Here is a 124,397-nt window from a genome sequence, read left to right on the forward strand (position 1 = left end):
ATCATTTGCCTGATGGATGATCTCCTTGTCCTGATGGAGGTATTTATTAATAATAGTTTTCAGGATAAACAGATTGTCTGTTGTCCGACAGTCTTTCCTGAATCCAAATTGTTTATTAGAGAGGATATTATTTTTTTCTAGATATGAAACTAGTCTTGTGTTTAAAATACTATTAAATAATTTACCTAAACAACTTGAAATTGCTATTCCCCTGTAATTAGAAGGGTTCAATTTTGATCCAGATTTGTGCAAGGGTACAATAAGACTAGTATTCCAAGAATCGGGGAATTTGCCAGACATGAACACTATGTTAAAAAGTTTTTGTAGTGCGTCTGACAGGTAATAACCACCACATTTAAAAACCTCATTACTGATTTTGTCTTCTGCTGATGACTTATTATTTTTTAATTGGCTAATTGCTTTTTTAATTTCATTTTTTTGAATAGGACCATTCAAAGATTCTGTATTGACTGCGTCCACACTTTTCTCTAAAGTTTCTAGATGTGTTTTCATATTAGAGTGAACAGTGTTGTTTTTATTTAACAGTTTTTTAAAGTAAATTAACCAGTCCCCAGGTGAAATAGGTTCATTATCTGAATGTGTTATACTGTCATTGTTTAAATCATTCAGTATTTTCCAAAATTTAGATGTATCACTTTTTGATTTTTCAAGCTCATTCAGTTTTAACTGTTTTAGGGCATGTTTCTTTTTCCTGACTAAATTTTTGAATTGCTTTTTTGTTTTGAAGTATCTACCACGAATAATCGGGTCTAGTGGATGTTTCTGCAGTAATTTTGAAATATTTTTTAATTCTACGCGAAGCAACCAGCAATCATTATCAAACCATTTTTTCTTTTTTAGTATTGTTTTGTTTTTCTTTTTAAAACACTTTGGAGTGATTTTTTTAACATTTTGGTCTGTGAGAGATAATATGATTTTTTCAAAATCTGAAGAAGCTGTTTCTGAATCATTGTTATATTGTTTTAGGAGAAATTCCGTAATTTCATTTTTTTCACTGTAATGCAGAGAGGCCAAGAATTTATTTTTTGTATCCACATCCCAAATATATTTTGCTGGTAATGGATCCAATTTATTTTTGTTATTATTTTTTTTCAGGGCATTATAGATGATTTGGTTTATGGCTAAAGACAAAGAGATAGGGCAGTGATCCGAAATATTAGATAGCTCATGAACTTTGAAGTATTGTACAGAGTTATAAAAAAGTTTTGAAATAATCCCAAAGTCAATAGCGCTGCAACCATTTGGTGTGTAACATGTATATTTGCCAACAGAGTCTCCAATTGTGCGACCATTGAGTATGATTAAATTACACTCCATGCACATATCGATTAATTTTCTGCCAAATTTATATAGCGGAACTTGCGACCGACGCGTTCTGTATAAGCATGGAACTAGGTTTATAGTTCCATGGTATAAGTACGTGACTTTCCGCTTATTATTCGCATTCGTTAATCGTAACATTATCCGCAGACTTGTCTATAGTCTATAGTTGATCATGTGTGATTTGCACAGCACCAGCTCCTGTAGGTTTCTCCCACTCCCAGATGCTGGAATGTCCATTTCTATTGTTTCTGTACTGGGTAGGTTATAGTTTGTTTACCAGGATGTCTTACTGCTGCATATTATCCCCGCCTTGGGAGAGACGACTGTCGCATATGAACACACCGGATGACCGTAGGCTGCAGTGATTACATTTCACGACCCACATGTGCTATTAACAGTTTGAACAATATAGTCATTTTCTGATTTCATTATCTTTGTAGTTTTTTTTTAATAATACAATAATTAAATTTTATTCACAGTTCAGGGTGGTCACATTTCCGTATAAATGCATGGTCTACGACCTTTTTTTTTGTGTGTGTGTGTGTGTTTTAATTTTGTTTTTCGTTTTTTTAAGCAAGCAAGTAAAAAAATAGTCAAAATAAATACTACTAGATTCGGTGTCTATTCATTCGGTAGTTTGGTTGTTCTTTAAGAAGATTTACAACAGACTGCGAATGGACTCGGCTCCGAACATTATCGAGATATCGATCCGCTGGTACTATTTATGGTGACAACCATGTAGTTTGTCAGCGGTCCTGGCGCCACCACGGAACGCCGATAACACTACATTACCAAAGTTTTAATGTATTGGCATAATAAACTTCGTTCGTATTTTTTAAAATTTACGAATGCAAATGTTGTTTATGTGTCATATATTCGTGCACACCTTTTCTTCTAAAAAGTTCAAACATAACAGCGTACATTTTATTAAATGTCATTTTGTTGTGTTCGTTATACGCATGTGTGTCGTGCAACGTCGTTTAGTGACTGTTGAAAACGGGCATGTTTTATTTTTGTTAAATCAACGTTTGGTAACTAAATAGTTTGTCAATACCTGTGTGTGGAGTCATTTCAGATACACTTACACAAACCACCATCAGTCATTCCTAGGTCATCGAAATCCCGATGGGAACCAATATACAATATTCGGCCCGTATCGCATACTCGTCTTACCCTGTGGTATTGTTCTGCCTTTCTGGCAATCAATACGCGCAGTTTGAACTCAGAAACCCGAGATTATATCGGTGGAATTTGTTTACCCAACGCTTTGACAACCCTGGTGTTGTTTGCTATGCGTGCGACGCGATCGTGATTACACTTGTGGCGTGGATTGTATATAGCCCGCCCTCTTGAGGTCAGATCACCAAATTGATAACGGGGAACGTTTTTAGTGCATCGCGGCAAGTGATTTTTCGATTTAAATTTTGGGAGGAATGCATTAGACATTTTACTCTCTTTGAACAGCTGCATTTGCTAATATTTCAGTTACTTTACAATCAAAGCCGAATCAAATTTGCACATGTTATCTTAAGCTTGTTTTTGTTATGTCAATCACGTTGTCTTAACGATAAGCCGTAATGTTGATTTTAAGCCAGGATTAAAATAGCTGTCAATTTTGTCAAAGATGTATAGACACACACGATTGATATCACCCTGAACTGTACACTTACATACCATTTTTATTTTCACTCATTTAGGGCAGAGGCGTTCGTGGATATGTAGAGCAAAATGCGCCCTTTTTACACGGTTTTATATTCTCCATTAACAATTGAAATAATCTGTCTGTCAAAACAAAGAACACATTTACGTCTTAACTTATTTCTACCTGTTACGTAACTATTACGTTACGTGAATTTTAGACGATGCAGTTAATCGGTCCGTGGTATGGAGATCAAATTTGTTTTGTGTCTTTTTTTTCTCAGTGGAAGGGCCTGTCTCTTCTTGACACGTCTGGTTTGCACATTACAGCATCCGCATCAAAACGCACGACGTATATATACTAACATCGTTTTTTCCGAAACACATTTAACACCATATCTCAACAATCTGATTGAAATATACATCACTTCACTGTACGATTGTTTTCAGAATGTAGTTTCGTGTCTCGTCTCGTAGTAGAAATACACAGTAGTAGCTTCACCGATCGAGCATATGAGAAACGTACCGGGAAATACCATTGCATCTATGGGAGTGTCTCATGGTAGTATAAGTTTATCAATTGAACTTGATCTGATTAATGTTATTCCCATAATGTAGACTAAAATAATGGTGCCATAATGAATGAGTATGTTATTATAATGTATCTATGGGAGACACCGACACATATAAATGGGAATTATCACTTTGAGTGCTTAGTATAATTTTATCAGTTGAACTTATCTGATTAATGCTATTCCCATAATGCATCATTACCTTAATGTAGACTAAAATAATGGTGCTATAATGAATGAGTATGTTATTATAATGTATTTATGGGAGACACCGACACATATAAATGGGAATTATCACTTTGACTGCTTAGTATAAGTTTATCAGTTGAACTTTATCTGATTAATGCTATACCCATAATGCATCATTACCTTAATGTAGACTAAAATAATGGTGCCATAATGAATGAGTATGTTATTATAATGTATTTATGGGAGACACCGACACATATAAATGGGAATTATCACTTTGACTGCTTAGTATAAGTTTATCAGTTGAACTTGATCTGATTAATGCTATACCCATAATGCATCATTACCTTAATGTAGACTAAAATAATGGTGCCATAATGAATGAGTATGTTATTATAATGTATTTATGGGAGACACCGACACATATAAATGGGAATTATCACTTTGACTGCTTAGTATAAGTTTATCAGTTGAACTTGATCTGATTAATGCTATACCCATAATGCATCATTACCTTAATGTAGAATAAATAATGGTGCCATAATGAATGAGTATGTTATTATAATGTATTTATGGGAGACACCGACACATATAAATGGGAATTATCACTTTGACTGCTTAGTATAAGTTTATCAGTTGAACTTGATCTGATTAATGCTATTCCCATAATGCATCATTACCTTAATGTAGACTAAAATAATGGTGTCATAATGAATGAGTATGTTATTATAATGTATTTATGGGAGACACCGACACATATAAATGGGAATTATCACTTTGACTGCTTAGTATAAGTTTATCAATTGAACTTGATCTGATTTATGCTATTCCCATAATGCATCATTACCTTAATGTAGACTAAAATAATGGTGCCATAATGAATGAGTATGTTATTATAATGTATTTATGGGAGACACCGACACATATAAATGGGAATTATCACTTTGACTGCTTAGTATAAGTTTATCAGTTGAACTTGATCTGATTAATGCTATACCCATAATGCATCATTACCTTAATGTAGACTAAAATAATGGTGCCATAATGAATGAATGTTATTATAATGTATTTATGGGAGACACCGACACATATAAATGGAAATTATCACTTTGACTGCTTAGTATAAGTTTATCAATTGAACTTGATCTGATTTATGCTATTCCCATAATGCATCATTACCTTAATGTAGACTAAAATAATGGTGCCATAATGAATGAGTATGTTATTATAATGTATCTATGGGAGACACCGACACATATAAATGGGAATTATCAGAATTATCACTTTGATTGCTTAGTATAAATTTATCAGTTGAACTTGATCTGATTAATGCTATACCCATAATGCACCATTACCTTAATGTAGACTAAAATAATGGTGCCATAATGAATGAATGTTATTATAATGTATTTATTGTTTACATAAGAATTAAGATAATACATGAAAGAAACAACAAGGTCAAGCTTTACATAAATAGTGTTATCTAAATATTTTTCAGTTATCCTAAATACAAAATATAACACTGATTAGTATATTGTTTTGGTGTCATCATACTGTTTATGTATGCTATGTTATTACATTTAATAAATGAACACATGAAAATGAAGGGGTGCTTTGGGATGAAACATGGACGCAGAAGTTATATTCCATTTCCTGGTAATCAAACATTGGATCTGTAAATCTACCTACGAGAAAAAATGCGTTAAAATGTACCTTGTAGTATGTTTATAGTGACCATATGATCGGAATTTCAACCTACGTCTCGTATACGATAGGAGATATACAACTATTTCGCAGTTTTGAACACACACCACTGTTACAGTTATATCATGTATATACTGTCCGTACTCATCCGTAAAGTTGTGCATGAGTTAGAACGCCATGAACGGAACGTATTAAATATGCCTCGATGAAGGGGCCGGATGTTGGGTAGAGGATGCTGCAACAACTATGCGATGAGTTCATTTGATTACTGTACTGTACGAGTATTCAACATGTGATTACTGTACTGTACGAGTATTCAACATGTGATTACTGTACTGTACGAGTATTCAACATGTGATTTCTGTACTGTACTAGTATTCAACATGTGATTACTGTACTGTAAGAGTATTCAACATGTGATTTCTGTACTGAACTAGTATTCAACATGTGATTTCTGTACTGTACTAGTATTCAACATGTGATTTCTGTACTGTACTAGCATTCAACATGTGATTTCTGTACTGTACTAGTATTCAACATGTGATTACTGTACTGTAAGAGTATTCAACATGTGATTTCTGTACTGTACTAGTATTCAACAGGTGGGTGAATGTCTAGTAGTGTTACAGGATTACTAGTAATTGCTGTGTAGAAGTATGGCTATATTAGATATTCCCAGCGGTGACTGTACAATGTATTATTACAGCACACGACATGACGTAATGTAACAAATGTTCCTTACATTTGATTGGTACGTACGGCATAATTGCCCGGATGACTCTAATGATAATACAAGAAAGACAGGGCGATAACAATGTACACATAAAGGCTTGAAAACTAGACCTATGTCTGCAAGACGAACCCAGGATATTCAAGTGCCTGGAATGGATACCACATATGACACTACAATACCGCGTAATTAAACGTTCAATGTCAAAGCAGGTATTATTACTTGTTGCGGGACTAGGTTGTCCTGTCTTGCAGTGCACCAACATGCCTTGCATTTGGGTTTGCCAAGGAGATGGTATATTACCATGGTAACGGAAATGCATCGTATATCCTGTTAATACAAAGTATATATATAATATAACATTATATATTTTCCTCCTAGTTTAGCGCGTGACCTTAGTCTCACGTACATGCCACATCCAACTTGGTGAGAATATGGCTACATATAAAACGGCAGTTTTGATTTCAGACAAAAAATTGGAGTTACCATGACACATTATAACGCGAAAATAAAATAATTGTAGTTGTTTAAATTTGCTTAACTTAGCATAAGATCAAAAAACAACTTCGGAGAGTTGTTCAGTATTTCATAATAGTTGTATAAACAACTAGAAAGATTTGAATTGATAAAGGACAACTTTACGTAAAGGTCGGCGAACTTTTTTTACAGACAATGAAAGAAAATATTGCCGCATTGTTTGCTTTGTTAGTTTCTAACGTGCGATGGTTTCCGGCCAGTGGACATCACATTCCGGTACCTACCAGAAGATTGGTCAATCGCTTGGATGATGATTAATACTATTGAACACACACAGCAGGTTCACCACAAATCGGAAAGTTATCAAAAGTCGTCGCGCCGCGCATGTGCGCATTTGTGATGATAAACATTGCTTTATCTACCATCCAATGATCTCTTTTTATGGAAATCGTGCAAGAGTACGAAGGTTGAGACGAGCGTAACGTGTACTAATTTCAGCCGATGACTTTTACTATCGTTTCAAATCAAGAGAGAAATTACGTAGTTGTAGATTAGTAATGTACAAGTTTGTATTCGTTGGTTTGCGCAACACTCGAAGTCGCAATCTTTAGTCGTATGAGACCCATATCTCGCACATGCGTGGCGCGACGGATACCACACTTTAAATTTAATACACAGTGAATACTAATAGGCAGGGGTAATGGGAGGAGGCACGGAATTGAAATGCTAATAACTAAACTCTGTGAATAATTGATGGAAATTGAATATAACGATCGAAAAAGTGTAAAGTTTGGGTTCTTGAAACGATTTTGTTTATAGGGAATAATTTTAATTTGATTGACAGCAACTTGTCTATGAATCACTAAGGCATTCTTCGATCGTTGAACGTCGACTGTCGCCTCGTCGCTAGAATGATTCCGTATAAGTGAGACGACTGACCGATGGACAGTCTCGTCACCCGCACGCAGGTGCTTGCATTCCCCAGGCGAGGGGTTTGACAGGTATGTACTACCATGATTGGTCCATACCGTGTCACGTGTTATTTCATATCACGTCGGTCCAATTTGTGATAAAATACACCGTGTCACATGTGTACGACGAACAATTGCAATTATTTCGTTTTGCTGCAATCTGCCACTATGCATTGTTTCACCATGGCAAACACGAGTTTTCAATAAAACAGCAAAGATCCTTTGATGGGGCAAACAACTTCTTCCCTGTACAGCTTACACAGTGTACGTCAGTTTGAGCAATTTCAACATTAACGTCACACATTTGTTTGTCACGTGGCTCTCACCGGGTCGGTGGCGGACGAGGCTAGATGTGACATAGTTTTTTGGCGGCTTTTCGAAAAAAATGCCCGAATTTAATCGGGTAAACGACATTTTCCAGACAGTTCATACTATGATATAGCATTTCGTGTCTTGAAAAGGGGGTCGTCGTTGTTGTTAGCAGCAACAACTGTATTCAGTGAAATGCCCCCTGGACATAAATTTTACAAAAAGTTATTAATACTGTTCACCTTCACCCATTCACCATACATTTGTCGTGTAGTAACGTCGAACGATTCCAATGAATGCAACCTCTTGCTAAACGACCGTCTGATTGAAATTGATGGCGAGTGTCGAGACTTTCCACAACTCTAGGATTGTCCATCATGACTGATGGGGAGGATGAAATGGTTCGTTCCTGGTCCACCAGGGTACAAGAGACAGATGCTCTGAATGCCTGTCTGGGTGCGCTGGAGGGCTATTTACATTAGAAGCGAAGCGCAACGTGAAAACTAGCTATTAGATCAATCAAATTACAGTGATATTGCACCTCCCCCCTCATGGGACTGTAATCTGTCCGCCCCTTTCACATGTCACGCACACAACACACAAAAAAAAACTACTCGTCATTTGAAATCGGGTAGAAAAAAGTTGTACGTACACGAATTTAGAACGCGTCTTATTAGATCGATATTATCTGTTTTTTGTAATTCCACTATTAGTAGTCGAAACAACAACTTGAACAAAACATCGTTGCGATGAAAACAAATCCTACCCCGAGAGGGCGCTCTAAAACACAGCATTGAATTTTGCAGGCGGGAATCTTGGGGTTTGCATGTTCCCATCATCAGAACACAGTCGCGCGACACGGGTATATTGCGAAGAAGCAATGATATAAACCACATAGTATACGGTTAATATCGCGTGAAATAAACAAACTGCGATAGACGAAAAAGATTCCACGCTAGACATGACTGCGTATCTGTTGAGTTATTTTACATGCGAAATGAGAGGTTCGTATTTCCCCGTCACGTTGATGGATAGTTTATACCCACCCCTCTGTCCATTACATTTTGTGTCCTAGTCAGATGATCCACGAACTATTGAACTACATTTTCTCTATCGTTTCATCATTATTGATTGCTCACTCACACATTTGTCAGTCTGTGAATGGGTTTGAGAGGTAGCATGATTTTGAAATGTACTCAGTGTAGTTCAGAAGAATGGCTCCCGAAACTGTTTCTATTGTTTGGGAATGTTTTGGTCAGCAGAACTTCTGGGATTCTCATACATATTATCAGCTTTGTATTAAAGCCTGACCTATATTATATTGCTGCAAGGCTGTTTACATTGGGAAATGAACCACATCGTTGTGACCAGTATAATTGATATGGACACGATACTAGTGTGACCTAAACGATCAGTACGTTGTCTCTCCCATGGGACTCGATAAAACTTTCTTTCTCGTTGTCACGCAATGTGACAGTATAAGCGATTATTACATTGAAATGTCGGGTTTGGGGGGTAATTTAAAGAATAATTTAAATTTGTGTTTGGCGACAGATTGTCGCGGCTAACCGAGACGTCACTATAACCTGTGAAGATCTTGCAACGAGGCTGTCAGCATACGGCTCTGTGTGGTTTAATTTACCGCTAGAGGGAGCGCCGACCCCAAGACAACTAATGGATATTACAGTGCGTAATTACAAGAGCTTGTCGAAATACAATAATAATTGATATAAATAAAGACTTGACGCATAGAGCTGGTTCGAAGTCTTTGTCGGCTGATATAGGTACTCATTAGCATAAAAAGTAGTGACTAGTTTATCATGACAGGGAGCTAGCGTATATACACAGTCACTTGGGGGCTGAAAATCAATAAATACTAATTTTCAAAAAAAAAATCATCCGCTATACGTATATAAATAAACAAGTTGTGAAACACGGCACCTAGTAAATCGACACCCTGTCGTTTTCAAATGTCGATTTATATTTATATACGTATAGCGGATGATTTTTATTGAAAATTAGTATTTATTGATTTTCAGCCCCCAAGTGACTGTGCGTATATAGTCTTCTATCTACTTAATTTACAGGCCATGTTTCAGCCGCGAATATGTAGTTGTAAAGTCTTATGGTCAATGCTTTCAATTAATAATTGAACGCGTAGCACACTCATTTTTGAGCTTCTTAAAAAACACATCGAATTCGAACATATCTACAAATAACTCGCTGCTGTACGCAGAAACAACATGGGTACAATGAAATTAACTACAGTAAGTGTGTTCTATGAGAATCGTGTTACCGGTGACTACTAGTATTTTATAAAGAATGTATTTTTTGAAACTTTCGAGCAGTGCCTGGCTTATAATTTCTTATAATAAACGTTGATGTTGAAAGTCAGCTTTGAAAACTGTCATCGACTCGGGAAACTATGAATAAACATATATTGTAAATTAATAGTATGAGTATTCATTGAACTTCGTGTTCAACGATTGTTCACACTAGTATCAAAACATGGCAACAACTGTGATACTATTTCAATTTCCCAATATGTTGCACTTCTTACTATCAGAAATATATTGTACACTTTTCAGTTTCAAGTATTTTATTTACTCATTGTTATTTTCAACGATTACTAATGCTCTGTCACCTGTCACAATCCTTTCCAAATAACCTCGTATTAAACTAAGTCGTGCCGCCCTCAACGGTAATGTTGAAGCACGCTATCGCGTTACGTCGATGCTGTTCTGGTACTGGTGGGATTGCACGATAACGTATACACGAAGACAACGTGCTGCCAATCACGGCAAGTAATAATAATATGGCATAATTCAGGTCAAAAAGCCTTTGATATTTAATACACTGTACACGATATAGCAACTAAATAAATAACAATATATTTTACAACCTCTATTTATGTTAAATTGCACGACAAAGTGCGATCCTAACGACAACTGTTTTTTGAAGTCAGTGTTTAGTTAAATTTATGAAAAGATGGACAGATTTTTAGTTCTTTATGTAGATAGCGTTTTCGTAGATAGTCCCATGCTGGATATTGGGGTAAGGAATAGTACTCATCCCTGTATTCGTTTATCATCTCATCTCTAGACTCCCTGCCATGCAATTACTTGATGACTACCGCTTTATATTTCTAGAGAATGTCAAAACCTCTTCAAATTCACAAATACATGAAAAAATACAGAATTCTAAGTTAAGCGATGTTTTATAATTCTACAATAAATGATATATAGTGTGCTCAATTGAGAACATGTCAGCACATCATTCGCGTTTTTTTTAGTCCTTGGTTTTAAACTTATTTGCCTTGCCAAAACATTTTTCTAATTTCAGTTCTATTTCAGTTGCCCGGGAATATTTCCCCGCTAGTCTATTTATTATCAGATATACCTCTGATATTACATAACATTTTGTAAGTTTGTTGTAGTAATTGTCCATCATTCCAAGACGCTGAAGCTAATATTTAATACAACATTTCACGTGGTAATAGACATTCGACAGTCCCTCGGTCATATTTTGTTTACTTTTCCGCGTGCATGAAATGCCGTGTTACAATATCAGAAAATATAGTGATGTCGCGAGCATGCAAATAACATACAGCTTATCCATATCATTTGGTAAAATATGTATACCTTAAATGTTGCATCATATTTTCCAATTCATTTGTATAAAACTGAACAGGATTAGTCTTAGACTGAGCATACAGTCTTGTCGACAATCTTTCTAAATAATGAGAAATTCAATTTCATATCTTAGACGCCTTAACATCAATCTGAGAATAGATTAATGTTATGACCAAAGACATCTTTCCCGTCAGACCATCAAGTGACAGTCTAAAGTTGAGACGTTGTCTTGTCTATAGAGTCAAAAAACCTTGTAGACAATACAAGGTGCTGCATTTCGGGGCAGTGGTAGCAGGTCTGTGCTAGAAAACTAAATTCGCAAACACATCATGGCGGTAGAAGTTATACTCTCTTCATCGATCTCGCCCATGCTTGGCCTCCACAAACGCAGGACGAAACGAGATTAATCAACACGATAATTAAATGTATTTAATTTATATACACAAAGTCTTAGTAAACAAAACAGACAACAACTATTGCAACAAGTATTGAGAATATTTCAATATCTATGTTCAATATTGCAAGTTGATATATACATACATAAACGATGTTACAGTATTAGTCATTCGATCAAATAATTGTTGGTACGCACTATTAACTTTGAAGGATGGATGTTCTGCAAAAACAATTTAGTGTGTATATCAATATGCAGTAAAATACAATTGATAACTTAAATATACTCAAAGTTACCCGGACTGCTTCTTTGATTCTTACATTGTTACAAATTCAGTAAAATATCTATAGTACAATTATTATAATAGATCATATAATATGTCTAGCTAAACGTTGTATAAGTTATCTTATCTAACCCTAATCCCAAATGTTCCTTGTTATCTGAGCTATTTTATATTAAATTTTTAGTTGAATATCTGATTATATGTATACGCGAATGACAGTCAGGTCATCCGACAACATAGTCAAAACTGACACCCGACTGCCACCACAGTCAACTGAGTCTATAAAATCGAAGTTTTTTTGGGTTTAATAAACTATTGTATATTACCAAATTGTAAAAACCTGACAACTTTGAAAAGAACAATGATCATATTGTAACCATTTTAAGAATAATGATTTTGGAAACAATTGGTCACGGGTTTTAGCGTGAATATTAGGGAAATTATGAATATTACTTCAATAAATGCAGACAATACAATATTTTGAAGCACTGCGACGCCATGTTAATCACGTGACAACTTCCATTGTACAATAAATTTTAAAATCATCCGATTAGTAATCGTAAATTGTATTATTGCTCAAAATTGCTGACAAAGTTTTGTTAATACTGTAGGCCGTTAATATTACTTGTTTACAATTTGACTAGACTTTCATTCTGCTTTTCCCGTGTATTTTACAAGTAATCAAAACATATGTTTTCTTGAGTCGTTATTCCAATTGATTGCAGAACAAAAAAACAAAAACAAAATGAACACGAGAAGTGAGGTGACCCGGTTCATCGCGTTCGAATTAACATCTGTTATTCATAGTTTAATGTCATCGAAAGTTACTGTAATGTATTTTTGAATATATATACATATGTATATGTTTCATATAAAACATAACATCGATTACTTGGTCGTGTAACCAACATTCACCAAAGGTGACCTGTTAGAACCAACAACAACTCCCACTGAACTAACTCGCCAAACTTAGACCATTCAAACCAAACTTCCGATTGTCGCTCTAAGACTTTACCATCGGAGAATTCGTCATAGGAGTGTCGTTGAAATGTGGGAGAATAGATTTTTTGTAACTCTCGTAAATACTTTTTAATAAAAAAAGAAAATCATTATAATTACATCTGGATGTTATTGGTTCACTAGTTGCCATATACAAATGAAACTGTGTATCTGACAGAAACATATCGGCTGTACTTTAGGAACACGAAACACCGTTCCAAATGTGCGTTGTCAACAAAAAAAGGTTCACATTATGCGTGCGCTGTTCACTAGTTGATCAAAGCTGACTTAGCACGACTTAGCACATTTCTGACCCGATCGTCAAAGAAGGGGCACGCTGCAAGTTAAAATTTATTTGGCGTTATCCATATAGTTTAGCCGTTATACAAATCCAATGACCGTACTGCACCGTATCTATAAGTGCAATCAACTTGACCTCCAAAGCCTGCTTTTAAAGTTAAATGCATGGGCGTGGAATAAAACACGATTAAATCCTTTCTTTGTGAAGAAATGTTGACCAGGCATGTCCAAGTTTACTTTTCGGTGAAGTAGCTTGTTTGAACATGGTGAATTGTTTATGTATCCAGTGTAACGGCACTTGACGCCCCGATGTCCCAGGCCCGAGGCATGTAGACGTCTTGAATACTAGACGTTTGGAGCCACCCTGCGTAGTATTAGTGCTAACGAGTTTTATTCGCAAAGAACCCCTACCTGTTTCTCGTGCCAATCAGACGATTTACGAATATTCAAGTCATTACACAATCTTTAAATTTCTTTCTCGTCAAAGAAAGTGACATAATGGAATGACTTTTGGCGCCGTTGAGCGAGTGTCCGTTCATGTGTTTCTACGGTGTAAACACAAGATGCGTGACGTGTGGTTTATGTCAGCCATTAGCTCAAACACTGCGAAAACCACCAAAACGCCAAGACAGTCGCATGAGCAAAGTTGTGAGAGCGATGATAAAGAAACGAAAACTCACCAAAATAGCACGAGATAATTATGATAAATAGTATTACCAAACCAATCTAAATACTTACATGGGTAAGACAAGCCAAGATCCGAGCAGAAATGCGAGTACAAGCCACGGCAACATCGATACGAGAAAGAATGAACTGACAGCGAAGACGGTCACTATTTATAGTAATATTGGGCCTATACAGAACCACTGTCCTCCAGTCACTGTTGAACTGTCACGGTGATGGAACTATTGTCATGCCGCGCTTTGGAAATTCTCCGTTTAAATCATGCACTTTATGGTGTACATTTCAGCCTATAATTATTGTACGAGTGACGTAAAGAGATAAGTAGACAAACACAAACGCTGCTTTTACTGGTGAATTATATCAATGATGTTAAACAACTCTTCGCATTTTTTTCTTTAAAAATCGCACGAGAAAGCGACTAGAAATTGAATTACTCTTTTTACATTTGGGGATTCTTCTAACATTAACAGTTCGATAAGAAGAACTTGAATTTAGGATCTACGCCATGCAGTAATGATTGTACTTTTTAGTTTAGTTTAGTTTAGTTTAGTTTAGTTTAGTTTAGTTTAGTTTAGTTTAGTTTAGTTTAGTTTAGTTTAGTTTAGTTTAGTTTAGTTTAGTTTAGTCTATGGTTTAAGTTATTTTTGTTGTTGAAACGCAGCTGTGTATTGTGAAAAATATACATGTACATGTATAGAGGGAATTAGTTCTAATGTATGGTAGACTAATTCGATAATATTGATTAGAAACAGCCGAAGCCATCCGACTCGCATTGGGGTGTAGTGTAATCAAGTAACTGGTAACCACACTCCTAAAGTAGCAACTTAGTTCACTATGCCGTCTCTGCGTGGCATATAGGGTTGGTCTGAGCCCATCATTTGTCAGCGGTACCGAGAAAACGCAGACATCGCAGCAGCAGCAGATCATATCTCTTGTATAGAATAATTGTTCGGACATCGTTCACAGCGATTGGCCCATGTTAGGCGTCGTAGATATCGAGTGTTACTGGGTCTCAACAGGTAGCTATTAAGTCGACATGTGACTAATTTGTCACGGCGCTAAAAGCCCGGGCAAATCTACAATGGTGGTGTTGTGCAACGTTTTGGGTTCGTCGCATAAACGTGATTATGGCTTTAATTAATCGCATTTTCCGCATCGTGTTTTCGTCTAGACTTTGCATATTAAGTCGCACAAGTTTTACTGAAGAGTATAACTCTGTCTCAGGCTTAATTATAATGGCGCACGATCCGACATCGTGCGAGTGAAACTCGAGCTTTTGAGGCATCATTTTTGAGTCACATTTTAAACCACAATATAAGTCTGCCTCTTGTTATCTTGTCTGTGAGTTCCACGTGCTTGTTTCCATGGCAACTGTGGTTTGCGCTAAACAGGCTAAACCCCGAGGCCATGCTCTCGGCAATTTTGAAATCCGAAATAACAATGCGAATAGTGGAAAACTGCATTTCTTACCATTTGTTTTTGTAACAAAAATGAAACTTTAATCGGGGGTAACGTCATTATGGCTTCAAATCCAGTATGAGGGTTCAAGGGAGTTCTCATAAGCATACATATTCAATACACTTGTTATATATTACTAAGACAAATGTGTTGTTCGCGACTATCCTCATTTTTTACCAATATCATTTTGATCAACTATTGCAATCAAACATATACTGGAAAGCATGATAGTAAACTTATCGCGACTTACTGGCTTCCAAATTTGTTGACGCAGCGAGGGACAATAACAACAATACACACTGTTTACCTTGAATACCGAATGTAATAGAAATAAACAACAAACACTGAGCATCTAAACGGTATACACATCATCTTCACTTACCTCCGAAATTGTGTTCACGACTTCGTTCGATGTCTGTCGGTCCCAAAGTTTTCTATGTCACGAAGTTATATATATATATATACATATATTTATAGAATGTCCACGGTATATATATATATATATATATATGGGATTTCCACGGTATATAATTCAATTCATCACTATGCCCGCGGCGTTGTTCTTTTCAGAACGTCTCTGGATTTTCTTTTTCATTGCTATCTTCTCATGGCCCCGTTCCCTCCTACAAACATATAGTGAATGGAAGATAGTCGCACTCTTTGTCTAACGCTCCACTGTTAATTGACCCAAAGTGAACTCCTCACAGCGTGAAATCAGAGGCAGGAATCTCTCAAACATAATTCCTTCGATTGAGATGAAAGACTTTGCTCTTTCGACGACTTGTTTATATGGAGCGGGGATAATGGTGACATGTATTGGCGATATCAAGGAGTGGCGTCAAAGGAACACAACGGAGTTAATACAGCACCATGAATTGGGAGTACCGTAGAATGAAACCATTATAAAGTAGGGGGCTACTTCACATATGTTACATCCAAATCCTATTTTAAACAAAATAAAACCTTCTCTCCCGATCGGCCACACGCAGTATGACCCAAACATGATCCATACTGTTCAATATTTAATCGATCATTTTACGCTTGATAATATTTTTTTCGATGGTTATTTCGCATAAATCCGTCACTGCGAACTATATATATATATGATATCCCAGGCTTCGCACAAAGCTAGTTGTTTGTTAATTGTTTGTCTGTTATTGCAAAGCCGTGGGCCAATTTGTTTGTTATTATTAAAAACAAATCTGTCAAGTGACGTGAAAGCAGCGTTTAAAACGACATAACAAGCACCACGCACAATACTGTAAGATTTGTAGAGGAAGAATACGTTTAATGACGAAATTGTCCCATATGAAGGATAAAAATACGCCAGTACCATTCCTTCCACCATGCGCACATTTTTGCCTTCTGGGCATATTGTCATGGCTTCCTTTTAAAGTAACTCGCTGTACACATTTTTTTTGTAAACGCCCATCGCGTCGCCATACCCAACGGACAAGCCGCAAAGTGCCTCATGCCTCATATACGAAGAATAAGAATTAACACAGCATGAGCTTGTCATAATCTTCAATCCCTGCATGATGTCCTGTTTTCACATTCCAGTCATTTCTAGCCCGGTAGACAGGTCAATATTATATAATTGTTAGCCGACCCTCAGATCGTGGGACTATTTTTTGTAATGCTATTAGTGTTTAACGAAGATTCTTTAAAGAACAATTCCCCTCCATCCACCATCCACATAGTAGGTTTCGTTTTAGGGCTTTTTCTTGTTCGCAACAATTCATTTGGAAACCATGATTGGGTTTATATTCGCCATTACATGAGCATTGTACTAACATACCGGTAGTACATTACTTAACCGTGTTTTTGTTTGGCATTGCACAATTATGAACACAATGGATTTCAGCAGTACGCAGAATACAGTACGCAGTCGTTGGAGGAAATAACTACCCAAATACACACGCACAATGAACTAAGAATAAGATCCGTAGCCGTAACTCACTTTTTTTATTTTGGAAAAACTTTGAAATAATTAGTTCAACACTGGCCCCGTTAGCACATTTTCTGTATGCTTGTTTACGTTTGTATTAAACAGTAACATTTATTCTAAGTGCTGACTAACGGACAATAATGAAGTGTACCCAATGTATTCCCTACGTGATTAATTAAAAAGTGATATGTTGCCAGGGTGACAGTCATATCGTTGTTACAGTTAGTTACAATTTCAAATTCATGACTGTTGCTGTGTTGCCAATCATGTTCGTCGTTATTACCGATCAAGTTCAAGCATAAATCTATACTAGAATGCTAGTAGTTAAAGTTATTTTTTGTGGAAAAACTTAAGAAAATAAGAACTACATGTACTAGGATATCTTTCGCATCATTAAATAGTACGTACCAAAAATTCCAAGAGTATGCGAATGATCATCATAAAAATAAACACCCGTCAGTCGTGCAGTACCCACTGTTAATTTGTCTATTTGAATGGTTATTTTTTGTCGCCAAATTCAACGGAATTATACTTTATTTGCTGAATAGTGCGCCTGTAAACTTGAATTATTACCACAGCCAGAATACTCGTACATCGTACATGTCCTGCGATGTTCACAATTCCGCCGGTGATGGCGCCCAACAAAACTGTATTCTCCTGCGAAAACTGCAACATTTGTGTACTAATACAGTGGTGACTATGTGTGTGATTTGGCACACACTCTGTATCTATGTGTGACTGTAATGACGCAGATAGTTAGTTTACATTAAATCAGTTCATCAGACTATCCCAGTTTTACAGTATACTCACGGTACATGATCACCGAACTACTAGTACTTCCGCTCCTCCAAAATGGGTCACGCAACCTTGAAAATGATGACGGTAACCAAGAATTGTTCGAAAATCCTGATTATTCATATTGTTACCTTTAATAATGTCTTAGATTGGTATGGAAATAAGGTACACCGACAAATTCCGTTATTTTCTCTCTTTTCAGACGACTTTTTTTTTTTTTAAATATTGAATACAGTGTATTAAAAACAAAAGTTGATGACTTTTTTCCAAAATTTTTAAGATCATTTTTAAAAATAATATGCCCATTTAATCAATCAAATGACCGCGGGCGACAACCTTGTCGCATGGGCGTTTGCATAGGCACATGGGAAAGGTACGAGGGAAGAACAGTAAAAACAAAATGTACTACAAAAATGTTGCAAGCGGGCGCACTTCTCGAGGAAGTACACAACCACCAACCATACAATAAAAACTCCGCCATTGATTCAAACTTCTGTCATAAGCAGCATGTTGCAAAATGTCGTTTTCCTTTGGTAGCGCATCGTTTGGTGGCCAACCACCAGCAACATCGGCTCCGGCGTTTGGAGGGTTTGGAAGCAGTGCGTTGACTACAGGTACGAATACATTACTCCATCACTGTGCGACGCAGCTTGTGAAGTTGCCATCAATACTTCTACAGTTTTATCAGCTCCGATCGATCAGCTAAAACTCAGCAAATTTACCTGTCATCAATACTTCAACAAACCACAGTCCCTCAGGACTGTAATCAAACATCTTGTCTACATCAAGTGTGCATACCAGTCCTGAAGAGGGTCTTATACATTTAAACCACAGCTATAGATGTGTACATATGCAGTTCTGATGACCGTGTCTCTTTATTTTTTTTATATCTTGCTAATGGGAAATTCAAGGAAAGCCTAAAAAGCATAAAAAGAAAAGCTTTAAAGGCCTTATTTTCTTTAAAGGGAAAAACTGGTAAAAACCTAAGTATACCACTGTCACTCTCTCTGTTTGATAAACTAATCAGACCAATTCTCACATATGGTAGTGATGTGTGGAAAGATGAAATTACACTCAAATCACCAATTGAAGATGTACATATTAATTATCTTCGTTTTCTCTTGGGGACATCCATAAACATCACAACAATGGGTTTATACGATGAACTTGGACGTTGCCATTGGAGACTTTTATCGAAAAACAAATGATCAAATATTTTAATCGTGTAAAGAACTCGTCAAATCCATTATTAAAACTAGCTTTCTAAGAAAATAAAGAGAATAATAGTAAATGGTACACTAATATAGATTCCCTTCTGAATAACATCAACCAGTCTAACTTGGTCGACAGCAATGAAATTCTAACAGCAAGGCAATTAGGACGAATTAACAAAAATATACAAACATCATTCATATCAACTTGGAAAAGTGAATTACATAACGACAATCAATAAAAACAAAATGAAAAAGATGCACGAAAATTTGACTAAATTCCGCCTCAGTGACCATAACTTGAAAATTGAGACTGGCAAACACAAAGGAATACCCCTTGCTAATAGATTATGCAACCTTTGTGATCAAAACGAAGTAGAAGATGAGTATCACCTAATGATGTCATGCCAAAGATATACCCCCGAAAGAAATGTCCTATTTGAAATGGCAAAAACCAAAATCCAAAACTTTAAAAATTTGCCACCAAAGACACAATTCATAGCCTTGCTAAACAATAGTGGTCTAACACTCCCTGTAGCAAGGTACCTAAAGAAATGTTTTGAAATAAGACAGCAACCCCAGTGATAATTTTCTTTCACAGTTTAAGTTTTGCATTTTGTTTTCTATCTTTTGTAGTATTATAATTTAATTTTTTTATTCTCTGTAATGTATTATTAGCTTAGTTTGTTTTATTTTATCTATTTATTTTTTTGTTTTATTCCTTCTTAAACTTTTGTAACCATTGCCAATCCCTCCGGGGAATGTGTAAGTGTTAATAAACTTATTATTATTCTGTTCAGGAACTACTGGCTTCTCTGGATTTGGTGCAACTAAAACAACAGCACCCTCCTCTCTCTTCGGTGGACTTGGAACTGTTACTACAGCCACAACAGCGCCCTCAGGATCCTTTTCTTTCCAAGGTAACAAGTATACTAGTAATAGTATATACTAATCACGATCACGAACTACTCACTGTTTCCATGTTCCATTTCTTTTCAATCGCCAAAATCCAAAATTTGATGTTGGCATTAATCATGTTTGTCAAATAAAAATGAAACAGTTCCGAAACTGAAATGAATATATTTCCTACTAATGTTAATTAGTATGCAAGACCATATAATAAATCCACTCTGATATGACATCAGTTCATATGCTTTAATTACATGTACATTCAAACATATAAACACTAGTGAGATTCAAACTCATGACCACAGAAAATGTGTCTAGCTATCATAGGCAGACATGCTTCTCGTTACATACGTATTTACTACCCCTTCCCCCCAAAGGCACATTTAAATAGCTTGTAGTAATCAGTGAGAATAAATGTAGATACACAATTTGAATCTCTGACATCACAGAATATATTTCTACATATGTAAAGCCAAGATTTAATTGTCAGAAAAACCTACTCAGTTATGATTTCTCTCTGGGACAATTCTGTCTGTCACTGTATTCTTGGTTACAGGTTTTGGAGCTGGAACTGGAACCACTGGGTTGGGAACTGGTCTTGGTACAGGAGCATTAGGTACTGGATTAACAACTACTACCACAGGGGGTACTGGATTTGGAACTGGATTAGGCTTTGGGACTGGATTTGGGTCTTCTGCGACAGGATTAGGTACTGGTTTCGGAACCGGATTTGGTACCAGCTTAGGAACTGGACTTGGCACTGGACTAGGGACTGGATTAGGGACTGGACTTGGCACTGGGTTGTCATCTGGATTTGGTACTACTGGACTGGGTGCCACTGGTCTTGGTACTACTGGTCTGGGCACAACTGGACTTAGTACAGGCATTCAAGGTTAGTTCACTAGTTGTTAGTTACTACCTTGGTTGAACTGATGTGCACAAAACTATTAATTCAGCTAATGGCTTAAGTTACTGCTATTGAATCTTGTACTTACTGAGAGGATACATCATAGCTTCACGTTGTTTATATCATACAACTTAATTTGTTTTTTTGTACCATTAGCAATTTATGATGTCATGGTAACTAGTTTTTGTGACCACCACCAAATTGTCTGATTAAAAAAAACAATACAATATGGTAAATATAGTGATTTTGTAAACTATTCTTTTTTCTGTTGCTTGACAGGCCAGCAAGCCAACTCTGCCAATGTGCTTGTAAACACAGCCAGTGCGCTACACTTGCCTATGATATTTGGTGATGAAAGAGACATTGTTTTTGCCAAATGGAATCAGATCCAAGCATTTTGGGGAACTGGTAAAGGCTATTACACCCAGAATGCATCTGTTGACTTCTCACCTGATAACCCTTTTTGCAGGTTTAAGGTAAATATAGTTTCACAGATCAGTGGATGCTTGCAGAGTGTCAGGAGATTCTGTCATCAGTTTTGCATTCTATTCTTTGATGATCATGTGTAACACATTAACCTTTTGAACCAATAATTTTTCACACCCAAATTTTGCATGTTCTATAAATATTTCAGTACCTGCAGGTCCTTAATCTTTAAATTTTTGAGAAAATTGTTGTCAACGGTAACAAAAGTTTGGCATTCAAAGGTTTGAGGTTTTTATTATGCACCTTACAAGATAAAGTCAGTAATCTAAATGAGACATCACAACAAGAACTATGAAATGTTATAAGAGAATATTCACATCATAACAACAATAGCAATGTCTTAGAGACTCCATACACAGAATAGATTAAATACATCCAATGAATTAGCATAAACTCAAGTACATCAACCAGTAGAAAAGAGAACATAAATACAGAATTAATTGAAGATGCTATGAATAGAAATGAATGGCTGAACAACCAAATTACAATACAAGAAATAAATGCTGTATTAAGAAAACTGAAGACAAGGAAAGCTAGCACAGTGATGGAATACCTTCTGTGGTGTTCAAATATGGAATGCCACTCTTAATACAAGCACTTAAAAAACTATATAGTCTGAGGAACACAATCGAGAATTATGGAATAGGAACATAATTACCTTAAAATTGTTGCAAAAACTCTTGGATACATTATCTAAATATAATAAAAAAAAGTAAAATATTGACATTATTAAAAAACAGAAAGATCTGAAATGAGACCAACAATAGAGGAAAGTTTAAACTACACACATACAGACTTTTGAATAATACAATTAAATATGCACCCTATTTAAACATTACTGAAAAATATCAAGATATTAAAACATTCGCCAAACTAAGACTAAGCTGTCATAGCCTTGGGATTGAAGTTGCCAGACACGCACGTCCCAAAACACCAGCTAACAAAAGAATTTGCTAAATATGTAAAACAACAGAAGATGAAAAACATTTCATAATACACTGTCAAATATATACAAATGAAAGATGGGAACTTTATGAACAATTCAACAGAATATACAATAATTTCTCAACAAAGAACTTATAATATTATTATACATGCATGCATGACATACAGTGTTAAATAGTGGTGGTCATTTCGCCAAATATGCTCGAGATATTGGTTCCATATGGGAAAATGAATGTTTATAGCACAAGTCTCGCACATACAGAACGCAATGTCCACCACCCTTTAAATTTGCTTACCTGTTTCAGACAGTTGGGTACAGCTGTAAACCATCCACAAAGAATGAGTTGGGTCTAGTGGCATTGGATTTCAAGAAGAAAGAATCAGAAATACGAAGTTACCAGCAACAAATTGTTGACAACTTGTTTAAGTTACTGGGAAGCAAACCTACATTGTCTGTCTGCGTTGAAGGTGTGAGGGCGCTGCCAGATGATCGGTAAGTGCGAGGGCTCTGTCCAAAATACGTGGTACGTAGGATAGAATACAGTGTTGCGAGAAATCAGGAAGCTAGTAGATCGTTTTGAAGGGAACTGCAACACAGATGTATTGTCCAGCCAATATTAACTACAGTAATGCGGAATGTTTTTCAGAACTGAAGTCCTTATCTATCTTCTTGAGCGTCTACCGACCGGTACATCAAAGAGAGTGTCTGCTACTGATCTGTTTAGTTTTTTATCTCAGCCAACCATCAAGCAGCAACTTGTTAATCTAGGTGTTGATAATATGATGCCTAAAACTGAATTAACAGAAGCTCAATTACGACAGTACATGGACAACCCACCCGCAGGTAAGCTGGCTTGTTAAGCTATATTCAATATTACAAACAGGAAGTTGACTGGCCTCAAAAAGCGAAAACGTGTTGTCTGGTGATCTTGTTACTGTCAGCATCATATTGGTGTTGTTCACCATTATTATTGCCAGCTAACGAATTGACTGCTTTGCTGTGCATGTCATGTATTTTATTGGATCTGATTGGGTCAACCGAACATCAAACTGATACTGAGGGACATATAGACTTGCAGTATGATGCATTTTAGTTTCAATTTATTGCATCCGTTTGTAGAAATTGACGTATGGCTAATGGAAAAATAGGCTCAACGACTATTCTACAAAAGATTAGTGCTGTATATGCCACAACTTTTCGTTTAAATTTGTACTTTTAAATGAAATATCGCCAAACAACCACACAAAGTTGTCAATGGAATAATAAACACATGTATGCCTAACACCAAAGCATTGGAAATAGTGGTTAGTTGAAATTCCATTTTTAACCAAAAATGACAAAAATATTTGCCAAAATTAGAGAATTAAAGATATGGCCATGAAATGAACAAATCTAGTAGATGTCAACACAAGGTACATACACACCAAGTATCAAAGCATTCAGGCAACCGGTTTTGAAGAAGAAGTCGAAAATAGAATTTTTGACCAAAAATGACCATTTTAAAATAGTAACATCTGTTTGTTTTTTTCATTATTTTCGCCTTAAGTTTCTACCTTTCTACTGTCGATGGGTCCTGAAACTATTTCATCAATTATTTTGAGGGCGATGGTCCGAAATTGGTCGATGAAAACCGTGTGAAATGGGAAAACTAGGAGAAAACAGGAGAATCGACCTGCCCACAGACAAAAACAATTCGACTGACCGACACAGGGACGCACAGACTTATTCATAAACAAAGTTATTCCAACACCATACTATAGAAGATGCTCTCACTATAGACCGCCACAGTAGAGTTTTGGGGGGCTAATTTGCATAATTTTTGGCAGATCGACTTCTCATGAACAAATTACCATCTACACTCATCAAGGCATCCACACACCAAAAATCGAGTCAAATGGTTCGGCGGTTTTTGAGAAGAAGTCGTGCACAGACAGACAGACAGACAGACAGATAGACAGATAGACGGACGACAGACTCAGGACAGAAATCCATCCCATAGGCTTAGCCGGCCTATAGTCCATTGAGCCAAAAAGAGAATTAAGTCACTAGTCAAGTATATGAGTGTGTATAACTACATAGAGTTGTTACTTTGGTCCTTGCATTTTGCTCCAAATATGTTCACTCTATTTCTAATTTAGCCATTAGAAAAAATGTTCAAATATTATGTTATATCAAAACTATAGAGGCAGTAAATAATCTCTCTAAATAAATTTGTGTTACACTGCCCACATTTAACCAAATGGCGCTCATTCGTAAAAATGGTTTGATCAATCAGATGATTAAATACTCTCAAGACATGCATAGCTAAACAGTCTTGTAAATTTCCTGACAATATTGACATTTTGTGGTATGCAACAATATAGCGATGACATAAAAAGTATTGCTGCATTGTTAGCCACTTATTTGTCAGGTTTGAATATTTTCCTAACATAGCTTTTTTTCAACTTTTCAGATTCATTATTGACATCTAGATTCCTAATTTTTTGATAATTTGTTTTTGAGGGTGTTCTCAAAAATATTCTAATTCTAATGCCTTCACTTCATCCACTATATTTCATAGGTTATGATCCACGATTATGGAGACAAGCAAAACTTGACAATCCTGACCCATCAAAGTAAGTACACCTATAACACCCCCGCCTCCAAACGGTTTAGCTTATCTATTAATACATAATTGTTTTCTGCTGGAGAAGAGTATTTTCTTTGCTAGTTGTCCTATGATAGGTTTTCACATTTGTACACTCATGAAAGCCTCCACAGATGAATGGGTGAAAATTGTGTCAGCAGGCCATGTGTTAACCTCAGACTAGTGGTTAGGCCAAGTATGTACAGTAAAATTGTGTGAACTTATATAATTGATAGTGCATGATTGAAGTGGTGAACTTAACATTGCACATTTTATGTATGCAAGGGCAAGGTTTTAATAGGTGAACTATGTTTACATGTTTTTGTGTTCCTGGGTGGGTGGATCTTTTTTTTCTATTCAGCTTAATTCCAGTCTCCATGGTTAGATTCAGTTTTAAATTTATGCATATTGATGTATTTTCCTATTCAGTTTAATTCCAGTTCCCATGGTTGGATTCAGTTTTAAATTTATGCATATTGATGTATTTTCCTATTCAGTTTAATTACAGTTCCCATGGTTGGATTCAGTTTTAAATTTATGCATATTGATGTATTTTCCTATTCAGTTTAATTCCAGTTCCCATGGTTGGATTCAGTTTTAAATTTATGCATGTTGATGTATTTTCCTATTCAGTTTAATTCCAGTTCCCATGGTTGGATTCAGTGAATTGAATTCAAGATTTAAACATCAGGAGCAACAAAATAAACAACACCAAGGTAGACTGAATGTAAGTCAACATCAATAAACTTCAAAGAAGTTTTAATCCTGAAAATGTTGACAGTTTTACTTAATGCTATGAAAAAAATAAATACCATTAATTGCTGCACAGCTTTGCTTATACGATAAAACTACATCTACATATTATTTCCATTATCTGTAAGTTTTGTTTGATTTTACTTGCTCATATGTAGCCCAAAAATAGGGACTTATATTGTCATTACTGTACCACAATTTATGCCAGTCATATATCTATTTGAAATCATCTTTAATAATTGACAAGATTTTTCCAGCCAAATGTTTTTTTTCTAAAAGAAAGATATATTTTTCGATTAGATAATTGCAGAAGACATTTCTACTCTTCAAAGAAATCAATCCACAATACATGCTAAGTTAGCGGAGTATAAACGAAAACAAGCTGAACTTTCACATAGAGTTTTGCAGGTAAGAATTCCCATTTGTGTTTGCCTATATCTAGCATTTACACCACCATAACAGCACATTTTAAAACGCTACATTTGTCATGCAGCGGGTGTTCGTATTTCATGCAATGTATTTTACACACGTTGTGTATGGTCCCATATTGAACACAACACAGCATGACAATTGTAGCACTTTGACATTGATTTCATATCAGAATCACACGAGTGAAATCGTTCAAGGGATTCAACTTCTGAAAGTGCACCCGTTCGTCACAATATGTTAAATAATTCTTGATACGTGTACTTGAAAATGATTACAGGTTATGCTAGTACAAGAAGTTTACAGAAAAAGTGGTCTTGCTATACAAATTGATGAGGAACAACTTAGAGTACAATTAGAGTCAATACAGGCTGAAATAAATGCACCCACTCAGTTCAAGGTAAATAATTGTTCCTTATACAGTTACTTAATACTGCCACCACAGTTGCTTATTGGCAACACTGAATTAGCCATTTTTATACGCCTTGTGATATACCCAGTCCGAAGGCTTATGGATTGAGTTTCATCACAATATATTTCATATGTTCATGGACCGATTTCCCCCAAGCATGGTACATGATTGGTATATGGTAGTAGACATATGCCCCCAGATTTTGTTTCTGTTCAGATACAAAATGGCCGACTGGCAGCCATATTTGACTCATATCTCCATTTTATATGTGTAAAGCATTGTCTCTTAGTTGTACTCGCCAATTCTGTTCAAACATAGATTATGGGTGATAGTTGTTGGTATACTGGGGTACATTCATTATTTTTCAAATTTTTCCCCAAAAAGTTTGACAACTGGAGGCCATTTTGTTTTGTTTGTTTTGCATATAGCTTCAGCTTACAATTAAGTTCATTCAGATTTGGTGCAGAGGGCATATATTATTTCACAAAGATGCAAGTTAGTTTTTGTTGAGATTCTATTAATATGGCTGATCACCAGCCATTTTGTTTAATGGAAATTGGTAATTTTTCGTCCTTTTTCGCACATTTTGGCTTATATCTCAAATTCATGCAGTCCAAACTTGGTAGTTTTTTGTTACAGTCCACTTTGTTTTCAAAAATATTTGCATAATCATTTCATATTTGGAATCCACATTTCCTAATATGGTGGGATGTAACAACACATTTATAGCATGCTGTTACTGATACCCCAGATTATGTTTGTTACTGAGATACCATGGTATAATAATATGCTTAATTATGCCTTAATGAAATAACAAATCATCTTAGGGCTCATTGTTGTGAATTTGGTTACAAAAAATAAAATGAAAGATGTAAAACAAAATGAAAAATTAATTATGATGATTTTGTGTTTTTTGGATGAAAATTTCAAGTATTCAGTTACTTGGGTCTGTGTGAGTAATAATAGATAAATGCATGTTAATTAACTAATTAGCATATAAGTGTTTTTTCTGTATTAATAAGCACTTTATTTTATTATTATGCTTATCAGATGAGAGAATTATAATTCAGTGTACACCTTCGTTATTAATTAAATTATACATGATTGCCTACGGTATAATTGTAGCAACCTTACCCGGACTTTACCCAGATAGTTATGACATTACTTTGAATTAATACATGTACAATGTAGGTCATTTTAAGGAGAGCTGTCGTCTATCTCTGATTTGTGTGAATATGTTACGCTGCATATTCTTTCGACACTGACTAATCTGTGTATGTGTGTTTTATTCTCACTAATCACTCAGGGTCGTCTCAATGAAATGATGTCTCAGATTCGAATGCAAAGCCAAGCTCTAGGAGCCCGAACTGAAGAAAGATACTCAATGGATCTTGCTTTGCAAGATGAAATCAAACAGGTGAGCCTATCAGAATTAAGACTGAGTATGTCACAGAAGACAAAGAATATAGACCATTGCCAATACTTCTGTAAAACTATCAAACATGGTTATTGTAGTTGTCTTATAGCGAAATTAAGATTTGTACATTAAAGCATAGACAGTATAGTAGGAAGGACGCGCAACTGCGGCAAACATCAAAGTCAAACGCCAGATGCCCAACGCAAGCTGGACTGGAATATTCTAATGACATCATATTTATTTCGATGCGATGTCACTACTTTCGTATCAAACTACAAGGATCTTTTCCTAAACGAGTCGTTTTCTTTCCGCAATACGCATCTTTCGAACACATAATAGTTATCAGTTGTTCCCGTGACCGTGGTTCACTAGTAAATATTACTTTTAATATATATGTTCAAATGTTTTTGTACATGTTAACTAAATGTGGTGGTAGGTAAATGTTATATTCAGTTTGTACCCTGTTTTCGACAAAATATTTGAATATTTCTTTTTTCATGATGCATGAATCGTTTTTTGTTGTTTTCTGCCTTGCACTTTTTTTAAATTAACTTTCAATCAGTCTGTTTTCATGTGTCATCTTCATGTCTGTCGTCATCTTGACTACCTGTTCACACTCTTTCAAAGGGAATGCTTGTCCAAGTTTGTACCCCGTTTTCGACAAAATACACAAATATTATTGTTTTCATGATGCATGGATCTTCAAATTTTGTTATTTTTCACTGACTACGCTTGTTTTTTGTTGTTCTCTGTCTCGCATTTTTTCAAAAATAGACTTTCATTCCATTGTTAATTTTTTACATCTGTCGCCATTTTGACTAAACATCCAGTCTTTCAGCCTGGATACACGTCTACCTATGCTGTACCCCGTTTTCATTAATAATTTCAAAGACTTCTACAATAACTTAGGCAACTCTCGTCAACACCTAAAACATGCATTTTACGAGAAATCGAAATAAACATTTAGCTTATGTTAACGGTTAGTTTAAATCAGCTTAACTTTTTTCCAGCCCACCCTACTACAATAGAATCACTGGAGTTGCTTGTCTATGATTAAAGCAATAGAACTAAAAATGTATTTGTTATTCATTATTTTAAAATTTTTACACAAGCCGTGAATGTGTTCTTACATAGTATGAATGCATGTTGAATCATTATTTCATGTTAAATATTAATCATGACAGTCGTAACTATTATAATTCCATGTAATAGTTTCACTAAAACAAACATTTTGAAATAAAAAAAACAAAAAAAATTTTTACCATAGGAACCAATAGTGAGTTTCTCACTACTTTCATGGCAATCAAAAGATCTGATTCGTTTTGATAGTAATCATCCACTAGCAAAATTTACAGGATGATGGAAAACTTTGATAAGAATACCTATTGTAGATTTCAGTGTAGGAGCTCTATAGAGAACCTGTGCAGATGTCAGTGTAGTATTTGTGCAGATTTGCCAAAGTCTCATTCCTTCAACTTGTCTGTTCACAGCATTTAAGACAACAACAAGAAGGCATTCGGCATCTTATCAGCATTATAAAAGATGATGCAGATGACTTACAGTTGATAGAACAAGGACTAACAGAAGTCATTCACAGAAGACGATAACATTTTATGTACTGGTAATACAATGTAACATACTGGTAATACAGTAACATACTGTACCTGTGTAATACAACGTATATATATATATATATGGGTATAACACGTTTTGTAAAATCAACCAAATACGTGTTGACATATTCACATGTTGCACAGCTGACTTGAAGACATCAACTAGAGAGCACTATGTGTGGTAATTTGTGTGAAGCCAACAACAGTCTAAGCTGTAAATCCAACATGAGGACAGGGTTACTATTAAGTCACTTTGAGATCTAGACTGGTCAGTGACGTCTGTAATGCCCACTTCTTAGATCATTTACCTTGTGTTGTACAATAAATATTGATACAACTTTGCAAAATTTCACTATAAAAAGGCAATCTTTTTCGTATTTGATATTTTCATAAATACTAGTAATTCTGAAATTATTGGTTTTAACGTATTAATTGTCGATGTGTGTATCACTGCAAAAAATGTTATTACCAATAGTCTTCATTCAGATACTCGTAATTGTTCCCCTGCCCTATGAAATTATATTTTTGATTTGCAATGATAAATAACTAACTCAGCATATATGTTCCATGAGGAGTCATTTTTGAAGTGTTTTCATTTGTTACACCCCAATCAAATTTCATTTTATGCACATTGTTGACAGTATTCTGATTGCTTATTAATAATATTCCTTTTGACCGAGCGAGTCAAAGTGGTTGTAAGGTCTTGCATCAAAATGTCACTTATTTCTGAAGTTATTGTAACATGTTTTTTTTTACTCCAAGGAAAAACAAAAGTGTAATAGAAATTTACAATGTACCATTCTGTTTAGAAGCTATTTGTACAAACAGATCAAGTGATCACTGGAAGTGAAGTAGCAGCTCTCAAGAAAGTTTGCACGGCTAATGTGCCCTTCAAACAATCATTTATGTCCACCAATTTACACATTTTGTAATGAAATTAAGATTACAAAATTGATTTGAAATAAAATTAGATTTATTTGTTTTTTTGATAATGGTTTGCACAACAATCCTATAGTTATCTAACAATGACAAGGGTCTACTTGTCAGGAATATAACTGAGAAAAAATTTCACATGAATACATATGTAATATCAAAGCAATTGGACTTGCGCTTTTTAAAGTGAAAATATCACTTTTTGCCAAAAATATTCACCAAAATTCAAGATATCAGTACAAAACGAACAAATCTGAGAGGTCCACATGTAATATTGGACTTGCGGTTTTTAACAAGTAGAAAATATCACTTTTTACCAAAAATGACAAATATTCACCAAAATTAGAGAATTGAAGATATCATCATGAAATGTTCACCCAAAATGTTCACTTTAAAACCATTAGTAAAACATGTGGAATTTTTACCAATAATATGTAATTGTTTTTGACTTATTGTAAAATCAAACTTATATTTGTAAGAACACCTTGCTGACAATTGTTAGTAGTACCGGGGGTATAAACAAAATAAAAGAAACTTTTAAAAAAATTGGATATTTATTCATAAACAAGATGAAACATTCCACACTTATTTGAGCATGAATGCCAAAAATATAATTTTGCTTCAGTGGAAAAATCATATAATACAAAAAATGTTGCTTGCAATAATATGAAAATATTTTTTTTTAAAAATACGTTCGATATTTCTAGAGTGCTGTCTCCCTCTCCTCCGCTTCTACCATTAGTTTATCACTGCATGTGATTTCACTAGTTGACATCTCCATCACACTCCGATCATGTATCCGCTGTAGAAAGAGTTCATGCAAGGTATAGTGATTGCATTTGTACTACAATGTACGATAGTAATACGACTTTTTGGATCATCACTATTGTTTTCATTCAGCAATTACTAAGATTAGATAGCAAATCTGTAGTTCCATGCACACATGCCCCACCAGTAAGAAGGCAAAAATATGCAGTACACATTGCATAGTGAGATAGTCCTTAATGATAGTTATTACTTACCCGTCTATGTCTGATCCAGATAGTACCAGCGAGAACCGTTAATGCCTCAGAACTGAAACTACACAGCAATGCGGTAATACCCAATTGGGCACCGTGAAGTCTAGAAACCAACATTGAATGATATTACCGGTAGTATTATTTTGAATTATTTGTATCTTTGGTGTAAAAATACATAAAAAATGTTACACAGCAATTATGGGAGAAATAATTATTGCATTCCAAAAACAAGAACTACATTTTTTGTACTTCACCTGAAACTGTCAAATAAATGTACATTTTGTATGCGACAAGTTGAACTATACAGACAGACAGGTCAATTATAATGACTACTAATGCACACAGCAATATCAAAATAAAATGTACTAACCCAAACATAGGAAAAGTCAAAAGTGATACAACGAGTACCACCAATCTGACCACAGCACTAGGAGCAATCATTTTTGTTTGTTGCCATAGCAACAGCCATGATGTTACATGAGCTCTCAATGTAACTACAGAGAGATGGAAGAAACATGTCAACTTGTGAGTGCATGCCAGTGGAAACTACAGTGGATTTAACACCAAACATGGAATACCAGATCTGTTGTGGTGCACTTACATCTTAAAAAGTGACAATGCAAGTTTATCCTCTACATTTAGAGAGTTGGGAACCCTATTCCTGACATGACTGGGCTGCTTGTCCTGGGATCTGTAAAGGGTGATGGTCGTCACAGTGCATGAGTTTTTATATGGGTCCCATAGGATGCATACTTAATATTAAAGTATTGTATTTGCACGCACATGTTTGTCTGTAAGCAGGATAACTCAAAACAATATTAAAAATAAAATTGTCAGGACACAAATTGTTTGTAGAGATGATTTTTCATTCATAACTAAAAAATTTAAGGAGAGGTAGATGTAATTGGTATCTATGGCAGAGGTTTGCACTCTTGGATTGCCTTCTAAGTTGACAAGTGTAACTAAACCAACGACAACTACTTTGTGAGCAGTGCAAAGAACCAAAGGGTTTGTAACAGTTAACATTTCACCGGGATGTTTATTCCCAAACTATGAAAATTTAGCATTTTACAATAATTGAGAAGATAAACAAATCCATCATATGTTCAGAAACGGAAAAACTATCAAACATTTAGTGGCTTGCAGTGTCCTGATACAACTACCGCTATGCTCACCTGCAAATGGCATAAAAGAGAATATTTTTAGCGGCACAACACACAATGCTGCAGTCACTTCATCAATTCGAAGTACGGTGGTTAGAAACGACTCGGCAATACCTGGGATCCAAAACAATATTAACATGCCCTGTAATAATAATTTATAACAACATAAAATTGCAAGTTAGAAAACGTACTGTGGGTAAACACAACATCGGCACTATGGTTCATTCTTCATTGCTGTTGCAGGGAAGAGCTTCCGGAAATCTAAATCAACAATGATTTTACCATCGTTTATTCAGTGGGGGATTAAAACAATCATGATTTATTACAGAAGGAAACCAAGGAATTTGAGTGACAATCAAGTTTACAACAGATGTCATTTTTTACTCTGATTGAACACGTTTGCACCACAATTTCAACATGGTTATATATTGCCCATATGATCATCAACAAGACTGTATATTTCACATTGCTTCAGTGTCAGTAAGTAAGGAGAATTCTGAAAATCATGTATGAAATCTCATTAGACGCTACGGTATTCTAAAATCATCTGAGAGTATTGCCGAAAATGCTACCTATACTCAAGGGCAGAGCTACGTCAACTTTCTTTGTTTCTAAGATGCATACCACTGTACCATGTATTTCTATGGACACTACGTGAGCTGCTATGTAATGCCAGTCGAAGAGCCGATGAAAATGGCTAAAGCCAAGAAAACACCACAAACTCAAATTTGATCTAATCCTGAGCAACGAAATTTTTATATGTTGTACATGTAGGGGTAAATCTTGTTCTGGGGAGTCTCAACAACTACCTCAAAGTACAGTTTTCTGAGAGTTTTTGGACTTTGTTTTCATTGTGATGGTGGTGAAAATACCTGGATGTCCACCCCAAGAATAAGGTTGCTGCCCCCTTGCCTTTTAATGGTGCAGCAATTTTGCATTTATAGGGGTCTTGCATGGTTAATACAATCAGAGAAGAAACACCTGATATATATACCGGGATATATCATCCATTGTTTTCATCACCTGCCTATCATTCAGTTAAGTAATTTGAATTCTGGGCATGTTGGCTAGAAACAAATGAGCAACGGATCCATTCTGAACTGTTTATTATAATGTACAACTTGAAATGGTTATGGGTAAAAACAATAGAGAAACAAAAAGTTGCATAACTTACAGAAAAAGATATGCACATGCAAGTTACATTGAAGATTGCGATATGTCTTGGTGTGATTTTGATTCGAGTTGTAACATTCTGACGCTGTAGAAAAAACAGATCAAGAAATTATAGTTTAATGCAAGAACAATTCAGGATACAAGTATATATTAACTTTGCAGACACACAAAGAAAAAAATATGCCAATACTTTCACAGCAAAACTGATTTTGGATTTTCTTTGAGGTTGATGAATATAGTTTCATGGTATATATTAATTGATCAATGTTATATAAATTTGGGTTTTTGCTTTTAAGTATTTTTCTATTTAGTTGTTTTGATTATTTTGAACCAAATGGACATAATCTTCTATAACAGATTCTAAAGATCTTTATCAAAATTTTGAAAAAAAAATAGGTGATAAATTTAACCTATTTTATTTTGTGACAAAAGAAGGCTTGAAGAGTTGATGTTTATATTAAAAACAAATGAGAGTCTCAGTTTATATTCGCTTCTATTGGAGATGCACTTCAAATAGAGCAAATACTGAATACATTCCAGTGCTTCCTTGATAATTAAATTTACTATTAATAAAATCAACATGTCACAAAGTAAATTAGGTATACTATTTCAGAGGTCACACATTAGACATACTGGTTTCATGTCTTATAGTCTCTTACCTTAAGAAATGTTGGTGCTAGGGTTTTAAGTTCATTCAACCATTGGTATACTACCTGAGCCACTGGGTAGGTGACTGTTAATACAGCCAATGCCTGTCAAACAAATTATATTTCAGTATGGAGCATCATATGCCCAAAAAAAACAAGTTTCACATAAACATGGTCAATTTTTATAAGGGTAGGATGTGATTGAATATGATAAGAAGTTGTATGATGATTATATCAACCAACACATATGGATGAGGTTGATGCATTCCAGTACTGCCTGAGTGCATACTTTGCTGTATTCTCGTGATAACCTTATTACCGGTAATATACATCTTTTTCCTGATTGTCATGATAATTTAATGAGAGGTAACAGCCCCGAAATGTTTTGTTTTGTATGAAGGTTTGCGCTCAATGATATTCCCATCACAGGTATATGCATCTTTAATAAAGAAAAGAATTTGTTGTCAATATGAACGTTCCAGTGTTGGTGACGTATTTTACCACAAATAAAGGAAATTATGAACATTGGAACAATTGCAGATATATTTTGGAATGAATATGGAAACAGCTTTTAACAGAATAGTAATTTTTATTGTTTTTTATGCTAGATATATACTACTAATAATAATTGTAAATTACCTAATTTTTACTTGGAATTTATTTTTGCTATTACTCCATCTGAATTAATCATTGAAATTACCCTTTTTCTTGAATTCTACATTCAACTCATTAGTCAAAAATAAAATTCATACTAAAATTCATTTTTCAAGGAAAATTAATTTCAGCTAAAATAAAGTATTTTACAGTACAAGACTTAATTACCTGTACAGTGGCTTCAGGATCATCCAGATCACGTGCTACGAGTACATTACAGATCGGCCTGCTAAGTATTTGAATACAACGTACAAGTGCTAATGGCCACCAGAACCATAATACTTTCCTCACAGTCAGTCCCATCATCTGCCAACAAATTAGTTGAAGACTAAATTTCACAAAAAGAGATTCACTATATTGTAGTAGAATTTTCACAGTTGACTTACAAGTTTTGACAGTAGTTACTGTTATTTATTACACTTATCACATCATCTTCATTGAGCAATGAGAAATTGAAACTTGTGCTTCTCTTGTGTAGTAATTTCCATTTGCTCCTCACAAAAAGCTCTGAGAAAATGAAAATTACTGCACAAGTTTAATGAATCTCATATTGTAGGGTCACTTATAGACTGGCCCAGTCAGGGCGATTAATTTGTTTTTGTAGTTTAAATAAAATAAAAAAAACGCGAAATGGAGGTGTTAGCGCAAAATCCCCTGTAACTGCGAATCGCGCTAACACCTTCATTTTGCGAATTTTTTTATTTTCATTTCGCGATTTATTTTATTTTATTCAAACTACAAAAACAAAGTAATCGCCCCGACTGCGCCAGTCTAGGTCACTTACTTCATGTACCATCAAATGAGATCAGAGATTAGGCCCAAAAAAATTGTTTTTGTTTCTTTTCATCATGCACTTCAATTTGAAACCTCTATCCTACTAATTTTTTTCTGCAGTTTTGCATAACGCTGAAGTTTTCAAAATTTGTTTCTGTTGATTGGACGAAATCCAAGTCTGATAAAAATTGATGTTTTTGAAAATATTTGGAGAATATGAAAATCCATCTGAAAGTATTTGTGATGCGTGTGATTGGCCGAGGGTGGTTCAGCTGCCGCCATCTTTGATTTTTATTCTGTGTCACAGGTATTGATAGCATCTAAATAAGTGACATTTCTCATGAAGAAAATGTTTAATATGTAATATGACTTACTCCATCTGAAGTGCTGACAGTGATCGGTTGCTTTGGGTATATAAATTTGAAGAATCCCGCAAGTAATATGGTAAGTCTGACAGACGTTGCTAAGTAGAGTGCTATTGTTGGAATCATCACAGGGAAGACAACAGATAAACTTGTATGTAGTAGACCAATAGTTGTGCCAATCTATTAAATAAATATCTCAATATTATTGTTATCATTTTTTTTTTACCACTCATCATGTTACAATTGTAATTGCATTGTTATAAACTGAAATATATAAAATGAAAAGTCAGTACAGATGATAGTGAAATTCAATATCTGAGGTTGTCCCTCACAATATTGGGTTGATTGGATCCAAGCTTGAAAATAGATTAGTTTCTGATCAGCACATGCCTCGGTTTGAAAGGTGCACATCTCACATTTATTTATGGTTGCTTATAAGTGTTGCAAAAATACAAGAATTTTATTGCAAAAAATAAATAAATAAGAAAAAAGGCCCATCTCTCAGGGCCAGCAACAATTATATTTTGGGCCTTTAAGTGCCTCATTCAATGCATAACATTGTACCCAATATGTGAATAATGCATACATTGTGTGTTTACACAAAATTTGACACAATAATCCTGTACAATTACCTGCTATCAACTACCTTCTACAAACTATCAACAACTCACTGCCAACTATTTTGTACCATCAACAACCTATTATCTACTATCAACTACTCACTACCAACTGTTTTATGTGTACCATAAACAACCTGTTATCTACTATCAACCACTCACTACCAACTATTTTGTGTACCATCAACAACCTATTACCTATTATAAACTACCATCAAACAATTTAAACATTACCTGTAAGCCAACATCCACAATACTAGCTCCTCCTACCAATGTACTGTACTTGTGTTGTAGTAGAATACCAGCAAACAACTGAGCCTGTAATGATTGTAAAAATAATAATAATATCTCTTGAAAAACTTTGATAAAGTTCAGCAATGTATGCCGTACTGTACAACAATTGAATATTTGCATGTTTTAAACTTTCTTGTGAACAAGCAAACATCACCACAATCAAAACAGTACACTGTATTAAAATTAGTGGCAGTTATATTTGCCTGGTTTGTCACAGAATATCAGGACAGTAGAAATAAATTTTACTACATACAAATCATAACTGATTGAGCTCTGTTAACAACAGTGTGAACCTAATTTAATGAAGTTGTTGAGAAATATGCACACTCAATCATCCTAATATGGAATTCATTCTTTGTCATTTACTGTATTACAGTATTTCACAATATTCAAATTATTTAATACTAGGAATTTATTTATTGATTTAATTTTAGTTTGGCATTACAATTTACTCACAATTCCATCTATAAGTGGATATATACTCAGATAAAATATACAGTTCCTGGCGGCATTACCAATCTCATCGTCAAGTCCATATAGTTTAGTAACTGCATAGTAACCTAGCTCTGTATAAGCTGTGAACGAAAATTGTAATTGGCTGATGACAAAATAAACGAGCAGTGGTTGCGGCAACCCATCCTGCATATTAAATAAGCAATGCATGATGGGAGATTTTGACCTTTTAACCAACCAAACATAGTTAATATCAGAAAATAATCATCATTACCAATTATATGATAAATAATACGACCTGAATTTAGCAAACTTCAGTGATTTGTTTTGTAATATTCTAATTGGTTGACACATTCAATAATAATTCATTTTATTATTAATGTACCATGACCCTTTCAACTCCCATCTTAATTACTGTAGAATACTTTATTTTAGCTGGAATTATTTTTCGCTGAAAAGACTTTTTGAGTGTTTTCTATGGAATTTATTTTCACTGATTTTTGACAAGTTGAATGTAAAATATAGGAAAAAATACATATTCACTGGATTTTATTTTCACTGAATCTTTCCTTCAGCGAAAACTAATTCCAAGCGAAAATAAAGTATTGTACAATATATGATACTACTGGTAATACTGGTATCCAAGAAGAAATATTCACTGGGTTAAATTTTAGTGAATTTGATGTTGTAGAACTATTCATTGTTTTAAATTCACTGGTTTATAATAACAATAATAACTTTATTACACAACTTAACCATCTGTGGGTTTAGTAAGGTAAAAAAAAAATGAATACAAAAGACAAATAAAATAAGACACACTAAAATTAAAATACACTGAAATTCAACATAGAAAGAAATACAAATTAAAAAATCTCTGAAAAAATTGATTAAACAGTAGCAAGGTTCTCCCAGACCACAGTTACATATTTATCTTTTAGAAAATTGTATTTTTTAAATAATATGACAAAGCCATATTATTTCCCATTATTTTCACAAAGCTTTCCATTCTGGACAAGTCATTAATTTTTATTTTAAAATACTCCAAGACATGTTTTCTCTCTACTTCATAGAAATTGCAATCTAAGATGAAATGCATTTCATCTTCAATTTGATCTGAATTGCATTTTTTGCACGTTCTTTCATTTTCTGGGGTTTTTGGTTTACTCTTCCTTCCCAATTCAGTTTCAAGGTTGTGGTCACTGAGCCTAAACTTTGCTAAAACTCTACGTTGGCTGAAGTTTTTCATTTCATTTAGATAGTTTTCTAATTCAAATTTTTGTTTAAATACACTACATGTTTTAAGTTTGTTCCCCTCTTTTTTATTTAATTGTTTTCTCCATGATTGAATAAATTCATTTGATAGCTTTGTTTTTACAACATTGGTTAGTTGATTAATATTGTTGATCTTGTTAGTTTCTTTTATTTTAGACAAGTTTTTTTCTCCAAAAATTGTTTTTATTTGAGTAATCCAGGTAGAATTATTTTGTATTTCCTTTAATACACATTTTAATATGTGATTTTCAGGAAGCAAATTTATTCTGTACCAGTATTTAACCTTTGAAACCATTGCATTTATTCTTACTGGTAATCTACCTAGTTCACCCCTTATACCAATTGATGGTGTAAATTTACTAACACCAAGAATAAAACGATAATAATTATTACAAACTTGCTCTAGGTTATTTGTGTCATTTGTTAGTTCACCTGCCCAAATTTCTGACCCATACATTAGAATGGGTGTAACCAACTGATCAAATAATTTTAAACACAATGAAGTTGAAATCATTTTATGACTAAGTATAGTTTGTCTAATGGCAAATAATGTCTTCATTGCTTTATTTTTTAGCATACAATGGTTTGTTTTAAATTTTCCATTCGGAGTGAATATCATACCCAAATAACAGAACTCCTTGACTGGTGTTATGTTTTTACCATCTATAATAAAAGTTTGGTTTTTCACTATTCTGTTACTTGTGTTGAATATCATCACTTTGGTTTTCTTAACATTCACATCAAGATTCCAGGTTTTACAATAGTCTGCTAATTTATTCAGACAATTTTGTAAACCCTCTGCAGTCTGTGAAAACAAAACAAGATCGTCTGCATATAAAATAGAGTTTAAGGGTTTATCACCAATCATGATTGGTGTATCACCACTTTTACCAAAATGACCTGGAAGATCATTGATGAATATGTTAAAAAGGGTGGGTGAGATATTACAACCCTGTTTCACACCACATGTGGACTGAAAACCCCCTGTTAAGCCATTTGACATCTTTACCTTGTAGTTTATGTTATTGTACATGGATTTAATGATTTCATAGAAGGAAACAATACATTCTAATGTTACATTTGAATATTCATGAAGTTTTAATTTAGCGTACTTTTCTATTAGTGACAAAATCAGTGAAAATTAATCCCAGCCAATAATTATGAATTATTCTAGATTGGAAATACAAACTATTTTTTTGGGAGTTTATTTTTTCTAATTTTCTTGACCATGCTGCCTTGCTCAAATTATCATTTAGAATGTTTGTCATTGAAAATAACATTGAACTTACATATAAGCAATGCTATCAATATGATAAAAGTACCGATTCCAAAGATGCATATGATTGGTTTGACGATATCACGACGACTGTGTACCTGTACAACACCAACATGTTTAAACTCCAGCAAAGAGCCATTCGCAAATTTCACCAATGTGTAAGAGATACCAAATATGGCCAGTATAGAAGTGGCATCTTTAGATGACGTGAGTCCACGATTCAACGTCTAGAAAAAAAAGAAATTACATGTGATCACACGAGAGCATTGACATCATTGGTTCATCCATTCAGTGAGATTTTGTTTCTTTCAGGATTTCATTGCAGAAAGAGGACGATGGCAGAACTGGAAACAAAATAATATGTATATGAAATAATACTAGAGAATAATTCTGCCGGGATCAATAACAAAAATATCTAGCATGCCTAAATGCACCCAACTAACTGAAGACATTTTTTTTTACTGGTACACCGTTTTTCTCTGGCAGCGCACCTCCACGCCTTAAGAGGCCAAGTTTCTCAATGAAGGTGAATATACTTGATGGCTATTACATCCAGTTGAAATGACATGTTAGAAAATGCTGCGATTTGAAGTCAACAATTAACGTACAACCACTTCTCTGTATGCACATGTTGCTTTATAGATTAATTTAAAACTAATTTAGTTAATTAATCGTTCAAATTAGCATAGCAAACATAGTATAACAATGTCAGACAAGTGAAATATACATATATACCAGGATTTAAACCATTTGAGCCAACTGTTAAGATATCAACCAAACATGTTGAAAGTTGTTAATTAGAATGCAAATTAACTAATTAACTTGTACATATTATTTCTAAATTTTCAACTACACAAACAGTATGTGTTTGTCCTATTTTAACTCATTTGCGCGAACTGGATCAACAAAACAAAGTATTTAAATAGTATGCAAATCACCTAATAATATGCACGAATCTGTACTAAAATCTTATCAGGTACGAATCTTGTTTGCCCCCGATGTAGTTGTTCGAGTTGACGGAACTATCATGAAATGTGGTAATGACGCTTAAACATATTGTACTGACCTGTTCGGCAACGTTCACAGCGATAAACGTGCAAGTCAGCGGTAGCATGAACCGGATCAGCGGCCAGTACTCGCAGTTTATGTTGCACTTCGGCATCTTGTCAAATATATTTGCGCATTAACCAGGTCTAAACACAATGCATACGCCTGATCGTCACTACACAACAGTCATTCTCCTTCCGATAGATCTTTGTGGCCAGAAAACCGAAAGCATAACTCTGCCTGGGAGATTGCGCAACAGCAGTGGTCATAGTCAGGTGATGTGTCAGCTGATTTGTAAGTTGAAAGGTCAATCTGGTCAACATATCCGACGATGCCAAAACAGCCAGAATTACTAATTTCATTTGACACTATAGAACAAACTATACTGTTAATAATAAAACTTTTAAATGCTGGGATCATATCCTTAGCTTTATTGAACAGATTGGTACGCAACTTTATTATATTTGTTGCATTCCATCAGAAAGTGCATTTCATCCCCAATTAATGATAAGTTCATCAAATAAGCTGTTAAGTGAAGCAGATTTAAAACCTACAGGAAATTCGAAAACAATTTTGACTACAGTCATGAAAAAATGTACCTCCCCAAGAAAGCTTTAGTAAGTTTACACTGATAATCATTGCTTAAAAATAGAATCCGAAAAACAAACAATATCAAAACAACAGAAGAAAAAGGAATATGTGCAATATTTTATAATATCAAGTCCGATATATAAAAACCGAAGACTAAATTCATTATAAAAATGATATGTCATTGACACAGCAACGCCTTGCAGTGAATCCTTGTCTTCTATTTTATATTATTTGTCATGGTTTGAAATATATTTAATAGGCCACAGAACTATAATGTTATTTTCATCAGTAGATATGGTTGCTTAGAAAGATGGTATTTTAGACATTATTCTTAGAATACATGAAGTAATATTACCTCCATGTTTTAGATTTACATCTTGATTATAAGTCATAGATAGTCATTTTGATTACCTATTGCCTTATAATATAGGTCATTTTGTATTTGTTTTCTTGCTATTTATCGTCCATGTGCTGTAATTTGTATCACCAATAGAATTGCTTCCGAAAAATTGTACATGTCCACCCAGAGTAGTATCAATCATTGACCCCGGCGATGCAAATAAATGTGACACGCCCACCCCATTGATTACAGTGGTCACATGATCTTCGACATTTGTTGATGAAAGTTCGAACACACTGTACTATGTAGAATTGATTGCGTGTGTGGACAGCATTATGCCCAGGTCTGATTTCCGCCGTTTCATATACATATCACCATGGTAGCCACGAAAGTAAAATTAGGCGTGTCAGCTGGAGTGGGTTTACTGCTATGCGCCATTGGTCTGGCGCTGATACCAGCCTTCAATGTTTTGATTCACAGGACTGTCGAAAAGGTACGTGAAACAAAATTGTTGCTTTCCGGTCCTGATTTGTGTTAATTACAATGTCCCTGGAATCGAGTTTTGTTCCATGCTCGTTTTATTATCGTCACCCGGGACGAAAGACTCCGCCAAGACCTATCGCTCAGAATACGACACCATATTCCTCAGTGACCCACATACTGCAGATGACCTGTTCGATTTAATTTTTCATGCCAATAGTCACATGACCAATAGTTTAGGTTACCCATAGCTCAAAGTGTAAGATCGTGAGGCAGAAATTAATACAATGGTGGGAACACAAACTTGAGCTTTATTTATTCACTGCATGAACATGGCAGCCATATTGTAAACACTGTTTTACATATTGCCTGTGAGGGCGCACTTCACAAATAACAATTACATGAATATAAATGTGTACTACTGTACTGGACATTACATCCATCTCCTCTTTAGATATTCAGTCTATGAATGTTAATGAATAAATCATATTGCAGAGTTTGTATACTTCTGGTATAATCTATATGGTAGCCTTTAACTTGCCTTGCAGAGGTTATAATATAAGTTCATAAACATAGGTATCTCACAAATATTCATTGCAGTAGTAACGATGAAGCATAAATTCAACAATGTTAAACATTAACGATATAACCAACTAACTACTAGAAAATTCCATACTTAAACTCAAAACCCTGAGAGAAGAAAGGTGTCAATCAGGTCAATGATCTCATTGTTATTGTTTATGTTATGAAGTCTTTGAGGTATTCCGGTTCACGTCTTAATCTGGTTGATTTGCGTATTGATTGTGGTTGTATATCCGGTGGAGTAGATGGTACATTTTCAACATCTGAAGAATTAAATTCTTTTTCTTCTATCTCTTCTAACTCCTCTTCACCTGGAATAACTCCCTCACTGAATTTCAGTTTCTTGAAATAAGAGCTATTGCGTGTGACTTTATGATTTCCGCGACGAGCAGTTATCATTGTTCCCTTCTGTTGCTCAACTTGATATGGCTCTGGCTTAAATGGCGTAGACATCTTATTTTGTTTTCTTTGTTTGATTAGTACACGATCTCCTATTTGAATGTCTGACGGTTTTGCATGATTTCTTTGATCAGCATACTCTTTCATAATCTGTTTCTTCATTGCATCTCTGGATTGTAGATCTTTGTTTTTGTAATGCTGGTGCTGTATTTCTGGAAGTGTGGTTCTTAGTTTTCTTCCATTCAGCAATTCTGCTGGAGATTTGTCAGTTGTGGAGTGTGGTGTAGCACGGTATTGACGTAGAAATTTGAATATTTCTTTATGCCAATTCTTGCCTTCAATTACGGCGGTACGCACTGCCTTTTCAACAGTTCTCATTGCTCTCTCTGCTTCATCATTTGCTCTTGGCCACAGTGGTGTCACTTTCTGGTGATGAAATCCCAAGTGATTAGCAAATTTGCTAAAATCATGTCCATTAAATGGTGGACCGTTATCAGACTTCACCACTTCAGGTATACCTTGACGTGCAAATATTTCATCTACACGTGGAATTACAGCTTGTGCTGATGTTGATCGAAGGAATGCAATTTCTGGAAATCTACTGTAGTCGTCAATTAATACTAGAATATATTCACCGCTAGGAAATGGACCACAGAAATCCATTGAAACATTCTTCCATGGACCACTAGGTAGTGTAGTCATTTTCAGTGGCTCATTATTTGGCTTTGAACTATGATTTGCTGCCTGACATGGAATGCATTTAGCTATCAGTTCATCTACCATATGGTCTATCCCAGGAAACCATAATGTTTCTCTGAGTAATCTCTTGGTCTTCACTACTCCTTGATGTCCATTATGTGCTAATTTTACTGTACGTTGCTGTAATGCGTGTGGAATTATGAGGCGGTATCCTCTCAGTAGTACCCCTTTTGCAATCGACAGTTCGTCCTTCACTTTTCTATACTGAGCAATTTCAGGATCAACATCATGCCACCGTTGTGTTAGTATTACATGTGACAACTTTTGTAATGTCTTCTGAAGTAGCTTTCTGGACTTCTTCAAGTGTCATTGCGTCTGGCATTGAATTCTCAACAATGAAGTTAACATAAGTGTCAATTCGTGAACTATGGTCAACAGAATTTGTCATATCCTTATCTGAGTGACGACTCATATAATCTGCCGGGTTTTCTTTACCTGGGCGATAAATTACTTTGTATTTGTATGGTTGCATACGTAGACACAGACGTTCAATTCTGGCTGTAGACTTGCACTGTGGTTTATTGAAGATTCCTTCTAATGGTTTGTGATCTGTGATTATTGTAAAGGATGGTCCATAAATGTATAAGTGAAAATGTTCACTTGCCCATACCATCGCAAGTGCCTCTCTCTCTCTGTCTGGCTATATCTACTCTCAGCATCAGTTAGTGCGCGACTTGCATATGCGACTATGTTCCGATTTCCATCTGTAGTGATCTGCACTAGAATCGCACCCAATCCTGTTGGGCTGGCATCAACGATAATCTCTGTATTATACTCTGGGTTGAAGTATTTCATCACTTTCTTACTAGCCATTTCAGTTTTTAGTGCACTGAATGACTTTTGTTGTCTTGGGCCCCATGACCATGGTACATCTTGATGAGTAAGCTCTCATATGGGTGCTGATATAGATGCGAAGTCTGGTATGAATCTGGCTATGTATTGTGCCATGCCAAGAAAACTTCTGACTTCCATTACATCCTGTGGTTCACTGACCTTCAGTAGTGATGATACTTTCTTATTGTCGGCTGATACTCCCTTAGAAGAAAAGGTATGCCCATAGAATGTGATTTCTGACTTACTGAATTCACATTTCTCTCTGTTGCCAGTAATGTTATTGTCTCTTAGTCTCTGCAATACAGCTTTCAATTGGTCATCATGATCTGTCTGTTCCTTGCCGAATACTATTATGTCGTCTGATATATTTCTAGCACCTGGAATTCCTTGCAGTGCATCAGAGACAGCCTTCTGAAATATTTCTGCCGCTGAATTTATGCCAAAACTTAGTCTCTTGTAACGAAATAAACCTAAATGTGTGGCAAATGTGGTTATGTGTCTTGAATCAGGATCCAGTTCTATTTGATGATATCCCTTGTTCAAATCTATTTTGGTGAACACTGTAGCACCATTTAAATCTACTATCAGATCTTCTATTGTCGGTATCGGGTGACGTTCTCTTTCTATAGCTGTATTTGGAGCTCTCATGTCAACACAAATACGAATATTTTCTTTCTTTGGCACAACAACAATCGGGGAAACCCACGGTGTTGCACCTACGGCCTTTTCTATTATGTCTAACTCTTCCAATTTCTGTAACTCTTTCTCTACTTTATCTCGAACGTGGAATGGAACACGACGATGCTGTTGAGCGACTGGTTTAACTGATTTATCAATATGTAATTTTGCTTTAACATGTTTCATCTTTCCAATGCCCTCAAAACGATCCATGAAATCATTAACTATTTTCCCAACTGTGGGTACAGGTATTGTAGAATGTACATTATTCACGATGCATAGCAATCCAAGATTCACTGCTGTCTCACACCCTAACAAATTTCCTCCTGTGCCTTTAACTACACAGAAATTCTCAGTCAACTGTTGGTTAGTTACAAGTGATTGTACAGTCATCTCAGCTTCACCTATTACTGGAAGTGGTTTTACAGGATTATAAGCGTATATTTTCTTTGATGATTGACGTAATTGAACACCTTTAATTTGTTGCAGTGTTTGCTCATCTATGATGTTAATACCAGCTCCCGAGTCAATGAGACATTTTACCGGTTGTCCTGCTAACATGACTTGTGTATGTGGTTGAAATTTATCAATGACTGGGGATACTGATATGTGGTATACATATTCATCATCTGTAGAATTATCTTCGTGGACGTCAATTGCTTTTGCTCGCTGTATATTATTGCTCCTACATACTTTTGCAAAATGTCAAATTTTCTGACACTTTTTGCATGCTTTGCCGCGTGCTGGACATAGAGTATCTTTGTGTGGGTATATGCCACCACATCTGAAGCAAGACTTACTAATATCATTTCTAGTTGGACCTTTGACCTGACTTTGACCTGAGCTCTCTCCTGATTTTGAATTCAGCCATGGTTTTTTTCTATTCCTATTAAATTTCTTAGACACATGCTTAATTTCAGAAATATGATCTACCCTATCAGTGTCCTCTATGCCTTTTGCTTGACGTTCTGATATTTCAAAAGCACGACCTGCATCAAGAATGTCTTTTAATGACAAATTTCTCTGAGTGCTCTCCTTCTCAGCCTTGCTGATGTTGTAGATAGTACTATTTGTGACTTGATCTCTTCATCTTCATTATGAAATGTGCATGTCTTTGCAAGTTGTCTCAAACGTGTGTTATAACTGTCTAATGTTTCACCAGGTTTCTGTGATGCATTTCGGAATACATAAACTTTGTATGCTTTATTTACTTTGGGTACAAAGTATTTATTCAGTGCTTCCAAGGCTTGCTTGAATTCATCACCAGTATCTGGTAGGGTATCAAAAATATCTGCTACCTCATCCCCAGCTGAATATAATAGTAAGGCACGCTTTCTCTTATCATCAGTAATTCCCTGGGCAACCAAATATGTCTCAAAACGTTTCACCCATTTTGTCCATCTTGGCCCTATGGAGGTGCTTTCATCATGTACTGGGAATGACGGAAATGGTAGCAGTGCAGTAGCCATTGTTCAGAATTAATTCAATAATTTCACATCCAGCGAATCTGTATTACTCTGACGGTAGTCTGAATTCTAACGAATCTGTAAACTCTGACACTGGGAAATGTGTATGGCTGATTTACACACTACATGTATGTTCAGTCAATGTTCAACTCACGGTTTATGAATTAAAATATTTCTGCAGGCATCTCAGGTTTTCTTGAATGTTGCACTAGATCTTGTTCATCCTCGTCGCCATGTTGTAAGATCGTGAGGCAGAAATTAATACAATGGTGGGAACACAAACTTGAGCTTTATTTATTCACTGCATGAACATGGCAGCCATATTGTAAACACTGTTTTACATATTGCCTGTGAGGGCGCACTTCACAAATAACAATTACATGAATATAAATGTGTACTACTGTACTGGACATTACACAAAGGTCATCTTAAACATTCGTGTATCCTCTCTCCCAGTCGCCCCGGGAAGGAGTAATATATACCTGGTTTCTTGCTTCGTTTTAACACCGAGGGCTACGCTGCACAGCAGAGCATTGATGTCGATTTCACTAAACTCACCATGTACAGGAAATCAGCATTTCTTCTCCGTTTAGTTTTAGTAGTTAGTATATGTTAAAGATGTGTTTTGAATGCTACATAGTATATGTATAGCCTACACTATACTGCCAAAACACTAGCAAATAGAATTCAACACGCGAACAATGAAATATCATAATGTGAGACGTAACTACTCGCCCTCCCCGGCCTGTAGTCAGGTCAATATATGGAAAATAACCCCTCAACCCCCAAAAATTGCTACAAAAGGTTTCTCAACTGATTCTGGTAGGTTTCAGTGTACTTTTTAACATACTAAAAGTTTATCAAAGTAGGACCCCCGGAAAAGTTTTTTTTTTCAAGATGGCGTCTAAGATGGCCGTCGAAACATCTGAAAGATCATAACTCTGTAACTATCAACTCAAATTTGATGATCTTGGTGTCTATACCTAGGTTTTTGGGGACATAGAACACATTAAGATCATACAAAATGATGTTGGCTTATTATGTAACACACAAATCTAGTATGGCGTCAAAAATGGCTGCCAACACCTCCAAATGACTGCAAGATCATAACTATTGACACAAATGTGATAATCTTGATGTCCATCCCCAGGTTTTTTGGGCAAGGAACACATTGAGAGAACTTTGGATATCACTGAGCTATTGAATCATTATGAAATTGAATTCACGACCTTCAGCTGTCTACTATCACCTATTGCACAAATACCTTTGTCCATGGAATAAGTTTCAGAGTTTTCAGTTTTGAGCATCATCCTCTTCCCCAGTATCAACGTATTGAGTGTTGTTTGGGTTGTAACAGTTTTCAGTTTGGCAAGGGCCACATACAGCAGTGCAGGGGAGTCCATACCGTCTGCAGCTGCATCTAGAGGATTTGCATCCCACCAAACAGTTGCAATGGATAATTTTCAAGAGTTTGTCAGACGCAGCATTTTTTGGGGTCATAATTGGAATTAACTGATCATTTTCCTGTTTCCATCCCAATTGATCACAACATTATCACTATTATCAGCAAAGGGACATTTCATGGAATGGGTGTCATTGCTTCTATCACCCCTAGAAAAAGGATGAACCATATCATTCCACGAAGAAAGATCTCAGGACTGAAAACTTAAAACAATCTTGGAGTACAGGTTTGCAAGTCATGCTTGTCATGAGGTAGTTTTCCAGGACCTGCCGAGATTTCTTGACTCTGACAAGAGGATCGATATTCTGTGGGAAGTCTCCCTCGGCTTCAAAGAGGCAACACCGAATTGGCTAGGGATGATGCATATCTTGCATCAGGGGAGCCAGCACCCTGGGCAGTTCTCAGTCAAATTCTTGCCTATGATCAATATGTACTCTGGAGACAAATCATGCATTGTGTCTACATTAGACTTTGTTTGCAACCTTGCCATGAAGCACAACCTTGCCACCATTGTAACATTTGACCAGCCCTTGTATTGGAAGGTTGCCGATATCATCGTTGATGCGCCACAAAGTAGTCACTTGAATGGCATTGTACTGATGTTGGGGTGTTTTCATACACTTATGAACTTGCTGGTGGCCATAGGAACTCTCATGGAAGGGACTGGGCTCAAAAACATACTCAAGACTGTCTTTGGAGAAAATGCAGTTGTGCACATGATGACAGGGAAAGCTGTCCGGAGGGCTTTGTGGGGCCATCTTCTTTTTGACAAGTGCCTACGTAACCAGCTTATAACGGAAATGGTCAAAGACGATCCCGAGATTCAGACATTGCTGGATCAAGCCGAGGAATTGTATTCCTCCCTTCTTAGTGGAGAGACAACGCTAGGAGATGCTGCTTGTTCTGAGGTTTTGATTCGACTCAAGACAGTAATGGAGAAGAAGAAATCTGAGCTTCCTCAGACCTCAAAGTCCAGCCAGTTGTGACTAATTTATCAGCGCATGGTTGACATGGCAAGAATGTTGATCAAGGCAAATCGTACTGCCCTTCTGTTCCAGTGTTTCCTTGTGGGGTCAAGGTCAGGAGATCTTTCCCTTGAAAAAGTTTTGACATATGAACTAAGCCCCTACCCTCCAGTCCTCTTTGAGGCCAGGAACATTCTTCGAAGAGCAGACAATTCGCGACCATGCTGCGGACTTATCAAGTGAGGCTGTGATGAACTCTATTCCTGAAACAGATTGGTACGTGCTTGAGGTGGTTCTTTGCTCCACCGTTTACCTTGGAAGAAAGATGATGCAATAGCCGAGTATTATGCAGACTTCACTGAGAGACATTACGGACTAGTGACAGTGGTGTTCGGTGGCTGAGGATACAGATTCGCTGATCTTGCTCCTTCATTACTCCAGAACAGACAATGAGATCATCTTCTTCCGTTCTGATGCTAATAAGCAGTCAAAAGAACACAAAGTGTATAACATTAACCTGTTGAAAGAAACTTTAGGAGATGATGTGTGCAATGAGTTGCTCTTTGTACATGCCTACTCAGGCTGTGTTTGAACTTCAAGGATTTTCGGCATCGGAAAAAAAGTCAGCCTTTCGGAAATTAGTGAAATCTGATCCTGTCATGAAGTCCTGTGCTAGTGCATTCATCCTTCAAAACAAATCTCAGGAGGACATATCAGGTCTTGCCAAAGACATGATGGTTAATCTCTTTGGTGGCAAGTATAATGATACACTATCATCACTGCGCCTTATCATTTTCACCAAGAAAGTGGCAACTGCTGAATCATTTGTCACTCTTGAATGGCTTCCCCCAACATTACCTGCAACAAGATTCCATAGCCAATGTGTGTACTTTCAAATTATGGTATGGATGGGGATGGCAAATGAAATGAATCCAATCGAATGGAGATTGAAACAGGAAAACGATCAGTTAATTCCAATTATGACCCCAAAAAATGCTGCGCCTGACAAACTCTTGAAAATTATCCATTGCGACTGTTTGGTGGGATGCAAATCCTCTTGATGCAGCTGCAGACGCTATGGACTCCCCTGCACTGCTGTATGTGGCTCTTGCCAAACTGAAAACTGTGACAATCCAAACAACACGCAAGATGTTGGTACCGAGGAAGAGAATGACACACGAAACTGAAAACTCTGAAACTTATTCCATGGACAAAGGTGTTTGTGCAATAGGTGATAGTGGTGATAGAGGTGACAGCTGAAGATCATAATTAAATTTTATAATGATTCAATAGCTCAGTGATATCCAAAGTTCTCTTAATGTGTTCCTTGCCCCAAAAAACCTGGGGATAGACATCAAGATTATCACATTTGTGTCAATAGTTATGGACTTGCGGTCATTTGGAGGTGTTGGCAGCCATTTTTGACGCCATACTGGATTTGTGTGTTACATTATAGGCCAACATCATTTTGTATGATCTTAATGTGTTCTTTGCCCCGAAAACCTAGGGATAGACACCAAGATCATGAAATTTGAGTTGATAGTTACAGAGTTATAATCATTAAGAAGTTTCGGCGGCCATCTTGGACGCCATCTTGAAAAAAAAACATTTCCGGGGATCCTACTTTGGTGAACTTTCAGTATGTTAAAAAGTACACTAACAAGTACTAGAATCAGTTGAAAAACCTTTTGTAGCAATTTTTGGGGGGGTTAAACTCTATTTTAACCTAACTACTGATAGAATGGAGGATTAATTTGATGTATGCACATATTATGATGGGTTGGCATAGGTATGATTCCAAGTACTAGTACACCATACATTCCAATCGCCGTGTATGTGTGTCCATTCACATCGCATGATGATCGAGCATTACTAGGACTGTTGTATATGATCATGGTCCTGTTTTTGTCTTGATTTGACAGCAATTGATTCTAGAACCTTCGTCGTATATATACGAGAATTGGAAGAAGCCTAGCGACCCCATTTATATGCAATATTGGCTATGGGATCTTCAAAATGAATACGAGTTTAGGAATGGAGACCAACCTGCTGTTCTCGAACGAGGTCCTTATACTTACAGGTACGTTGATTGAAAGTTAATTGGATTGTCCTAGTCGTGGCATTTTTTATGTGATAATTATCCTTTTTAAACCTGATTCCGGCGTCAAATTAATTTTGCGCCAGAACAAGAACATTTGCCAAATTAATTCCTAAAATGAATTATGATACATATGTATACATGGGTCGATCTAAAAAAAATATCGTGTGAAGTGAAATTAGAATGAATGAATGAATGAATGAATGAGTAGAAATCAGATACACTTACCAATATCTATGGTACCTATGGTAAAACGGCTTGCAGCCAGAAACAGTGAAAAATCTTTAAAAAAAATCTTCAAAACAATTTTCCCAGTAAAGTTAATGGAAAGTCCAACAATATAACTGTAATATTTCTGGTTGCAGACCAGAGAAAGAGACAAGCACGCAACAATCACCAATATAGACTAACTTTATTGTCAATGTACAGCCTTTATATAAAGAGAGTTACATAACTAACCAGATGGTCAATTACAAGGCACTTGTAATTATGTATACACATCTATTAAAGTTCATTGACATACAAATTACTACAATAACCATATATTTTTTTTAAATAACGCATTGCTTGAAATCAGGAGAGGTAAAAAGCTAAAGATGTGACCCCCCTCAATTGTCTATCCCACAATCCTTTGCAAAATATAATACTATGAGATTATTATAAATATCATACTATATTTGTAAAACAATTTTACTATACTCGTACATTTCTTGTATTAACCAAATAATCAAATATCTCAGACATTTTACCAGATCAAAGTTCACATACCGTCATTTTATTTTCAGAGAGTACCAAACCAAACACAATATCACGTGGAATGCAAATGGAACGGTGTCATATCGAAATGTACGTCAGTACGTGTTCATACCTGAGATGTCGGTAGGACTGGAAAACGACACAGTAAAAACAATAAATATTCCACTTGTGGTGAGTAATAATACATATCGTTATCAAAGTCAAGGTTATAAAATCAAAATACGTTGCGTGTATTCTAAAATGTATTTTGTCACAGTCATGCGTGTTTGAGCGGTTTACAACAATTAGGGTTGTTCATTTCCCTATAATATAGCTGATACAATTTCACGAATTTGACATTTAACCCTGGACTACATGTGGTAACTGTTTATCATGGCCGGCACAATTACATGTACTGAAGGCAATTTGCATGTCTTTTTTCAGCAGTATGTTTTGTTTGAAAACTTCTGGCGCATACGTACTTTGAACTTGAAAGATTGTGCAATCTGCCATTGAGTCAATTACAATTAGCCAATTTATATTGTTAATACATACATTTTATTTTCTTTATTAAAGAGTTAAACACCGGTTAGGCGGTGGTCAACATGCCATGTCGTGTCCTGTTATTTATTTATTTATTTATTTATTTATTTATTTATTTATTTATTTATTTATTTATTTATTTATTTATTTATTTATTTATTTATTTATTTATTTATTTATTTATTTATTTATTTATTTATTTATTTATTTATTTATTTATTTATTTATTTATTTATTTATTTATTTATTTATTTATTTATTTATTTATTTATTTATTTATTTATTTATTTTATGTGCGTGTACACATCTATGGTTTATTACTTTCCATTATATTGTCGTTGTTGTTATCGTCATCGTTGTCAGTCATTTTTTTAAATACATTATTCTAGTTCCTTAGCTATAAGTGGCCAGATATAAATTAAAGTATGTGTATTTGTTGCAGACCATCGCCAGTATGTTGAAAAATATGCCGTCATTGATAGAAACACTTGGTGAATACATTGTAGATGTTTTAGCATTGGCTGACAAGGAGACGCTAATCAAAACTTTGTCGGTGAAAGATATACTTTGGGGATATACCGACCCCATATTCAAATTGATATACGAAGTGACGGGGACATCGTTCGTGCCAAGTCCTGATTTTGGGCTCTTCTTAGGTGTAAGTATGACTGTCATGTCATTGTTATATGAAATGCAAGGGCTTCGAAGCGGATTTGAGTAAAATATATCTCGTTAGCCATATATCCTAGGGTATATATGGTTTTTAGCGTCCTATACTTCAAAACAAAAATAGAACAATATTCGAGTCTCAGAGTGGTATAGTGCTATTGAAAAGTCATGATTCCAATAGCCGTTAATTCAGAATGACCCGGAATATTCCATTGAGAACTTAGAAACTCCGTCAGAAAGTCGTGGATTATTATATATATAAGTGCATGTACTATTTGTCTGTCTGTAGCAAAATGACACAGATGATGGAGAGTTCACGGTGTATACTGGTAAACTGGACATTAATATGTTAAACATAATTGATAGATGGAAAGGAGAAGATCATTTATCCTGGTGGTCAGATATGTATGCAAATATGATAAATGGAACCGGTAAGTGAGAAACCAAAGTAGATCGGATACAACGTCGTTGGGATGTCTACGTTAATGTAACTAGAACCAGAGGCATGCACCATGGAACATAGTATTAGTTTACAAGTGTGATGTACCGTTGGCTTCCTATCATCATATATTCAGTAATGTTGCGAAACCCGCGCCCATTCGCCATTGACGAGTAACTTAGTGACGGAGAAGACTTGCTACTTGATCCCAACCATGATTATTTTCTTTGTTTCAGACGCCACTTTAAATCCCCCGTTTAGTAATCCAAGTGTTATGCACTACGTATTCCAGTCACTGGTGTGCAGGTACGTTTACAAGTTGCGACTATCACAAATATGCGAGAACAGTCATTCCCCGTCTTATCATAATATAATCAGAAGCGCCCTCGTGTGTCAAATTGATGGTGACAGTAACCCCGTGTTCAATTGACCCTCATACAACTAATAATTTTTACCCTCAGATAACTAATTATTAGTTGTCTGAAAATGACCACATTAATCTTTCTCCAGGTCGTTGCATGGTGCGTTCATTGGACAGAAGACAGTCCAAAATATCGCTGTCGATCGTTTTGTGAGTCCCGCCTACGAATTTGCGAACCCAGTGGATCATCCCGACAATGCCGGTTTTTGTACCCCGGATGTAAAACACTGTCTTCCATCAGGATTCCTAAATGTCAGCAACTGTCAACAAGGTAACCACGGCGACCCTGTCAGTAAATATAGCGTTTTATACAGTTCATGCATGAGAGACAAATATTCCGATTTTAGGTTAAATAAGTAATATCTAAGTAATATCACATTCTTGTTTTACTGCACTAAATAATACCTCAAATTTTCTACCATACCTGAAAGAAGCAAACAGTTAATACGAACGACTTTTAAACTCTTACTTCGGAACTGTGTGCACAATTGACGTATGTATAATAAAAAAACGATGTTCTGTTGCACACGGGTATGTTTATTGAGTAAAAATAACTAATTGTTTCAGAAAGCGATGAGAGATGATATTGATTTACGGAAATAATCAGCAACACAATATCTGCATTGTACATTGATAGGTGCACCAATTGCGTTATCGCTGCCACATTATCTGTATGCTGACCCTAAGTACATACCACCAAATATGAATCCTAATATAGAAGAACACCAGACATATCTCGACGCACATAGGGTAAGGCTATAAGTCCTTCGAGTATTATATTGTGCATCGTCATATACTACAAATCACTGTCCCTCTAACAATATGGTAGTAGAAATACTACTAACAAACATTATATGCATTTGTAGAGAAATGAAAGATCAGAGCCAAGTTCATAATTTACATGTTGCATGCACTGATTTAACACATAATGCCAATAAATACGTCATAAATGATCTTGTTTTATTTCAGTTGACTGGTATCACAATGAGAGCGACTAAACGTATGCAAGTTAATGTACACGTAACCGCCGACCCGGATACAAAGATCACGTATGTTTTGGTCCCGACACATCAAAATTGCTCTTGGTGGCAGTATATTGTTTCTTATAGGGAGGGTTGGATGATTGAGATAATATTTTGGACATCGGGGCTTGAATAATTGTTACTATAGTAGGGAAAGGACTGGAAATTAGGTTTTCGTAAAACTATACTTATATATCCGATTTATATTTTTGAAATGATTAATGATCATAAAAATCGAAATGTATAAAATGTTTGTCTTGTCAGACGTGGTATGTACATTTTCATAGTCTCTGTGTTGTCTTGTTTGTTTATCAAGGGAACTTTCCAAAGTGACTGAAGTATTCTACCCTGTTCTTTGGCTCAACGAAGTAAGTGAAGTCGTTAAAAAGACAAATGTACCTATTGTGTAACAAATGTGTTTTAATTATCATGACCGTCGATCTTTTCAATAACAAGAAATCATGTCTATACTTTTCAGAGTTACGTCATTGGAACTAAGAATGCAAATGAATTCAAAGATAAAGTGGAGCGGCCAATACGAATCACTACCATAGTACAGTGGACTGTATTTGCATTAGGCGCGTTTATCCTTTTGGTAGTGTGTATCCTTGCCATACGTCATTGTTCTGAGGAGAAGCAGACACGTGATACGCAAGAAGAGGTGACGACTCATGAATTCTACTTTTCCTATTAGTAATATATCATTCGCCGGTTCCCGTGTCATGTGATATTGTTAGTGCGAGTAGATCACCAAATCTGCCATATTGTTCATTCTCCGTGTTTAGCAGTGTCTGGCAAGCCATCGGCACTCGGTCCGAAGGTGATGAGCACATTCGTTACAGAAAACACGTGGAAAAGGTATATCATTTGGACTAAAATCAAGTAACGTGTGTTACGTTACGTGTTCGGGGTTACCAAAACATCTATGTTCAAAAATATAATAAAATATCAATTTCTGCTATCATACTGATATTACTTCATTATCATGGAATGCTGATTTTAGTTAATTTCGTAAAAATAAAAAAAAATGCAAGTTCTGTATTAGAACACCCATTGAAGGATAATATGTATAAAATGCATGCTTATCATTTCAGTTTACGCTTACAAAATGCTTTAAAAAATATATGTTTGGCCTTGAAAAGGGTAGGAAAATAGGATTTACCGTACAACCACTTAGATAGGGTATGAAAAGGGAGATTTATAACCACGTGGTCTTAGCTTCCATTTCCAACATTTAGTAACGCACATGCCATCCCACGGGTATTTAGCTCACCGTTACATGGCGAGCAAATGTCATTTAGTACTACTCCAAGATGCTGGAAAAATCGTTATTTCCAAATTTATATCTGTGCGATCGGTGAGCGATACACCCAGCAGATGATAATCATTTTAAGCAATTAAGTACAGAGAACGATGTATTTTTTATATTGTCTTGTTCTTTCTTTCCAGGATAACGTGGTAACGAGAAAAAAACAGCCACCGACTGCGTCGTCATCAGACTCAGCTCGACTTCTACGAGATGGGCCAAAGGTTAATTGATACCACTAAGTGTGAGATGAGTGTGCCCATGTGTGTCAGAATTTTTGCGCCGTTTTCCAACACATTTTTTTCTTTAAAATGATCGTTTTGCTATAATTAAACCCACAACAAATGTACTTATTATAACAGTTATGTTGCAACTTGTGGATGGGCTGAAAGCTTCCTATATGCATTGTCCAAATCATTTCAGTTCAAATAAATAGAATAATTTACATAAATTGGAATATAGATATTTACCAATTTTTTGGAGGAAGCCAAACACCAAGTCCGGTTTCCTGCTTTATATGCAAATACATTTTTGATATTGTGCACTGGTTTATTATACACAAAACAACAAATTATAATTTACGAAAACTTACTAAAAGAAAACTTAATAAAACAGATAATTTATATTCAAAATATATGTTGTTTTGCATCTTTTGTTTCTGAAGATTGTCTAGGAATGATTTAAGCTTTTCTTTTTTTTTGAGTCCATGTAGAATAAAATTGTTTAGGATATGTATTGAGGAAAACCGATTGATACTATTGAAAACAAATAACTGATACTGGTACTGTGTAAATATCAAGAATTCTGCAAAGAAAGAATTAAGATTCGGATAATGTGTTTTTGATTGGTGTAGGTTGTCGTCATATGAATGAATTCTTCACTAATCGCATAAAAATAAATCTAAATAAGATTCTTACAAGAGGATTTCGTAAAGGTTATAAATTCGAATGAGATACTGTGTTTTAATATATACAGTATCCGTTTTTGAACTTAACCTTGCATATATGATGGTCCCTCCAGTTTGTTATTTATGTTTGCTTCGAAGTGTTCAGTATTCGTTTATAAATATTATTGTCACACCACTTAATTATGTGTACCGACTAATAATTTACTTGTAAGTTAGTAATTTTATGCAAATTGAAATAAAAAATAAGCTAGCGTGTTCTGCGAATAATCGCATTCTACAATAATCTGTACAGCTGGCAATGCATTGATGGCAAAAATGTAGGGCCTAATAGAGATTCTTGTGGAACATTGCAATTTATTGGAAGTTCTTAGAACACGTCCCCGTTCACGCTAGTGTGCTGTTTTCTGTTACTATGGCAATTCTCAATGAGAGTCCGTACCATATACGTCAGGTTACTTTTATATTTAGTTTACCATCTAACCCCCTCGGAATATCACATACTGCACCACCGGAAGAGGGGGTAGTTTGAGGGAACGTGTGACACATTTGTTGCGGTTTCTCGTATCGTTGATCTCGCGTGCGAGATCTCCAATTGAGACAGTAAAACTATTGAAACCATCTATTATATTCCGCTGTTCTACATATTTGTCTGGTCGCCTGACTACCACCAAGAAATTGAACTTCAAAAGAGGTGGGTAGTTTCATTTTCTTTTTTAATCTACCTATTATGGATATCTTCACATGATTAATTTATATTATCGCTGAAAGACAGTACAGAATAAAATTATTTAGCTATACAACATTCCTGAGCAGATTACGATGGCGTCTTTATATGAATAATAATTATAACAGGGTTTTATTTATTTTTTAATCACTTTATGTTTACACCTTATTGGCTATTTTTATTCCCGCAGTTATCTACGTCTTATTTGATTTCTTGGTAAGGTTTATCTTTTTTTAGAAATAAGATGGGGGTGTTTATTGCAAAATCTCAGAAACTAACTTAAAATCAAACAAAGAGTTTATGTTATGCTTGCCAAAAACTTAAGCCCAGTCAGCTTTGCTGAGGTCATCTTGTTTTGAAATTTTCGAATACTATGAATGTTCTTTGTTTGGTTGCTTGAAACAATTACTAGTATTTAGATTTTCAAAGATGAAGACAATTGCCAGGTGCGCTGAGATGTCTACAATGGTCTCGTACATAACATATTTGCATTGAAAATTGGTGTATAAATTGCAATTACAATAGATTTATATTTTATATATATTAATGACAACCCATAATGACCCAGAAGACATGCATCATAATATACATTTGTAACTCAGCGACATTTTTATATATATAAACTACAACCTTTCTTTGTTTTGGACGAACATTTGTTTCTATTGAATATTATATCAAGTGAAATATATTTTTAAATTGTTTGGCGTCGGATATTGCTATAATCATTTTAGTTTTGACAAGCGTCTCATAAAAGACCTTGAATGCTTGGAAAATTTTGCTGAGAGAATTTACATTTATATCAGAAATTGAATTGATGGGCGTCTGGTTTTGCTGCGATAAGAACACGTAAATTACGAGAGGTAAGCTTAACAGATGTCATGTCATTGTACAAAGTTGTGCTTACTCAATGAAAACAATGCAAGTCCATCCATCTTTCTTTCAAGACAACTATTAAGTTGTTCAAACTTGTAACTCATCAATCTCAACAAATTCGCAACTAGGATTGATTCAAATTCGATGTAGTTCAGAGTCGTTTTTTAATTGTGGTTGTCGGAGCACATCGTTTGAAGCGTGCATACTGACAACTGTTTATGTATTAATTGACCGGAGTCAGACAATAATCAGATTTGAGTCAACCACGCACAATTAGGTCTAGATGCATCAGTTGTCCATAAAATTAGACAAGATGATTAGGTTCTGTGATGATGTAAAGATAAGTAATCTTTCCTATGGTCGTTGTATCGGAGACACACGAGTAAATTGATCATTATGAAACATATCGCTGACACATTCGAAATGAATATATTGAATGGAATTGGTCGCAATTTGAGAAGAAAATGTCACATTTGCTGCTCTGAGTTCTAATATTTTTATTCCAATGTATAATTTGTTGTACAATAAATTTGAATTTTATCGTAAATTGGCTGTACATTTTGTAATTATTCCCTTGGGAGGTTAAACTTGGTTGAACGGCAAAAATCGCATCACAATGTCAAGTACCTAAATTGGGGCCTAATAATTCATTCGGATATTAGTCGACAGAAAACAACCATATCTTGCATTATTTCGTTTTAAAAATATTTTTATAAGAAGCAATACTAAACGGACAATTTTGTATGCTGTATTTGTTGATCTATTATTAATTAGTACCTAAAGGGTCGATCACCGCAAATTTTGTTTTTGCGGCACCAAATCTATTTAATTCAGTAGAATCACTAAAACTTTCGTACATTGTTGAGTTAACAAATAATCTTGCCAACGTTGCTGACACTGCAAATTAGCAGTAGGTAGCTTATCAATTTCCCTTACCGGCCCAAAGAAATGTTAATGGTAGGCAACAAAATTTGCTGCACAAATATATAAGCCAAGCAACTTTTCAATTTGCAAGCCATGAACATTTTAATGGTAGACAATTTTCAACTTAATCTTTTTAATTAGGAACTTTGGTTTGTTGTCTAGGAAACAATTTTAATTTCCAATTAATCAACTGCATAGTTTCGTCTTTCCAATTGTACACAGTACAAGCTTCATAGCATACTATCATTTCAACGTAACTAAAGGTAACATGCATAGTCGATACACATTAAATTCGTGAATATAACATTTAATTATAATATTTAATATAGCACCATACAAGGTATTGCCAAGAATTACAATCTTTGGTTTTGATAAAATATAAACTAACAGTCATTTAAAAAATCAAAATCAATAAAAACATGCATATGAAATAAATTCTAACCAGTTATCGTATAAACTCGTGCATGCAATTCACTGCTATCTACAATTCAATTAAAATTCAGCTAAATGTGAAGATGACACTGGTCATGTTTAGAACACTACCAAATTAGAAAATGACACAGGACATGTCAAGATCTATACTGGAATTGAAGATGACTCAGGTCATGTTCAGATCTCTACCAAATTAAACATATTAATAAAAACATAAACTTCAACATATACTGTATAACAAAGCAAACAAAGTTATAAGCAGATTTCACTCTCACCAAAAATGGCATAATGTTTGAATCTTTGTTCAACATCTGGATATGTTAGCATTACTGCGTAATATTAGACACTGGTGGAATTCACAGGAAAGCAATAATGTTAAGACACAATTAAAAGGCATAAGTGATCAATGAAAGAAGGCAATTGAGGTAATCAAGGATACCAGTCTCAAGTAACCATGGAAATACATTTATTCATATATTATTATTCATATAAAATAAATTTATTGAAGTGATCTACTAACTGATGAAAAATGTGATTGGTTCAAAAACACAATATATTCAGCATTTCATTAGCTGGCTACATTAAACCAATCACATTATCAATACAATCAGATAGCAGCCATTCACAGCACTGGGCCATGAATATTCTAATTTAATTAGGTCAATTTAGACAATTAATTTGGAGCAGATAGCCAACTTTACTAAAATTTCTAAATTTCATTTGTGACTATAATAATTTATTTTGCATAGTATAATAATATAATAGTAATATATAATATAATAAAATTGTATTGTTTAAAAATGAAAGGCACATTTTTAATTCATGAGATATGTACCATATATGCAAATGAATAGCCATATATGGTACTAAATATACAAATGAATCCGAATATATTATAATATGTTGTATACTTTTTACCCTGATTTATGAACTTATTTTTCTTCATAATGATTTGAATTTTGTTAAAAATAAAAAAATGCCGGGGGCTGAGATTAAATAAAATATCTAGACAAGTTACAATAATATAGAAATACCTGCAAATTACCGAATTTCATCATTAATTCAATTGATCAACCTCTTTTTTATATTTCAATACTATGATATTTTCAATAAAACAAATTCAAATAGCACCAAATATGACAATAATTAAGTAAAACACTTTGCTTTTAAGCATCAATAAAATGGACAATTACCCAGAACACTCAACGTTGTTATAAAGCATCAATTAGAAAATCTGATACTGATCACCCAAAATTTTATTCTAGGACATTAATTTGAGGTAATGCATTTCATTTCATCAGATTATTGACACACATTACCAAATTATAGGTGTTATAGCAGCCAGTATCAACTCTATATATACATGATTATTCATGTTAATATTTATATTTCTAAAGGAGTTCATCATTGCATTTCTTTAAATTCACTTTAAAATATATTAATTTGCCAGAGTCAAACATTTTTTAAACTAATCCTATCAACAAAAGTCTGGATTTGAAACAGACATTAATATTACCATATCATGACTGACATGGGGACCAATGTAGCATGCTGCCATGAGCTGATAATATTAGATGAAACAAAACATGAAATTCTTATGTCATATATATAATAGCAGACTTCAAAAACTTGTGTAAAAAAAAGTGTAGGGCATACTAAGTACTCAATCTGATTAAAATCTGATGTAGTGTACGGGCTTTAATTATTGTGGCTATAATTTTATTTTTTATTACTTTTGTTATTAATGCCCTTTTATTTTATTATTTTACTTTGATTTTGATTTTGTGATTTTTTTTTTAATTCTGCCCTACCTACATCTGATCCGACGCCTATGTAAGTCCCGTTCAAATCTCGCATAAGTAACAACCAATCACAGCCCCCCTTTTATACAGGCTGTCGGTTGCTTACTTTTCAGTGTAGCGATACTACGGGCAATCTTTCTGTACATTATATTTTGCCCACTTGAATAAACCATTAATAGAAAATTGCTAGTATATTTTTATTTGCAAAAGAAATTCCACAGCATTTTACAATTTTTGTCATTACATTTAATATTTTTTTCACTTCCAACAAATGTGTACACTTCCAGATACATCTTCACCAGCCAAGGTTCGTTCATTCAGTCATCGCTTCAATTTTACATCACTGAGCATAATTATCTAGAATGGAAGCAAAAAAATAAGTAAATCGTAATGATTAGAACACTGTAAACAGCTATAGTAAACAATGCAAACTGATTTTAAATTGTATGACGGTCACCGGCCCACGGCATCGACGCAGAAAATTGGAGCAAAAAAATATTTCCTGATCAATTGCGATGTGTTCCAATAAAAAATATTTTATTCCAAATCAGCTCAATTACTTTAATAAAGAGTTATTGTATAATGTACAAAATGATGATACAATTTGATGAATATTTACGGCTACGGTTTCAATACCGTAGACGATGTTGGCCCGATCTTCAACAAAACATCACCCGTCTCCAGGGCAGGCGACTGGAAAAAGACACTGGTGTTCGGTCGAAACGGCGGAAACAAAATCGTCACTCCCAGAATAACTATGCAAAATAACGATTTAAAGTCGAATCATTCGAGCCACAATATTAACATAAAAATGACTTTTGTTGCATTTGACAATGATAAACTTACCGAAAAAGCCGTGTTATTCTCGGTCGCTAACGTCGGTATAATCCGCCATTTTATTTGAGTGTGTTTGCCACCCGACTCCGCCCGGTGACGTCATCATGTGCGCTATAGAAGGAGGTATGTGATTCGTTGACTAAAATCGTCGATAGTGGGTCTCGTTGAAATCTCGTTACATAGGCATCGGCTCAGATGTAGGTAGGGCGGAATTAAAAAAATCACAAAATCAAAATCAAAGTAAAATAATAAAATAAAATAAAATAAAAAGGCATTAATAACAAAAGTAATAAAAATTAAAATTAAAATAACTTTATAGCCAAAATAATTAAAGCCCGTACACTACATCAGATTTTAATCAGATTGACTAAGTACTGTAAACACATTAATTATTTGCTAATAACTTGATGAAAATGACACTTTGTTTGTCAGCTTGTCTTTCAAATCAGTTAAGTAAAGATGATAGATCTTGTGGTTTTGCTGGAAAATCGATGAATTTAAAAACTCAGTGAATATAATCAAATATCAAATTAGAAAAAATAGCTCAAGATAAAGTTAATGGGTTTTCAGTTAACCTAAATATAATTGAAAAACTAAAATAATATACTGTTAATATAACAGTAATGTTGGCAATTTTCATTTCAATTTATCACAATTTCAGCTACCGAAAATTTGTATTTTGCTAAATAAAAACAGTTTTGGGAATGTTATCTATATGCATACCCCTCAAAAAATAGTATGAAACACCATTCATTGAAAATTAACTGCCCCAGAAAAAAAAATGTTAGATTCTTTAAAATTCCATATTTCAGCATGCTTTTACCCTGAATTTAGAAAAACCAAAACTGAAAAAAAACATTCATTTAATTTTTCGCATTCTATTACGTTTGAGTGGAATAAAAAACATTGGTAGAAAAATAAAAACACCAAATACGGCTTGACCGATGAGAAATGCAAGCAGTCGATCGTATCCCCAAGACGGCGGTGTTTGTTTCATGTTGTGTAAAAGAAGGAATCCTACCACCACTGCAATGGATGCATACATGTAGCCTGTGAGTGCCTGCAAAATAAATAATAAATTGTTAAAATTAAGGTAATTGACAGCATTTTTTAAAGTTTTGAATAAATTAAAATAAAAATCAATAATTAGCACAAACACTTAAATAATCAATAACTTGCAGAAATAGTCAATAATATGCATGTTCAATGAGTCAAATAAAATGTCACTAATTAGTGTGAATTGTCACTAATTTGCATAAATATTCAATAATTTGCATAAATAGTGAATAATTAGCATACACAAGCTAAGCAGAGACAATGCTTAGTGCTCATTGTTTAAGTTCTTAAATTTCACTGAAGAATACAAAAAGTAATCAAATTAATCATAACCAGTAAGTTATTGATCAAATTGCAAAATCTGGTACTAAGATTCAATCAAATACATCTGTGTATGGATACAATGCACTTGTGTATTTTTTAACGTGGCAGTATCAGTCCATCATCTCTTAGCACATATAAGCTTTAATCAATCAATCAATTACTGTCATCGCCAAATGTTGTTTCAGATATCAACATAGCTGCATTGCTGGCTAAGTTTCCCAACTTGTTAGCTATAGGCATCACAAGATAGATACGAAATAATTTTGATAAAACCAAGCTCAACAGGAGTTCTAATATTGTTCAAATATCAAATAAAGATGAAATTCCCTAAAAATGTTATTTCATCTTATTGTATAAAGTGTCTTATCCCAAGAATTTTAAGAAAGATGTAACCGAATAGAGCACTCTCATAAAAATACTTTGATTTAACCAGTTATGCTCTTGAGACATACATAGCAAACCAGTCAGCAATTTAGCTAGCAATATTACAGCGACTTAGTTAGCAATAGCAGAAACGACTGTGAAAGAGATAGGCACATTTCTGTTTTACCTGTTTAATCATTGTCCATTTTCTACTTTTGTTTATCGGTACATCAGTTGGGAACGTTACTACAGCATAGTACAGCGGAGGAATAACAACAACTCCCATTATTAGCAAAGTATAGAAAACATCACACCAGAAAAAATCTATTAGTTTGTACTTCTTGCCAGCACGCCACTCTGCTAAGGATCCTGGAAAATCAATAAAAGTGAGTGTAATGAAATGCTGGGGGTAAGGTGGTGTGATAATTAGAAACATTATTTGCTGCAGCATCAATAGTGTTCATCAGCAACTACATCATCAACAGAAAGGGTTGATTTTATAACCAGACATTAATAAGCCAGGTTGCAACAACAAAAAACAAAGAAGCAATTTTCGTAAAAAAATTACCGGTATGACGAATAGTTTGGTAGTTTGAAAATCCTTGAAAACTACAGTTTATAGATAAGGACCAAGTCAGAGAACAAAGAGACCATGTGATTTTATGATTCATTTGTTGCATTTAGAATGTTGTAGTTCGGTTTTACCAAACTGTATGGTACCCACTGATGGTATTCAATATTGTTGTGTAACAAAGCAGTTATTATTATTATTATTGTTATTGTTATTGTTATTGTTATTATAATTATTATTATTGTATTTGTTTGTTGTCCCCCAGAGTAATATCTTTCAAAGTGTGTACAGATATCTAGATGTTATTTTATTCAACTTTATCGCGTGTGCATGTATGAATCAAAGAAAGCTTAGAAAGAACTCCTGTGTGCTGAAGGTATTGGAGGCATGGAGTACAAATAAGGATACTGTATTTACTTGTGTCATTAAAATTTGTGGTGGGTGGTACTTCAAGTTATCTGTGGAGCACATATAAGATGGTTAATTTATGCAAATTAGGTAATTAGTAAGCACAAAATTGAACCTATATACCAAGTTTCATTGAATCTGATTGGCTAATTAATATGCAAATATTCATGGATATCAACCATGTTTCATAAAAATTTGTTGAATGGTACTTGAGAACTTGGAAACAAGGGAAAATACTTAAAATTGGCTACTTAATATGCTGATTAGGTGATTAATATGCAAAGATTCCAACTAAACACTAATCAGGTCTGTGCATTATCCCAGAGCATCTATATACAATGTTTCACTGAAATCAGTTTTATGGTACATGAGAAAAAAGTTAAAAGGCTTAAAATTGGCCAATTAATATGCAAATTAGGTAATTACTATTTACAGGATTTCAACCAAACGCTCATTAGGTCTGTGCTTTATCCTAGAGTATCTGTGTACTGTATCAAGTTTCATTGAAATTGATAATTGGTTCTCAAGATATCACACACAGACAGATACACAGACTCATTAACTGCAAAGACTCCCAAAGTCTTTTTCGAATTTTAGAACAATTTTGTCAACTTTTAATGGTTTTATTTATTTCCCAAAAAAACTCTCAGAACACATATGTAAAAAGTGATTATTACCTTTACTGGGGGAGGGAGAAAAAATAACCCGTTCAAAAAAATGGTCCATCCCTTTACACATGAGTTGTTTGATCTGCAATGCTAATGTTGGAATATAAGCACAATTTCCACAATTCAGTGACAAAAAAAAATCTGCAGATCAAGTTGCCATATCCTCAGTAAAATAAAATTAGAAGCTATACAAATTTCAAACCTGATATGCACGATTTAAACGATTTTTGTTTATCTGATAGTTTTATCTTAAGTGAGGCCAACACACTATCCGGTACAAGGTATGAAAGCTGATATAATTTAGTTGATGACAAGTGATTTTTTCATCAATTATATAAGGTCAAATTTAATGTATTTTGTTTTTTTAACACATCTCAATCATTATCAATATACTTTGGCATATTATAAAATTTCCAGTTTCAATAAAAAATTTGACATTATTAATATAGCATATTTTTTCCCACTTTATAAAATATTAATTAAGTCGTTGGAAATTCATATTTTATTTCACTAAGCTGATCAAAATTATTGGTATATTAAGTTGGCTATAAACACTGATTACCGGTAATAGCAAAATCGTTATAATTTGTTATTTGTATCATTAATAAAAAATATCTGCAGCTGACTGTATTTATGATTGTCAAATTTAGACAATCTCTACTATCTCAAACTTTTCAGATATCATGTTAAAAAAATCAAAACGTTTTTGCAGAACAATGTAAAGAAGTCAACAGGAAATGAATGTACAATGTCCAATTCATTGTCCTAATATAAAATCTAAAGTTCAACAAAAAAGAACAGATTACTAGTAGTTTAAAGGTTTCATTAATAAATTAACACTTACTGTAGTTATTTTGTTAACTGAACCCTCAATGGTGCATTATTTTGCATAATGATTTTTCTCTCTGTTATAAACAGTATTTTTATCATTTTGCCAAATTAGTGTTGCTATGACAACAATCACTTTCCATAAATGTTCGAGTACTGCCCATAATATAATCGCTGTACATTTTTAAACTAGAATTAATTAAAACCAAAAAAAGTTAAGGGATGGACCATTTTAAACCCGTGGCAGGGGGAGGGAAATAGAGCAAGTGTGATTTATCAGTTCTAGCAGCAGTTTTCTTCAATTTTAAAATTCAATTGCTGATTCATACATTTTCTCTTTAGTCATTTTGAAAAGCGTCCAAAGCCTCAAATCGCACCACATAATTTAAAATGGTCCATCCCTTAGTTATCAACTTGCCTGCATAGAGGAATCTGTCATACCCAAGTGTCAAGATAGTAAACATACAAGTGTATGCCATGGTCCAGACAGCGTGCGCTGTCGCTTCTTTGCCGTTATGAATTAATTTCCAAACCACAACAAACCCCAACACTCCTTGCAAGACGTTCGTACAGGCAAATAAACACGGCCAGATCGGATTAAGGCTGCGATCTAGAAAAAACATCGTCTCCCATCCTGGGTATCCCCATAGTAGATATACACCAGACGGACCAAAGATAAGGCTCAGATACAAAACGCAATACACGAAGTATTTATTGATGAACACAGAAGTTTCCCTCTTTAACGACTCGGCGGCGCATGAGGCGAAACATGCGCCCATCGCAAAGGACCAGAATACATCAACTTGGATCATCGCGAGAACGCGTAATTCGCAGGCCAGTAGCTTAACTTAACTACAAAGTGTATGCCACACCGTGTATTGACGATGATGCCAACCACCAGTACCACGTACACACGCACGCCGACTGAACAATCGGAAATGCTGAACTAAATATGCGGACGTTTTCCAACTTTTCTAAACCTCGAAAACTACCCACCCTTTGTCTCAAAACACTTTCTGCGGTGGCACTCACGTCGGCAGCAACTGTCGTGGCCTCTTTTTATCTCAAACTGCATAAGTCGGCTTACCGCTTACGAGTATACAACCCCCCTGGAACGATGCTCACCCTTGACCCTGAACCCGGAAGTAGACAAAGCAGCGTGGGAGAGCGAAAATGGCGGCGTCTGTGAGTATATTTGAAATTACATGCTACGGTTCCAGTTTGATTTCATTGTACTGTGAATATTGTGCCATGATGGATCGTATGATGACTACTTTTGTTTATTCTATGTAGGATTTTAAAATTAAAATAGCCCAAGCTTGTCAAGCAGGAGAAGAATTTCAAAAAATATATTACGATTCTTTGGATAAAAGAAGAAATGTGAGTTTGTAAATTTTATTATTGTTATCACGAGTCAGCTCTGAACGTTCGACTTCGAGTTCACAGGTAACAAAAGACTGACGATCGCGCCCGGGTCATTCCAGTTCCCCCCCCCCCCCCACGGACGGTTTAAATCCGAGGGGATGGTTTAATTCCGAGAGGTGTCATATTTTTGATATATTAAATTTTTTTACATACACATCTGTATACGTCAAATCAGTAAAGTGTCCAGGGGGTGTGTGAGTTAACAAAAATCCAACACCTGAATCGTGGATTTGAATCCATAGGGTGTCATAACCTTAATATCCATCCGTAGGGGGGGTGTCGAAAAATACTGGAATGATCCCCCTCATCCCATCGTTATAATTTTCAAAATCACCATACCGACAATACCTTCAGCATAATCAAATTTGTATCTGATAATAAATTGAGCTCCGTTATGCTTGATTGCTAGCTAACTAGATAATTTGGATGATTTTTGTGTGGCTGACACATTGAAATATATATTCTTATCGTTTGAGAGGATTTTTTTTTTATCAAGTAAGAAATTGCTGGGAGAAAACAAATATATTTAAAGTACCACAGTCGTCAGGCGTTCAAATTAAGTAAACAAAATAATTTACATTACGGCTATAAAATAATCGAACATAAGTTTTATTACTTGCGGTAGCCCATTAATTTACATCACTGTAAACAGATAATGCTGTTTACAATGTACAACACATTAGAGATACTGTACTACATATATTCTTGCTATCAAAAAGAGATATAATGTAAATAACACTGACTTGCATAAAACATGAAATGCACATTGCAACACCTTGTTTCTTTTTGCTCATTGGCTGACTTCTCTGACAAGCCAACTTTGGAACTGGCCAACTACATTTATATTCTACAGTGGGCATTTTAAAATAAACGTCCTGTTCAGCCATTTCAATCAGCGATTTTTAGTTATTCACAGGTAGTAAACAAGGCGACAAATATGGAATAAACAACAATCATATACCAAAACACTTACAGCAAGCATTTTAAAATAAATGCCCAGTTTTCATTTTCAATCATTGCAAACTCGCAAACACCAGTTCAGAGCTGATTGCGAACTCGTAAATACCAGTTCAGAGCTGATTGCAAACTTACAAACGCCAGTTCAGAGCTGATTGCAAACTCGCAAACACCAGTTCAGAGCTGATTGTAAACTTGCAAACGCCAGTTCAGAGCTGATTGCAAACTCGCAAACGCCAGTTCAGAGCTGATTGTAAACTTGCAAACGCCAGTTCAGAGCTGATTGTAAACTTGCAAACCACAGTTCAGAGCTGATTGTAAACTTGCAAACGCCAGTTCAGAGCTGATTGTAAACTTGTGAACGCCAGTTCAGAGCTGATTGCAAACTTGTAAACACCAGTTCAGAGCTGATTGCAAACTTGAAAACGCCAGTTCAGAGCCGATTGCAAACTTGCAAACGCCAGGTAAGAGTTGAATGCAAACTTGCAAACGCCAGTTCATAGCTGATTGTAAACTTGCAAACGCCAGTTCAGAGCTGATTGCAAACTAGCAAACTGCCAGTTCAAAGCTGATTGCAAACTTGCAAACGCCAGTTCAGAGCTGATTGTAAACTTGCAAACGCCAGTTTAGAGCTGATTGCAAACTCGCAAACGCCAGTTTCAGAGCTGATTGCAAACTTGCAAACACCAGTTCAGAGCTGATTGCAAACTCGCAAACGCATGTTCGGAGCTGATTGCAAACTTGCAAATGCCAGTTCAAAGCTGATTGCAAACTTGCAAACACCAGTTCAGAGCTGATTGCAAACTTGCAAACACCAGTTCAGAGCTGATTGTAAACTTGCAAACGCCAGTTCAGAGCTGATTGTAAACTCGCAATCACCCGTTCAGAGCTGATTGCAAACTCGCAATCACCCATTCAGAGCTGATTGCAAACTCGCAATCACCAGTTCAGAGCTGATTGCAAACTCGCAATCACCCGTTCAGAGCTGATTGCAAACTCGCAATCACCCGTTCAGAGCTGATTGCAAACTTGCAAATGCTCGTTCAGAGCTGATTGCAAACTCGCAAACCGCCAGTTCAGAGCTGATTGTAAACTTTCAAACGCCAGTTCAGAGCTGATTGTAAACTTGCAAACGCCAGTTCACAGCTGATTGCAAACTCACAAACACCAGTTCAGAGCTGATTGCAAACTTGCAAACGCCAGTTCAGAGCTGATTGCAAACTCGCAAACACCAGTTCAGAGCTCATTGCAAACTCGCAAACACCAGTTCATAGCTGATTGCAAACTCGCAAACGCCAGTTCATAGCTGATTGCAAACTCGCAAACGCCAGTTCAGAGCTGATTGCAAACTCGCAAACCGCCAGTTCACAGCTGCATGGAAACTCACAATTGCCAGTTCAGAACTGCCTGTGAACTCAAAATCACCAACATGCTCTCCCTGCAAACTGGCAGCTTTACTTGCATGTACAGGATATGTCCATATTTTATATCACTCTTCACAGACCTGTACACAGAGCTATAAATATTAATGATCAAAGGGATTGGAGGGGTGTACTAGTGATAGAAAATGTAACTATTTTAATGAAGTGTTGGGCATAAAATAATTTTAATTACAACAGGAATAGGCTGTGGTGAGTGCAGTGGAGTTGCTGGGATGCATGGATGATATACCATGTCTGATACTAATAACAGTTTATGACTTCACAGAAATTATCAAAATTATATTCTGCCGATGCGTCTCTTGTTTGGAATGGAAATGCTTGCAGCGGTTCTCAACAGATCACAAAGTTTTACGAACAACTACCAACGAGTGATTTTAGAGTTGATACATTGGACTGTCAGCCAATTGCTGGTAAGGGTACAGGAATTACAACCAAAATAATTACTTGAGACTTTGTAAAATGAGTGATTAGTATTTAGTATAACTGCTGGTTTCAGCTTGGTAAGCCATTGCCAACAAAGTAAGATGCACTCTTTAGTGATATGATTTGGTTTTCAAGTAAGAGAAAATATTGTGATATATGTGGTCCTAACAAAGCTGAAATGAATCACTATTTATTTGAATCAACCAAAAATGATTCTATTAATTTTGCCGAAAGGTAAAAAATGACTTTGATTTGTATTCTACCGTATTAATTCTCATTTTTTTTATTCACGTACAATGCGTGTATCAAGGATTTTTTTAAACAAGGGAACAGTGGCGCAGCACCCTCATGCCATGGCCATGCACCCCCTTACCCTGGAAAGCAGATCCTCTGGCAACCATAAAATTCTGATTAACCAGAGATCACATGTGGCCACAGTCTTCAACTGTGACCTGTCTGATAGTAATTTTGGCCCTAAGCCCTAACTTAGAATGATAAAAAAATCCACACTCTGGTAGGGAAATCCCTATCTCCCCCACTTAGTGGCGCTGCTGAATTGCAGTGCTCTCTTTTGCAGTTTTGTTCTCTCGAGAAACCCATGCATAGCATTTTTTATGTAGGAAAAACAGGGATCAACCTATTTCTTTTGGGTAAAATCATGGTTACAGTCTCACTCACATCGGAAGTCACATGGGCTCAAACAAGTATAAAAAGCTAAAGAAACAGAAAATACTAAATTTATGTCTATTTTTCATCACAAAAATATTGATAAATTAGCTGCAATTGCTATAGATCAACATTTGCGTGAATTATTTCAATGGAAGTATCAATCATACGTGAATCGAATGCGAATCAAGTGCTAATCGTGTGTGGATCAAACGAGAATCTTCACACTCGTAAAAAATCTAATTGTTCCATAAATATAACCTAAAAGTGAGCCCTCACACAATGATTGTGGAATTGAGATTTCAAAGTGAGCCCTCATGCACTATTTCAGAAAATGATTTTGTTTTGTTAACCAGGTGCATTTATCAGAAATTGTTGATTGGGACGGGATGGAGTATTGATGCGCAATATTATTTGTACAAATGAAAATGGTTGTATCTTTATCACCAGATATCTTCATGTGGTTCATCTTTCTGTTTTTTTGCAGAGGAAGCGACAAATGGAGTGACATCTGTGTTGGTAACCGTTTCTGGCACGGTCAAATTTGAAGGGAATCGGATGCAGGGATTCAATCAGACTTTTGTACTCGCTCAAACGGGAGACGTCTGGAAAGTCGCCAGTGACTCTTTCAGATTTCATGAATGAAGCGATTGACAAAAAAGTTTTATTTTGTTTCATCAAGATAGGAGTAAGCTATCATCCATATTTATTTCCGATTGGAACAAGTACAAGATAATCACAGCTGTTTTTCTGCTGTATGACATTGTAATACATACTGGTATAGCGTTTAGTTTGATGCAGCAACACGAAGCATTGTTGCATGATGTGATTAAATGCTTACAAAAGTGAAAAAGTAAACATTGATAAAAAGGTGATATATTTCGGTTTTTTAATAAAAATACAAGTCATTGAAAATGACACAGTCCCCGTTAAGTTCTCTTTGTGCTCGTCATATTAAAGCGGAGGGGTTGTCGCGAGCATGTCCTTGAAACTTGAGTTCCAAGTGGCGTATACAACAGATTGTTTATTTATATCAAAACATGTGTTTCGTGTCGTAGTAATATGGCCAAAATAAAAACAGCCGTTATTCAGCCATCTTTGATCTGATCATGAAACACACTGATATGTATGATGTATGTGCCAAATACAAATGAAAATGGTACATAAATTGTGGAAATATAGTAGTAAGGCCAAAAAGTCAGATGGCTGTCAATCGGCCATCCTTTGAAACAAATTGTCATGGACATGCATCCTAACATGTATAAAGTACATGTATGTGCCAAATTTAAATGAAAACTGACAGAGCACGTCCAAGATACCGTATAAAAAAACAAAAACAAGATGCCTGCCAGTCGACCATCTTTGATCCAATTGCGAAATAAATCGTCATGGACATGTATCCTAACATGTATAATCTATGTACCAAGTTTGAATGACAACTGACAAAGCATGTCCAAAATACAACATTTTCAAAAAACAAGATGGCTGCCAGTTGGCCATTTGAATCGCTAAACCACTGCATGTGCATATGTCCCATATAAGGTACTAGGCACATGCAAAGAATGAACGGAATCGGCCCACAGGATTCTGAAATATGACGTTGGATAGACTGACGCACGGACAGACGGACACACGGACGGTCGGACGGACAGACTCAGGAACTCACGGACGGTCAGGGACATATATCCTAACATGTATGATCTATGTACTAAATTCGAATGAAAACTGACAAAGCATGTCCAAAATACAACATTTTCAAAAAACAAGATGGCTGCCAGTCGGCCATTTTGAATCGAATCGCTAAACCACTGCATGTGCATATGTCCCACATAAAGTACTAGGCACATGCGAAGAATGAACGGAATCGGTCGAAGGGATTCTGAGATATGACTCTGGACGGACACACAGACGGACAGAGACCAAATTATAAGTCCCCGTTTTCGGACTTCATACGAACGGGGACTAATAACACAGTTGTATTTATTGAGTATAAACTAATTTTAAAAATACTCGTGTCCACTTCTGTGTTGTACATTGTTGGATAACTATAATGTAATCCTTAATCAACCAAAGGTTTTGCGAACAAGGGTTGAATTTGTTTGATCATCATTACTGTACTCTAAACACACCTCTCACACAACATTTTTTTTTATTGTAACCATGATAGTTTTTGAATCGTAAAACTGACCAATTTGCACTTCAAATTTGCCGAGTTTACAGCAGTTCTGAGAAATATTCAGTCAGATATCGTGCAACATTGGTTTCGCAATGTAGATCAATTCATTATCATACTAGACGAGGGTAATACAGAGTCGGTAAAAATGAGTCATTTTGTGCTTTTTAAACTACTGATTCAGGTAAATATTCTGCCTATGTCTACAAGTTTTCTTGCAATGATGAAACCCATAGTACAGCTATGAAAAGACTACTTTAATATTACATAAAGGAATAAATTACTTATTGTTTATAATATAAACATGCGATAATATACCCCCCAATGTTGCGAGGCGATTTATTTTATGGGGAAGACTACAAAATGTATTTCCTTTCATTTTTACAATGTTTTGGCACATCCCCCCCCCCCCCCCCCCAACAAACATGACGTGCATCATTTAAACTAATACATGCGGTGACCATAATCAATTTCGTTTTGGGATTAAAAGCAAAGGATGAGCGTCAAGATACTTTCATATTTAGCGCCATCTAGAGGCATGGAAAGCAGATTCGATTCCTCTTGTTTGAATGTTTGTGGATTTTTCATTTCATAATGTCAACTTATTACAAAATTATATACAGCAAGCATAGAGTCATCGTAAACTAGTTACTGAAATATATTTTGACTTCTGTGTGAAAAGCAGTTACCCTGTCTGTCTGTTCCACTTATCTCTTTAGATACTGCACAGATCTGATTAGTTTCACTTTGACACCATGCATATTATTAATCTCATTTGCATAATAATGAGCCAATTTTTTGGCTCTTGTACTGATTTCTCAAGAACCTTTCAACACATTTCAATGAAACTTGGCACACAGATGCATTAGGACAATGCACAGACATGGTAGAATCTGTGTCTAAATTACCTAATTTACATACTAGATAATTTATAGGTGTTCAATTTATACTTCAAAAATCGTTCAACACATTTCAATGAAACTTGGTATATAGAAGCATTGGGGTATTGCACAGATTTGTTTATTTCATGATAATATCGTTAATTTTCTAATTTATATGAGTATTTTTGGTAAAAAGTGATATTTTCAACTTCTTGTTGAAAAATGCAAGGTTGATTGTTTTGATATTATACATAAAGGTACCTCAGGTGGTCCTCTCTCAGATTTGTTCATTTTCTGATGATATCTTTGATAATTTAATTGAAATGTGCATTGGTAACAGCAGAGCTAACTTAGTCGATGGGCTGCTTGTTTACAAATTTGAAGTAAAGATACTATGCTGTATTATTAGTATAGTAACAACGCGATTCAGTTTTGAGAGTTCGGACCAATTTCTCATGTACTAATTTTGTGATCAGTCATCATCGCAGTTTGTTCTCTGTTTGATACATATAAATCACTGTGAAAATAAGAAAAAAGTGTACAACTGAATGTTTGATCCATGTTGATTCAGTAGGAGGAATTGTCTGGTTATGATCAGTAGCCGATCTCAATACCTCCATGCAGGAACTAACACATGCTAGTATTTAATAGACTTATAACATCAATCAATTTACCCATGGCATAAACACAACTACCTATATACATGTATTTGGTGGTTATAAGATTAATTGGTATCGGTCATAGGTACCGAATTTGGATACATTCAATGATCTGATACATGAATGTATGATTTCTAATTTGATGCAGTGAAACACAACTACCAGGAGTACCAGTTTGTTCTTAAATTGGATTTTCTTGCGGCATTTGTTGGGGCTGCTTTTGTTGAAATCATCCAATATTGAAAGACACAATCGTGGTAGATTGAAAATTCAGGGCGTTTTTATTTTTGTTTTCAATTTCACTTGATAAGCAATAATAGTAACAAGTATGTTAGTGATTTCTTATTGAAATACGGTGTACTGTGCCATAGGTGTGCAGTATAACTCCTCCAGAAGACCAATTGCTCGGTAATATTCTGCACCCAGGAAATACAAGATGACATAAAAAAAAAATGATATTCAATTGATCTTCCAATAATTCCCAGACTAAAAAATATCTAGATTTTCATTAGCATACTAGTAATTCACATACTTGTAAAACTATGCATTTTTAAAGTACTTAGTGCATGGCCTCTCCCTTTGTCCCACGTTTGGTGGCGCAGTGCCGTTTCACTTCAGGAGAAGTTGGAAACAGTAGACTGACAGAAAAGGAGTGGGGTTACAACTTTTTTCAAATTTACTCAAAGATGATTTATTTTGAAAATGTCCATTTCAGGGCAACAGATTTCAATGAAACATGATACACAGATGCATTGGGATAATATTCAGATCTATGAATATTAATTATCTAATTTGTACGGTATAACAATTAGCCAATTTTGGCATTAGCAAGCACTTGTTAGCATATTTTAAATTGGGTACATACAGGTAACCAGGACAAATCACAGACCTAATTATTTTTTGCTTGACACCTATGCAATTATACAATATCTAAAGTCATTTATGGAATTATTTTTCACATTTAATATAATCTACCCGGTAATACTAAAACACTGTCCAGTTTATTATTTCATGTCTTCAATTCTTTCAGCACACAGACTTTCTTAGATTAGTTTCTATAGGTGAAATACGTTTGGCTGGAAAGTATAGGTGCTAGGTAGCTTATCAGAGAAAGCAACACAAGTTTGACACAATTAGACATCAATGACAGGTTGAACAAAGGAACTTTTATTTACAGATGCATTATATATTCATGAGTTGCGTAATCAACCAACACCACAGAATGAGAGTTGATTATATCAACTGTTGGTATGTCAGATATACAGAGTTAATTTTGCTGTTAAATTTTCACACAAAGGAAAACTATAATCAATGCTAGAGCTAAATCTTGGTTTGTTAGGTGTAGGTATAACAAAAAGTACACCTCATGGAAAACACAAATAATCTGGTGTGTTTTATTCAAGTTGTATTATTGTCTCCTATACTTAGTTGATGCATAGCATACTACAGTCATTGCGCAGCATACTAGTCATTGCGCAGCATACTGCAGTCATTGCGCAGCATGCTACAGTCACTGTGCAGCATACTACAGTCACTGCGCAGCATGCTACAGTCACTGCGCAGCATGCTACAGTCACAGCGATGCAGGCAATAATCATTTCGCAGTATGGCATAGTTGTTGCACAGCTGTTGTTTTGACACGTGTTGTACAAGTTTTGTATCAAACATGATGCATAGCGACAACTGTGGACGTAAACCTAAGTCGATAGCTACGTTATCACAAATTAACTAAATCAGATCTAGATTGACTCTTAGATCAGTACCTAAATGCATCACTGTCTCAAATTCAGCTTCAACCAATTTATGACCTGTCCTCATAATTCAGATAGGGAGGACTATAAAAGCTGTGAAAAAGAGATTCATTGTTTGACGTTACTTTGAAATGTAAGGAGGGAGGACGGCTTACAAACAAATAAGCTTAATAATTATCCCAAAATATGCAAATTAATTTGAATGTTTGAAATGTCACAAAAAAGGGGAAAATAAAAAACAATTTTTTCAGTTTTATTGAACAACTGTTCAATATCACAAAAAAAAAAATACACGGCTGAATTTTCCACGAAAACGTACTTATGTGTTTACACACAAATTTTGCAAAATCCTCAAAGTATACGAACAAACAACTACTTTTGCACTGTCTGAAAACAACAAAACAAAATAGTTTGGTGTACATATCATTCTAATGTTAAATCCTTTTAATTTTGTATAATGTGAACGTTCACAAATTATCTGCAGAATATATTCTTAAAGTGACCCTAATATCCAGTGAACTGCTGCAATTGGTAACACCAGACAAATTATTTTACACATCAAAGGATTTCAACAAAATACAGGAAACAATACAACTCAGGTGAAACTGTGTTAGTGAGTACGCTGATCGGTGTCTGCTTATTTGTCATACTTTTTCCATTCCATGCCATCAGGTGGTTTTACCCCCACCTTCTTTTCACCTACTTCGTTCCAATTTGTACTCAAGACTGTACCTCCAGATTCCATCTAGAAGGAAACCAAAAAATAAACCAATAAATAATCCCCATAGAGAAGGCATTACTGTACACTCTAAAAGGTTGTGAGTTTGAGTCCTGGCTATATCATGGTGTTGTATGGTACAATGGTTATCATTCTAGACTGGCAATCACAAGGTTGTGAGTTTGAGTCCTGGCTATATCATGGTGTTGTATGGTACAATGGTTATCATTCTAGACTGGCAATCACAAGGTTGTAAGTTTGAGTCCTGGCTATATCATGGTGTTGTATGGTACAATGGTTATCACTCTAGAATGGGTTTGAATGGATTTTATTTGATAATCTGATCACTTGCCAATGTTGTGTCTTTTAAGAGAACGGCATTCATCTGAGGGGGTGGTCCTAGATGAGAATATGACCCAGAACTGTTATTGTGTATCCAACAATTAACAAATACTTCTTCTGCCTCCCACATCAAATTATACTTATGAATGATTTAGAGGATGTCTTTCCCACCTTCCACATCAAACTTTTACTTACGAAAGATTTATTCATGGCTTTTCTCACTTCATCGTTTCCATCTCGGTAAATCTGTTGGAATAATTTATTGAGTGCTGCATCACCTTCTGGCTTCTCATTTTTCTCTTCCTCCTCAACATCCCGAGCTAATTTATCCCAGTCTGTTGAATGGTGGCTGGATGACGGATATTTTTTAGTAACACTCGAAGCTTCAACAGCTTCTAGAAATAAACATAACATTTCAATGAAAAGCAGCCTGTACTAATGATCAGAAGTGTACTTTTGTAAGTTCAAGGTCATGTAAATTTTTCATGACAAGTAAATATGCTAAATTAAATCCATGTAAACTTGTAACTTTAAAACTGAACTCATTGTTTCACAGACAAATCTGTGAATTTGACACCTAGTGAGTATGCTCAAGATACCATAACAAAATACCATAAAATAAAATTGAACCCTCGCCTAAATTCACTTTGTTCAATTACCCACCATAGACTCCGGTCAGTCAAAATGACTATTTTGAACTGTAGGCAGAGTCAGACACCGATAGGTGGCGGGTTTTTCCGAGCAAACAGAAAAAATTATGAAAGTCTTTTCCCAGTCCGAGATGAAAACAAATTCAACACCCTAGTTAAGACTCAAAAAAGGGTGGTGTCTTACCTTGCCTGTGCTGTCCCCGGAGCAAGAAGCCAAAATGCTGCTACGGTGACAGGGTTCGGTGTGCCAGAGAAAGCTAGATCCCAACCCAATTCTGGGGGGTAATAAGCTTTCGAAGTAAAGACCGAAACAGTTCTGCATGAGGGCATAGGCCGCAAAGCGAGACCTAGGAGCTTCCAGGGGAGTGCTGATGGTAGAGAAACCTGTCCACATAAAATGCCGGAGTGACTTATTGCCTATGTGCAGGGACCCTAGCGGTCATTTGGGCTGGGTCAGCAAACCAAGACTGAAGCAAGAAATTCTGGGTGAATAAAACAAATCAATGTTGAGACTCGAGTCATGCGAAAAGCTGGCCAACTTGATTTGAATCACAAATCATGACACTTGACCAAGCAGGATTTCCAGCTGTGACAGTGACACAGACTGCTGTTATTTGTCACAACCAATAGAAAGGTTACATCAATCAATCAACCCCCTAGCAATAATGACACTAAACTTCACTGTTACCAATAACCTATAAGTTGAAATCAGTGGGGGTGGCAATGACAGGTGGAATGTATTTCTCACCTGCATGCTGGTGAACCTGTACAATTGTAAGGCATCCGCTTTCACAAAACAATGAATACTGGTATTTATTTATGATTTGGGAGGGGTTGTAGCTGGTGCGTTTTATGGTTTGCGGAAATACTTCAGCCACATCGTTAAAACATGAATTTGAACCTTTTTATAATTTGAAGAAATCTAAAGTGAAAGTCAAAATGAAAAAATTAATCATACAAAATTTGACACAATACCTGGGAATACATAGTAATGACAAAAATGCAATTAATCCTTCCTCTCCTGGTTCCCGTGGGAACAACCAAATAGTTTCATTGGGGACAAAATAAAAAGCACAAGGAAGTAGCAAATTCCACACAACCATTTGACAAAGATTTACTATTACTAAATTAAATATTTATCATGAAACAATCAATAAAGGGAGGGACAACCACATGCCTATTCTCTGTAATAAGGTATTATGACACACCAGAGTCACAGCTGATGTCTTGTTCTGCAGTGAGGGAATTTTATAATCACAATGGCTTTACATTGGTTAAATATAACTGTACTCTCAGTTCTCTGTGTATTAATAATAATGAAAAATATAGGTATGATGTTAATACTTTGTGAGGTGTAATAATCTCTCTGTCGGTTGTAGCTTTCATCATCAGTTGCCCTGACAACAGATATGATCCTAAACCAAACACTACATATCCAAATGAATCACTTTCCAATGAGATACTCTCAACCAATGGTAGATTGTGATAACCAACACAATGTCACCAGGCGTATTACACATTAAGCTGATTTACCTGTTGCTTAGGAAACAGCTAATATTTGGGGTTATTGACCTGGTAATCATTTTTCACTCCCAGAACAATAATTATATATACACACTAATTAAAAGATCTATATCAACAAACAATGAAATACGTAGAGCCAAAAAGTGGAGTCGGATTGCTCTTATCGTATTTATGTATCTCAATACCAGCAAATGTGATGAATTATTATAATTCCTATTTGTCAATCGGATAAGCTTTTAAATATTTTTCCATGATTATTAAACATTGTATTTAAAGTTCATGATTCGGTACTATATTTTTTTTATATTTTATATTAAAAAGATGTTCATTGGTTCCACTGGTGGGGTGTGTACAATTTCAAGGCTTAGGGCAATGAACTACAGACGTACATTTACCTGGTACAAGAAAATCAAAAATTGGGTTGCATATATTATGGGATGTGATGTATAGCTCAGTGTAAAACTCACGAATACGCTCATGTGTCTAACTGGTTCACACAAGGCACGACCGTGGTCTACGTGCGAAACTGCATATCAAAACCAGTCAGGGGTGTTCAGACGAGGTACAACAGCAGATAAATAAACACACACAACAAAAAGAAGTGAAATGAGCAACTAGTTGACGTAGGGATAGAGACAGAAGCGCTTCCCCAACTGATCCATGCAACATACTTCATCTCCAACTACAAGAGAAACCAATCAATCTAGGGCCTATACCAGACATACAAATGACTACTTGGGTGCAACAATGCGTTGAAAACACGCCCATTTTCACAGCTACATTAAGTGACCAGTTTAATTGCGTACCGATGGCAAGTGGTGATCATTTCACACGTTTCACAACTCACTGGACTTGCTCTTTAAGACACAAAATATTTCAGAGCCAACAATTTTCTTCCGATTTCACGATTAAATATATAATGTTGTATGAAAAAAGTTTAAGACTGCAGTAGTTGAATTTAGCAGAATTTTTTTTGAGCACATGATGGTTTCAGGAAGTTTAGTTAGAACATAAGAACTTATCCATTCATACGCATTTAGCACATCTATGGAAGAGAAGAAAACAACAACTTTGGTGGCCAATTAAACACAGACAAATCTTTTTTTATTAAAAGCGAATGCATTTCAACATTCTGTTGGTTATTTAAAGCGAAGAATGTCAACCAATAAGAGAGAAGAATAGTGTAATGAAAGCTGTATTGTGAAATGCTCCGATCTAGAAGGTTTTGACAACACCAAAATGTATTGTAACATGGCTCAGAGGGGTGTTCAGTTTACCATCCATGTACAATACATTGGGTGGAGGATGCCATTGTTGGATCTATACTGACAACTCTTACAATATTAACTTATGAATAGTATACCCATAGAAAACATGGTTTTGATACATCGAGGCGGGACAGGTATTTATACTCGAATACAATACCGTGTTAATCGTGTACAAACGTAGAGAACACACAAATACATGGTTTTTTTTACTTTTATTTGTTGAACGTTTCAGGAACTATACAGACGTGCAATGACCGGTCAGGACATTGAATTTGTAGGATAAAACCACTTTGTCTGGAGATTGGGGTTCTACGAACGCTGAAGTTGAGAAAAAGACTACGTGAGGACGAGCACAGAATGTTTTGGTGGACGAGATAGATATACAATTGTATTTTATTTATTTGTTGTACCTAGAGCATGCAGTTACATCAATCAACAGTTAAAAATAATATATTGCTCACTGGAACAATAGAACACCCATCCACCCCAACCTGCCACCCCTATGATTGCATGGTACATTCAACATGTGATTGAGGCATATATATATATATATATATATATATATATACTGTAAAATACTTTATTTTCGCTTGGAATTTATTTTCGCTATTTTTGCCGAGGGAGTGATTCAGTAAAAATAAAACACAGCGAATTTACCTTTTTGCCAAGATTTTACATTCAACTCACCAAAAATCAGTGAAAATAAATTCCATACAAAATACCCAAAAAGTCTTTTCAGTGAAAATAAATTATTTCACAGTATATATACACAAGTTGAATTGTGATAGTGATAGTTTTCACCATTATACCACATGCAAAGATCAATCAATAAATAAAATGCTTCAACTCATGTCTATTTTTTTTCAATTTCAGACGACAAGGTCCAGTGAGTCATTCACTATGCGCCATTAGACTTCACGTTCAATAGACTGAACTATTTCACTTCACACATGATCTACGACCCCAATCTCCATCTAAATTCACAGATAATGAATATTGTTTACTTGTTTGTTGTGAGTTATGCATGACTAGTAGAGCTATGTTGGAGTCAAAGCTAATATTCATTGGTGGAGTATAGCAAGGGATTGTGGTAAGATACTATGACTTTGGTTGGTGCATTTCACTGACAATGTGTTGCGAAATCAGGGTCCCAGCAAACCAAATTTAAAGTTATCTTTACTAAGTGAAATATAAGCTACAAATATAGTTTTTTGTGGAGGATACATATACTCTATATGCTTTATTACGAAAAACACAGGTGTGTTAAAATCAGTCATATGTTAATGATCTAGTAAACAATAAATATTTTGTTTTCAAGTTTATGTGTGTTTCTATTAGTGATGCGAGGTATTTATATAAAGTGGAGATTCCCACACAAGTCAATCCCACTGTACACCACAGTGATAGTCACAAATTCAATAGCACACCGAGTACAGTCATAAACATACAATGGAGACTGACAATGTTGGTTTTGGGTTAAACAGATCACACTACAAAATGACATTTTGAATAAGATGAATTAAGATTCAGGAGGTGCATTCCTAGTCAAGCTCAATGAGTCAAGCACTAATAAAACATGCTAAAAAAAAAACCCATTCTCAACATTTTTGTTGTTGGGGATTTGAGCGTAAATGAGAATCTGTAAGTTCTTCTATAATACAGAAATCCTATGATTTATCACATCGCTTCTCAGTGTGTGTTTATTGCACAGAGTGGACAAGACCACCATCGGTCTTCACACAGCTGCACCCAAACCACCTGGTGACATAGCAAATGCCATCCCACTGTCATCTCATTGTGTGACTTCAGGCATCAAAGCATGAACACTGGGATGACCTCTAAGGGGGTGGTGGTGGGTTGTCAATGCATGGGTACATGTACAGGTGGGTGGGGCAGGGTAAGGACAAATTACCTCACACCTAAAACTGACAAACTCAAAAAGAACTACAACTTACTAGCCCTTAGTGCGTCAACACCAGATAAACATAAAACATGGAGTCAATTATCAAGGGAGTTCTACTTTTCAATACTTTGACTTTGGTAGCCGCTATGTGACCTGGCTTTAGGCACCATTGAAGACACACTAGTCGGTGATTATATACATCTAAGATTTTGCCTGCAACATTGCTTTGATTTGGCCTACGGCTAGACGGGCCTGTTCCTTTGAGTGAACATTCCTAATTAGGCTATTTGGTGTAGTTCAGTGTTAATGTGTCCATTTTATTTACTCCATAAACCAATATAGATTTGTGAAAAGTTCAATCTCAAACTTCCTATAGGCAAGCAGTCCTAACTCATTATCAGTTGCGCCCCAGTCCCAGTCTAAACTAGTTGGTCAGTTTTATGGTACACTGTCAAACACATGTGATAATTACTGTCAATCTCCCAAATCAATATTGACTCATTAAATATTTATATAATTTGAATAATATTATATTTATGGTATCTTTCTACCATCCAATGGTACTTCTGTTAAATGCTGGTGAGATAAACGAGATCGCTTTGAGTGCATGCAATTTCAGTCAATAATCTCTCGGTACATTTTGAGTAAAGCTTCTGGGATATAATTAGGTTTTTGCCAGTTTATGACAAGCACTTCAAGTAATATTACTAAATACAAACTTATTATACCAGTAGATGAAAAACAGAAATTAACGTAATGGCAAATGAAGCATATAATCCTGAAAAAACTGTTCATTGCATTTGTAATAGATGTACCACACAGTAATACATAGCACACTGAATTCACCCAATCATATATAATATATATATATATATGCAAACAGACCCTGTGCTGCAATTTGCATAACAATTGTCATATCAAGTGTATTACTATAAAATACATTAAACACGAGAAGTTGTAATTATTTTACAGCGAATATTAACGTGGAATCAATAGTTTACTTAGAAATAGCAATTTTGATTAAAATGACCCCAAAAAATACAACCTCATCGGAGGAACTTTTGACCTAGGTTTTCCTCTCTGGGCATTAATTCTGTCTGCATATGAAATCGACACCTTCAGTTCAACCCTAATATGGAGTCCCATTGAATCCGCCGGTTGGTGAACCGATGGGTCAGTGAGCAATGTCTCCCAGCAAAACATTTCTTTGATATTGTTGTCACTTTTGCATCAATGACCGATTCATCTAGTCCTCGTTGTGTCTTTTTCGTTTTTTACTCTCCTGTAAAGGGGCACAATGAAGCAAAACCAACAAACAAAGCAGAACCAATTTTTCAGTCTTTCTTATTTAGTAAATCAATCAAAAAAACATCTACAAGCCACGCATGCTATTAATGGTGTCGAAATTATCATCAGCGGTATTGTCAACGCACAGCGACAAAACCCCGCAGGGAAAAGCAGCAATTACATTCTTCAAGTGTGAGTAATTTATTTTTGTTTTGGGAAAGCTTGTGGTGATATCTCAAATTCTTGCACTTGAAAGCTGACTGTATTGTACGTTGCCGTTAGTTACAAACCTAAACATGTGTATCGCAGATACCATAAAACTGCTTGATTATCACTATCAGGTACGTCTACTGGATCAAGCGTTATTTGCACGCACATTTGTACAGTCAAAATACATAATAATTTTGCATACAGCCAATTCGATTTTTGGTTCATACACACTTTCAATGGAGAAGTGCTCCTAATAGAGCAAATATGATACAATGCCATAATTTTGGGGGGAGGGTGGGATTGTATATATCTAAAAATATACAAAATCAGTGTTTGATATGGCTTTTACAACGCATGTTATATTGTATTTTCTATTTACTTTCTTGTACTTAAACAGATTAGCAGATTAAAGTTAGACAGCTTAGATGATACAAAAGGACCTTTATTATTCTCCTAAAGTTCAGAATTCAGAGCAAGGTGAAGGGTTCAACTATTATACAAACCAGTATTAATCCGTGGCAATAAATCTCTTTGCATTACTGCATTACTAGGTAGCAAGAGTGAAATTTTCTAATCAAGACAAACAGTTCTTCTAATTTAATTTGATCATAATTGAGAATCTTAATCTGTGCTCATTCATATCGAGTTCAGAATATCAGTCGGTATCAGTCAAATCAAGATCAAAGTTTGGTTTTTCACAAGAGCAGAATGTTGCATACTGGAATAACTATTAATAGGTCACATGATGACATACAACCTTTCTTTGTTACTGGTAATTTTATAGAGGGGACATACATGTACCTAGACATATTTTGGACCTACTAACAAATATTCCCATTATTAACTAAATATTGTTCATTATCTAATAAAGCAAGGTGCATATTAAATATTTAAGCCCGAAACATGAGGTAAGTGTTTTAATGTCAATCTTTATCCACAACTTAAATGCTATAGAATACTGCAACACAGGTTAGATTTGTTTGGAAAAAAACATTTTTTAGGCAGACCTATCAACAGAACAGCAACAATTATTAGTAATAGGCATAGCCTACAGACCTCACAAGCACTCTTATGATAATCCATCGACCTAGGGTCTCCACACTCGTGGTTCACGTACTTTCCAAACTAAAGAAGTCCTACTATTATAGTTTAAAATATACAAAAGTCAAGACTCTGTCAACAGAAAGAGCGCATACTGAAAAGAAACAAGGTTGGTCAAGTACAAAATTCGGCAGGTGATAAAAACCAAGGACTTGACATCACAGAAAACAAAGAAAGAGAAAGAAAGAAAAACTTTGTACCCAGTAACGTCTGGGGGCATAATAATACAGGAGCTTTGCTTTGAGATACAGCTATGCAGACATAGTGTCGCCAATTTTAACGTTCGAGATTCAAGTACTGTAACATTGCAGGTACTGATTACATAGAAATGTCACGGCACCTGTCGCAGGTTATCGCTAGGAGATTTATAATTCAACAGAGTTAATTATTACTTTAAAATAACATAAACATTGTGCAGACTTAAATTGGGAATGCCGTTATTTTCATGTTTCACGTATTTATACTTGGGCACAGATATGTTTGTTTTATGACGCTCTTTTAAAATACTTTATTTGCTAGAGTACAACATTACTGACATGTTAAAAAATCTATAAATAAATCAGTATTAGTTAGGTATGATAAAATCCTGGAAAACAGAAATTTTTTGCTCATGTGCCAACACTGCCAAATTTTTTTTCCAAAGACTATAAGGTACAATCTCTTCTTAAATATTTTTTTCCATGTTGTCATCTTCTCAAGAGATCTAAGTTCAATGTCAAATCTTGTGAACAAGCAACAACAAAGAAAAGGTCTTTCTAATTTCTGAGTGTTCAGTCATCCTACACTGTGGAATGTTCACAATTGTGGACTGGCTCACCCAATTATACAATAAAGTGTTGCTGGTAATGGGAGCACTGAAATGTAATGACAATAAAATTAAATTTATAGACCAGCCAAAGAAGCAGCCTTTTCTGACAGAACCTTACATAACCAGTCCATTGAATCCATTCAATGGCAGAATGACAAAACATCCCTAGGAAGAAACTTGGTAACACTTTAATAATGATTGATTGAATTACACAGAGGAAAAGAATAGGCTTCCAATAGTGCATAGGATGAAAACAATTTCTAGCACCCTCCCTTGATTTTCCTTCCATTTCCCTTGTGAAATGAACATCCCCCACCCCCTCCTCTGAATCATACACATTCCCAGTTGTAATAGAGGTATCCATATCTGCTGACAATGAGATGACAACAACAGTACAATCTAAGGGGCATTCAGTGCCAGGAGCCACGGCTTTATCAGCAAACAAGTGAAGGTAGAAGGAAGATCCACTTTAATCAAGTAATTTACTAAATCAAGTTTACTTGAAGCATGAGTAACATCTAGAAAATTGATCAAAATTAATTTCTTATTCTACTCAACACTAAGACAGACACTGACTTTCCTGCACAGGAAAAGTTAGCAGAATAACATTAATTTTTCAATGTAAATTCATATACTAATCAATTTCAAGAAATATTTTAAAAATGATCAAGCTATTTTATATTTTTTTTTTAAAGTAGCCAATGAACTAAATAAGGGATTCACCAGTCGCCAGAAATGCACATACGGAATGTTAGTTATTCCTACAATGGTGGTACACAGTCAGTAGTAAGCCTGGGTTTTGTATGTTATCACAGACTTCAGAAATAATCAAAGGAAGGGGTCTGCATGCAACAGTATGTGATAGGGGTGAAACTCGCTTGGAGCCAAATATACCACTCAGTACTTGGAACAGAATGAAAGCTATCATTAGGGTTATTAATTGAGAGATAATTATACGTTAAAAAATATTCAATAAATCATCATAAATTTTTTATCATTATAAAAATCACATATTTTGTTGTAATTTTGAGATGAATGTTTATTATTATTATTGCTGAAGACAGATGACTTAATTGTCTTCCTTCCTTCCTTCCTTCACAATAACATCAGTCATTACAAATAACTTGATGACATATATATAAACGAGAAAGTGGTACAGCTGTCCCAAAAAAATGGCCGGAAGATGAAAAATGAGGTAGTTCTCAGGTTTCAATATAATTCAGACAATTTGCAAATCAATGCATAGCTGCTGTATTACCATAAAATGACGCCAGTATTCTTGAGACGTTCATGAGAATCGTGAGGAAAATATTCATATACGAATGACACTGGTATTGCTTGCGTATAATTGGCATAGGTTAAACATTTGTATCACTCGGACCAGACAAATTTATTGATACAGGTCTTCTAAAAACATATTTATTTGTAATTCTAACCCACATTCTAAAAAAGACGAAAGAGCTTTAGCGACACTTCTTCAACATACTATTGTGATTGATTAATAATACGTTATATTAGAGTTAAATGAAGCTCAATTCAGAAAAAAAAAATCTTTTCAGAAATATGGTCAAACAGCTACTTCCTGTCTTTGTTTCATGTGGTTTAGATTTATTCAACAATTTAATTTTGCATCAATAACTAATGTGACAGAAAGATATTTCTATGAAGACCGTCAATAAAAACTAATACATCCTCCAGAAAAGTCCATATAATAAACATAAATTACTATAAATTGATTTTTTGTATTTTCACTGAAGGAAAATAAATTCTAGCGAAAATATTCTTTTTTTCTATATTTTACATTCAACTCATCAAAAATATAATTCTTACAAAACAGCCAAAATAAAGTACTGTAAAATAATTAATTTTCGTTATTTTCACTAAAGGAGTGATTCAGTGAAAATAAAATCCAGCGAATATACCTTTTTTCCTATATTTTACATTCAACTCGTCAAAAATCAGTGAAAATAAATTCCATACAAAACACCCGAAAAGTCTTTTCAAGTATTTCACAGTATTTTAGGGTAAAAGTCTATTTATAATGTCACCACAAATTCAGTGTTTAATCATCTATAAGTATCAAGCTGAGAATTTAGGTTTTACTTTGCAGTTGACTGACCTAGTACCATGGCAGTATGACTACAGTCAAGAACAAAACCTCCCCACCAACGTGAAGATTACACCAAGCACTGGATTAAACTCAAACAATAGTCGCTGACAAACTACTGAATTGATATACAATAGAACCCTCAAAAAGCTAGCAGAAACTTTGACTTTACAAGCTAACTTAATTAGATGCAAAGACAGTGCTAATACATAATACCCTCTGTGGTGCCAGCATCCACCAATTAGCTGTGAATGACTCTTGTAATGTACATGAAAGGGTTTCAATAAGATTTGTGTAGGAATTGTTTTTATACTAAAGAAATGCTAATAAATCAAGCTGTTTCCAGGACTCTAAATATGTTGCTTTTTCACACATACATGCTAATATCCCCTTTCTAATTATATCAATGAAGACATGAAGTCTACCTGAAAACTTGAGATGATCACCACCCTCCTCCCCCAAATAACTTGCTACATGAATAGATAACCACCTTAATAGCAACTAAACATCATATGAGGTTAAAACACAGGTGAGAAAATAAATAAAACTTCCATAAAATTTGTTGACGGATTTAAAGAGTAACATAAACAAGTCAGCTATTTTAGTTTTAACCCACATGGAGAAATAGTGTGAAAGAATAAACATTGGGAAAAATTTAAATGTTTTTGTTATGTTTTTGGCAAGGGTTAAGTCCTGGTCTGTGTTGTGTAATTTTAATTTTTAAGGATTTAGGTCATGTTTAAAATCAATAATAACATGAATAGTCTGGTAAAACTATGGAGTTCTTATCAGGTCAAATACAGGTGGAGCAAACACTTGTTCATGAACATATAACCCCCCCCCCCCCTCCCCACTATAAATGTGCACATGACAATGTTACCTATACAGAGCATTGCAATTAGGGGAATACAATATAACTTGGAGGGCAGAATCTCTGCAGTGATATCAGCAGTTTTTCCGCCCTTTGAAACTCAAGCACTTTCAGGAGAGAATTTAGTCTGTTTTTTTGTCAAGTGGCTAGGAAAATAACAGAACAATGGCAGTTGGCTTGAAACCTGACGTGAGGTGTGGTGTAGACATTGGTGAACACAATAAATGCATACAGAGGGATAGATTTTCACCTGGTTGGGCATTTCATGTTGAATTTGTCTGGTTTCACAGGCTGGTCATTGATATCAAGGCCGGATTGCTTGAGGGCTTGTACAGGTAGTTAAATTTTCCCCAGAACGCCATTGTTTACAATCCCTACTTCAACACAGTGGGTTCTACCAGAGCGACATTGTCGTCACAAATTTAACCACTTATGCACTACGGATTTAGCTGACTTTTCAAACAACCTCCGCATGCCGTGTCCATTCTGGCTGAAATAATGCCCTTTCTAGCCGTTGATACACCAAACTAAAAACAACAACAAGCGGTTCAGACTTACCAACGAAGCGAAAATAACCACAACCAGGCCAGTCAGCGAAAATGGCCCCAGCATTGCTGGTTTTATTATATCACGACAGCAAGGTATGGTCGCTACGGCCGTCCTTGCAATTTGCAAAGTCTCTATTGACATACTGATAAGACCATAAAAAGCTATTTATCACGTTGACCAAATGTTGACAAAAATATTTTTTTTCAGGTAGATCCAACAATAATCAAGTGTATGTTTTTGCTGTCTATTAACGCGAGATTAATATATTGACTTAGTTCCAATGAAGTACATGCACCTTAGCTAAGTGTCAAAACGTCCATACTCATTTTGATTTTAGGGGAGAAGGGGGGAAGGATGTTACCGGTCTCCTGATATTTGTAAAAGAGCTGTAATGACATTTTGATGGTTTCGACAAACATCGCTTTGCGTTAGTTTACAGTACTACTTGCTTGTCAATATTCATCAACATATGACTGTGACAAGGTGGAGGGGGTTTACCTGATGACAAGTTTACGATCAAGGAGCCTAAATGTTTTCAGAATCCGTCAACATGGAACGTAGCAGCCATATTGATTTTACCTGATGACCACACAGTAAATACTGGTTGTTAAATAGACTTACAAAAGTCAGAAATTAACATCATATCTTATTCGATGTGTTTCCTTTTGAAGGAGAAGGGAGGTAAATTTTGACAATTACTGATTGATCAACACAAAGTTCAACGCTTAATGCTATAGGCCAGTATTATAGCAAATTAGTATGTAGTAACAGTACCAATGAATAGACGTGTTGTCGCCGATGAATAATGGCGGACAGAAAAACTAACATCAGTGAAGCAGTATTGACCCCGGCATTCATATCACAGTGGCTCAACAAGAGGAGGGTTACATTCAAACCTAACTTTCACACTAAACAAAAAATCACATTAATCGCACTGCTTTAAAGAGAAAACAAATAAATAACAACAATTTGTAGAATGACGTTGTACGACAGGTTTACCATGATTTAAAACATGGTTTGGAATCCTGGAACACAAATTATTCAAATGTACACCCAGTAAATGTGACTAAGTAACTAATCCTGGTGTTAGTATTCTCCTCCAATGTTAACATTTCAAGATCAAGCCGACAGATTCTGGCTTCACAAACAAAGGGAAAACACTTGCAGAAAGGTAAAAGCAGCACGGAATTGGACTATAACTCATTTCTTATTACAATGTAACTGGGACTTTTCACTGTAACCCCTGTCTCAGCCACGGCAATAAATTGTCAACTATTGAAGAGGAACACATCCAAATTGGGCCTCACAATTGCCCTTCGTGAAAGCCTGGTTCTATTGACCGCGGCAGTGCTTTAAAAACACTTCACGATTAAGCTTTTCAAAATTGGTGAGAAACAAGCCACTTTCCAATGCAGTCTGCACCATACACTGGTTGATGGTAAAAACTACTTGTGAATTCACGGCATGAACACCGATAAGGCAGTCCATCCATTCTGTCCGTTACACTCCATAACGTTTATAGCCTCAACCAAAAAAAGGATAAAAACTAGCACAAAAACAAGTCACCTATTATGAGCTTCTTGCAACGACTTAACAAGAATTCTACTCAGGGTTTCTGTTATAACGAGAGACAATGTCCTTATTTAGAGTTCACCGACAGAGAACCGATCAGCCATTGTATTGCTTTATCACCCCAAAGATCTTAAGAAGTGCTACCGTGTGCACAACTCACAAGATTCCAGCCAACCCAGTATGTCCGTGGCATTAAACACATACATCACTAAAAACTAATCATGTGTGAAAACCAATATTACCCCCAAAATACAGTGGTCGGTTATGAGCAACTTTGATGTTCTGATTCTTCCAAAATAATCCCTTAAAATTTGATTGGAGGTTTTGTTTTATTTATGAGCCATTCAAATCAGGAATTTGGATATTTTTGCTGGCAATGACAATTAGTACCTCCAGTGATACATGTATACATAAAATTTAAAAAATTAATCACATTTCATTTTATTTGTTTTCAGTACTTTCATATATGCTAATTTGTTTTTGAAGCCATGATATGAAAAATGTTACTTATTAGTTTTACACATAATGTATAAATAAAAATATTTTTCACTCCTGTTATAAATAACAGACTTTTTTTTTTAAGAAAAAAAAATCAAATAACATTTGCAGCGCATACTAGTATTATTTTTAAGGATAGAATTTCAGTCAGTGTACAACATACACTGAAACTTGACCCTAACTTCAAACAATGTGCATGTGTTTGCTGATCTCCTGTCTATGGGTCATGTTTTCCTAGCAGCATGAAGGGTGTTCCACACTGCATTTAAGGGCAGGTCATGCCTCAATGTACATCCCTTCAATATAGTACAGCAGTGTATCTGAGAATCAGCATCCGCATCACACATGTTGAAAGGGGCAAAGTAGTGTAAAGTTGCCGGAACCCTACTGTGTTATCATTTCTATCTGGGATTCTTATTACAAGTAACAGTGCTGTGTGGCAAATTACTGAACAGTTTCAATAAATGATTTTGTGTTGACACACGGTTCTCTCACCTCTCGCAAGATAGCCTCAATAATTTAAAAAAAAAAAACTTGTTGTCTTGGTTCAATTTACGTTTTGAAGCCAAACTAATCAATTTTATGACACTTTTTAAGTATTGCTGCGCAATCTTAGTTTTACTTTACACCATAAAACAAAAATTAAATTTAAGTGCCCAATACTGCTTAATGTTAACAGCACTTATGATTCTGTAGGCCACACAAAAAGACATTATTTAAAAAAACAAAACAAATGGAGAATCTACGAACCATGACACCACCAAATTAGCAGAAATGTGAATTTGAAAAGGAATAATAAACAAGATTCCAGTTGACAAAAAGTTCAGAGGTCGGCCAGATTACAAGTCGAATAAGAGAGAGGGACAAATGTGACCGGACAAATATAATAGTTTGAATTCAAACAATTCATTTCAGATTTAATTGCAAGCATTTTTTTTGCCGAGTAGCTAAGGCTCAGTGAAAGGTACATTAACCATGGTGGAAATCAAGACATATGTCACATATCTCCCATGGTAACATGCTGTTCTTATAGGTGTGAAAAGTGTCTAAGTTAATTTTCTTCCAGCCTTAATTTGAAGGACATTGGTCAGATTCTCTGCATACAACAAGCCACGGACATTGAATTTCAGGTCTTTCTTATAAAGAAGCAGATTTTTTATGAATTCCAACTGAGTAGATGTAAAGCAATACCCAGTGAGTCAGTTACAACCCAACCCCTAGGGGACAACCAACTGCATCATATTGGGAAGTCATTATGGGAAATAAGGTCATCCAGTTTGGAAAAGTAAAGTGTTGACGGTGAGGGGAAATGAGTATGCATTACTGTAGAATACTTTTTTTTCGCTTGGAATTTATTTTCGTTATTTTCGCTGAAAGGATGATTCTGTGACAATAAAAACCGGCGAATATACTTTTTTTCCTATATTTCACATTAAACTCATCAAAAATCAGTGAAAATAAATTCCATACAAAATGCCCAAAAAGCCTTTTCAGCGAAAATAAAGTATTCCACAGTATACCACACAATTATACCTTTTGAAAGTAATAATTAATTGTATTGTGAGCAGTCACTGACTATGATAAATTGAGGGGGGGCAGCCGGAATTATTACAGATTAGCTCCATAACCCTTCCCTTGGACCTCCCCCACTCTGGAGATGTTTGGTAATCCCTAAAACGATGCATAGGCTGGTGTACATTTGAACTCTGGATTGTTATTTGATACAACTTTGCATGCCACTTTCCACTGAGTAAATACCCTGCCCAAAAAAAAAAAAAAAACTCAGGACACTGTATGAAAATCTACTAAGACTTTAAGGTTAAGTGAACCCCTCAGGTTACTCGTAAAAATCACAGACTTTCAAAATGTTTAGTAATCTTACATGTTACCAAGTTCACTGACAACGAATTCTTAAAACCAAGAGTAAAGTGATTGTAAACAAACATACAGTAGTAAAGAACAGCAAATACTAGTAGGTTATTTGTATGGGGCATTATGTCAATGTAGAATTTAGCGAAGAAAAAAGTTGTTATTTCTTTGTATGAACATGTACAGTATTATGCCTGAATTGGGGGACTGTTTAGATTGACTGTGTTTTGCAGGTACTCCAAGACAGAGAAGGTTGTTATAGGGAGATTTCACCTCACAGAAATAATGAAACTTAAAAAACAAAATGTAGGAAGTGTGGGAGAAAAAAATTGGTATGTTTCTGTTTCTATTTAGTTCAGGTGAGATCTTTTAGAGCTTTTCAGAACTAATTAGGGAAATTTATACTAATTGATGATTTCTCAATTATAAAAAAAAATGAATAAAAAATATGCATTATTTTTTCAGTGGATTGAAATATTAACAAGAGATCTGTATTATCATTTGTTGGAAACTGAAGGAAACAATGTAAGTGGTGAAATATACATGATGGCAGCAGTGTCCTTTGTTACTTTCCTCTCGTTTTTTCTTTCTCTTCATGTAAATGTTGAATTCTAGTATCAAGTGGCCAGGAATGGCATCTGAGTAGTATAGGATAGAGTGTTGATATTTGACACTACACAGACTGTTTTGGCATCAGAGAAATAAATAGGAGACACCTAACAGATGTCTTGACCTTCAGTTCATACTTGGCTATTACAAATTGCAATATCTGTTCTCTATAGTTGCTTTTTCTTTTATCTTTCATGGAACATGAGTTCAATTTGCAAGCAGGGGTAAATAAATGAAGCCACCAAGCTAAACCAATTGTTCAACTATGAGATCTTAATATTCTGCTGCACAAATTACCATGAATAGTCCTTGTAAAAACAACGACCCCCTCAGAGAAAACTAGTGTTCATTTCCTAAGACTTGATTTAAATGAAATGGGGCATACTCTCTGGCTCCAGTGCAGTCTTTTAAATTTTAGTCAGACTAGTATTTCTGTCAGTCATGGTTTTTTTGTTTTTTGTTTTTTAATGTGTGTAGTAGACTCAGTGTTCGTCCCAATATTGATTGATGCCCATCATTTTAATTAAAGTGTATCTTATATATTTCAAGGAGAGAAAAGAACAATAGCAATAGCCAGTAAAAACAAATGAGAGAAAAGGGAGTGGAAACATAATTAATGTAACACCTGAGGTGTCCATTTCACCCTAATTCTGGCGCACAATACAATACTAAAAGTATCAAACGAGTTTACTTTCAGTCTCGATGTTAATCAAACTTAAAGTCGATGTCCTTCGAGAAATGAAAGCAATAAGGTTGGTTGTGATCAGCACACTCAAACACACCTGTAGGGTGTTTATTGTAGTACTCAAGTAAAACACGGCTAATTTCTGTAGAATTCCTTGACTTTCACAATGCTTTGCGTTAATGTACATGTGTGATATTTGGAGGTTTGTTCTCAATGAACGCGCAAAGCAAGTGGTAAGTGGTAACTCCACATCAAGTAGCAAAGACCTCGAATAGCATTGTTATTGACATTGTGCGTTAACTTCAAGAGGACATAGTCTTTCTCGACTCAGTGAGAAAAAATTTCAACTATTTTTTTCATGACAAAATGCATTTTCTTTTTGGATGCAGTATTATTTTTAAGTACCCTAGCACACCATACACATCCGGTCAGCAAATTTGTTATTTTGTTTTGCTAAACATTCCCTTGCTTTGAGGCAAACAAAAGTTGAAAGACTTGCCGGCAAACTTTTTTCTGTTTTCCAATTAACTTTTTAGTCTTAATTCAGTAAGGGATTTTATTTGAAGACAAAAGCTAAGTTGTTTATAGTTTCTTTCCAGCTGAATTAATTAAAACAGCCATTAACAGTAACTTGTTAATTGCTTTCCCAATCCAAACTAATTATGCAAATTAGCGGTGACCAAAATGCTAAATGATTTGCATCACAACAAATGCCATGTTGTAAAAATCCTGTTCTTATTTCATTTTAAAATTCACTGAAGCCATTCTGATTTGTTATTATATTCATTCAGATTGTTGATTGACAGAATATATTAGAAGATTGGCATTGGCTTTAAATATTATTATCATTATTTCAGTTTCCAAGGGTAACAGCTGTGGTCATGTACATGTACACCCAAAATTTAAAACGGCTTTTTACAAACACGAATGAACAAATAACAAAAAAAAGGCTTTAAGTTTTAATATTTGCTTTTCATAATCAATTTCATGTGTACTGAAAAACAAAAAATATTGAAAATGAACAAAACATGGTTGCCATTAATTAAAAATATAATTTCAAATTTATATTAACCTAGGTTAATGCAACTAAATCAGCAACCAACAACGTCGCTGTGTCCAACAAAATCCTGTGAACCACAAAATTGTGTTATAATAATGTACAACAATTGAGTGAGTTTTTTGGCAAAGGCGAATTTCAAGTCAAGATACGTTTGTCTTGGCATCCCCTACTGATAATTGGATGCCAAGTCTATTATGCACGCACAAAGAATCGACTGATTGACACCACTTTAAGCCTACTTTTGTCTTGTTTTCTTTTCATTCTGACATTCTCTTCACACAAAATAAAATGTTTTTATCCTCTTTTTATTTTGTACCATTGTTGAGCAAAACAAGAAAAAGTACAGGAATAGTCATCCACGGTGAAAGAGAATTCTTGCTTTATTAAAACTAAACCCACAACAGTATTTGGATAACTTCCTTATACATGTGTGAACAACAGGGTTTCAACCATGCAATCAACAACAGTCCAGCTCTATTAGCCCAGATACCTTTCATGAACACCCCCACCCCCTTCCCCAAACACACACGGATTTTCACATGGGCGCCTGCAACCATGAAGCCATTTAGTTGCTCTGTCCACTAACAAAAAAAACTAAGCGATGATCAAACCCAGTAAATTTGTAACGAGATAGTATGCAAGTCAACAATAGACAAAAAGCACTTAGCTTAAAAACCTCACTTCTTTAGCAGTAAGAAATTTGGTAGCCTGACTAGCAAATTGTTCAAATAGTGAAAGCTAAAAAGAAATTCAAGCCTTTGTTTTGAAATGCAAGTGGGTTAAACAGTTCTGTTTACTGCTAAGAAACACGCTCTCATACATCCAGGACAAATTTAACTCCTTACGAAACAAGAAACACATCTTGTAAAAAAAAAAAAAAAAAAAACGCTGCCGGGAAATAACTAAGAGCATCTCCTAAGGAATCATTTTCCATAGTGATGTGTTTGCAAAACATACCCCAGTAGCTAGTCGCTATATGTGCACCCTAAGCAACACGTAAGTTGACTTCAGTTGGCATCAACAATACAAATGTTTCTTGCGTTCACGCTGCTTGCCTCTGTGACAAGTTTCAGCCATGGTAGAAGCAGCCATGCTGAATGGGGAACTGAACCTCGAACTGACAAGCCAACATGCAACAGGGAATGAAGGGAAAGAGGACAGGCCTCTGCGATGTTGTTCTGCATGGTTGACAATGAACAATATGAGGAGAATTTCAATCTCTCACATGGAGTGTAGTTGCAATGACATTACGGCACTGGTTCTTTACTCCAATTAATATTGCAATTGTAGGAGGCAAACAATAACAAATCTGAAGGAGACTTTTTAAAGTTTAAATTAGAATACCCCGTAACAGTCAAGTACATAAGGTTGATGCAGCCAACAAAAAATACCAAAATTATATCATTATATGATTGTTGAATAATGAATCATGGTCAAAGATAAGTTTATATAATTTTACTATCGTTTAATAATCACTACGTGCCAAAACCATGGACCGACAACGATGCCAATGTTGAATATTTATGGCCAATGTGTGAATGCCTCTGAGGAAGAGGTGTACCCAAACTCCAAAACAGGTGGTCCAGACAGACAGCTAGAACTGTATTGTAATTTTCTACACGACTACGTGCAAAACCACGGACAGTTTTCTGAACTAGGTCGGGAGAAGAAAGTGTCAGCTAACATTTAAAAAGACAAGGCGCCATTTTGGTAGCAGTGACGTATGGTATATAACCACAACATAATAAAACACCTATAAAGCCATTCCACAGTGAGGTGAATGATATCATTCAAAAAAAATGTAATCACTATAAACTACATGTAACATATGATCTAGTAATGTTGATATTATTAGTTCTATTTTCAAAACACACACACATGTACAATGTACTTTGCCCCTATATTGTTTGATACCTTACTCGGCTATAAGACATTACACGATTTTAATTATCGCATTTCAGGTATTTAGTGTTTTTTAAAAACCTGATCACAGACAAATGTTACATTAAAATACGCAACTTGATTTAGTTGACTGATTTCCAAACCTGGAATCAAACTCAATGAAAAGGGTTGTGCCACATGTACAAATAATTGACCAAATTTATATGGTTTAAAAGTCTATATTTCACCTGGAGTCGAGTCCATGTTTGTTTGTTGGTATTTTATATTGGGGTTCCTGTCTATGAGTGAACTTTACTCAGGTGTGTTATGTACAATCAATGGCGACGACATACCGAAGTTAACCGTATGAAAGCTTAGAACACAAAAACAATTGACTGAACAAATAGTGTTGTGTTAATTTCATCAGTTACTTGTCATGATTACATGACATGATTAAATTCATATAAAATTATTAAAACAAGTGTTTCTTAAAATCTAGAAATTTGCACATTTGAAAACAGATAAATTTATCAATTTTCTACTACTTTTTGGCAAGAAATTTATAAATTTGTCAATTTCATAAGCTAATGCACATACATGTAATTAGCATGGTGCAAAAAAAGAAACACTTGTTTAAATGACATCTGTTCTGGAGACCAATTTTTTACAACATAATAAGTTATTTCAAATCCAAGAAAATAATGTCTTACCTGGGTGCTTCTTGTCTGCGGTGTGGAAGCAGTCATATCCACTGCGTAGGCAACTATATTATATAAAGTATTCCCAGCCTCACGGTCAAGTTCATTGCCAACTGTAATTTCTCCGGTTTGTTTATCAACCACAAAGTCTCGTCCGCTACGTTTATTTCCTGACATAATAGATGTGATGTAATACTCAATATCTGCATTGTGATTGGTCGGATAGCTCGCCGTAATCCTAATCATACTGGTTCCAATAGGTGAATTTTCATATACATTAGCGGTATACAAGCTTTTTGTGAAAATAGCTCCCGAGTTAGCAATACTAGTGATGATGACGTTTAACAAGAAAGAACTAGATTTCCTGTCACTACCATGGTCTGTAGCAATAACTGTCAGCGGGTACACCAGTCTGGAAGAGAGCAAGTATCCGGATAATGTCAGTTTCCCAGTAGTTTCATGAATAGAAAATGGATTGTTCACACTTTCTGACAGGGAATATGAAACTTCCCCATTGGAACCAGCATCTGGATCCACAGCTGTTACCGTGGTAACATCAGCTCCAGTTAAGGTGGATTCCATTATAGTTGCAGCATTTTGAGATACAAACACTGGTGCATTATCGTTGATATCTAGCACCATAATTGTCACTCGCTTAGTAGCAGATTTCCGATTAGATACTGGTATGGCTTGATCCTTTGCCATGACAACAATTTCAAACATTCCGTTGGGCAGATCTTCGCGGTCAATCTCAGCGGAAGTAGAAATCATGCCACTGATTGGATGAATGGAGAAGTGCTCTCCAGGAGGTTCTTGGGTAGTGATGGAATAGACAATGTCGCCGTTGATGTCAGAATCTGGGTCTGTCGCAGTGACAGCAATTAGATCTGTACCAATCTCAACACCTTCAGTGACTTGATGTATAATAGAACTGATTGTGAAAACAGGCGCGTTATCATTTGTATCGCGAATATGAATTTCAAATTTAATCGTGTCTGTGAGCGGTGATCTGCCATTATCACGGGCAGTGATGCTGAGTTCGTAATAGTTTCGCGTTTCGTAATCCAGTGGTTTGGCCAAATATAAATATCCAGAGTCTTGATCAATACGGAATGTCTCGTGCGTATTTCCGCCAGTTATGATGTAATTAATCAATGCATTTTGATCGATATCTTGATCAGAAGCACTAACAATGGTGATAAGTTCACCGACTTCAAGGGTTTCGGCCACATCAACTGATCTCGCGGACTGTGCAAATACGGGTGCATTGTCATTTTCGTCTAGTACGGTAATAACAACTTGCGTGGTTGTACTCAGTAGCTGCGGTGTACCATGATCCACTGCAGAGACAGTCAAAATATATTGGGGTACGGCCTCTCGATCCAAGACACCGATTAAAGTTATCTGACCAGTTGATGGGTTGATGTGAAATTGATTACCTTCATTACCGTCCGTTATGTAATAAGTTATTCTCGCATTTTCTCCAGCGTCAGGATCGGTAGCAGCAGCATGTACAACTGGTGTGTTATTCATTGCTGTTTCAGAGATAGACGCTGAATAGTACGACAAATGAAACTGCGGGGCGTTATCATTTACATCAGAAATGTAAACCATAATATGGGCATGGTCTTCTAGCGGTGACACGCCTCCATCCACAACAGTTACATCAAATTCAAACAATGTGTCTAGTGAGTCTCGAATTAGCTGTTCGCGATCAAAAGTTTTAGCGCTTCTGATTTCTCCATTCTGCGGGTTAATAACAAAATCAGTCTGTGTTTCAGTGAAGCGATATGACAATTCTGCGTTTCTTCCAATGTCCGCGTCAGTAGCCGTTACTTTACCAACATACACATTTGGCGACAGCTCCTCCAATAAAAAGAAACTATAATCTTGAAGGTTAAATAAAGGTCGGTTATCGTTAGCATCTAAAACATGTATAGTAACAACGGCTGAAGAACTTCGCTGTGGGACGCCATTATCACTGGCAACTACTGTAATAGTGTAAATATCAGTGTTTTCTCGGTCAAGAGCATTTTTTACATACAAATTGCCATCTGGGAAAATGCCAAATTTATTTTCTGTGTTTCCTTGAGTTACACTATAGGTAACAAGTCCATTTTGCCCTAGATCTTGGTCCGTGGCTGAAACTTGAAAAAATTGGGTGTTCCGCGAAATAGACTCAATAATGTCAGTTTGATAGCGAGTCTGTACAAACACTGGCGAATGGTCATTGATATCACGAACTTCAACAGTGACGTTGAGGATGGATGAAAGTTGTGGTACTCCAAAATCCGTCACCAGTACCTGTAAATAATAAGTTCTCACTGAGCTGTCAACTGGTAAATTTAGATAAATCCATCCTGTAGTTTCATCAATACGAAATTTCTGATCAGGATTTCGGAGAAGTTCATATACAATTTGTCCGTTCGGCCCATCATCTCTGTCTGTGGCATGTATTTGTTGTACTTCGTGTCCCACAGACCAGTTCTCGACAACTGCCGTAGTGATCATGGGTTGGGGAAATTCAGGCGAGTTGTCATTTTTATCTGAAATAGTGATATTCACAAGTGTTTGCCCAACTACTGGCCCACCATTCACAATGACAGTGAGTTGATAAAAAGGAGTAACTTCACGATCAATTTCCTTAGCGGTCGTAATTTCCCCAGAAACTGAGTCAATTTGGAAGACATTATCTCTATCGCCTGACGAAATTGCATAGGAAAGAATCGAACTTTGATCTCCCGTGCTAGCACTCACTCTACCGACTGAGTGTCCTAAAGCAACATTTTCAAAAAACTCAAAAGTGTAACCAAGTTTGTCAAATTGTGGTGGATTGTCTAGTATATCAACCACTGTGATATGGACTGTTGCGTATGGAATGGCACTGCGACCACCGTCGTCTTGTGCATTTATAATCAGCTGATATGAATTCTTTTGTTCTCTGTCCAACGAAGTTGTTGCGATAATGACTCCACTGTTTCTATCAATACTAAAACGACCATCTGAATTTCCTTGTATAATGGTATACGCAACTCTACCATAGCTTCCAAAATCTAAATCTGTGGCACTCACTTGCCCATGTTTGACTGTTGTACCCGCTGGCTGGTTTTCATCAATTTCTCCATAGTAATTAACCGGGTAAAATATTGGGGAATTGTCATTTAAATCGCCAACTTTTAAGTTGACTTGCGTAGTGGAAGACCGCGGTAGCACACCTCCATCTGTCGCTATAACAGATAGGGTATACTCGGGTATGGTTTCCCGATCAAATGTAACCAGAGTCATGATTTTCCCTGTATTTTCAATAATGGTGAAGACTCCAGGATAATCCATTTCCACATGATCAGCCAAAGTGTATGACACTTCACCATTTACACCGGAATCCATGTCAGTTGCAGACACGATAACTACTTCCCTAGGTGGAGTGAAATTTTCCATTATTGTCACATTATAACTGGTAATGACGAAAGTTGGCGCATCGTCATTCTCATCTGCAATATTGATAATGATGTGAGTTTCTGCTAAATGTTGTGTAGCACCTTGATCTTGAGCTGTAATGTTCAATACAATTCTACTGGCAATTTCTCTGTCTAAGGCACTTTTTGTTGTAATAAGTCCAGTGTTTTCATCGATTTCAAACCAATCAAGATCATTTCCTTCTGTGATACGATAAAATATCTGCGCATTTAAATCTGCGTCCTCATCGGTGGCTGTCAGACTCTCCACAAAACTCCCGCTAGGTAAATCTTCACTGAGCGTGACTTCATACTGTTCATACTCAAATTCGGGTGCGTGATCATTTGCATCCGTAACATAAATGATTAGATAGGCAAACGTATAACGAGGTGGACTACCAAAGTCTTTAACAAAAAATGTCAAATTATACTGTGAAATTCGCTCACGGTCTAAACTAGCTGCCACCTGAATTGCATACAAACTGGCTAACGGATAAATTCGAAAATGTTCTTGTTCATTTCCTCTTGTAATCTGGATACTCGTTTGCCCATTGAGACCCTCATCCTCATCTGTTACCGTGGCAATAGCAATAATTGTCCCAACTGCTGTTTCCTCTGCCACCTTGGCAACAGTCTCACTGCTTGGTATAAATCGAAATGTTATAACAGGAGAATGGTCATTTTCATCCAGCAATCTGACATGGACGTATGCCCTGCCATACTGGGTGGGATTACCCTTATCTTTCGCCTCCACTGTCACTGTGTAAATCTCATTTGATTCAAAATCAAGTTCTCTCAACGTCCTGATCTCGCCAGTTGAAGGATGAATAGTAAACAAGTCCTCTCTCTCATCTAGAAAGTAAATAATTTCAGCGTTTTCGCCAATGTCCCTATCAGTTGCGCGAACTGTGAGTACAAGCGTATCTGGTTCTATACTCTCGATCAAGCTAACTTCATACTCGCTCGGGTCGAAAACAGGCGGATTGTCATTTGCGTCGCGAATAGTTATATCCACTAAAAGAAATCCAAATCGTGGTGGAATACCTCCATCTTGCGCCGAAATGTTCAGTTGGTAAAAGTCCTGTGCTTCTCGGTCTAGTGTATGGGTTGTTTCAACGTGCAGGAAAGCAGCAGCTCCGCTTGGATTTGTTGTCACAACCAGTCGAAATAACTCGTCGTCAGTATTCCCGCCGACAATAGCATAATTCTCTGTTATTCCGTACGAACCCGAGTCGAGATCTGTCGCAGTGTCTAGAATAACAGACGTACCTGTCCTCGCACTTTCAGAGAAGGAGACATAGATGCGAGATTCTGGAAAATTAGGCGAGTTATCGTTGATATCGTCAACGGTAATCCGTACCTCGATTGGGTAAGTTGGCTCGCTAGAGAATACAACGTACGAGAGTAAATCGCTACTCAAAGATTCTCGGTCAATTGTTGCTTTTGTCCGTATTTCCCCGCTGATACTGTCTATACTAAAATACTCAGACTCTTCGCTAAATCTGTACGTAAATCCAGGACGAGTTGAGATGGCACCTACAAAGGATCCCGGTGGCTGGCCTTCGTCAATGTTGAAATTAGCTCGCTCCACTGCACGATTCAGTGGGTCGTCCTCGGCTGTCGACAATGCAGAAAGTCGGAGCAGAAACGCCACGAATACAAGCTGCAATAGCCTCGATGGTACCATTTTGTGACCTTACACTGCCACGCTCAATTACAGTCGGTGATCAGCCACTGTGTTTTTTCAAAATATCCCGGTAAACAGTAGCGTAAAGTTGGAGGCGATATTCACGGGCAACCATGTTGGTTCGTTTACAAAGTGACAACACTGATGTCGTTACCATCGATCGACCGGTTCAAAGTCCACAATCGCATATCTAGATCTCCACGAATATCTCCGGTACGTTGCTCGATATGTTCATGAGTCGGTTTACCTCAGTTCCATATGAGTTCCTAGCGTAAAATAAGCAGACGGAAAGTAAAATTAGAACCCTACACCAGCGTGCTCACTACCTGAAAAATAACCAACATTTTTTTACCCACAGTTTGTACAATAGCGAGTAATCAGTAGTTCATTAATGGGCGTGGCCTTATGACGTCAGTCACCCTATAGTCCAATCAATGACACGTTTACGTTATGTCCCGTCAATCATTCGGCTACCTGTATATCGCACATACAACACCGTTTCACTCTTTGGGTTTCCATTGGAACAAATACAATGAACGCGATTTTCCTACGGATACTCTTTCTTCTTTTGTTCACTTTTAAATTAAAATAATGCTTTAGACAATGTGTGATCATTATAAAACTTTACGCTGTCAACTCGCGAACTGTGGAACGCGACTCTATGTGTTAGTAAGTGTGTTCCGTTTTGATGGCAGAAAAGAAGCTAGCGTCTTTCTCGACCACTGTTTTCTACAATGTGTCCACTATTGTTAAAATAGTTGTATAGCATTTGCCGAACTGTGTATCCGTGTTTATTTTGTGATTTTTCAAGTTTGTTCTGACTGAATTGTCGCAAAGGAAACAGCAACCGCGACAGCACCCGCATCAAAAGAAAACAGACAATGAACTCTGGAAAAATAAATATGAAGAAAAAAGGCATGACTGTTTGTTGTAATGGGTGTGGGAGCTATCCATTATCTCACTTCCACGATATTAAGGGGGCCACCAGAATAGCCGAAAACATTAAAATTTAGGAGCGTGAATGTCAAATTTCGCCCTGAATAGCGAAAAAAATCGCTCTGATCTCATTAAACTTGATTTTCCGTGCGTCAAAATAATTTTGGTTTTATCATGGGTTTATAGTTCCATGGTTTTATATAGCGGAACTTGCGACCGACGCGTTCTGTATAAGCATGGAACTAGGTTTATAGTTCCATGGTATAAGTACGTGACTTTCCGCTTATTATTCGCATTCGTTAATCGTAACATTATCCGCAGACTTGTCTATAGTCTATAGTTGATCATGTGTGATTTGCACAGCACCAGCTCCTGTAGGTTTCTCCCACTCCCAGATGCTGGAATGTCCATTTCTATTGTTTCTGTACTGGGTAGGTTATAGTTTGTTTACCAGGATGTCTTACTGCTGCATAATATCCCCGCCTTGGGAGAGACGACTGTCGCATATGAACACACCGGATGACCGTAGGCTGCAGTGATTACATTTCACGACCCACATGTGCTATTAACAGTTTGAACAATATAGTCATTTTCTGATTTCATTATCTTTGTAGTTTTTTTTTAATAATACAATAATTAAATTTTATTCACAGTTCAGGGTGGTCACATTTCCGTATAAATGCATGGTCTACGACCTTTTTTTTTGTGTGTGTGTGTGTTTTTTAATTTTGTTTTTCGTTTTTTTAAGCAAGCAAGTAAAAAAATAGTCAAAATAAATACTACTAGATTCGGTGTCTATTCATTCGGTAGTTTGGTTGTTCTTTAAGAAGATTTACAACAGACTGCGAATGGACTCGGCTCCGAACATTATCGAGATATCGATCCGCTGGTACTATTTATGGTGACAACCATGTAGTTTGTCAGCGGTCCTGGCGCCACCACGGAACGCCGATAACACTACATTACCAAAGTTTTAATGTATTGGCATAATAAACTTCGTTCGTATTTTTTAAAATTTACGAATGCAAATGTTGTTTATGTGTCATATATTCGTGCACACCTTTTCTTCTAAAAAGTTCAAACATAACAGCGTACATTTTATTAAATGTCATTTTGTTGTGTTCGTTATACGCATGTGTGTCGTGCAACGTCGTTTAGTGACTGTTGAAAACGGGCATGTTTTATTTTTGTTAAATCAACGTTTGGTAACTAAATAGTTTGTCAATACCTGTGTGTGGAGTCATTTCAGATACACTTACACAAACCACCATCAGTCATTCCTAGGTCATCGAAATCCCGATGGGAACCAATATACAATATTCGGCCCGTATCGCATACTCGTCTTACCCTGTGGTATTGTTCTGCCTTTCTGGCAATCAATACGCGCAGTTTGAACTCAGAAACCCGAGATTATATCGGTGGAATTTGTTTACCCAACGCTTTGACAACCCTGGTGTTGTTTGCTATGCGTGCGACGCGATCGTGATTACACTTGTGGCGTGGATTGTATATAGCCCGCCCTCTTGAGGTCAGATCACCAAATTGATAACGGGGAACGTTTTTAGTGCATCGCGGCAAGTGATTTTTCGATTTAAATTTTGGGAGGAATGCATTAGACATTTTACTCTCTTTGAACAGCTGCATTTGCTAATATTTCAGTTACTTTACAATCAAAGCCGAATCAAATTTGCACATGTTATCTTAAGCTTGTTTTTGTTATGTCAATCACGTTGTCTTAACGATAAGCCGTAATGTTGATTTTAAGCCAGGATTAAAATAGCTGTCAATTTTGTCAAAGATGTATAGACACACACGATTGATATCACCCTGAACTGTACACTTACATACCATTTTTATTTTCACTCATTTAGGGCAGAGGCGTTCGTGGATATGTAGAGCAAAATGCGCCCTTTTTACACGGTTTTATATTCTCCATTAACAATTGAAATAATCTGTCTGTCAAAACAAAGAACACATTTACGTCTTAACTTATTTCTACCTGTTACGTAACTATTACGTTACGTGAATTTTAGACGATGCAGTTAATCGGTCCGTGGTATGGAGATCAAATTTGTTTTGTGTCTTTTTTTTCTCAGTGGAAGGGCCTGTCTCTTCTTGACACGTCTGGTTTGCACATTACAGCATCCGCATCAAAACGCACGACGTATATATACTAACATCGTTTTTTCCGAAACACATTTAACACCATATCTCAACAATCTGATTGAAATATACATCACTTCACTGTACGATTGTTTTCAGAATGTAGTTTCGTGTCTCGTCTCGTAGTAGAAATACACAGTAGTAGCTTCACCGATCGAGCATATGAGAAACGTACCGGGAAATACCATTGCATCTATGGGAGTGTCTCATGGTAGTATAAGTTTATCAATTGAACTTGATCTGATTAATGTTATTCCCATAATGTAGACTAAAATAATGGTGCCATAATGAATGAGTATGTTATTATAATGTATCTATGGGAGACACCGACACATATAAATGGGAATTATCACTTTGAGTGCTTAGTATAATTTTATCAGTTGAACTTATCTGATTAATGCTATTCCCATAATGCATCATTACCTTAATGTAGACTAAAATAATGGTGCTATAATGAATGAGTATGTTATTATAATGTATTTATGGGAGACACCGACACATATAAATGGGAATTATCACTTTGACTGCTTAGTATAAGTTTATCAGTTGAACTTTATCTGATTAATGCTATACCCATAATGCATCATTACCTTAATGTAGACTAAAATAATGGTGCCATAATGAATGAGTATGTTATTATAATGTATTTATGGGAGACACCGACACATATAAATGGGAATTATCACTTTGACTGCTTAGTATAAGTTTATCAGTTGAACTTGATCTGATTAATGCTATACCCATAATGCATCATTACCTTAATGTAGACTAAAATAATGGTGCCATAATGAATGAGTATGTTATTATAATGTATTTATGGGAGACACCGACACATATAAATGGGAATTATCACTTTGACTGCTTAGTATAAGTTTATCAGTTGAACTTGATCTGATTAATGCTATACCCATAATGCATCATTACCTTAATGTAGAATAAATAATGGTGCCATAATGAATGAGTATGTTATTATAATGTATTTATGGGAGACACCGACACATATAAATGGGAATTATCACTTTGACTGCTTAGTATAAGTTTATCAGTTGAACTTGATCTGATTAATGCTATTCCCATAATGCATCATTACCTTAATGTAGACTAAAATAATGGTGTCATAATGAATGAGTATGTTATTATAATGTATTTATGGGAGACACCGACACATATAAATGGGAATTATCACTTTGACTGCTTAGTATAAGTTTATCAATTGAACTTGATCTGATTTATGCTATTCCCATAATGCATCATTACCTTAATGTAGACTAAAATAATGGTGCCATAATGAATGAGTATGTTATTATAATGTATTTATGGGAGACACCGACACATATAAATGGGAATTATCACTTTGACTGCTTAGTATAAGTTTATCAGTTGAACTTGATCTGATTAATGCTATACCCATAATGCATCATTACCTTAATGTAGACTAAAATAATGGTGCCATAATGAATGAATGTTATTATAATGTATTTATGGGAGACACCGACACATATAAATGGGAATTATCACTTTGACTGCTTAGTATAAGTTTATCAATTGAACTTGATCTGATTTATGCTATTCCCATAATGCATCATTACCTTAATGTAGACTAAAATAATGGTGCCATAATGAATGAGTATGTTATTATAATGTATCTATGGGAGACACCGACACATATAAATGGGAATTATCACTTTGATTGCTTAGTATAAATTTATCAGTTGAACTTGATCTGATTAATGCTATACCCATAATGCACCATTACCTTAATGTAGACTAAAATAATGGTGCCATAATGAATGAATGTTATTATAATGTATTTATTGTTTACATAAGAATTAAGATAATACATGAAAGAAACAACAAGGTCAAGCTTTACATAAATAGTGTTATCTAAATATTTTTCAGTTATCCTAAATACAAAATACAACACTGATTAGTATATTGTTTTGGTGTTATCATACTGTTTATGTATGCTATGTTATTACATTTAATAAATGAACACATGAAAATGAAGGGGTGCTTTGGGCTGAAACATGGACGCAGAAGTTATATTCCATTTCCTGGTAATCAAACATTGGATCTGTAAATCTACCTACTGGTTCGTACCCGAGAAAAAATGCGTTAAAATGTACCTTGTAGTATTTTTATAGTGACCACATGATCGGAATTTCAACCTACGTCTCGTATACGATAGGAGATATACAACTATTTCGCAGTTTCGGACACACACCACTGTTACAGTTATATCATGTATATACCATCCGTACTCATCCGTAAAGTTGTGCATAAGTTAGAACGCCATGAACGAAACATATTAAATTTGCCTTGATGAAGGGGCCGGATGTTGGGTAGAGGATGCTGCAGCAACTATGCGATGAGTTCATTTGATTACTGTACTGTACGAGTATTCAACATGTGATTACTGTACTGTACGAGAGTATTCAACATGTGATTACTGTACTGTACGAGTATCCAACATGTGATTACTGTACTGTACGAGTATTCAACATGTGATTACTGTACTGTACGAGTATTCAACATGTGATTACTGTACTGTACGAGTATTCAACATGTGATTACTGTACTGTACGAGTATTCAACATGTGATTACTGTACTGTACGAGTACTCAACATGTGATTACTGTACTGTACGAGTATTCAACGTGTGATTTCTGTACTGTACTAGTATTCAACATGTGATTACTGTACTGTACGAGTATTCAACATGTGATTTCTGTACTGAACTAGTATTCAACATGTGATTTCTGTACTGTACGAGTATTCAACATGTGATTACTGTACTGTACGAGTATTCAACATGTGATTACTGTACTGTACGAGTATTCAACATGTGATTACTGTACTGTGCGAGTATTCAACATGTGATTACTGTACTGTAAGAGTATTCAACATGTGATTACTCTACTGTACGAGTATTCAACATGTGATTACTGTACTGTACGAGTATTCAACATGTGATTTCTGTACTGTACTAGTATTCAACATGTGATTACTGTACTGTAAGAGTATTCAACATGTGATTTCTGTACTGAACTAGTATTCAACGTGTGATTTCTGTACTGTACTAGCATTCAACATGTGATTTCTGTACTGTACTAGTATTCAACATGTGATTACTGTACTGTAAGAGTACTCAACATGTGATTTCTGTACTGTACTAGTATTCAACAGGTGGGTGAATGTCTAGTAGTGTTACAGGATTACTAGTAATTGCTGTGTAGAAGTATGGCTATATTAGATATTCCCAGCGGTGACTGTACAATGTATTATTACAGCACACGACATGACGTAATGTAACAAATGTTCCTTACATTTGATTGGTCAGTACGTACGGCATAATTGCCCGGATGACTCTAATGATAATACAAGAAAGACAGGGCGATAACAATGTACACATAAAGACTTGAAAACTAGACCTATGTCTGCAAGACGAACCCAGGATATTCAAGTGCCTGGAATGAATACCACATATGACACTACAATACCGCGTAATTAAACGTTCAATGTCAAAGCAGGTATTATTACTGGTTGCGGAACTAGGTTGTCCTGTCTTGCAGTGCACCAACATGCCTTGCATTTGGGTTTGCCAAGGAGATGGTATATTACCATGGTAACGGAAATGCATCGTATATCCTGTTAATACAAACTATATATATATAATATAACATTATATATTTTCCTCCTAGTTTAGCGCGTGACCTTAGTCTCACATACATGCCACATCCAACTTGGTGAGAATATGGCTACATATAAAACGGCAGTTTTGATTTCAGACAAAAAATTGGAGTTACCATGACACATTATAATGCGAAAATAAAATAATTGTAGTTGTTTAAATTTGCTTAACTTAGCATAAGATCAAAAAACAACTTCGGAGAGTTGTTCAGTATTTCATAATAGTTGTATAAACAACTAGAAAGATTTGAATTGATAAAGGACAACTTTACGTAAAGGTCGGCGAACTTTTTTTTACAGACAATGAAAGAAAATATTGCCACATTGTTTGCTTTGTTAGTTTCTAACATACGATGGTTTCCGGCCAGTGGACATCACATTCCGGTACCTACCAGAAGATTGGTCAATCGTTTGGATGATGATTAATACTATTGAACACACACAGCAGGCTCACCTCAAATCGGAAAGTTATCAAAAGTCGTCGCGCCGCGCATGTGCGCATTTGTGATGATAAACATTGGTTTACCTACCATCCAATGATCTCTTTTTAAGGAAATCGTGCAAGAGTACGAAGGTTGAGACGAGCGTAACGTGTACTAATTTCAGCCGATGACTTTTACGATAGTTTCAAATCAAGAGAGAAATTACGTAGTTGTAGATTAGTAATGTACAAGTTTGCATTCGTTGGTTTGCGCAACACTCGAAGTCGCAATCTTTAGTCGTATGAGACCCACATGTGTGGCGCGACGGATACCACACTTTAAATTTAATACACAGTGAATACTAATAGGCAGGGGTAATGGGAGGACGCACGGAATTGAAATGCTAATAACTAAACTCTGTGAATAATTGATGGAAATTGAATATAACGATCGAAAAAGTGTAAAGTTTGGGTTCTTGAAACGATTTTGTTTATAGGGAATAATTTTAATTTGATCGACAGCAACTTGTATATGAATCACTAAGGCATTCTTCGAACGTTGAACGTCGACTGTCGCCTCATCGCTAGAATGATTCCGTATAAGTGAGACGACTGACTGATGGACAGTCTAGTCACCCGCACGCAGGTGCTTGCATTCCCCAGGCGAGGGGTTTGACAGGTATGTACTACCATGATTGGTCCATACCGTGTCACGTGTTATTTCATATCACGTCGGTCCAATTTGTGATAAAATACACCGTGTCACATGTGTACGACGAACAATTGCAATTATTTCGTTTTGCTGCAATCTGCCACTATGCATTGCTTCACCATGGCAAACACGAGTTTTCAATAAAACAGCAAAGATCCTTTGATGGGGCAAACAACTTCTTCCCTGTACAGCTTACACAGTGTACGTCAGTTTGAGCAATTTCAACATTAACGTCACACATTTGTTTGTCACGTGGCTCTCACCGGGTCGGTGGCGGACGAGGCTAGATGTGACATAGTTTTTTTGGCGGCTTTTCGAAAAAAAAGCCCGAATTTAATCGGGTAAACAACATTTTCCAGACAGTTCATACTATGATATAGCATTTCGTGTCTTGAAAAGGGGGTCGTCGTTGTTGTTAGCAGCAACAACTGTATTCAGTGAAATGCCCCCTGGACATAATTTTACAAAAAGTTATTAATACTGTTCACCTTCACCCATTCACCATACATTTGTCGTGTAGTAACGTCGAACGATTCCAATGAATGCAACCTCTTGCTAAACAACCGTCTGATTGAAATTGATGGCGAGTGTCGAGACTTTCCACAACTCTAGGATTGTCCATCATGACTGATGGAAAGGATTAAATGGTTCGTCCCTGGTCCACCAGGATACAAGAGACAGATGCTCTGAATGCCTGTCTGGGTGCGCTGGAGGGCTATTTACATTAGAAGCGAAGCGCAGCGTGAAAACTAGCTATTAGATCAATCAAATTACAGTAATATTGCACCCCCCTACATCTGCCCTCATGGGACTGTAATCTGTCCGCCCCTTTCACATGTCACGCACACAACACACAAAAAAAACTACTCGTCATTTGAAATCGGGTAGAAAAAAGTTGTACGTACACGAATCTAGAACGCGTCTTATTAGATCGATATTATCTGTTTTTTGTTATTCCACTATTAGTAGTCGAAACAACAACTTGAACGAAACACCGTTGCGATGAAAACAAATCCTACCCCGAGAGGGCGCTCTAAAACACAGCATTGAATTTTGCAGGCGGGAATCTTGTGGTTTGCATGTTCCCATCATCAGAACACAGTCGCGCGACACGGGTATATTGCGAAGAAGCAATGATATAAACCACATAGTATACGGTTAATATCGCGTGAAATAAACAAACTGCGATAGACGAAAAGGATTCCACGCTAGACATGACTGCGTATCTGTTGAGTTATTTTACATGCGAAATGAGAGGTTCGTATTTCCCCGTCATGTTGATGGATAGTTTATACCCACCCCTCTGTCCATTACATTTTGTGTCCTAGTCAGATGATCCACGAACTATTGAACTACATTTTCTCTATCGTTTCATCATTATTGATTGCTCACTCACACATTTGTCAGTCTGTGAATGGGTTTGAGAGGTAGCATGATTTTGAAATGTACTCAGTGTAGTTCAGAAGAATGGCTCCCGAAACTGTTTCTATTGTTTGGGAATGTTTTGGTCAGCAGAACTTCTGGGATTCTCATACATATTATCAGCTTTGTATTAAAGCCTGACCTATATTATATTGCTGCAAGGCTGTTTACATTGGGAAATGAACCACATCGTTGTGACCAGTATAATTGATATGGACACGATACCAGTGTGACCTAAACGATCAGTACGTTGTCTCTCCCATGGGACTCGATAAAACTTTCTTTCTCGTTGTCACGCAATGTGACAGTATAAGCGATTATTACATTGAAATGTCGGGTTTGGGGGGTAATTTGAAGAATAATTTCAATTTGTGTTTGGCGACAGATTGTCGCGGCTAACCGAGACGTCACTATAACTTACAATATGGAACCTGTGAAGATCTTGCAACGAGGCTGTCAGCATACGGCTCTGGGTGGTTTAATTTACCGCTAGAGGGAGCGCCGACCCCAAGACAACTAATGGATATTACAGTGCGTAATTACAAGAGCTTGTCGAAATACAATAATAATTGATATAAATAAAGACTTGACGCATAGAGCTGGTTCGAAGTCTTTGTCGGCTGATATAGGTACTCATTAGCATAAAAAGTAGTGACTAGTTTAGCATGACAGGGAGCTAGCGTATATAGTCTTCTATCTACTTAATTTACAGGCCATGTTTCAGCCGAGAATATGTAGTTGTAAAGTCTTATGGTCAATGCTTTCAATTAATAATTGAACGCGTAGCACACTCATTTTTGAGCTTCTTAAAAAACACATCGAATTCGAACATATCTACAAATAACTCGCTGCTGTACGCAGAAACAACATGGGTACAATGAAATTAACTACAGTAAGTGTGTTCTATGAGAATTGTGTTACCGGTGACTACTAGTATTTTATAAAGAATGTATTTTTTGAAACTTTCGAGCAGTGCCTGGCTTATAATTTCTTATAATAAACGTTGATGTTGAAAGTCAGCTTTGAAAACTGTCATCGACTCGGGAAACTTTGAATAAACATATATTGTAAATTAATAGTATGAGTATTCATTGAACTTCGTGTTCAACAATTGTTCACACTAGTATCAAAACATGGCAACAACTGTGATACTATTTCAATTTCCCAATATGTTGCACTTCTTACTATCAGAAATATATTGTACACTTTTCAGTTTCAAGTATTTTATTTACTCATTGTTATTTTCAACGATTACTAATGCTCTGTCACCTGTCACAATCCTTTCCAAATAACCTCGTATTAAACTAAGTCGTGCCGCCCTCAACGGTAATGTTGAAGCACGCTATCGCGTTACGTCGATGCTGTTCTGGTACTGGTGGGATTGCACGATGACGTATACACGAAGACAACGTGCTGCCAATCACGGCAAGTAATAATCATATGGCATAATTCAGGTCAAAAAGCCTTTGATATTTAATACACTGTACACGATATAGCAACTAAATAAATAACAATATATTTTACAACCTCTATTTATGTTAAATTGCACGACGAAGTGCGATCCTAACGACAACTGTTTTTTGAAGTCAGTTTTTAGTAAAATTTATGAAAAAATGGACAGATTTTTAGTTCTTTATGTAGATAGCGTTTTCGTAGATAGTCCCATGCTGGATATTGGGGTAAGGAATGGTACTCATCCCTGTATTCGTTTATCATCTCATCTCTAGACTCCCTGCCATGCAATTACTTTCTTTCTAGAGAATGTCAAAACCTCTTCAAATTCACAAATACATGAAAAAATACAGAATTCTAAGTTAAGCGATGTTTTATAATTCTACAATAAATGATATATAGTGTGCTCAGTTGAGAACAGGTCAGCACATCATTCGCGTTTTTTTAGTCCTTGGTTTTAAACTTATTTGCCTTGCCAAAACATTTTTCTAAATTCAGTTCTATTTCAGTTGCCCGGGAATATTTCCCCGCTAGTCTATTTATTATCAGATATACCTCTGATATTACATAACATTTTGTAAGTTTGTTGTAGTAAATGTCCATCATTCCAAGACGCTGAAGCTAATATTTAACAACATTTCACGTGGTAATGGACTTTCGACAGTCCCTCGGTCATATTTTGTTTACTTTTCCGCGTGCATGAAATGCCGTGTTACAATATCAGAAAATATAGTGATGTCGCGAGCATGCAAATAACATACAGCTTATCCATATCATTTGGTAAAATATGTATACCTTAAATGTTGCATCATATTTTCCAATTCATTTGTATAAAACTGAACAGGATTAGTCTTAGACTGAGCATACAGTCTTGTCGACAATCTTTCTAAATAATGAGAAATTCAATTTCATATCTTAGACGCCTTAACATCAATCTGAGAATAGATTAATGTTATGACCAAAGACATCTTTCCCGTCAGACCATCAAGTGACAGTCTAAAGTTGAGACGTTGTCTTGTCTATAGAGTCAAAAAACCTTGTAGACAATACAAGGTGCTGCATTTCGGGGCAGTGGTAGCAGGTCTGTGCTAGAAAACTAAATTCGCAAACACATCATGGCGGTAGAAGTTATACTCTCTTCATCGATCTCGCCCATGCTTGGCCTCCACAAACGCAGGACGAAACGAGATTAATCAACACGATAATTAAATGTATTTAATTTATATACACAAAGTCTTAGTAAACAAAACAGACAACAACTATTGCAACAAGTATTGAGAATATTTCAATATCTATGTTCAATATTGCAAGTTGATATATACATACAGAAACGATGTTACAGTATTATTCATTCGATCAAATAATTGTTGGTACGCACTATTAACTTTGAAGGATGGATGTTCTGCAAAAACAATTTAGTGTGTATATCAATATGCAGTAAAATACAATTGATAACTTAAATATACTCAAAGTTACCCGGACTGCTTCTTTGATTCTTACATTGTTACAAATTCAGTAAAATATCTATAGTACAATTATTATAATAGATCATATAATATGTCTAGCTAAACGTTGTATAAGTTATCTTATCTAACCCTAATCCCAAATGTTCCTTGTTATCTGAGCTATTTTATATTAAATTTTTAGTTGAATATCTGATTACATGTATACGCGAATGACAGTCAGGTCATCCGACAACATAGTCAAAACTGACACCCGACTGCCACCACAGTCAACTGAGTCTATAAAATCGAAGTTTTTTTGGGTTTAATAAACTATTGTATATTACCCAATTGTAAAAACCTGACAACTTTGAAAAGAACAATGATCATATTGTAACCATTTTAAGAATAATGATTTTGGAAACAATTGGTCACGGGTTTTAGCGTGAATATTAGGGAAATTATGAATATTACTTCAATAAATGCAGACAATACAATATTTTGAAGCACTGCGACGCCATGTTAATCACTTCCATTGTACAATAAATTTTAAAATCATCCGATTAGTAATCGTAAATTGTATTATTGCTCAAAATTGCTGACAAAGTTTTGTTAATACTGTAGGCCGTTAATATTACTTGTTTACAATTTGACTAGACTTTCATTCTGCTTTTCCCGTGTATTTTACAAGTAATCAAAACATATGTTTTCTTGAGTCGTTATTCCAATTGATTGCAGAACAAAAAAACAAAAACAAAATGAACACGAGAAGTGAGGTGACCCGGTTCATCGCGTTCGAATTAACATCTGTTATTCATAGTTTAATGTCATCGAAAGTTACTGTAATGTATTTTTGAATATATATACATATGTATATGTTTCATATAAAACATAACATCGATTACTTGGTCGTGTAACCAACATTCACCAAAGGTGACCTGTTAGAACCAACAACAACTCCCACTGAACTAACTCGCCAAACTTAGACCATTCAAACCAAACTTCCGATTGTCGCTCTAAGACTTTACCATCGGAGAATTCGTCATAGGAGTGTCGTTGAAATGTGGGAGAAAAGATTTTTTGTAACTCTCGTAAATACTTTTTAATAAAAAAAGAAAATCATTATAATTACATCTGGATGTTATTGGTTCACTAGTTGCCATATACAAATGAAACTGTGTATCTGACAGAAACATATCGGCTGTACTTTAGGAACACGAAACACCGTTCCAAATGTGCGTTGTCAACAAAAAAAGGTTCACATTATGCGTGCGCTGTTCACTAGTTGATCAAAGCTGACTTAGCACGACTTAGCACATTTCTGACCCGATCGTCAAAGAAGGGGCACGCTGCAAGTTAAAATTTATTTGGCGTTATCCATATAGTTTAGCCGTTATACAAATCCAATGACCGTACTGCACCGTATCTATAAGTGCAATCAACTTGACCTCCAAAGCCTGCTTTTAAAGTTAAATGCATGGGCGTGGAATAAAACACGATTAAATCCTTTCTTTGTGAAGAAATGTTGACCAGGCATGTCCAAGTTTACTTTTCGGTGAAGTAGCTTGTTTGAACATGGTGAATTGTTTATGTATCCAGTGTAACGGCACTTGACGCCCCGATGTCCCAGGCCCGAGGCATGTAGACGTCTTGAATACTAGACGTTTGGAGCCACCCTGCGTAGTATTAGTGCTAACGAGTTTTATTCGCAAAGAACCCCTACCTGTTTCTCGTGCCAATCAGACGATTTACGAATATTCAAGTCATTACACAATCTTTAAATTTCTTTCTCGTCAAAGAAAGTGACATAATGGAATGACTTTTGGCGCCGTTGAGCGAGTGTCCGTTCATGTGTTTCTACGGTGTAAACACAAGATGCATGACGTGTGGTTTATGTCAGCCATTAGCTCAAACGCTGCGAAAACCACCAAAACGCCAAGACAGTCGCATGAGCAAAGTTGTGAGAGCGATGATAAAGAAACGAAAACTCACCAAAATAGCACGAGATAATTATGATAAATAGTATCACCAAACCAATCTAAATACTTACATGGGTAAGACAAGCCAAGATCCGAGCAGAAATGCGAGTACAAGCCACGGCAACATCGATACAAGAAAGAATGAACTGACAGCGAAGACGGTCACTATTTATAGTAATATTGGGCCTATACAGAACCACTGTCCTCCAGTCACTGTGGAACTGTCACGGTGATGGAACTATTGTCATGCCGCGCTTTGGAAATTCTCCGTTTAAATCATGCACTTTATGGTGTACATTTCAGCCTATAATTATTGTACGAGTGACGTAAAGAGATAAGTAGACAAACACAAACGCTGCTTTTACTGGTGAATTATATCAATGATGTTAAACAACTCTTCGCATTTTTTTTCTTTAAAAATCGCACGAGAAAGCGACTAGAAATTGAATTACTCTTTTTACATTTGGGGATTCTTCTAACATTAACAGTTCGATAAGAAGAACTTGAATTTAGGATCTACGCCATGCAGTAATGATTGTACTTTTTAGTTTAGTTTAGTTTAGTTTAGTTTAGTTTAGTTTAGTCTATGGTTTAAGTTATTTTTGTTGTTGAAACGCAGCTGTGTATTGTGAAAAATATACATGTACATGTATAGAGGGAATTAGTTCTAATGTATGGTAGACTAATTCGATAATATTGATTAGAAACAGCCGAAGCCATCCGACTTGCATTGGGGTGTAGTGTAATCAAGTAACTGGTAACCACACTCCTAAAGTAGCAACTTAGTTCACTATGCCGTCTCTGCGTGGCATATAGGGTTGGTCTGAGCCCATCATTTGTCAGCGGTACCGAGAAAACGCAGACATCGCAGCAGCAGCAGATCATATCTCTTGTATAGAATAATTGTTCGGACATCGTTCACAGCGATTGGCCCATGTTAGGCGTCGTAGATATCGAGTGTTACTGGGTCTCAACAGGTAGCTATTAAGTCGACATGTGACTAATTTGTCACGGCGCTAAAAGCCCGGGCAAATCTACAATGGTGGTGTTGTGCAACGTTTTGGGTTCGTCGCATAAACGTGATTATGGCTTTAATTAATCGCATTTTCCGCATCGTGTTTTCGTCTAGACTTTGCATATTAAGTCGCACAAGTTTTACTGAAGAGTATAACTCTGTCTCAGGCTTAATTATAATGGCGCACGATCCGACATCGTGCGAGTGAAACTCGAGCTTTTGAGGCATCATTTTTGAGTCACATTTTAAACCACAATATAAGTCTGCCTCTTGTTATCTTGTCTGTGAGTTCCACGTGCTTGTTTCCATGGCAACTGTGGTTTGCGCTAAACAGGCTAAACCCCGAGGCCATGCTCTCGGCAATTTTGAAATCCGAAATAACAATGCGAATAGTGGAAAACTGCATTTCTTACCATTTGTTTTTGTAACAAAAATGAAACTTTAATCGGGGGTAACGTCATTATGGCTTTAAATCCAGTATGAGGGTTCAAGGGAGTTCTCATAAGCATACATATTCAATACACTTTTTATATATTACTAAGACAAATGTGTTGTTCGCGACTATCCTCATTTTTTACCAATATCATTTTGATCAACTATTGCAATCAAACATATACTGGAAAGCATGATAGTAAACTTATCGCGACTTACTTGCTTCCAAATTTGTTGACGCAGCGAGGGACAATAACAACAATACACACTGTTTACCTTGAATACCGAATGTAATAGAAATAAACAACAAACACTGAGCATCTAAACAGTATACACATCATCTTCACTTACCTCCGAAATTGTGTTCACGACTTCGTTCGATGTCTGTCGGTCCCAAAGTTTTCTATGTCACGAAGTTATATATATATACATATATTTATAGAATGTCCACGGTATATATATATATATATATGAACACAATGGATTTCAGCAGTACATATATATATGTGGGATTTCCACGGTATATAATTCAATTCATCACTATGCCCGCGGCGTTGTTCTTTTCAGAACGTCTCTGGATTTTCTTTTTCATTGCTATCTTCTCATGGCCCCGTTCCCTCCTACAAACATATAGTGAATGGAAGATAGTCGCACTCTTTGTCTAACGCTCCACTGTTAATTGACCCAAAGTGAACTCCTCACAGCGTGAAATCAGAGGCAGGAATCTCTCAAACATAATTCCTTCGATTGAGATGAAAGACTTTGCTCTTTCGACGACTTGTTTATATGGAGCGGGGATAATGGTGACATGTATTGGCGATATCAAGGAGTGGCGTCAAAGGAACACAACGGAGTTAATACAGCACCATGAATTGGGAGTACCATAGAATGAAACCATTATAAAGTAGGGGGCTACTTCACATATGTTACATCCAAATCCTATTTTAAACAAAATAAAACCTTCTCTCCCGATCGGCCACACGCAGTATGACCCAAACATGATCCATACTGTTCAATATTTAATCGATCATTTTACGCTTGATAATATTTTTTTCGATGGTTATTTCGCATAAATCCGTCACTGCGAAATATATATATATATATATGATATCCCAGGCTTCGCACAAAGCTAGTTGTTTGTTAATTGTTTGTCTGTTATTGCAAAGCCGTGGGCCAATTTGTTTGTTATTATTAAAAACAAATCTGTCAAGTGACGTGAAAGCAGCGTTTAAAACGACATAACAAGAACCACGCACAATACTGTAAGATTTGTAGAGGAAGAATACGTTTTATGACAAAATTGTCCCATATGAAGGATAAAAATACGCCAGTACCATTCCTTCCACCATGCGCACATTTTTGCCTTCTGGGCATATTGTCATGGCTTCCTTTTAAAGTAACTCGCTGTACACATTTTTTTTGTAAACGCCCATCGCGTCGCCATACCCAACGGACAAGCCGCAAAGTGCCTCATGCCTCATATACGAAGAATAAGAATTAACACAGCATGAGCTTGTCATAATCTTCAATCCCTGCATGATGTCCTGTTTTCACATTCCAGTCATTTCTAGCCCGGTAGACAGGTCAATATTATATAATTGTTAGCCGACCCTCAGATCGTGGGACTACTTTTTGTAATGCTATTAGTGTTTAACGAAGATTCTTTAAAGAACAATTCCCCTCCATCCACCATCCACATAGTAGGTTTCGTTTTAGGGCTTTTTCTTGTTCGCAACAATTCATTTGGAAACCATGATTGGGTTTATATTCGCCATTACATGAGCATTGTACTAACATACCGGTAGTACATTACTTAACCGTGTTTTTGTTTGGCATTGCACAATTATGAACACAATGGATTTCAGCAGTACGCAGAATACAGTACGCAGTCGTTGGAGGAAATAACTACCCAAATACACACGCAAAATGAACTAAGAATAAGATCCGTAGCCGTAACTCACTTTTTTTATTTTGGAAAAACTTTGAAATAATTAGTTCAACACTGGCCCCGTTAGCACATTTTCTGTATGCTTGTTTACGTTTGTATTAAACAGTAACATTTATTCTAAGTGCTGACTAACGGACAATAATGAAGTGTATCCAATGTATTCCCTACGTGATTAATTAAAAAGTGATATGTTGCCAGGGTGACAGTCATATCGTTGTTACAGTTAGTTACAATTTCAAATTCATGACTGTTGCTGTGTTGCCAATCATGTTCGTCGTTATTACCGATCAAGTTCAAGCATAAATCTATACTAGAATGCTAGTAGTTAAAGTTATTTTTTGTGGAAAAACTTAAGAAAATAAGAACTACATGTACTAGGATATCTTTCGCATCATTAAATAGTACGTACCAAAAATTCCAAGAGTATGCGAATGATCATCATAAAAATAAACACCCGTCAGTCGTGCAGTACCCACTGTTAATTTGTCTATTTGAATGGTTATTTTTTGTCGCCAAATTCAACGGAATTATACTTTATTTGCTGAATAGTGCGCCTGTAAACTTGAATTATTACCACAGCCAGAATACTCGTACATCGTACATGTCCTGCGATGTTCACAATTCCGCCGGTGATGGCGCCCAACAAAACTGTATTCTCCTGCGAAAACTGCAACATTTGTGTACTAATACAGTGGTGACTATGTGTGTGATTTGGCACACACTCTGTATC

At 35.8% G+C, this 124,397-nt stretch overlaps 6 protein-coding genes and 1 long non-coding RNA gene across 8 annotated transcripts; 3 read left to right on the forward strand and 4 right to left on the reverse strand.

The window, feature by feature from the left end:
• Nucleotides 1–18,870: 18,870 nt before the first annotated feature.
• On the forward strand, nt 18,871–31,125 carry LOC100368015 (nucleoporin p54-like). Its single transcript, XM_002731474.4, has 12 exons — nt 18,871–19,041; nt 20,439–20,558; nt 21,104–21,439; nt 21,734–21,930; nt 23,191–23,378; nt 23,533–23,729; nt 25,447–25,501; nt 26,146–26,239; nt 26,566–26,673; nt 26,972–27,091; nt 28,410–28,520; nt 30,011–31,125. The coding sequence occupies exons 1-12, from the start codon at nt 18,945–18,947 to the stop codon at nt 30,125–30,127; spliced, it is 1,740 nt and encodes a 579-aa protein (XP_002731520.2). The 5' UTR covers nt 18,871–18,944; the 3' UTR covers nt 30,128–31,125.
• Nucleotides 31,126–31,601: 476 nt separating this feature from the next.
• On the reverse strand, nt 31,602–42,071 carry LOC100369210 (progressive ankylosis protein homolog B-like). Its single transcript, XM_002731482.4, has 12 exons — nt 41,840–42,071; nt 40,787–41,000; nt 38,229–38,347; nt 37,713–37,796; nt 36,871–37,041; nt 35,891–36,028; nt 35,081–35,173; nt 34,423–34,506; nt 33,261–33,390; nt 32,456–32,579; nt 32,089–32,188; nt 31,602–31,868 (listed from the first exon to the last, which is right to left on the reverse strand). The coding sequence occupies exons 1-12, from the start codon at nt 41,933–41,935 to the stop codon at nt 31,770–31,772; spliced, it is 1,452 nt and encodes a 483-aa protein (XP_002731528.1). The 5' UTR covers nt 41,936–42,071; the 3' UTR covers nt 31,602–31,769.
• Nucleotides 42,072–43,031: 960 nt separating this feature from the next.
• LOC146747208 (platelet glycoprotein 4-like) lies at nt 43,032–58,696 on the forward strand. The gene is made up of 12 exons (XM_085497980.1): nt 43,032–43,244; nt 52,299–52,456; nt 53,260–53,401; nt 54,195–54,410; nt 54,711–54,852; nt 55,097–55,166; nt 55,371–55,552; nt 55,919–56,031; nt 56,251–56,330; nt 56,620–56,671; nt 56,782–56,964; nt 57,753–58,696. Exons 1-12 carry the CDS (start codon nt 43,128–43,130, stop codon nt 57,840–57,842), a joined length of 1,545 nt encoding a protein of 514 aa, XP_085354106.1. The 5' UTR covers nt 43,032–43,127; the 3' UTR covers nt 57,843–58,696.
• A 4,758-nt stretch (nt 58,697–63,454) lies between these two features.
• LOC146747209 (uncharacterized) lies at nt 63,455–64,361 on the reverse strand. The gene is made up of 2 exons (XR_014929104.1): nt 64,118–64,361; nt 63,455–63,628 (listed from the first exon to the last, which is right to left on the reverse strand). It is a non-coding gene; the product is annotated as an uncharacterized LOC146747209 (long non-coding RNA).
• A 68-nt stretch (nt 64,362–64,429) lies between these two features.
• Nucleotides 64,430–69,138, reverse strand: LOC146747210 (uncharacterized). The gene is made up of 3 exons (XM_085497984.1): nt 68,745–69,138; nt 66,039–66,220; nt 64,430–65,168 (listed from the first exon to the last, which is right to left on the reverse strand). The coding sequence occupies exons 1-3, from the start codon at nt 69,136–69,138 to the stop codon at nt 64,968–64,970; spliced, it is 777 nt and encodes a 258-aa protein (XP_085354110.1). The 3' UTR covers nt 64,430–64,967.
• Nucleotides 69,139–69,433: 295 nt separating this feature from the next.
• On the forward strand, nt 69,434–74,157 carry LOC100368921 (NTF2-related export protein 1-like). Its single transcript, XM_002731480.2, has 4 exons — nt 69,434–69,511; nt 69,620–69,706; nt 72,416–72,560; nt 73,727–74,157. The coding sequence occupies exons 1-4, from the start codon at nt 69,500–69,502 to the stop codon at nt 73,882–73,884; spliced, it is 402 nt and encodes a 133-aa protein (XP_002731526.1). The 5' UTR covers nt 69,434–69,499; the 3' UTR covers nt 73,885–74,157.
• A 3,939-nt stretch (nt 74,158–78,096) lies between these two features.
• On the reverse strand, nt 78,097–106,378 carry LOC146747211 (protocadherin Fat 4-like). Of its 2 annotated transcripts, none has more exons than XM_085497979.1 (3): nt 100,926–106,378; nt 79,959–80,155; nt 78,097–79,448 (listed from the first exon to the last, which is right to left on the reverse strand). In XM_085497979.1, the coding sequence occupies exons 1-2, from the start codon at nt 106,053–106,055 to the stop codon at nt 80,084–80,086; spliced, it is 5,202 nt and encodes a 1,733-aa protein (XP_085354105.1). In that variant the 5' UTR covers nt 106,056–106,378; the 3' UTR covers nt 78,097–79,448; nt 79,959–80,083. The 2 variants fall into 2 exon arrangements, with proteins under 2 accessions (XP_085354105.1, XP_085354104.1); XM_085497978.1 differs by having other exon boundaries at nt 79,959–80,158.
• Nucleotides 106,379–124,397: the final 18,019 nt, after the last annotated feature.

This window comes from Saccoglossus kowalevskii, chromosome 4 (genome assembly GCF_978046115.1).
Source record: "Saccoglossus kowalevskii chromosome 4, keSacKowa6.1, whole genome shotgun sequence".
NCBI classification, from domain to species: Eukaryota; Metazoa; Hemichordata; class Enteropneusta; family Harrimaniidae; genus Saccoglossus; species Saccoglossus kowalevskii.

What these genes read in the sequence shown, in the direction of transcription:
- LOC100368015 (XM_002731474.4), top strand. Translation starts at nt 18,945, where the DNA reads ATGTCGTTTTCCTTTGGTAGCGCATCGTTTGGTGGCCAACCACCAGCA. An exon ending in AGGATCCTTTTCTTTCCAAG is followed by an intron (nt 20,559 to 21,103) that starts GTAACAAGTATA and finishes TCTTGGTTACAG; the next exon opens with GTTTTGGAGCTGGAACTGGA. An exon ending in TGCAAGATGAAATCAAACAG is followed by an intron (nt 28,521 to 30,010) that starts GTGAGCCTATCA and finishes GTCTGTTCACAG; the next exon opens with CATTTAAGACAACAACAAGA.
- LOC100369210 (XM_002731482.4), bottom strand. Translation starts at nt 41,935, where the DNA reads ATGCCGAAGTGCAACATAAACTGCGAGTACTGGCCGCTGATCCGGTTC. An exon ending in CTGTGAACGTTGCCGAACAG is followed by an intron (nt 41,001 to 41,839) that starts GTCAGTACAATA and finishes TTTTTTTTCTAG; the next exon opens with ACGTTGAATCGTGGACTCAC. An exon ending in TCTGGATCAGACATAGACGG is followed by an intron (nt 31,869 to 32,088) that starts GTAAGTAATAAC and finishes CTCTTTCTACAG; the next exon opens with CGGATACATGATCGGAGTGT.
- LOC146747208 (XM_085497980.1), top strand. Translation starts at nt 43,128, where the DNA reads ATGGTAGCCACGAAAGTAAAATTAGGCGTGTCAGCTGGAGTGGGTTTA. An exon ending in CTGTTCTTTGGCTCAACGAA is followed by an intron (nt 56,672 to 56,781) that starts GTAAGTGAAGTC and finishes TATACTTTTCAG; the next exon opens with AGTTACGTCATTGGAACTAA. An exon ending in CACGTGATACGCAAGAAGAG is followed by an intron (nt 56,965 to 57,752) that starts GTGACGACTCAT and finishes CTTTCTTTCCAG; the next exon opens with GATAACGTGGTAACGAGAAA.
- LOC146747210 (XM_085497984.1), bottom strand. Translation starts at nt 69,138, where the DNA reads ATGATCCAAGTTGATGTATTCTGGTCCTTTGCGATGGGCGCATGTTTC. An exon ending in TGACAGATTCCTCTATGCAG is followed by an intron (nt 66,221 to 68,744) that starts GCAAGTTGATAA and finishes TTGATTTTCCAG; the next exon opens with GATCCTTAGCAGAGTGGCGT. An exon ending in AATGGACAATGATTAAACAG is followed by an intron (nt 65,169 to 66,038) that starts GTAAAACAGAAA and finishes TTTATTTTGCAG; the next exon opens with GCACTCACAGGCTACATGTA.
- LOC100368921 (XM_002731480.2), top strand. An exon ending in CTTTGGATAAAAGAAGAAAT is followed by an intron (nt 69,707 to 72,415) that starts GTGAGTTTGTAA and finishes ATGACTTCACAG; the next exon opens with AAATTATCAAAATTATATTC. An exon ending in GGACTGTCAGCCAATTGCTG is followed by an intron (nt 72,561 to 73,726) that starts GTAAGGGTACAG and finishes GTTTTTTTGCAG; the next exon opens with AGGAAGCGACAAATGGAGTG.
- LOC146747211 (XM_085497978.1), bottom strand. Translation starts at nt 106,055, where the DNA reads ATGGTACCATCGAGGCTATTGCAGCTTGTATTCGTGGCGTTTCTGCTC. An exon ending in CGCAGACAAGAAGCACCCAG is followed by an intron (nt 80,159 to 100,925) that starts GTAAGACATTAT and finishes GTTTATTTCTAG; the next exon opens with AAGCTGTTGAAGCTTCGAGT.